The sequence below is a fragment of the Podarcis cretensis genome, assembly GCF_951804945.1.
Source record: "Podarcis cretensis genome assembly, chromosome: 1".
Lineage (NCBI taxonomy): Eukaryota > Metazoa > Chordata > Lepidosauria > Squamata > Lacertidae > Podarcis > Podarcis cretensis.
Window position 1 is genome coordinate 8,128,172 of NC_137170.1, and position 142,796 is coordinate 8,270,967.

General features: G+C 45.8%; 3 protein-coding genes across 10 annotated transcripts; 2 read left to right on the plus strand and 1 right to left on the minus strand.

Moving 5' to 3' along the window:
• The first annotated feature begins 3,970 nt into the window (after positions 1–3,970).
• TOMM20L (translocase of outer mitochondrial membrane 20 like) lies at positions 3,971–12,041 on the plus strand. The gene is made up of 5 exons (XM_079963467.1): positions 3,971–4,308; positions 7,910–7,953; positions 9,219–9,300; positions 10,660–10,802; positions 11,853–12,041. The coding sequence occupies exons 1-5, from the start codon at positions 4,176–4,178 to the stop codon at positions 11,895–11,897; spliced, it is 447 nt and encodes a 148-aa protein (XP_079819593.1). The 5' UTR covers positions 3,971–4,175; the 3' UTR covers positions 11,898–12,041.
• TIMM9 (translocase of inner mitochondrial membrane 9) lies at positions 11,979–16,582 on the minus strand. Of its 4 annotated transcripts, none has more exons than XM_079963622.1 (4): positions 16,469–16,582; positions 14,715–14,778; positions 13,182–13,277; positions 11,979–12,560 (listed from the first exon to the last, which is right to left on the minus strand). In XM_079963622.1, the coding sequence occupies exons 2-4, from the start codon at positions 14,751–14,753 to the stop codon at positions 12,426–12,428; spliced, it is 270 nt and encodes an 89-aa protein (XP_079819748.1). In that variant the 5' UTR covers positions 14,754–14,778; positions 16,469–16,582; the 3' UTR covers positions 11,979–12,425. The 4 variants fall into 4 exon arrangements, with proteins under 4 accessions (XP_079819748.1, XP_079819747.1, XP_079819749.1 ...); XM_079963621.1 differs by lacking the exon at positions 16,469–16,582 and adding an exon at positions 16,309–16,396; XM_079963623.1 differs by lacking the exon at positions 16,469–16,582 and adding an exon at positions 16,249–16,272.
• Positions 16,583–16,696: 114 nt separating this feature from the next.
• Positions 16,697–95,751, plus strand: KIAA0586. Of its 5 annotated transcripts, none has more exons than XM_079981877.1 (33): positions 16,697–16,873; positions 18,943–19,298; positions 20,941–21,023; positions 21,782–21,851; positions 22,738–22,804; positions 23,984–24,149; positions 25,331–25,567; positions 27,736–27,901; positions 29,226–29,402; positions 30,645–30,765; positions 32,423–32,573; positions 34,124–34,165; positions 34,946–35,062; positions 35,971–36,194; positions 36,368–36,440; positions 36,646–36,801; positions 37,644–37,818; positions 39,662–39,841; positions 44,299–44,486; positions 45,266–45,349; positions 46,103–46,186; positions 49,690–49,874; positions 50,330–50,448; positions 55,761–55,951; positions 57,055–57,211; positions 58,421–58,652; positions 60,417–60,658; positions 63,672–63,748; positions 65,938–66,072; positions 66,232–66,403; positions 69,795–69,919; positions 71,832–71,919; positions 95,507–95,751. In XM_079981877.1, exons 2-33 carry the CDS (start codon positions 18,971–18,973, stop codon positions 95,644–95,646), a joined length of 4,752 nt encoding a protein of 1,583 aa, XP_079838003.1. In that variant the 5' UTR covers positions 16,697–16,873; positions 18,943–18,970; the 3' UTR covers positions 95,647–95,751. The 5 variants fall into 5 exon arrangements, with proteins under 5 accessions (XP_079838003.1, XP_079838006.1, XP_079838005.1 ...); XM_079981880.1 differs by having other exon boundaries at positions 34,946–35,035; XM_079981879.1 differs by having other exon boundaries at positions 32,426–32,573.
• The last annotated feature ends 47,045 nt before the right edge of the window (positions 95,752–142,796 follow it).

Here is a 142,796-nt window from a genome sequence, read left to right on the forward strand (position 1 = left end):
ATAGCAAGCCAAGTAAAATATAAAGAGTAAAACTCAGTATACCCGCATTAAACATGGTTTAAAATTCAGAATATTCAGCACAGACAAAAACTACTATACACAGCTCATAGCTGGATCCCAAGTTGCATTAAAGTCAGTACAGTGGTACCTCGGGTTAAGTACTTAATTTGTTCTGGAGGTCCGTACTTAACCTGAAAATGTTCTTAACCTGAAGCACCACTTTAGCTAATGCGGCCTCCTCCTGCTGCTGCACCGCTGGAGCACGATTTCTGTTCTCAATTTGAAGCAAAGTTCTTAACCTGAAGCACTATTACTGGATTATCGGAGTCTGTAACCTGAAGCGTATGTAACCTGAGGTACCACTGTACCTTAAATTGGTCTCTGTGACATGGCAGATGATTCAGAATTAGTGTTGAACGTACCTGGGCTGCCGGCCTGTTAGCAACCTTCTTTCACATTCAGGTAGAGCACGTGACAGCTGTCAAATTGAGAAGCGACCTGGGCTTGAATAACTGGTCAAGCTTTCCCTGTCCAGGAACAGCTACAGCTGGTGTAGCAGCAAGAGCTGGCAAGAGGCACTTGTGTCACAGAGGCCACCTGAGACTCCTTTGACAAGGTGGGATCCAGAACTGGGTACTTTGGATACTTTAGAGGGAGTGTGCAATGCAACTCGGAACACCCTGTGCAACAAATAACCAGATCCAGGAACCAGCAGGTTACAGCACCCATCTGGTCAGGATCCCCACGTCAGTTTAGTCACTGATAAACAATTGGAGAGGGAAGCACAGACCAGAGAGCAGCCTGCATCCATCAAACACAATGTGGAGAGTGGCTCCAAGTGCTTAATTCCAGCTGGAAGCTTCCAGGAAGCCCAAGAGAGGGAGAACATGAAGGCAAAAGAGAGTGAAATGCTTGCTCTTTTGACTTCGCCAGGTTCGTAAGGGATAAAGACGAAGCCACTTTGAACTTCATGGAGCAAAAGTGTCCCTCTTGGCAACCCCATCTCTGCAAGGTGGTGGTTTGGTTCTGCAGCGGTGCCGAAATACTATCCGTCCGTCCAAGCATCCGTGCGCTGGATTGTCTCCAGAGAGCCCTGTGGTGTGGGTGCTGCCTTCTCCCCACCCAAGCCCTGGTAGTCAGTGGTATACTGCCTCTGCCCCTTGCCATTTACTTTGGCAAGGGTGCAGGGGCCTACCAGCCCATCAGAAGCCCCCATCTTCCAGAAACACAAAGCAAATTGAAATGTTTAATCTATTTGATACGCTTGCTTCCCTTCCTGTTCTGACACTTCCCTCTCCTACTTCCCTGTCCCCCAGCCAGAAATCCAGCTACAGTGGTGCCTCGCAAGACGAAATTAATCCGTTCGTGAGGCTCTTCGTATAGCGGTTTTTTCGTCTTGCGAAGCAAGCCCATTGACAGCGGTTTAGCGGCTTTTAGCGGATCAGCTGATTAGCAACTTAGCTGATCAGCTGATAAGCGGCTTAGGAAAAGGGAAAAAAAGGGGGGGAACCCGCAGGAACTCGCAAGACATTTTGTCTTGCGAAGCAAGCCCATAGGGAAATTCGTTTTGCGAAGCGCCTCCAAAACGGAAAACCCTTTCGTCTAGCGGGTTTTCCGTCTTGCGAGGCGTTCGTCTTGCGGGACACCACTGTACCGCTTCCAAGTTTATCAAATCAGTGGTGGCTCCAGAAGAAGAATAGTTTGTGAGGTGCAAAAGGGGCAAAGTTGTGCCCCACATGTTGAGAGCCAGTGGTGGTGTGCAGCAGTTCTAGAGTGCCGAAGTGGGACCTGGGAAGAGTCCAGGGTTCAAATCCTACCCCACAAAGCTCACTGGCAACGGGGGGCCAGTCACAGCCTAACCTACCTCATGCTGGATTTACATATAAGCTAAACAAGCTATAGCTCAGGGCCCTACTCTCTTGGGGACCCCAAAAAAAAATTAAAGGAAAAAACCTGGATGTACATTTCCAAAATATAAGGTAAAAAACAAATACAGTGGTACCTCTGGCTGCGAACGGTATTGGTTCCGGAGGCCCGTTCACAACATGAAAATCCCGCAACCTGAAGCTTTGCATCTGTGCAGGTGCACAGCACGATTTGACACTTGTGCGCATGCACAAAGCATGCTTTAGTGCTTCTGCGCATGCGCGAGCGACGAAACCCGGAAGTAGCCCTTTCTGGTACTTCCGGGTCGCCATGGAACACAACCTGAAAAAAAGTAACATGAAGCAAATGTAACATGAGGTATGACTGTAAAATAAAACCTACCTACAACGACAGTGTTTTGAGTTGTGTAGACTCCTATGATGTTAGTCGTGGGCCCCACCTGCTAGCCTGCTCTCTAAAATACCACTGGTTTGCTCATTTCTATATATAGGGTGCCTACATTCTGCATGGACTGTTCGCATGGCAACAAGTGCAAATGGCTTTAGATACATACCTATTAGGTCAGTGGTGGACAAACTTGGCCCTCCAGCTGTTTTGGGACTACAATTCCCATCATCCCTGACCACTGGTCCGGTTAGCTAGGGATGATGGGAGTTGTAGTCCCAAAAACAGCTGGAGGGCAGAGTTTGGCCATCACTGTATTAGGTCCATAAATGACCATATAGCATATATTCAACACAAAAAACAGGGGCAATTTGTTGTTGGCAAAGGACAGCCGGACGTATAAAGGCCCCCCATTACCTTCAGTAGCTTAGGGCCTCATCAGTGCCTGATCACCTCATCTGTCTCCTGAGAAATCTCTATGTGGGACAAGAAGCTACAGTTAGAACTGGATATGGAACAACTGACTGGTTCAAAATTGGGAAAGGAGTACGACAAGGCTGCATTTTGTCTCCCTGCTTATTTAACTTATATGCAGAATTCATCATGCGAAAGGCTGGGCTGGATGAATCCCTAGCCGGAATTAAGATTGCCGGAAGAAATATCAACAACCTCAGATATGCAGATGACACAACCTTGATGGCAGAAAGTGAGGAGGAATTAAAGAACCTTTTATTGAGGGTGAAAGAGGAGAGTGCAAAATATGGTCTGAAGCTCAACATCAAAAAAACGAAGATCATGGCTACTGGTCCCATCACCTCCTGGCAAATAGAAGGGGAAGAAATGGAGGCAGTGAGAGATTTTACTTTCTTGGGCTCCATGATCACTGCAGATGGTGACAGCAGCCACGAAATTAAAAGACGCCTGCTTCTTGGGAGAAGGGCAATGACAGGCCTAGACAGCATCTTGAGAAGTAGAGACATCACCTTGCCAACAAAGGTCCGTATAGTTAAAGCTATGGTTTTCCCAGTAGTGATGTATGGAAGTGAGAGCTGGACCATAAAGAAGGCTGATCGCCGAAGAATTGATGCTTTTGAATTATGGTGCTGGAGGAGACTCTTGAGAGTCCCATGGACTGCAAGAAGATCAAACCTCTCCATTCTGAAGGAAATCAGCCCTGAGTGCTCACTGGAAGGACAGATCCTGAAGCTGAGGCTCCAGTACTTTGGCCACCTCATGAGAAGAGAAGACTCCCTGGAGAAGACCCTGATGTTGGGAAAGATGGAGGGCACAAGGAGAAGGGGGCGACAGAGGACGAGATGGTTGGATAGTGTTTTCGAGGTTACCAGCATGAGTCTGACCAAGCTGCGGGGGGCAGTGGAGGACAGGAGTGCCTGGCGTTCTCTGGTCCATGGGGTCACGAAGAGTCGGACACGACTAAACGACTAAACAACAACAACCTTGACCCCAGATTGGGGGGGGGGGAAGGTAGGTTATGAATGCCATAATTAATAAACTCCTGAAAGGGAAAACAAGCGTGTATTTTCCACAACGAGAAGCCTGTGCAGTTTAAAAATCCCCCCTCAGCCACCTTGGGCCGGTCAGTTTCTCAACCTGACCTACCTCACAGGGTTGTTGTGAAGGTAAAATGGGGCAGGACTGGAGGGAAGGTGGGACATAAATGCCAATCAATCAATCAATCAATCAATCACCCATTATTCATCTTTCCTTTCTATACCAACCGCTTTCTATATTCAAGGAGAAACCTCGAAGCGGTTCGCAGCGCCTTAAAGCCACTGAGGAGACCTAATTGCGTGAGAGAAGAAGAGAGAGACGCGCCGCCGCCGCCGCCTCGCCTCCCTCCTTCCCCCTCTCCCCTGCGGTCGGCAACGGGCGCCTGGGCGGCCATGGAGCGCTGGGCGTGGCGGGCGCTGCCGTGGCTGGTGGCGGGCGCCTGCGGCCTGGCCGTGCTGGGCTACTGCCTCTACTTCGACCACCGGCGCCGCAGCGCGCCCGACTTCAAGCGGAGGCTGAGGGAGAGTGAGTGGCGGGGGAGGCCTCGCCTTCGCCTCAGGGGAAAGAGGGAGGAGGAGGAGGAGCAGCCGCGACCGGGAACTAGGCCCATCCCCGCCGAGGAGGCTGCCCGACTACAACTCCCATCAGCCCCAGCCGGCGTGGCCAGCGGAGGAGGAGGGTGGGAGTTGTAGTCCGGAGGCCTCGGGAGAGAATTGGGCTTGCGAAGGCGTTGGGCCTTACGCAGATACCCTTCCTGGCCCGTTTAGGCAACCGTCTTAATCAGGTATAGGCAACCTCTGCCCTCCAGGTGTTTTGGAACTACAATTCCCATCATTCCTGGTCACTGGTCCTGTTCGCTAGGGATCATGGGAGTTGTAGGCCAAAAAATATCTGGAGGGCTGAGGTTGCCTATGCCCGGTCTTAATCAACAATTTTGTTTTAAAAAAAACCCCTCCCTGTGAGGTAGTCCTACAGCTCCATTTCCTAGCACATCTTTTCCTCCAAGGAATTTGAGGTGGAAGGCGTACTCCTTTCCCCATCCCTCCCTGTTTAATATGGGTGGTGGGCACACACTATTATTGCAGCTTGCATAGGAAACTGCCTGATACCAAGTCACTTGACTGGCTCTTGTTACAGGAAAAATCCGAGGGCTCCCTTGGACAAAACAAAGACACCAACCAGGATGTTGTTGTTTAGTCGTTTAGTCGTGTCCGCCTCTTCGTGATTCCCTGGACTAGAGCACGCCAGGCACTCCTGTCCTCCACTGCCTCCCGCAGTTTGGTCAGGCTCATGTTTGTAGCTTCGAGAACACTGTCCCACCATCTCGTCCTCTGTCGCCCCCTTCTCCTTGTGCCCTCCATCTTTCCCAACATCAGGGTCTTTTCCATGGAGTCTTCTCTTCTCATGAGGTGGCCAAAGTATTGAAGCCTCAGCTTCACGATCTGTCCTTCCAGTGAGCACTCAGGGCTGATTTCCTTCAGAATGGAGAGGTTTGATCTTCTTGCAGTCCATGGGACTCTCAAGAGTCTCCTCCAGCACCATAATTCAAAAGCATCCATTCTTCGGCGATCAGCCTTCTTTATGGTCCAGCTCTCACTTCCATACATCACTACTGGGAAAACCATAGCTTTTACTATACGGACCTTTGTTGGCAAGGTGATGTCTCTACTTCTCAAGATGCTGTCTAGGCCTGTCATTGCCCTTCTCCCAAGAAGCAGGCGTCTTTTAATTTCGTGGCTGCTGTCACCATCTGCAGTGATCACGGAGCCCAAGAAAGTAAAATCTCTCACTGCCTCCATTTCTTCCCCTTCTATTTGCCAGGAGGTGATGGGACCAGTAGCCATGATCTTCGTTTTTTTGATGTTGAGCTTCAGACCATATTTTGCACTCTCCTCTTTCACCCTCAATAAAAGGTTCTTTAATTCCTCCTCACTTTCTGCCATCAAGGTTGTGTCATCTGCATATCTGAGGTTGTTGATATTTCTTCCGGCAATCTTAATTCCGGCTAGGGATTCATCCAGCCCAGCCTTTCGCATGATGAATTCTGCATATAAGTTAAATAAGCAGGGAGACAAAATGCAGCCTTGTCGTACTCCTTTCCCAATTTTGAACCAGTCAGTTGTTCCATATCCAGTTCTAACTGTACTTCTTGTCCCACATAGAGATTTCTCAGGAGACAGATGAGGTGATCAGGCACTCCCATTTCTTTAAGAACTTGCCATAGTTTGCCATGGTCGACACAGTCAAAGGCTTTTGCATAGTCAATGAAGCAGAAGTAAATGTCTTTCTGGAACTCTCTAGCTTTCTCCATACCAACCAGGATAACTTGGAGCAAAACAGCAGCCTGTAGGCTTGGCCTTTATTGAACTGTTGCAACAGGGTATTCCCCTCACGTGCAGGAGAGAGGAAAGACCCAGAAGAATAGTGTGCAAGGTCCTATAAAAACTTTTGAAATTCCCCTCCTCTAGATCAAGCCCACCCCCAGAAACATCATGCATACATTACAGAAAGGAGGAGTTGAGGGAGGAGTTGTGGTGGTAACCTGAGTGTCTTGTCACCTGGCTGGTTCCTCCTTTCCCCCCTCCCCTTCCAGGAACTTCTAGGAGACAAAGGGGAGTTTGCAGTTTCCTGCCCCCTGAGGGAAGATCTGATCAGTGTCCTTTGTTTCAGTCCATGTTGAATCCACTCCCATATGCAGGTTCTTTGTGATCTTGATTGTCTTCTGTCTGGGATCATCAGGGTTGGTATGGGCAGGGCTCCTGTGTATGTGCTGGGATGCTGAAGGGATTATGGCTGACCAGGACTAAGTCACCCCCCTTTGTTAGTTCTTGTCATATGGAGTAAAAATAAAATGAAACAGTGCAAATCCGATGTATGATTGATTTTCTATGAATTTATAACAGAAATGTGGCGCGCGTGTGTGTGTGTGAAGTTTATACAAACAGAATGATTGGGGGGGGGTTCCTGCTACACTCTCTAGGGCAGTGGTTTTCAAACTTTTTCCACTGGACCACCCTTACACCACACTGGGTTTTTTATAAGAGTATCACTTGATGCTCTTGCTTTTATTTTGAAAAGGTATCTAGTCATATTCTGCAAATAAAAATATAGTATATTTTGATGCTATACTATACACTGAAATGTTTAAATGTTTCTTCGAGTGTCCTTGAATCTTCCTGCCACACTGGCCACCCTTTCCTGCCACGCACTTTGAGAACCACTGTTCTAGGGTTTCAGGCAAGAGTCTTTTCACGATATACCTGGAGATCCCAGGATATTCTGCATGCAAGGGTGCATTCTATTAATCTAATCAGCATGTTCGTCTTTCATAGAATCATAGAATCATAGAGTTGGTAGAGACCACAAGGGCCATCGAGTCCAACCCCCTGCCAAGCAGGAAACACCATCAGAGCACTCCTGACATATGGTTGTCAAGCCTCTGCTTAAAGACCTCCAAAGAAGGAGACTCCACCACACTCCTGGGCAGCAAATCCCACTGTCAAACAGCTCTTACTGTCAGGAAGGTCTTCCTAATGTTTAGGTGGAATCTTCTTTCTTGTAGTTTGGAACCATTCCTCCGTGTCCGCTTCTCTGGAGCAGCAGAAAACAACCTTTCTCCCTCCTCTATGTGACATCCTTTTATATATTTGAACATGGCTATCATATCACCCCTTAACCTCCTCTTCTCCAGGCTAAACATGCCCAGCTCCCTTAGCTGTTCCTCATAAGGCATCGTTTCCAGGCCTTTGACCATTTTGGTTGCCCTCCTCTGGACACGTTCCAGTTTGTCAGTGTCCTTCTTGAACTGTGGTGCCCAGAACTGGACACACTACTCCAGGTGACGTCTGACCAGAGGAGAATACAGTGGCACTATTACTTCCCTTGATCTTCAGTGGTTGTAAAGCAAGGGAAGTGTTTGCTTTGCTTTGTTGGTCAGCAGTATGCTACAGTGAAGGCACACGTAATTGTCATAGAAGGTTATCAGCACTGCAGAATTGCACCCATCAGCTTTAACGTTTGCAGTGGCTGGCGGGCAGGCAACCGCAATGATGCTAGTTGAGTTTAAACATGTCACAGCTCCGGGCTGTTAATTGTGGATACTGACTATTCCATGTTACTCTTACAGAAAGAAGAAAAGAGTGTGAAAAGGCAAAAAAGCATGATGCAGAGGTGAAAAATTATGTTTGGTTTCCGCAACATGGCACCTGTAGGCACCACGGCACCCTCAGACACGCCCCCCCACTTGTCTCTCAAAACTTTAATTTTTGAAAAACAAAAATTGGTTGTGAAAATTGGACTCTAGTATGATCAAAATAATTCCACCCCCCACAGGATGGGAACCCATTTTATAAAAAGTATACTGTCATTTTTATTTTCAATATGACAATAGCACCCAGTAGCTACAGGATTTATTTTGCAGAATCTTAGCAGATCCTTGGGAATCTTTTTGCATTTAATTTTTTTTAATAAAGTGATAGCCTTTGTGGTTCGATAATATGGTAGGGTATGGAAAATTGGGGTAGAGGATTTTTAGACACTGTATATTTGACTGCAGATAATTTGAAGTCTGAATCATTTTGTCAATTTTCGTAATTTCTATAGCAGTTTTTCAGAAACAGCCAGATTTTGGGGAGCAGTATTGGAATAGAAATGTAATAGAATGTACTGGGTAAAGATAGTTCAGTCAGTAAAGCATGAGACTTGTGATCTCAAGGTTATGGGTTCAAGTCCCAGGTTGGGCAAAAATTTCTGCACTGCAGGCGGTTGGAATCTATTCCCCTTAGGTCTATGAAATACATTAAGGCTGCACACCTAGGACTAAGTCTCCCTGAATTAAGGGAGGGTTTTACTTCTGATTAGACTTGCATAGGCTTGCACTGTAGTTTTAGTTGACAATGACATTCAAGTAATGAACATGCAGATTAGTTGTGATCCTTCAGCTAAGAATGAAAGTCTTACACAGCTTTTAAAAATTCCAATTCTGACCCATTCTCTAAGGCAGGGGTGGGAATTGTATTCATCTCCGAAGGCCACGTCACAAATACATGGCAAGCGCTTCTAGCAGCAGTGCTTCTGTAACGGTGGCTGGTCCTGTAGATATTTCAGTTTCATATGACAGAGTTTCAGATGATGATATTAATTTTGCTGAATGTTGAAATATTGGTCGAATAATCTGGAAATAGTTCTGCAACTACATAGGCTGTTTACATGCCAGTGCACCTGGTGTCTTCCAAGACTGAAGCCCTGTTACACTCAGTGGGTTTACGTACTTAGAAAAATAGGGGCTTCTGCAGAAATGATTCCCAGCACTCAACGCTTAATCTTAGAAAAATAAATTTTTGTTTTACATTACAGCCTTCGTTCTCATTAGCCCTCAAACTGATTAGCCAATGCTCCATTTTGTTAAGCTGAAAATATGTTTGTGACACCCTTAGTTACGTGAGATGAAAGATACTGCAAAGCTACAAGAGTTCTTTCTGGAAGAGATACAGTTGGGACAGGAGTGGCTGGCAAGAGGTAAGGACAAGAGGAACTGGCTTTTGTGGAATATGCATATATGTGTAGACACACAGTGAGACTATAAATTGCTTGAAAATTATCCATTTCTATTGCCACTTAGGTGGGCAGTAGTAAAAAAAAGGTAAAGGTAAAGGACTCCTGGATGGTTAGGTCCAGTCAAAGGCGACTGTGGGGTGCTGTGCATCTTGCTTCAGGCCGAGGGAGCCGGCGCTTGTCCACAGAAAGCTTTCCAGGTCATGTGGCCAGCTTGACTAAAACTGCTTCTGGCACAATGGAACACCGTGACAGGTGCCAGAGTGCACAAAAACACTGTTCCCGCCACAGCGGTACCTATTTATCTACTTGCACTGGTGTGCTTTCAAACTGCTAGGTTGGCAAAAGCTGGGACAGAGCAACGGGAGCTCACCCCGTCGCAGGGATTTGAACTGCCGACCTTCTAATCAGCAAGCCCAAGAGGCTCAATGGTTTAGACCATTAACACAGATGAGCCTGATGATCATTTTAACGCACTTCAGGCAAATTCATAGCTGTCTGCTGTTGCTGTTTGCGAAAGGCATCTTGTGGAATGTATTACCCATACAAAGCTGAATTGAAAGTTTCTGTTCCTGAATACTGAGCAAAATAGATCTGCTACGATGTCACTGGTTCCCCCTCAAGGCTTGACAGTACAGAATAAAGAATTTAAATGTACATGAAATCACAACCAAGAGAACTGACCTTTCCCTTCAGAAGTAGCTTCAAATTACGGAAATGACAATGCCTTTATTTGTTGCATTTATGTAATCCATCCTGGGACTGCTTGGTGAAGGGCAGACTCCAATTGCATATAATACATAGTTTGGGACGATCTTGATTTCCGATGACCTCTGCCACTTGTTGCATCCAATGTTACTGATACCAAAGCCTTTACTGAAATTGGTGCAATTTTTAAAAACCCTGAGCAAAAAGAGGGCTTTTTCCTTCCACTGATCCTTTCACCTGCTACAATATGTAGGAATAGGGCAGCCATACCTCCGGAATTTCCCGGACATAGCCGGGATTTGGCCCCCACAAACAGCATCCGAACAAAAATCTCAAAGCTCAACAACTTTTGTGTCCGGATTTTCACTTTTTGAAACATGGCAACCCTATGAGGGAATATGTTTTTGTCCCAAAGTAGATGGGGTGGATGAAGGGAGCAGAGGGTGGTGGGCAGCAGCATCTTGTGGCTCAGAGTATTTGAGAGGTTCAGACACCTACAATTAGTAGCTGAGCTTGTGGGAGCACTAAGAGGTTGATGGTACATGGAGCGCAAGTGCTTACTGTAGTTCCAAGGATCACAAATACCTGAGTTTTAGGAGTCTGAATCAATTACAGGAGAACACAACAAGAGCATCGAACACCTAGCCAATGCCATTGCCGTGTGCACACATCCAAACCAGCTAATGCACGTCTTGAAGCACACTCTACCCCCCCATATATTTGAGATGCTTCTGCACAACATTCCATACGCAGTGCAAGTAGGTAGACTTTGTTAACTTTTGAAACACAGGTGAATGTTGTACAGGAGGCACTGTCTAACCAGAATGGTGTTCAGACATAAGAGAATTTGCCATTCGTGGTTTGTACAGAACCTTGAGATTTCTGTACGTTGCCATGCTGTGACTTGTTTAATTATTACCACAGGCAGGCAGCTAATTAAAGGCTCAGCTTTATTGTTTTTTATTTAAAAAAAGAATTTGGCAGGAAGGGACTCATACGCAGTAGCAAGGCCTTGGCTCAGCTTGTGGAGAAATGCAATGCGACTTACCATTCTCTGCACTTGTGGCAAAAGTGTTTAAAAATGCTGTTTTAGTGCATTGTGCGCTAAAACTAGTAGAGTGGTACCTCGGTTTAAGAACAGCTCTGTTTATGAACTATTCGGTATATGAACTCCACAAAACCGGAAGTAGCGGCCCGGTTTGTGAACTTTTATCTCAGTCTAAGAACGGAATCCGAACGGTGGAAGGACACCGGCGGCAGGAGGCCTCATTAGGGAAAGCGCGCCTTGGTTTAAGAACGGATTCGGTTTAAGAACAGAATTCCAGAATGGATTAAGTTCGTAAACCGAGGTACCACTGTATTGTGCGATTCAGAACTGAACTTTGCCCCATACGTTGCACTGCAATTTACTTTTTTTTTAATATTAAAATCCTACTCTTTTGAGGTGTTAAGCAGGTGCACACTTGCTTAGCTTCAGCCGTGTTGCAGCTTCCAATGTTCCCAAGTCATTCACTGGGCCCACATTGCCACGACTTTAAATAAATTAGAATGTTGTCCATGTTGAACTTCTTGCTTAAATCCAAGTAGATTGCTTCCATTAGTCTACTGTGAGTGGTCCACCATCACCCATGAGCTAAAAGACAAAGGGTACCAGCACCTTGGGGTTGCAAAGGTGAGAAGAAAGATAATAATTGAAGGACATAAATCTGTCCTTGGGAGGGAAATGAGAACATTTTAAAAGTTTCGGAACTCAAAAGTTTAAGCACATAAGTACCCATGCCATTGACATGTTTTTCCCCCTCTGCTAGCGGCTTGAGACAGCCCTGAGTGACCAGGATCCTACTGTTGAATGAGAATGTGGCGTCGCTCAAGGGGCTACTCTTAAGGCAGGACGTTATGACAGCCTATGAGACTTCATTTCCAAAGACTCTCGGTGAAAACAGTAATTTCAATTTATTTTACTTTGATTAAATAAAAAATAAACCTTGCTTTAGACACTTTGGGATATAATTTTTGGGCGACATGCTTGTGTATTAAAAATTAAGTCATTGTATAAGAAACAACAAAAACTAAAATGTGGTTGTTCCCTCCCCATCTTTAACCTAGCGACGGTCAGAAGCAAATCTGTAAGCCTCCAGAAAAAAGGTGGTATCAACATTATTTCAATGCACAATAGAAGACAATCTCGGAACAGACTCCATCAGCTCTGCAGCCACTGCCACCCCCGACTGCAGCTCCTGGTGGTTTCCACAGTTCAGTTGTTTCCTGAGCTCTTCTGTTCCGGGCTGGTGGATGTTGCCGCAGCAGCGGTGGGGACCAATGCACCTTCGTGTGCAATGCAATCAACGTTGGCACTCCTTCACAAAGGCAGCCCCTGCCTTTTAGCGAGGCTGGCCAAGAAGTCCTGCTTTGGCAGCCAGCGCTTCATTCTGCTGAATGTGGTACTCCTGAAACCTCATAGATATCCTCTGGGTCATTTTTAAATACTTCTGTAAGCAGTGCTCTGAGCAAGTCATCTATATCAAGGAGAGAGAGATGGGAAGAACCCTGTAGTCACTCACATTTTTTTTTAAAATCAGTAATTTGAACATGGAAATCATTTGCGTTTTCACATTTGAACATTATGGCAATTTAAAAACATACTAATAATATAATGAAAACGTATAATAAACTTTGAGGGTTAAATAACTGCTTCTCTGGGGAAATGGGAAATCTGAACACATATATTTATCACTTTGCCAAAGCTCCCCTTTTTAGTTTACCACTGAGCTGGAATTTTAACACAACATTAACTCAGTTTCGAAACAGACAACCCACATTAGGGAAATAGATAACGTTTATCTGTCTCTGTCGTTCAATGCTTTCTTTGCCTTCCAGTGTTTGATGACAATGTCATTCACTCTAGCACATAACAAATAAGGGAGCTGTGTGAGTGACTATCATGGACTCTTGGACTGATCCAGCAGGGCCCTTTTATTGTTATTCAATCCAATTAATATCTAACCTGAGAGCCACACGAACAGAAGAGCTACATCTCTTTTGAAATGTTTGGTTTAGCTAGCTTTCTTGATTAACGTGCAAATTTACACTGAAGTTCTACCAGGTACAAGCCCAAAGGGCATAGAATAGCTGCATACCTCTTCTGGCTTGACTTCTCGGCTGGTGAAATCTTTCACACAATCCAGGAAGCAGGTTTCTGTCAATTTGTTATATGTCCCAAGAAATTCCTTGAACTGTTAATAAATCAAGAGAGATCTTCAGAACTAGGCAGATCCTTTATTTTACGGGTGGGGAATCTCTTTCTGTGGGCCATTTGTGGCCTGGGATGCCATTTTCTTTACACCATATACATTTGCCCTTTAGCTGACATCACTGGTGACATCAGCAGATGAGCGTGAGAACCAGGTTTAATCCTGCATTGGCTGCTTGATAGTATTTCTGGCAAGGAACAGGTTTGCACAGCCAAGGCAGAAGGATTTAATCCCTACTCATCAGCTGAATGGTGATTCAAGCCCTCTGCAAAAGCACCTTTTGTAGCAGCTCATGCATGAGAGATACTTCAAAAAGGCTTTTGCAGAGGCATTAACACAGCTCATAACACAAACTGGACACAAACAAGGAAGGAGGAGATTTAGAAAAGCCTTCACAAGTCTCCTCATCTTCTTCTTCAAGTCCCCAATGCTGGAAACTTAAAAGTGGGAAGAGGGGGAGGCTCGCAAAGCCTTTTCCCCATCTGCCCCCTCCCGCTTCAAGTCCCTGATACAGTGGTACCTCGGGTTACAGACGCTTCAGGTTACCAGACTCCGCTAACCCAGAAATAGTACCTCAGGTTAAGAACTTTGCTTCAGGATGAGAACAGAAATCGTGCTCCGGCGGTGCAGCGGCAGCGGGAGGCCCCATTAGCTAAAGTGGTGCTTCAGGTTAAGAACAGTTTCAGGTTAAGAACGGACCTCCGGAACGAATTAAGTCCTTAACCCGAGGTACCACTGTATTGGGGAACTTCGGCTGGGGAGGGCGGGATATAATAAAATTTATTATTATTATTATTATTATTATTATTATTATTATTATTATTAATGGAGGAAGGAGCAAGACTTGGAAAAGCCGTTCTTTCCCTTCCTCCACAGGGTGGAGCTACCTCTCTTGTCTCCCAACAGGGATTAAGGGGAGAGAGAAAGCGTCTGGTCTTGTCCCCACTTTATAAGGTAGAAAAGGAAGCCAGCAGGGTTCCTAAGCACCTTCTGCTACTTGGCAATGCACCAGAACTTTACTCCCACTTTCCCCACAGCAGCAGTAGGTGCAAGGGATTCTGACAGGTGTACAAGGGCTGTCTACCTGTCAATCATTTGCTGGCATAATGATATCATGTGACTGACAGTTGGGTAGTCATAACCACCTGTCAAATTTGGTCTGACAGGCCGATCCTGATAAAGATCTGGCCTGTGGAGCCCAAAAGGTTCCCCACTCCTGCTTTATTTGAAGAATTAGCCCACAAGGGGTAGGCAGGGGCCACATGCATCCGAGGGAAAGGAACTTAACATAGCATATAATGAGCATCAGCTCTGTGCTGATAAATACATTATTACATACAGCTATTAGAACCATGCAAATTGTCAAAGTGTTAGGTACACCGACATTTTAAAAGCATCCTTTGGAGCTACAGCATTTACCTGCTTGATCTGATCAGATTCTGATATTTGTCCAGCCATATTTTAGCGCTCCAGTAACTGCCACCTAAAGTGAACACAAGACGTATACATCAACAATCATTCTGAAATGTTTATGCCTGAAATGTAATACACAGCAGCCGAAATCTTGTTTATTTTTTGGGGGGAATATATGTTCTTGGAAGCCTCTGCTGGCTACTAATACCATTTGTATTATTTTAACTACCCACCTAGCAACTGCTGTTTTATTCCAAATTTTGTAATCTTCTTGTATTCTCATGCACAACTTCGTTATTATATATGGAAGGCAGTATACAAATATTGAATATAAATACCCCCAGTGAACTAAGAAATACGATGGGAGAACTCTGCTGTAATATATGGCTATGCACAGAAAGAAAAGTATGTGCAATTGTGGGGCGACAATTGTCAGTCAGGTCTCAGGGTGTGGCCTCAAGGCATGTGTGGCCACCACCTTCCTGAAGCAAAGCAGGTTGGGGCTTGGATGAGTAACTACCTGGGATCCACATGCATACTGCCTTGGGTTCCATGATGAAAAAAGGTGAGATATCAAATAAATACTGATACATTTTTAAAGTGCCAAATAAATGGGAATGCTTATCTTTATCAAGTTTATCTTCCAGCAGCCCTGTATGGGTTCTTTCACAAGTTGGGGTGGGGTGGTGTTCAGTGGCGTAGCGTGGGTTGTCAGCACCCAGGGCAAGGCAAGTAATTTGCGCCCCCTAACCCGTGGATTTGCGCCCCCAACCCGTGGATTTGCACCCCCTAACCCTAACCCCCAGATGTTGCGCCCGGTGCGGCCAGCCCCCCCTGCACCCCTCACGCTACGCCACTGGCGGTGTTTGCCTTTACATGTAAAAATGTAATACACACACACTCCCTAACCACAGCTACGATATGGCAGCAGGTACACATTTTCCACCCATAATTGTCTGAATCAGGGATCTCATGTTTGACTTTATTTTTAAGGCAGAGGCTTTGAAATACAGAGATATGCAGCGTGTCCAAGGTGGGATTTCAGTTCAGGCTTCCCAGATGCAAGCCCCAGACCCCGCGGCTGCTTAGGTCCCTCCCCAAAGTGAAGGGCATGTAGTGTCAGTTTTTGAGCCAGCCAAGGTCATGCTTCCAACCTTTCCTCCTCCTTAAGAGGAGCAGCGCTGGAAGTCAGCAGGGAACTCATAAGCAGGGAACCCCGAGGCGCCCCCTCCTGGCTTCTTTCTCCCTCTCCCTTTCACCCCAGGCTTGCCACCTACCCCTGGGTCCAACTACGCCCCTGAGAAGAACCCTGCCCCGGGTTGCTTTGGAAATCCATGCAACCAGAGCTCTCGCGCGGGATTTCCTCTCCCTGTTAAGAGAAGCTCCACCTGGCAGATTTACCATGGGGAACCCGCTATTAAAGGCACAGGCGCAGTCCTGATTGAAGAAGATGGCAACCCTGTTCAGCGCCTAGGGCCCTAGGGTCTCCCACGCCCTTCCTTTCCCCACAAACTCATCTCCCCCCGCAGCCTGCGCTTACCGCAAGCACTGTCTCCCCTCCCCGGGCTCCCCAATGCTCCTTCGCCCCATCTTACATTACCCTCGTGCCGGAGACGAATCAGCGCCGGCGGACTCTAGGATAGCTTTACCTTCCATCTGCCGCGCGGGGTGCGTCGCCCTAAAGGGTCCCCCGAGCCCTCCCCTTTAGCCAGCCCCCCTCCCCCGCCCTCTACACCCACCCGAGTCGTTTCTGGTCCTACCCCAGCGACGCGAGCCTGACAAACTCGAGATAGCGGGCGGAGCCTGAGGGCTTCGGCAGGTTAGGCGCGATAACGAGAGAGAGTTTAGGAGGGTGGGGCCGCTTGCGCAGTGGGGTTAGTTTCTACCCGGACACTCCTTCCAGGGGACACAGACCAAGCGCGGTCGGGCGGGGAAAGAGGCGCGAGAGGGAGGCGGCCGCGTGCGGATGACGGGCGTGGGTTGTGCGCATGCGTGCTTTTCCCTTCTCCTTTTAAAATAAGCGGCGCACGCGCGCGCTTAGCGTCCGGCTCTCTGATCTGTTTTGAAGGCGCAGGAAGGGGCTGGGCTCAATGGGTCCGTTTGGGAGCGGCGGGAGCCCCGGTTGGCGGGGCTGCTGTTACCATGGCAACAGGCGGTGCTTCCCGGTGGGTGGCTGTGAGGGGGGAGGAAGGGAAAGGGAGGGGGGTCTTCGGGGGGGGGGGAGGATGGAAGGTGAGCTCCAGAGAGGCAGAGCTTTGAGGGGGGGGATCCCCCTTCGCCACCTCTTTCTCTGCACGCGCTTTTAAATACATATAATATAAATGGGGCACCGGGGGGGGGAGGTTATTGTTTTGTGTTCTTTGTGCTTTTATTTGCTGTTGTTGTCTAGTCCTTTAGTCGTGTCCGACTCTTCGTGACCCCCTGGACCAGAGCACGCCAGGCATTCCTGTCTTCCACTCCCTCCTGCAGTTTGGTCAAACTCATGCTGTTAGCTTCCAGAACACTGTCCAACCATCTTGTCCTCTGTCGTCCCCTTCTCCTTGTGCCCCCCATCTTTCCCCACATCAGGGTCTTTTCCGGGGAGTCTTCTCTTCTCATGAGGTGGCCAAAGTATTGGAGCCTCAGCTTCAGGATCTGTCCTTCCAGTGAGCACTCAGGGCTGATTTCCTTCAGAATGGAGAGGTTTGATCTTCTTGCAGTCCATGGGACTCTCAAGAGTCTCCTCCAGCACCAGAATTCAAAAGCATCAATTCTTCGGCGATCAGCCTTCTTTAGGGTCCACCTCTCACTTCCATACATCACTACTGACTGCCCTGTGATCCTCGGATGAAGGGGCAGTGTGCAAATCTATAATCTATTTTTTCTAGAAAAAGAGGTGCCAGAACTCATCATGAACACCTCCTTTTTCTCTTAGAAAGGCAACAGCACGCACCTGACAGGCCGTCCGGAACTGAGTTCCAGTGAGTTCTGGCTGGGGGGGGAAAGCCCTGAATCAACATCATCATCATCATCATCTTATTATTTGTACCCAGCCACCTTGGGCAGCTTTGGACAAATATCAAAGCATAATAAAGCATCAAACATTAAAAACTTCCCTAAACAGGGCTGCCTTCAGATGTCTTCTAAAAATCAGATAATTACTTATTTCCTTGACATCTGATGGGAGAGTGTTCCACAGGATGGGCCCTGGTTCTGGGTAGCTTCACTTCTCGCAGTGAAGGAACTGCCAGAAGGCCCTCGGAGCTGGACCTCAGTGACTGGGCTGGACGATGGGGGTGGAGATGCTCCTTCAAGTGTACATTTGACAGTGGAACAAACAAAATAAGGGAACTTTCAGATGGCATACCTCTGGTTACAGGCAGCACTGGATTTACGGCAGTGTGGGCAGGCAGAAACAGAATTTTGCATTTGACAGCCCTAGGTCCGGTGAAGCCTAGAACAGTTCTTTAATTCTAAAGTGTTTGCATGCCTAGGACCCCTTGTGTTCATCTTGGGGAGATGACATTTTCCTTGTTATTCAAGGGATTGAGTGCCTTTATAGATGAATACCATGTCTTCCTTCCCCAAGGAACTTGGAGGTAATTATTGCCTTCTGTGAAGCCATCTGAAATTGTCATAACCCATGTAGAAGTAGAGGAGCATAAGACTCTTGCACCTCTATCCACATCCCATTTCAGGATCTCTGTTAACTCTGCAACCTTTGCCATATAGGGATATGGCAGAGGGGGAATTGTGTCTCTGTGAACAACCGCCTTGCGATCCCTCCATACAAGTTGGTTGGATCACAGTTTAGTTTCTTCTCTGTAGCATGTCATTTCAGATAGACTTAACAGTTGCCTACTGTGCATATTTTTCTTCTGTAAACAAAACATCCCTTGTCACGCGAGGATGACATGCAGTACCCCTTTGTTTAAATGGGTGGAGGGGGTTGTCTTTTGAGCATCTTGTACGTTTTGTCATAAAATGTACATAAATGTCATGGTGTTCCGTTGCGCCAGAAGCAGTTTAGTCATGCTGGACAAACGCTGCCTCTCTCGGCCTGAAGCGAGATGAGCGCCGCAGCCCGTAGTCCCTTTTGACTGGACTTAACCTTCCAGGGGTCCTTTACCTTTACCTTCAATTTTGTCATAGTCACAGCAATAAGTGATTGATATCCTAATCCTTGCACCTGTGTTCCCCTTTCCTCCATTTGCTATGTGTGAAATTGTGGGTCATCTTGTGTTTTGTTTCATAGAAACTGACGCCTGTGCCGTGAGCTCTTAATGGAAGTGGGAGAGACGTCTGGTGTGAGCAAAAGTTATTCTGATAGCCTCACTGCTGGTGACATTCTCATCCGCTCCACCAGCTTCCCCATGAAAAAGAAGCCCATTGACCCTCGGACAGCTGTGTCCGCTGACAGCAAGCCTGCTGCTTGCACCAAGAAAAGAATACGCATTTCTGTGAAGAAGCTTCGGGAAGTGCCTCCACCCCATCGTCCAGAATGTGCTGTGTTGACGGTTGATGGTGCAGCTGATATTCCACCAGCATTGTTGGCCAACAAACCTGCATCTCATAAGCCAACAGCAGCAACTTCTGGAGGTGTAACGGAGGGTATGTCTGTAGCCCTGTGCAGTTTTTATTTCTTTGAAGTTAGTCAAAAACTTCATTTGTTATCGGTTGTGGTTTGTCTGAGGCTGTTGTCTCTCTATAGGCCATAACTAGTACAGACTCTGTCAAATATGTTCACTTAGCTGACGAGGAAAATGTCCAGTAAATTATGAATGGAGGTCCTCAACTCCCCATCACATTTATTTATTCAGAGCATTTGTAACCCTAGAGCCAAAAAGGCTTCCAGAGTGGCTTACGTGAAATCAGAACAAGGTGTCCCTAACCGTGGGCTTACATACGAACAAACAAATCTATCTATATCTATTTGATCACATCTGGTTTTGTCTTCTCTTACTTTCCCTTTGCATTGTCTCTGCATTCAGTCCTTTTGGTGACAGATTCACAGCCACTCTGACCACCTTTACAGTGGTACCTCGGGTTACATACGCTTCAGGTTACAGACGCTTCAGGTTACAGACTTTGCTAACCCAGAAATAGTACCTTGGGTTAAGAACTTTGCTTCAGGATGAGGACAGAAATTGTGCTTTGGTGGCGCAGTGGCAGCTGGAGGCCCCATTAGCTAAAGTGGTACCTCAGATTAAGAACAGTTTCAGGTTAAGAACAGACCTCCAGTACGAATTAAGTTCTTAACCCAAGGTACCACTGTACTGTGGTTTATCTGAGGTAAGAGAGACTTCCTAGTATGAGGCAGCTATGTCCTTAGAAGACTTGAACATAAGAACAGCACTCCCCCGTGGTTTACAGCAACTCATATACAGGAGCAATACTGTGAGGCAGAGCATAGCCACCATGAGTTTCTAGGTCCGTGGGCAAACATTGTTAAGTTAAACTGCAGTTGTATTGCCAGGCGTGCTGTGGCTTTTCAGTTGCTCCAAGTGGGTGTAGATTGGTTGAGTGATTCTGGAGGATTTCAGTGAAGACAGGACAATGTTTCCTGTTTATCTTAACAGATTATAACCTACATTACAATGGTATGTGTTGATGGCATGTACAGGCTCTGTAGTTTTCTTTAGTACTCTGCTTATAGGAAGATTGCTTCCTCAGAGAGACAATGCCCCTGTGATTCTGGACAGATAGAAACAATAGAGCATGTGCCTCTCCAGTGCTTATATTATAGAGACATCCGTATTAGCCTCATCTCCCCACTACTCCATAAGTACCCAGCGCACACAAGACAATTCTATACCTCCCTGCTGCTTTCAGATACCAACCCTGCTACAACATACAGTGTTGCCAGGTTCTGCACAGTAGCGTTCAAAATTCGTTGGTTGATGACCTGCGCCACAAACTAAATTTAACGAACGCCCATATTAGAGTGCTTTGTAAATTGATAGTCATAGCCTTTTATATACTAACCTTTTAAGCGCTTCCACATCCGTTTAATGCTCCTAACCCTTCTTTTAGCTTCTTTTAGATTCTTATCGTCTTTTATATATACCTTCTCTTTTAATAATTTTAGCTTTCCAAAATGTTTTGCAGATTTTAAATGATTGTACCCCACCCTTATGCTGCTCTATGACCGTAATAAAGGTTTGATTGATTGATCATTGCTTGCAAGTATGTGCGCTATAAGCAAGATAGCAGTTAATTGATATATAACCCAGTGAATTGATATTTCTTCTAGGTGTTGTAAGCAGGTATAGCGGTAGACATTCAGAACTACTGTCAACTAAAAAAGATAGCAAGCCCTCAGAGTTATCTCCAGAGGTAAGCACAGTGGTATTCTGTTCTTCAGTCTACAGAGGATATTTCATATGCTTGTTCCCATACACCTTGCTTACCAAATATCAGAAGACTATCCATTTGTATTTCTCTTTTGCATATTGCCTTTGCGTCTGTATTGCAACCACCACCCAAGATGGGTTTTATCAGCTTCACAGTATTGTAATTCTGAAGTTACTGCTGTCAAACGAAATATGTTGAAAATGTTTCTGGGTGCTTTTAAGGACTTGTAATTTGTGATAGCTGAGACAAAATTGTTCTGCCTTTCTTTTTACTTCATTGTTTCCCTCTCCTTTTACAACCTTAGTGTTTCATTTTCTTAAACTTCTCTGCAAACCATGTTTAGAAGCTTTTAAAAACAGCAACAACTGAGCTGTTAAGATGTTCGCAGCCTGGCAATTGTACTGGAGGCTTTGCAGGTCAAATATTGTCCATTAAATATACCTATTCAGCATATCAGCGATATATTCTATATATTTGGCACATAAGGGACAGTTAAATAGTAATAAAACCAGAGTCCTTTAGGACCTTAAAAATGAACAAATTTATTGTGATTTAAGCATATGGCATAATAAATTTCTGAGTTGTTAAGATGTCACAATACCTTATTTGCTGCAATAAATTCACAATGCTACCCTCTGGAATTAAATAACAGTGTGATTTTCGTTGAGAAATATAAAATACATGAAAGATTATTTTATATATCTCTCTTACCTTCTCGTCCCTCCCTCCCCGCCCCCCAGCAGGCTTATTCACACGACACTGGAGTACACATTCCTTCACAAGTAAAAGAGGATGGCAGCAAACAAAAAGGTAATGCAACTCACCCCTTTGCAAATGCGCTCTGAAACTAGCAATGGTGTTTATTACTAGGTAAATGTGCATAGGAGTGCAACTTTTGTTCCTGCTTTTATTTGTCCTTTGGGGACAATTTCCCCCATATTTCTGGGTATTTTTTAAATACTGAAGATGAAAACGAGCATTTATCGAAGTAGTCAAGTACACAAAAGGCATACAACGGTAGCAGTGTTGGGGACGTGAATGCGGGAAAGGAAGAAGTCAACACTTCCGGGTGCTTTTGAGGCAACTTCTGGGTTCTTTCCATCTTTCCCTACTACAGAAGCTGGCAGAGAGGGAGGGCAGATGTTGATTGGGGAGGTAGGGGGACAGCGTAATGGACACCACAGTCGCTCAGGCACAATGTAAATTAAGTTTCATAATCGATCAATGCAGCAAAAATTCAGTGGCTTCATGTGATATTTTTGTCCATAACTTTTAGGTATGACTTGAGCTGTTACCAGTTAAAATCTTAGTGTTCTAATTGTGCTGCAATGTGTGCCCAACAGTAGTTGTCCGGAATCCCCTTGAAAGCAAGGTTTTGGTTACAAAATTAGAGAAATTCCAGATTCAAAATAAAGCCTGGTCTCCATAAGTTCTCGTATTAAGATGATGATGGAAATTTCAAATCCTGCCCTTCCTCCCAAAGTTGCCCACGGCAACGTATAGCAAAATGTTATGTTCTGTGTGAGGTTGGGATGAGGTGACGCATGAGCCCAAGATCTGATCTCCCTCTGTGTAGAGATTCTGATGATAAGTGGTATCTGAACAGGCCTTTGTTTTCTTTTCGTAAGGTTGTGCTTTGTGAGCATTTTAGATTCCAATGAGTACAGTTTCTTCTTCTTTTTTTGTTCCACATTAGCTGACATGTTTATTTCCCAGTATGATACTGGGCAGAAGGAGGCTGTAAGAGCTGTGTTCAAGCAGAGGTAAGGAAGCAAATGTTTACTGTATACTTGATTCCATCTACGAATTCCTTCCCTCTTTAATGGCTCAAAAGTGTTACTGCTGTCTACTAATATGTTGGGGACACAGTGGGTGGAATCGCTGGAGAAAACTGGCAGCATTGCAAGCTTCTTATATAGGGATCTTCTTATGTGCTGCACCACTGAGCTTTGTATGCTGGTGGTGGGAATTAACTTTCTGCCTAGAACCCTGGAGAGCTCCTGCCAGTTGAAGCAGCCCAGGGGCACATTTGGAAATACAGTCATACCTCGTGTTGCGTTAGGTGCATGTTGCGTCTTTTCGGCTTGCGAACACGGGAAACCCAGAAGTGTATACTTCCGGCGTTCTGTGCGCTTCACACATGTGCAGAAGCAGTCTATTTCGCTCCATGCTTGCTCAGAAGCGCCACTCTAGTTGCGGACTTTTTGGGGTGCAAATGGCACCCCGGAATGGATCATGTCTGCAACTAGAGGTACCACTGTATTAAAAAAAAATGAAGTGGCCTCTCCAGGGTGCAAGCCTGGGCAGTGTGTCTGGAGGTCTTGAGCTGCCCTGATGACAAGACCCCCCCTTCTCAGCCTTGCTGATGTGGTCCAAAGGAAAGGAAAGCAAGATGTTTGGTGCCAGCTTGGTTGCAGGAGTTGCCAGAAGGCGGTGTACAAGGCGTCACCCAACTGCCTTATGGGCTCCATTCTGTATTTGTGCGTGGTTTACTCCTGAGCCCTTTTATCTTCTCCCAAAGTTGTCCTGCAAGGCAGCGGGTTACTGCATGAGCACTACAAAATACCCATTTTACTGAAGTCAAATTTGTGATATTAGGAACTATCCCCCAAACAGAAGCCCAAACACAAAATAAAACACAGCCAAAAAGAGCAGGCAATCTACAGACTCAAAATTTTAAAAAACGCAGGGGTGTACTTTGAGGCTTCAAGAAGTAGACAGATTGTAGAGTTCGAAAACACCCCGAGGATCATCTAGTCCAACCCCTGCAATGCAGGAATCCCAACTAAGATGAACAAGTAGTATGTCCTAGTGTAAAATGTCTTACCTCATTTACCAGGTTTGAAGTGACATTAGTTCACTGAAAATACTTTGGGGGGGGGGATGGCTCTTACAAAAGAAAATAATAAAAACACTTTTCCATGCCTGTTTTGTATATTTAGAATTCAGACTGTTCCTGTATTTAAAGAGGTGAAGGTCCAACTGCTGGATGATTTAGGCTCTGACAAAAAGGACAGTACCAAGTCAACACAAAGCGAGATAGAGTCAGCTACAACCATCGCAGCTGCCACAGCAGCAGCTATAGCTTCTACAGCCCCACTTTTCAAAGTAAGTAACTGGCTTCATTATTTATTTGTTTAGAAAATATTCCCTGCCTTTCCCCTCTGTCAGGGGTTCAGGGAGAGAGGCGCAGAGGAGGGAGGAGACCGAGAGTGAGGGAGAAGGATTCCAGCCTGACGAGGAAGAGGACGACAAGGACCCGAGATGGTCCATGAGTCCGTCCAGTGAATCGGAGGATTCCCAAAAGGGAGCCCCCCTGGTCAAGCCAAGGGGAGCCCAAGGGGGAAGCAGTCAGGAGCAGGGGAACGTAGGGGGAACCGCCAGTGGGAGTTGGAGATCGAGACCTGCTTCTCCACCGGAACGGAGTGAAGAGGGTGGAGTTACCAGTGTGTCGGGAGGAACAGAACAAGGAGCAGAGGGGGGAAGGAGATCGGGGCAAGACGTCCTGCCGGAAGGGGCGGAAAGCAGTACCGGGAGCAGTGTGGCTGTTGAAAGGAAGGTGAGGAGCAACGTACGCGCGCCAAGTTCAAATGTGGAGGCGCGCGGAAGTGGGGAGAGCTCTGGGGAGGAGCCTGGTGCTAAAGCACGAAGGAGGGGGCAGCAGGCAGGAGAAGACTCAGCCTCTGGGGAGTCCCGGAAAGAGGGAACACAGGGGGGCAGGAAGACCCTGCGGAAAAGGAAGGAGAGGAAAAGGTGGAGCAGCACAAGCCTCTTAAATTGGTGCAGGGGAGGGACGGACTCAGAGGGGACTTCTAACATCTAAGGGTAACAGATGTGGAGCCACGGAGTTTGGATGTAACGACGACAATGATCTTCAATAAAACCTTTTGTATATAACTTGGACTGGACTTTGGTCTCTTGTGAGCTGGGACCCAGGGTGGCTCTGACACCCTCCATGAAACAACTTGCAAATATTTTAAAAAATGTAAACAAACTTTCGTAAGCTCCCTGTGAAAACTAAACCCTCCAAGATTTTTTCTTGGGGGTGTGTTGAAAGGTGCATGCATGTGTGTGTGCTGGAAATGGAATTTAGATCTTGTTTTCAGAAAACCCGAATTCCCTTTTTAACAAACAGATCGCTTAGAAATTGGTGGGTAGCCTTCCAGTTCCTTGGACCAGACTCAGCCACGTTAAAGGGCAGCTTTTCTTGCAACCCAAGGACAACCATCTAGGCTTGGGGGAGAGAAGTTCTGGCCTTCACAACTTTTGGCTTGCGTCTTTCCCTCCAGGTCCAGAGCGACTTGGAAGCAAAAGTGAGCTCTGTGTCCGAAATGCTTACCAGGTTGCAGGAGACAGACAAACAGCTGCAGCGTGTTGCAGACCAGCAAGCCATCTTGAAGGCTCAACAGCTTGAGGGGCCCCCTTGCCATCAGAGAGTCGGCGAACTTGAAAAGCAGATGAATCAGTTCATGGAACAGCGAATTCAGCATCTGGAAAATTTGCAGCAGCAGCAAATGAATATTCAGGTACTGGCATTATTATTATTATAATATTTTATTTGTACTCCAGCCGGAGCCGGGCTTAGGATGGCTAACATCATGAAACTAAGACAGTATACAAAGAGCATAAGAACATAAAAACAGGCAATCAATTAGTTAAAATACATCTTGAAATTAGTTCAGAGCAAAATCTGGACAGATGATGGTCCATGGGTAAAATTGAGAGTGGTTAATATTCTCCAGAGCCAGCTGTTACCACTGGTCTTATAATATAAAGGACCTGTGAGCAGGCTAGGAGGCCTCTTTAATGCTTGTTCTTATACAGAAAGAAAATAATCAGACTGAACCCCGACCAAAGGCCTGGCGGAACAGCTCCGTCTTGCAGGCCCTGCAAAAAGATGTCACGTCCCGCAGGGCCCTAGTCTCTTGTGAGAGAGCGTTCCACCAGGCCGGGGCCACGGCCGAAAAGGCCCTGGCTCTGGTCGAGGCCAGTCTAATCTCCCTAGGGCCTGGGATCTTCAGGGTGTTATTATTTGCAGACCTTAAGGTCCTCCGTGGGGAATACCAGGAGAGGAGGTCCCATAGGTACGAGGGTCCTAAGCCATATAGGGCTTTAAAGGTTAAAACCAGCACCTTAAACCTGATCCTGTACTCCACCGGGAGCCAGTGCAACTGGTATAGCACCGGATGAATGTGCTCCCCTGGCGAGGACCCCGTGACGAGTCTCGCCGTAGCATTCTGCACCCGCTGAAGTTTTGGGGTCAGTTTCAAGGGCAGCCCCATGTAGAGCTGGTTACAGTAGTCAAGCCTGGAGGTGACCATCGCATGGATCACCATGGTGAGGTCAAATGTAGAACCCTGCTGTTTCATTTCATGAGAATATTCTGTACATCACCCATGGCTACAATTTTTAAATGTAACTGCGTTAAGGGAACTTGTTTTGGTTTACTGTGCCTTTATGTTGCTCACCTTATGCTGCTGTTGTTATAACCTATGCATATTAACAACCCATGGTTGGATCCCAAGGAAAGAGGGCTGGTGGAGGCCAACTTAGCTGGTCCCACCCGATTCAGCAGGCTCTGGTGGGGAAAGGGGGAAGCAGTATTTGCAAGCCCACCTCTGCATGCTTTTCTCAAGATCCAACCCACAAAAACACACAGAATGGCACCCTTAGGAGGAGATATACTGTTCCTGTATATGCTCCATAGGGTTGGGGAGGGTACCCCCAGAACAGATATGGGGTGAGGAAGCAGAGGGGGAGAATGTTCCCTTAAAGGTAAAGGGACCCCTGACCATTAGGTCCAGTTGTGACCGACTCTGGGGTTGCGCGCTCATCTCGCTCTATAGGCCGAGGGAGCCGGCGTTTGTCCGCAGACAGCTTCCGGGTCATCTGGCCAGCATGACTAAGCCGCTTCTGCGAACCCTTACGCAAAGAGAAATCCTTGCACTGACAGAACTTTAGGCTTAGCAGTACAGTGGTACCTTGGGTTAAGTACTTAATTCGTTCCGGAGGTGCATTCTTAACCTGAAACTGTTCTTAACCTCAAGCACCACTTTAGCTTAATGGGGCCTCCTGCTGCCGCCGCGCCGCCAGAACACGATTTCTGTTCTCTTCCTGAAGCAAAGTTCTTAACCTGAGGTACTATTTCTGGGTTAGTGGAGTCTGTAACCTGAAGCGTATGTAACCCGAGGTACCACTGCACATTGACTGCAACCTTTAATAAATAAGCTTCTTGACCTTCCACCCAAAGGAGTCTGGGGTGCCAAGCAGCATAACAGGCTAACAGCACATTATAAATAAATAAATAAAACACTTGGAAATGGTCGAATTTCCTCGCAACTAATATTCTCAAGGTTGCCAGGAACGGTACCTTTACCCCATCAAATGGCTGGATGAACACGCATGTTTAAAAATTCCGCTTGAATGTCAGCGTGGTAAACAGAGGTACCTCACCAGGGAAGACATTCCGCAAATGGGGAACTGTTTCCAAGAAGACCCTTGATTAAAGGGAGGGAGGTCTTTGGAATCTAGGGCTAAGCTGGAGGCCATGTGGGCAGCCCATAGAGGTGTGCAGAGCCCCTGAGCTACAGGCGAGTATTTATGATATTTTCTCTGCAACTGATACTGTCTTTTTTGTGCACGGAAGTTCTTGCCAAGCTATTCCTGTGTTTGAATTGAAACCTCTTTCTCCTAGTCCCGTTTGATTAACTCTGCACTGAACTCGGGTGGCTTCCAAGATGTCAACACAGCAGCTTCCAAAAGAACGGCAACACATGCCATGAATGCAGGCAAGCCTCTTACTGACCCTATCTCTGCTCAGCAGCATGGTTTTTTCCCTTCCAACGCCATACCTGCGCAAGGTGAGAGGCATTGGGTTGCTCTGATTCATATAGAACTGCAAAGCAGTTAAAATTCAGTTAAAATTGTGTGTTTTCTAGCTCTTGTCATCTTCAATTTAAGACTCCATAAAAAGTAGACCAGGCATGAGATTAGGCTTGCTTAATGCCCCAAAGCAATAATGGCAAAACTAATTCTTGCCTTTAGAGGCCTGTTCAGCTCAGTTAAGACCACACCAAATCATGGTTAAAATTAATCATAGTTCAGAACCCAAACTATGATGTGAGCTTCCAGCCATGGAATGGCTAAACCATGATTGTCTCCTCTCATCTTCAGTCTTCTCAGATTCCTAAATTCATGTCATGGTGTAGTAGCCTATGGTGGCAGAGCAATGGCCACGATCCTAACACCAAACCCACTTCAGATCACAGTTTATGGTTTGCCAGCAATTATAAATGACGGTTTTCAGTTGAGACATCTCAATACTTATGCCTGCTTAACCAAGGGTTACTGTGACTTCTGGATCTGAGTCCCTGTGTTGAAATGCATAGTAGTGAAAAAAGTAATGGAGAGGTTTGTGTAACTTTAGCTACTGAATAGTAGCTGGGTTCTAGTACGAACAGAATAGTGAATTGTGAATATTCTGCCTGTGAATAGGTTAAAAATGTCCCAGCTGGAAGACAGGAGAGACAAAAGGGCATAACTTCAGCAACCTCCTCTTTCTTCCATCCCCACTTCCCTCTGTTGGTTTCTACTGATTACTGAAAGGTTTCTTAAATTGCCAGATCGCTTCTGAAACATTTTCAGGTTTGGGCAGATCTCCACAAGTCCATAACTCTGGAGCGGTCACCAAGCAAGTATTGTAGCTCATGACATGTGTTTTAAGTACTTATAAAACAACCGGGGGGGGGGGGGGTTGGAGGGGGGAAATTAAAAAAAAAAGGAAACCGGATGGTATTTTGAATTGATTTTGTTATGTAAGCCTTTTTTTCAGAAACCATATATTTTAATGTTATGTAGTTATGCATTGTAGTATGAATGAATGCTGTTTTGTATTCCTTGTTTTATAGAATATAATAATGTTATGTTACTAAGCAAATTTAATAAAAAAAATTAAAAAGTACTTATAAAACAGATGGGCATGACTATAATCTTCCACTTGCTTCCTCCCAGATATCCAGCTCTGTTTTGCAAAATGTGTGTTCTCTTTATCTGACAAGTTGAGACTGTTCTATCTTGAGGAGGTCATTTTAACCACTGGCATAATTCGGGTGATTTGATTTTCACTGCTCACTCTCTTTAATACGCTTTTTTCTAATTGGGCAAACCTATCTTCCCACATTCCAGCATGTTCCCGGAAACATGAAAGCCGCGGTATTAGTTCACAGAAGACACCAGCACCACGCAGATACGCTCCTGTGCCGGTATCCAAAGATACTAAAATCTCACAGAAACTGGCAAAGAGAGAACAACCGGTTGGAGAAAAAGAAAATGTGCAACAGTCAACTTGTGGAAGAACTTTGGGTGAGCTCCAGGAAGCTTCAAAGCTTCTCTTTCTCATTATTGATGTGGATCTGCCCACTTGCTTTTTTCCCACAACCATGACTATTCTCGCCTACATCAACAGTGCTCTGGCTGGCATTAGATGTATTGTTGTTTTTTATCAGCACCACTCGAGACTTCACAGTTTTCAAGCATTTCACACTCTTTGAATGTGTATTAGGCTTTTATTCTAAATAAGCCTTCCAGCTTGTCCATTACAGCTCAAAAAGAGTATCGGGTCAGGTTTAAGGTGTTGGTTTTGATCTTTAAAGCCCTTTGTGGCTTAGGGCCCTCGTATTTACGGGACCGCCTCTCCTGGTCTGCACTGCAGAGGACCTTAAGGTCCATGAATAATCATAGTTTAGAGGTCCCGGGCCCTAAGGAAGTCAGATTATCCTCCACCAGGGCCAGGGCCTTCTCAGTGATGGCTCCGACCTGGTGGAATGCTCTGTCCCATGAGACAAGGGCGCTGCAGGATTTAACTTCCTTCCGCAGGGCCTGTAAGACAGAGCTATTCCACCTCGCCTTTAATTTGAACTTATCATGATCTTTTATTCCCCTTCCTTCCCTCCCTCTCCCCTTTTTATGATTACCCGCTCTGGGATCCCACAGCTAATTTTCCCCTGGTCTCCTCGCTGGCCCAAATAGGACTAATTTAGCCAGCTAGCCCTGGTGATCATCTAATGTTTGTTGAATGGATTTCCCCCCTAAATTGATTTTAAATTTTAAATTTATTGTTATTCATGTTTTATACTGTATTTTATGCTGTTTTTTGTTGCATCAATTAAGTCTTTTAAATTTGTTGTTAGCCACCCTGAGCCCAGTTTTCTGAACAGGGAAGGGCGGGGTATAAAGAAATTATTATTATTATTATTATTATTATTATTATTATTTACAATCCCATATGTGAATTTTACAATTCTCTAGTATTCATCATATTGCTTCAGTATTTTACTAATGCTCAGACAAGTAACATTATTACAGCCAATTTGCTACACGCCTATCTTTAAAAATCAGTGGGTAGCATATGATGTCTGCTCACACATATGCATAGATATAATTTATAAATACGTAAATGCTATTCATTCTGGGAAGGAAACCAGGAATGTAACTATCCCATATATGTGTCTCTGTGAGGGCACACACACACATATTTGAACGTGCACACACACTATACTCTGCCCTATTCTGCTATAATATGGCATGCTCTTTTTTCTCATCTAGGTGGAGGGAGACTTCTAGAGCACATCTTGAATTCTCAAGAAACCCCATTAAGCCAGAGTGCATCTTCTTGGAACGACCCCAGAAGTGACAATGTGATGCCGTGGTGTTTTGGAAGAGAGCAGTAAGCACCTCCCTTGTTAAAAAGCAAACAGCTTGTAGATATTTGAAATCCTAGAAACTAAATTTGACCTGCAGCGATATCCTAATCTCAGTTCAAATAACGGAAATAATAGAAAATTAAGAGGTTTCCATTTTTGGCGATTTATATAACACTGCTCCCATAATTCCTAGCTGAACTCTGTACATGCTTGAGACGTGTGTTTCATGGAAGAGACTGTTTTCTTTAAAAGCTTTGTTTGCATAGGCATGAGGTTGAAAAGTACACTTGCATACTGTGTTTAAGCTTAACTGTGCTAAACAGGGCAAACTGACCCTTGAACTTTGTCCACCTCTTTTGTACCTAGCCTGAACTACTGAATTAGAATCAGACAAGTGGAACCCGCAGGAAAAAGTGGCTGTGTATATTCCCTCCTAAAAGGAGCACTTGTATGATTTCCACCACCATTTGATCCTAGCAGGGCATTTTTGTCCTCGTTCCATCCCCTTGCACCTCCTTCTATTTTCCTTTTCCAGGTGACAGTCAACAGTCCATGGCTTCTGAGCAGTCTTAGTCCTCATTCGACTGTTGAGAGGGCCGCCCTGCCCCCTTAGGGTTGTTTTTTTAAAAAACTACTTCTGCAAATCTTGGGGTAACCCCAAGCATGTTGATACTTCCTCTTCTCAGTGGCCCTTTTTTGGCTACAATCCACTCACCACCCGAGTTTCCCGTTAGAAGGTGTAATGCTGTGTCTGCATCCATTAACCAGTGCATACAGGCAAAACCTGGGGTAAACATTTGTTCTCAGTTCCCTCCGATGGTCAGGTGTTTTGCTTTATTTTTGCCTCTTGGATAATGGATATTTTATTGTCTTGTGTTTATTTTAAGTGATAAGTGTGAAATTCTCAGATTGGGCAAAACTTTTATCTTGTGAACCACCCTGAAACCTTATGATGAAGGGCCATATGTCTAATATATAAAATAAAAGGGCTAAGTAGCAAATTGGGTAAAAATATAATAGTTTTTACCCACACCAGCTCTGCCAACATATGGCAGCTTTGGTGGCCAATAACATGGCTTTGCTTAAGCATCTGTTTCCCTGCCTTTCTGGACCTTTTTGTTCTTGTAGGAATATGTGTCCCTCTCCAGAGTTGTGTAACTTGATTCATAGGTAAAGGTAAAGGTACCCCTGCCCGTACGGGCCAGTCTTGACAGACTCTGGGGTTGTGCGCCCATCTCACTTAAGAGGCCAGGGGCCAGCGCTGTCCAGAGACACTTCCGGGTCACGTGGCCAGCGTGACATCGCTGCTCTGGCGAGCCAGAGCCGCACACGGAAACGCCGTTTACCTTCCCGCTGGTAAGCGGTCCCTATTTATCTACTTGCACCCGGAGGTGCTTTCGAACTGCTAGGTTGGCAGGCGCTGGGACCGAGCAGCGGGAGCGCACCCCGCCGCAGGGATTCGAACCGCCGACCTTTCGATCGGCAAGTCCTAGGCGCTGAGGCTTTAACCCACAGCGCCACCTGCGTCCCTAACTTGATTCATAAACACCCACAATTTGGCGGGGATTTCCCCCGATTCTCAATAGTAGGTGGTGAAGGCCAACTGCTGGTTGATTCAGTCTTGATTCAGCACTTGAAGAAGAAATGCAGGAGTAATGAGAACTCTGAAATATTTCTTAGTAGCAGATTGAACATTCAGCAGACTGAGCCCTTTCCTGCATCTAAAAGCACACTTCAAGATCACAATCCGGTTGAGAGAACAGTTAAGAAAGCAGATGCTGTGCTTCATGATCTTGGGCAACTGAAACGGGACATGCATGACATCCTGCAGGTAAAGCAAAATATGACCAGGTTGCTGAAATAATTTGATTAATTATTGATTGACTAGTTAATTTCTATGCTGCTTAATATACTTTAAAATATCTCTAAGCGGTGTACAAAAAACTGAAGCAACATCAGCCAGCTTAAATACTACAAAAAATACTACACAGTCACATGTAAAAATGTTACATTAATACAAAGTTACTAATATACATAAATCAATTCACTTTCCTTCTGACACTACCTCCCTCCCAGCCTCCGGGTTCTAACCCCGGGTCCAAACAAACTCTCAGCTCACCCACAAAAGTCCCTCAATGAGAAGAGATCCTGAAAACAGCAGATATTGCCCTAGTCTCTCATTCTAGAGTTTCTTGTTCTGGGCAGTCCCAAGATGCATGGTCCTTCTTCCAGCTGCTCACACCTGTGTCCCATTCAGCTGCCCTCTCTCCACCCAGTTCTAGGTGCAGCAGGTTTGCTGAGTTTCCCAGGGGGTCCAAAGGATGGGAAGAGGGCCCTTCTCCACTCACAGCTCTTTCTTCACCCTCTGTCCTCTCCTCCAGCTGCTTAACAACAACTTAACAACTTAATAGTGGGTGAAGTTGAAATACTTGCAAGCAGGAGCCTGAAATTTGAACTTGCAGAGGTGGTTTCTGCAAATGAAAATGTAGCAGCCAGGAAATCCAGTTTTCAGACTCTCCTCAGCTGTTAGCAGAATAAATCATGCAAATGGCATGCAATGGCTGTAATTCAGTGAGCGCCTTACAACTCCTGATGCATGTTGGCTTAAAAGCAGCCTTTGTTACTTGGGGTTTAGGGGAGAGGGCTTGCCTTCTGGAGGAAAGTGGATGTTTCACTGCACATACAGTGTAGTGTTGAATTTGGGCCAGGGGCACCTGGTGTCAGCACTCTGCTAGCCTATGTAGTTCCTTGGAGCTATACAGCACTGATGTGAGGGAGCAATCTGGAATAGCCTGAGTGCACTCCTGCCCCAAGCTCCTTTTGCTTCTTTCCTGGATTGCGGAGGCATTGTTAATTATTAAAAGTTGGATCCACATTTTATTGCAGTACAGTATGCTTTCGTAACTGTTCAGCCGTCCTGTCAAGTTGAACTTCGGTAGGCATGGAGGGTAATCTAAAGGACGGAATCAAGAGGAGAACATTTTCTCTCTCCCAACGCATGATAAAATTAGGCCTTCTAGCATGATGAATAAGGGCGTTACTTGAGGGTCACAGAGGTGGTGGTGATGTTTTGGCCTACAGTAGGAAGACATAAGTGTATATTAGAACTCCATACAGATAGTCTTGGTGAGATTTTAACTGAGAGTTCTAGCATACTTTCTTTCCAGACAAGTTGCTGCGCTCGTCTCTTGCAGCAAAAACAGCTTAGCACATCTTCACGTCAAGCATCTGACAAAGTGGGCTTAAGTCCGTACATGCTCATGTCATAATAAGTCTGTTAGCCTTTAAGATGCCTCGTGATTCTGGTATACTGTACTTTATATCTGTGTAGGGAACTTTATCTTAAGTGTAACAGATTATTTCTCCCCGCTTGCCTTACAGGATGCAAAGGAGTGGAAGTCGGACATGAATAGTATTATGAAGGTTCTGTGTCAATTTGTTTGTTTGTTTTTAAATTATGGAGACAGTGCCTTGGAGCAATAAAATACCCTAAAACCAAATACCTCTAATCCAGTTTATGGCAACCTGCTGGCCCCCAGAGGTTTTGGTCTACATATGACACTGGGGCTGATGAAGGTTGTAGTCCATAATTTCTGGAGGGTTGGCGAAAGACTCCTTTAAACATTCCACTGCAGGACACGTGAGCAATGAAATCACTAAAAACTATAGCGCCCAGCTGCCTGCCTTGATTCTGCCATAACCTTAAAAATGGGGTTTTTAAAGCAGGGCTGGACCCATGTACAACTAGAAAGGCAGACCTGATGCTTGCATCTGCCAGGCGTTCATTGCCATGTAGTTCATTCCCTTTTCGAAGCCATCAGCATTCCTGGTCTGTGGCTTCATGCACTAGCGTCAAGCCAGCCGGTCGCCAGACTGCAACAGCCTGGGTGCACCTTCAGTAAAACTACAGGCATTTAAATGTCCCTGTTCTGTAGTTTGTATAGGGCCTGGCAGCAGTGCAGTGCTATGAAGCTCCCGCCACCTCTTTTGAAGAAACTTGTGTACCAGTTCCCTATACCATGAGAACTAAGATTCTCTAAAAGGGCTTGGAAGCTGGGGGTGGTGTGGGTGGGTTTCCCTTACCGCAAATGGCCTCTAGCGTTTGCCTGTTGCAGACACGTATTGCATGGCTGAGTAGTTTTATTTACTTATGTAGCTTGCCTCGGGAGTCAAAGGGCCGCCCTTTCTCCTTTTAATTTGTAGGCAACCTCGCACTTCAGAGACCTTGCCCGACAGAAGGATCGCCTGCCTTCACATCAGTCTGCCTGTTCGCTGTGGCCGTCATCATCTGAGGTGCTTCTACAGGTTCCCGCAACTGCGGTGGGTGGTGATTGGGGTGCCCTGTCTGCGGAATGCTTTCCTGGTACCCACAAGGGCTGTGTCCCTGGCACCAGGCAAAGACCTCATCTCCCCAAACTTTGTCACCCTGGGCTGAGGGCTTTTTGTGCTGCTTCTAAATTTCTGCCATGTTGTCTTTATAGTGGGTGGTTATTATATTTCATGCTTATGATTATTTTAGTAACTAGATTTAGCCTAGCTAAAATTTCTGTGTTTGTGGCCGCTTTCCAGGATGTTCAAATCGGCAATAAATGAAAAAGCAAAATATTATTGTTATTGTTATTGTTATTATTTCTACACTGCTTTATATTTTAAAGAAAAATATCAAAGCGGTTCACAGCATATTAAATGTCAATAAAACAATGCAGAATCAAACATTTCCGAAAAATATAAAGTACACAGTCAAATCAACACAATTAACAAGAAACCAAAATACCATCCCAAAGATTTGAAAATAAAACATTACGAAGGAGGTCAATTACAGAATACTTATTGAACACAAACAAAGTTAACAAAAACAAAATCTTAAACATTTCAAAAGAAAACATTACTAAGTGAAGCCAAATATAAAATGCACATTTAAAACAGCATACTTATAAAGAGAATAAAATATTATAAGCATGACATGGCTGTTTGGCAGGCACAAAAAGATGGAACAAAAGAATCCAATAATTAGGATTTGTTGTCAGGCATAGCGATGTCCCTCCGGTCTCCCCAAAATAATACCCAAGGCTTTGTTTTGGTTTTAACTGGAGTTGACAATACTGGTGTCAAACGGAGGGCAGTTGCTTCCATTAAGCACTGCTGACCTTATCAGGGTATCTGGCTGAGCAGCATTGAGGACAGTCCTGAATATTTGAACCTCTGGTCCCATTTTGTTTGGATTTTAGCAAAAATACCCTGTTGCCCCAAGCCTTCCAGAACTCCAGGAGCTTTCAAAGTCAGCCATTCTTCAGTCAACCATGGCTTCCAAATCTATACTGAGGGATGCTGAAAAGATCCTGAGAGCAGTGCGCAAGAACAAGAAGCTCCTTGAAGAAAACGTGGAAGCCATTATCCGTGCCAAGGATGGCAATGCTCTTCACGCCTTCATTGATGAGTTGACAGCAGACAGGTAGAGCCCTGTGGCAGTTGTTTTTAATCCTGTGTTGATATATTTAAATGCCAGCAGCAAATATAGTATTAGGCAAGCTTGGTGGTTTCAAAGTTTTTAGTTTTGTTCACTAGATGCAAGTTAAAAAAACAAAAAACCCACCCTAAATTACATCACTTCCTTCTCTCATCTAGAGATGTCCTAGAGGAGATACGAATCAGAAAGTCTGTAGATGAGTGGATTAAGACAATCAGCATGGAAATCCAGGTATGGCTTTTAAGACCCACCTATTGATACTTAAGTCTTCATTTTTTAAAAACTATATTGAAGGAAAAATTATACAAAAGAGAAAGTGCATGTCATTACAAAATAGAAGGCCAGATAGTTGAAAGAGTCCATCAGTGCTTTTGGTCGAAAGCTGCACCCTTGCTGTGATCTAACCTTACCAGCTGCTTTTACATTTTGCCTTTAGGATGAAATGGCAAGGAATGATGTCCTCGAGGCACAACAGGCTGTCAAGACAATGAAAGCCAGCAGAGAAACACATGCAAAATCTCAGTACCCCATGGGAATCCCAACTAAAAGGCATTTGCCTGCAGCAAAGCCCACTCCAGTACTAGCAGATAAGGTGAGACTGCAGAGTTTGGGAACAGTCAGGGATTCTTAGCTCTGCCCAGCAACCTCCATGGACCGAGGTTTGGACCAACCATAGTATAAATGCTAGAAATTATGCTTTTCTCTTTCTCATAAATAAATAAATAGCATATTTTCCCTGCTGTACCGCAGGGCAACTGATTTCAGGGACCTTGGGTTGAGGAACACTTTCTCCAGGTCTGGATTCTCATATAGCCGAGCTTGTCTTTTATGGTTATGCATTTGGATACCTCTTAAGTTGTTGTAACCAAATTTGTATGATGGTTCCTTTTTGGATCAAGGTGGCAGGCTGAACCTTTTGAAACTGCACTGATTTTAATCACTGATTTCAGAAATGCACTGGTGGTTTTTTGTTTTTTTGTTTTTGTTTTTTGAATTCCCAAGCAGTGCCAAGTACAAAGCCACTGGTGGTGTAAGCTACCCTGACAACTTTGTTGAAGATCTAGGTATAAATCCCTATAAACAAATGCGGCATCGCTTGTATCATTTGCTGGTGCCCTTTTGCTCAAGCACCATGTCTGCCAACGGTGCTGCACAAATAAATAGCAGTAATTGTATCCTACATTTGCACCCCACCTTTTTTTCCAAAATGCTTGGAATAGTTAATCCCGTTTTATTCTAGCAACAGCACTGAGAGGTGGTTAGGTTGAGAGAGTAAGTTGACCAAGGCCATCCCATCAGGTATTTCAGCCCAAATCTCTGCCATCCAGATCCAACTCTCTCTCTCTCTCTCTCTCTCTCTCTCTCTCTCTCTCTACGCCAGCATGTTGCCTTTTTTATTAAAAAGTTTCAGAGTCATTTTCTGTTTTTTTGCAGGGGCCTCCGAAAAGATGGACGGGAGCACGAAATGAAGATTATCTCTCTCAGATATATGGCCGGCCGATTTACCAGGGTCACAGGAGCACACTTAAGAAATCCCCGTACCTGAGGTTCAACTCACCTTCTCCCAAATCAAAGCCTCCAAGACCTAAACTGATAGAGAGTGTTAAGGGTAGGTAAAACGCCTTCTCCCCCCGCACCCTAAAAACCAATGTTTCAAACGGTCTGCCTTCATTTCCTGTTTAAACGTTCTTTCTCCTTGATCTTGTAAGAATTCTTTAGGGAAGTTTCATTGACATTGCTTGGGGCAAGTGGCAGGTTGGTGGGGCTCATTCGTGTGAGCCCTGCTATCCATTTTGAGGATGTTTATGGGACTGGGAGACTCAGTTGAGCCATCCATTCTCCCAGAATTTCAGAAGAGCAAACTTCTTTTGGCTCCATGAAAGGACAGCTCCACTCAGGTAGGGTCTAACAGGTAGGGTCTGAGCCCAGGGGCGCTTGTGCCCTTTGCATGCTCCCCCCCCCCACAGCTGGATGAATGGGAAGCTGATGGCCCTCCATGCTTTAAGCTCAGATGCAAAGAAAATCACAGTGTGACAACCAGAGTAATTACATTTTTAGGTTCCATGCTTTAGACCTCTGAAGCTTGCTCTAAAGCAGAGGTTCCCAAACTTATTTGGCCTAGCACCTCCTTTTCAGAAAAAATTATTTGCCACCTCCCTGGAAATCTACCTTCTTTAAGCGAACAAACAGAAAGATGCATTGACAAATTTGGGTTCTTTCATGTATCTCTATTTCCACCTACATCCTGCCAGCTCAGTCCAATCTGCCCCAGTGGCAGGGCTGGTGCTGCAGCCTGCCTGTCATTGGCCAAATAGGCAGGCAAGCTGCAATCCACTTCTCAGGCCTGGGTGAAGCCAATGAGGGTTCACCCAAGTCCAGAAAAAAAAACCCTCACCACCGTCCTGCAACAGCGCCCAACCTGGCATTAAGCATCATTACACAACAGATGAAACATTTTCTTCTTTATTCTTCCTCCACCCCCTTATTTTTATTCAGTGCTCTCCCAATTGCATCCGAGGCTACTGCTGCCCCCCTAGATCATTCCAGCACCCCCCAGAGGACAGTTTCACCCACTTTGGGAAACACAGCTCTAAAGCTTCATGCTCTTCTCATAGCCTAGGAGACAGGTTTAGAGTTAATTTTTGTAAGCTGCTCTAAGAGACTGTTTGACTCAAGGGTGAGGTATAAATGCTGTAAATAAATAACCTGTCTTATATCAAGTCAGACCATTTCTACACTGAATGGTAGTGGCTGTCTGGGATTTCCGGCAGGAGATTTTTCTCTTCCTCCTTGAAGAATCATAGAATCATAGAGTTGGAAGAGACCACAAGGGCCATCGAGTCCAACCCCCTGCCAAGCAGGAAACACCATCAGAGCACTCCTGACATATGGTTGTCAAGCCTCTGCTTAAAGACCTCCAAAGAAGGAGACTCCACCACACTCCTTGGCAGCAAATTCCACTGTCAAACAGCTCTTACTGTCAGGAAGTTCTTCCTAATGTTTAGGTGGAATCTTCTTTCTTGTAGTTTGGAACCACTGCTCCGTGTCCACTTCTCTGGAGCAGCAGAAAACAACCTTTCTCCCTCCTCTATGTGACATCCTTTTATATATTTGAACATGGCTATCATATCACCCCTTAACCTCCTCTTCTCCAGGCTAAACATGCCCAGCTCCCTTAGCCGTTCCTCATAAGGCATCGTTTCCAGGCCTTTGACCATTTTGGTTGCCCTCCTCTGGACACGTTCCAGTTTGTCAGTGTCCTTCTTGAACTGTGGTGCCCAGAACTGGACACAGTACTCCAGGTGAGGTCTGACCAGAGCCGAATACAGTGGCACTATTACTTCCCTTGATCTAGATGCTATACTCCTATTGATGCCAAGGACTGAAGCTGGCATCAGATGCTCTTGCACTGAGCTGCCGGAGACTCACAATTTATCTGACGTTCTTTCCAGGTACGAAAGTGAAATCGGCAAGGACGCAGACTGGTCCCTACATGCGCAGCAGTCCTAGGAAGCCACCTCCAGGATCTGCTTCTCATCAGGAGCTCCAGTATCTCTTCAGCCGCACCAGAGAGACCTCTGAACTCTCAGGTGCTCTTGAAGGGCATCTCATCCCAATGGCTATTCCATTAGGTATGGAAAAGAAAAAAGAGAGGCTCAACTTACGTGAGCCACTTTCACTCAGGAAAAAAAAGTCTGCTCCTACACTGCAAATTGTTCTTCCTCGTTTGTTCGTGTAGAGGTTCACATGGGATTTTTCTGGATGCAGGAGCAAGGCAGATTATGATTTTGGGGAGGCTTCATGTCCCTAATTATATTCTTAGCCCCAGAATGTATTCATGTGTGTGTCTGATTATCCTAATGAGGAAAACAATACTGCAAATGAGAGGTGCAGAGGATCTATTAGAAAAATGAAGTCCAAGGAATCGGAACCCTTTCTTAGTAAATTATTGGTTAGGCTAGGTTAAAGTACAGCAGGGCTGCTGCTCTTCTGAATTTATCAGATGAAAGCCTATTTATCAAACCAAAGCCTATTGAGTGGAGCATCTCGTTTCCCATGGCAGCCAGTCAGATGTCCCTTGGAAGCCCATAAGCAGGACAGAAGGGAGTAGCCCTCCCTTGCTGTTTCTCCAGCAGCTGATACTGGTCCTGATACCATATCAAAAGCCATTGATGGCTTTCTCTGCCATGAACTTGTCTTTTTTTCTTTTTTTTTTAAATAATTTTTATTCGTTTTTCAAACAGATAATAAAAACGAAACAAGACAAACAGAAGAAAAACAAGAAAATCAAAGCACACAAAACAATTAGACCAATATAGCTTCAAAGTCATCATTTCATACCCTTCTTTCTTTTGACTTCCCCATACCTCCCCATCCCTGCATCCTTGTTTAGTGATTCTTTAGCAACCCTTAAGTCAATTGTCTTAATTCCCTTTCATAAAGTTTCCTTTAGTTTTTTAGTTACTGCTGCAGTTCTTTACCTCTTACCCCCTGACATCTTAACATTCCTCAATTTTGCAATAGTTTTTGAGATATATTTTAAATTTCTTCCAGTCCTCTTCCACTGTCTCCTTCCCCTGGTCGCGGATTCTGCCCGTCATCTCAGCCAGTCCCATAAAGTCCATCACCTTTGTTTGCCATTCTTCCAGAGTAGGTAGTTCTTGCATCTTCCAATACTTTGCCAGTAGAATTCTTGCTGCTGTGGTGGCATACATAAAGAAAATCCTATCCTTCTTTAACACCAATTGGCCAACCATACCCAAGAGAAAAGCCTCTGGTTTCTTAGGAAAAGTCCACCTAAGGACCTTCTTAATTTCATTATAGATCATTTCCCAGAAAGCTTTAATCTTTGGGCAGGTCCACCAAAGGTGGTAAAAAGTGCCTTCAGTCTCATTACATTTCCAACACTTATTGTTAGGCAGGTGATAAATTTTTGCAAGCTTGACTGGGGTCATGTACCACCGATAGATCATTTTCATAATATGTCTAATCCCTTTTGAGTTCCGCCGCCTATGAATTCTATACAGGTGTGTGTGTGTGTGATTGATGTGTGTTGCACAGAGGTACTTACTTCAGTCTTTCCTGAATCTCCTGCTTTTGGGCTTCACCAGAGCACCCCACATTCTAGCATTAATAGGAGACAGAAAACATTTCCCCCCCCCCCTTATGCTGTGCATAGTGTGCTGCCTTCCTCACCCTTTTCGTAAATTAAAGAGGCCAGTCATTTGCGTGTGTGTTCTGCGTATGATTACTTGGTTATGATACATCAGTGGGTTCTTTTTACTCCAGATCTTGTATCTTAGCCTCCCCCAAGCCGATGCCTTCCAGATGTTTCAGACTACAGCTCTCACCAGCTTCCGCAAGCATGGCCATGGGGACTGGGGCTGATGGGAGTTGTACCAGCTTTGGTGAAGACTGTTGCAGCCATTCCTAGTTAGGAGTCTTGCTCCATCACTCTGATAATTTTGGTTAAACCCTTTCTGCACCTTTTTCAACTCCAGTGTCTTCTCTCTCTCTTTTTGAGATGCAGAGACCATATTCCAAATGTAACTGCATCATAGGTTTGTCTGAGGCTATTGCAGTACTATTACTATTTTCAACTCCTTTTCCTCATAATTTCTATCATGGATTTTTCCTCCTCGCCACCTTTGGGAGGCGGGGGCGTAATGCTGTAAAAACAGATGTTACCTCCAAACTTTCCATCTTAATCTTAAAACAAAATAAAAAAATTCCTTCCAGTAGCACCTTAAAGACCAACTAGGTTAGTACTTGGTATGAGCTTTCGTGTGCATGCACACTTCTTCAGATACACTGAAACAGAAGTCACCAGACCCTTCAGTGTATCTGAAGAAGTGTGCATGCACACGAAAGCTCATACCAAGTACTAACCTAGTTGGTCTTTAAGGTGCTACTGGAAGGAATTTTTTTATTTTGTTTTGACTATGGCAGACCAACACGGCTACCTATCTGTATCTTAATCTTAAGATCTCTTCCCCGGGCAGTTGCTTCCAATTCAGATTTCATCAGGGTATATATGAACTTGTTACCTTCATTTGAGGCTGTTACACTGGGATGTGTGTACATACAGATATGGAGTCCCCGCCCCCTATGTAACTTTTATTATTTTCACTGTAGTTATTTTTACCATCCCTAGATGTCACTGTAGTAAACGAAATTCTCACAAAACAGTGGGGAAGTTTGCTATTCAGGCTCGTGTTTTTAGGAGAAATCAGTTCTAGGAAAACTGCCGCAGATTTGAAGCCTGTTAAACTGTTTGTGAAAGAATAGTAGACACAGTCCTGAACATGCTTGGTTTGGTAAATCACGCTTAAGGCACAGTACCAGGATGTTATATAGTACCTCCAGGGTTCAGAGACAGTTGCAGGGCAGCATGGGTGAGAGAGTGCTGTTACGCTCAGGTCCTGATTTTTGGCTTCCTACAAAGTTGCTCGGGGAAATGAGCCTTTAGTCTGATCCGCACGGCTCTTCTTAGGTTCTTAAGTCAAACTGTAGCTGGTTCACCCTTTTTCCTAGTGTATAGGCATGCTTGGATAGCTCAGTTGCTTAGAGTGTGGTGCTGACAATGCAAAGGTTGCAGGTTTGATCCCCGTATGGGAGAGCTGCATATTCCTGCATTGCAGGGAGTTGGATCCCTTCCAGCTCTACAATTCTATGATTCTGCAGTGGTACCTCTGGTTGCGAACAGGATCTATTCCGGAGCCCCGTTCACAACATGAGCAGAACGCAACCTGCGACTGTGCGGGTTGCGATTCGCTGTTTCTGCGCATGCATGTAACGTCATTTTGAGCGCATGCGTGAGCGGCGATACCTGGAAGTAACCCTTTCCAGTACTACCGGGTTGCCGTGGGACGCAACCTGAAAAGACGTAACCTGAACTGAATGTAACAAGAGGTATGACTGTATATGCAGTAGCCTGAGAGAGGGAGTCTCGGATTCCTTTTGTATGCTTCCCCCCACATCCTGAGCCTATATTTTTATTTATAAAAAATGGTTGTCCAGTGGACCCTCCGGATATGAACTTAATTTGTTCCAGCGGTCTGTACGTACCCCGAAAAGTCCACATCTAGAGGCACCGCTTCTGCATGCGCAGCGCAATGGAGCACTTCTGCACATGCACACACGGCAAAACCTGGAAGTATACACTTCCGGGTTTCAGTTACAGATAGGTAGCCGTGTTGGTCTGCCATAGTCAAAACAAAATAAAAAAATTCCTTCCAGTAGCACCTTACTTAGCAACTTACTTAGTTGGTCTTTAAGGTGCTACTGGAAGGAATTTTTTTATTTTGTTTTGACTTCCGGGTTTGCCGCACTCGCAACCCGAAAGTTACGTTACCTGAAGGTAATGTAACCCAAGGGTCCACTGTATTCTGAAACTTCATTTTTGAAAAATCAAAGCAGTTTATAGCAATTACATATATACAGTGCACAATAAAAAACCACATGAATATTTAAGATTACAGATCATCATCTAACTGTTACAGGAAATGTCTGGCAGCACAGAAATGTTTTCAGCAAATGTTGAAAGGTTAAGACAGAAAGTGCCTGCCGAATCCCTGTTGGCAAGGCATTTCACAGGACAGGGCTGACAACGCTACTATCTCGTTTTTGTGTCATTGTTAAATGAGCCCCACCAACTCGGGATGACCACAGTGCTCCTACAGATGATATCAGAGATCAAGCTGAAATGTAAGGGTTCAGATTGTGGTTCAGAGCTTTGCAAATAAATACAAGGATATTGAGCTTGGCTCTGTAGTAAATGAGCAGGCAGCCCGTAAAACTTCACACATTTTTTCCAAGGCGACATGCACGTGTGTGTGTATGATCTTTATGACAGAAATGAGGAAAGTAACAGGTTGGGTAGTTGTTACAGGCACTTTCCTGTTGGTCTGGTATGAAATACAGCATTGCAGTTACTAGAAGGCTGTGTATTTGGATGTCTATGTCTGGCTGGCTGGATTTGTAGATTATCACACGTTCAGTTTTCTCTTTTGTTTATAATTTGTGTTCTGGATCAGGATTTGTTAATGGTGATTCTCTCCTGCTTCCTTTTGTTTTGCACTTACATTAGGTCAAAAACAAATCAACAGCATCTCTTCTCAGCCTACAGGAATAAGCATAGGCGAATTTCACCCTCTTACTGTGACATCCTCTGTTCCTCCTGCTCCCCTGAAACCACAGCCAAAGGCAAAAAAGCCCAACATTGGCATAATAGAGATGAAATCGGAGAAAAAAGACCCTCCCAAACTGACTGTCCAGGTATGGAACCAGAAGGGCAAGAGCTGCCTCTATGAATTTAACCCTCCATCTTCTGTGTCTGGTTACTTCAGCTTTGAGATCTGTTTTGTTTCGTGGTCAGAAAAATGTGTGTTTGTATGGATTGTGGGTTTTCGCTTTTGTTTAAATCAGAGCTTAAAAGTCAGCGACTTAGGAGGTTCAAAGGGCCAAGCAGAACCTCAGCTGCACCTTTTAAAGTAACTGCTGGGAGCTTGTTGGTTTCCTGACAATCCAGTTTGCAAATCGAAGGCTCTAGTCCTCATGACTGCAAACTGAAACTGGTACAGCAGGCATAGGCTACACAGTTCCCATCTTTCCCAACCATTCACCATGGTGGTTGGTTGGGACTGATGAGAGTTGGAAGTCCCACAACAACGTGGGGAATTCAGGTTCCCCAGCCTTGTGCTAGGGGGTCAGCAACTTACGGTAATAAGAATATTGGAATATGTACTACTTCCACACACCCAGAAGTTTGGCTCCATCCTTTTCTTTAAAAAATTAGGTTAAATCAGTAATAATAATAATAATAATAATAATAATAATAATAATAATATTTATACCCTGTCCATCTGGCTGGGTTTCCCCAGAATCTGATGAAGGGCAGTCCAGAAACTGAGTAAATAATAAATCAGGTGAATGCCACAGGATGAGCATTTAATGGCATATAGAGGACAAAGACTGCATCGGAAGCTTGGTTCATGTCCTCTTGATACTTCAGAAGATGGCAAACTAGATTGAATCTGTGGGCTTTTACTTTCCAGGTGCTGCCTAATGTTGACATTGACAGTATTTCAAGCGACAGCACCAGCGTCAACCAGATTTCCTTTCCAAAGGAGGTGATACAGGTATTTGAATTCACCCTTGCTACTTTCTGATACATAAATAATACCAGTTTATTATCACAGGAAACAGGTCTGGAATGGCTGTTGTTGAGAACATTTAGCATCGAATGGCCGCTTCACACGTGTCAAATTTCTTGCGAAGCAAGCACTGCTCTGAGACAGTTCCTCACACGGCTGCTTTGCTTGGAAGCTGAGAAATCAGGAATAAGGATAGCACAGTAAATGTTGTAACTGGCTAAACTTGAAGAACTTGGTTTATATTTTGTGGGCACCTTTGCAGGGCACTTTGTCATTTGGTTCTCTTTTGTACACCGACACTCCTCTCACTGCCAGTCCCTCAGAACACACTTTGATGAAGGCTTGATTGGATGTCTCTAAAGTCAATGTTAAGTCCCATTGGCTGTTGGGATGGGAGAACTCTATAGAGGGAGGGCAGGATGCCAACTTGATTGCCATGTCTTGTTCCCAACATTCTTTCCTGCATGACCAAGAAAGGCTTGATTCTTAGTGGTTGGGGTCTCCAGTGCTGGGGGACAGGCTTGTCTCCCACCCCGGTAGTGACTCCAAATGCACCTCTCCTCTTGCACCCATTCATATTTATATTGGTGGGTGGGTGGGTGGAAACTGGTCCCAAGTTATAAGCCTCCCCACTCTACTTTCCTGCTCTCTTTCAGTGTCACAAGAAGGTTGTTGTGGCTTTTTGCATTCTTTTCCTCTACTAAATCTCAAGGTTCATTTAATCTGTATTTTTTTTAGGCTACTGCAGAAAGCAGTCTGTCCCAGGACGAAGAACTGAAACTTCCTGGTGCTGACTTCATTGATGTTACTGGTGTCAGTCAGGTGGGTTTTCCAATAGCTTCTCACTTTGCAGGGGATAAAATGTGATATTTATTTTTTAAGGGTCACCATTGTAACCCGCTGGACATTCTTCTTAGTAAACTGATTTGATGAATGTTTAATTCACTAACATGAAAATTACTTCTAAAGAAACAATCAGTCCTCATTTATAGCAGCCGGTGGCAATTCTCCTATTGATATCTTCACTGCTTCTTTGAAGTTTCACCTCAAATCTTCTTTGTATAGCTTCCCTCTTATTGTAAAAGCCTGCCGCTCCGTGTAAACTGCTGCTAAGGCTGAGATGGGAACAAGGAAATTAGAGGCCAAGGAGACTTTGACAAAAGGTATTGTGCAACCAAATCCACAGGATCTGCTTGTACCAGGCAGCTTGCAACCACCATACTTAATTTTGCACCACATGGAGCTTAAAAGCATCGCAGAAAACCACAGAGTAGTTGGAAATTCAGCAATTTGTGCATCTGGAGATCTTTCTGAGGGGCTGGAATGGAAGAGGAAGCCCCCAAGCATGGCATAGGCTCCTCCACTTTCTGTTTGCTATCAAGGGTGAAAAAATAGAGTAAAGAAGGCGATCAGTGCTGAGCGCAATCAAGTCCCTGATTTTTCCTTCTCTCTTGGCTGCTTTTTCACAGCCCCTTGTTGTTGTTGTTTAGTCATGTCCGACTCTTCGTGACCCCCTGGACCAGAGCACGCCAGGCACTCCTGTCTTCCACTGCCCCCCTCAGTTTGGTCAAACTCATGCTGGTAGCTTCAAGAACACTGTCCCACCATCTTGTCCTCTGTCGTCCCCTTCTCCTTGTACCCTCCATCTTTCCCAACTTCAGGGTCTTTTCCAGGGAGTCTTCTCTTCTCATGAGGTGGCCAAAGTCTTGGAGCCTCAGCTTCACAATCTGTCCTTCCAGTGAACACTCAGGGCTGATTTCCTTCAGAATGGAGAGGTTTGATCTTCTTGCAGTCCATGGGATTCTCAAGAGTCTCCTCCAGCACCATAATTCAAAAGCACCCATTCTTCGGCAATTAGCCTTCTTTATGGTCCAGCTCTCACTTCCATACATCACTACTGGGAAAACCATATCTTGAACTATACGGACCTTTGTTGGCAAGGTGATGTAAGCATCACTAATCCAGTGAATGTCCTAACTTCTGTGTACCATTGAATTTCCATGTTCCTTTCCCCAAAATATGTTCCCTGAGTTAAGATTTAGAGAAGTACATTGGCTAGGGAGATTCTGGGCCACATATTAATGGAACTGTTTCTGTAATCCTGGTATTCATAAATGCAAAAGGCTATCTTAATTGTATTTCATAGAATCATAGAGTTGGAATGGACCACAAGAATCATCTAGTCCAACCCCCCGCAATGCAGGAATCTCAGCTGCAGCATCCATGACAGATCGCCATCCAAACTCCTTGTGTATCATCCAATTGGCCGTCCAGTTTCACTTTGTATCATCATTGTCGTGACAACAGTTTCAGCAATGCACAATTGGAGATTAGCTTTGTATAACTGCAGTGTTGAATTCTTGCAGTTTGCTTTTCCCCCCATTTATTTTCTTAATTGGGAAGGAGTCGTAATATTTCCTACTCTTTTACCTAAGCTGTAGCTGTATCAGAAGCCAGAATGCTTCTCTTTTGAGATGCTTCCTTTCTTTTTTAATAAGTAAAGTGAAACCTCCTGGTCATTTATTTCCAGCTTGTGCTTATGAAGCAGCAATAAAAGACGCCAGGATCATCCTTTCCCCCCCAATTTTAGATGTGAGCAAGAGGGTTTCTCCCCTGCCCCTGATCCCTTTTCCCATTTTCTCAGGCGTTGCTTTCATCCTGCATCCCTTGGCAGTCTTGGCCTAGTGTTCGACCACAAAAACATTCCAACTCTAGCACATGTTTGGCTTGGGTCTGCCTAAACGATGAGCCTGAAGATGTAGAAGGATTAACTTTAATCTGAAAGCATATAAATACTTGAGACATCAGAAGAAAAGCCTCATAACAGCTTTGTTGAGAGCACATGCGCACAAAGGAAATGCCCACAAAGTGTTTGGCAGAATACTCACTTTTTCTTTATGAAAAATATATAAACTAAGGGTAGTAGCCTTCTGTGTTATATTTTTCAATTCTTCAGTGACGGTTTCATTGAAATAGAAACACAAACAAAACCTTTGGGGAGAAATGCTGTCCAGTAATTAGATACTGGGTGGAATATGCTGTCAAAATGAAAGATAACTATGAATACCGTTGTTCCAGTGGGGAGAAAATGTTTGCCAGTACTTATGTCTGTGAATACACACACACACACACACACACACACACACACTTTTTGTGAACTTTAACATTCGCATGCAACATAAATTTTAATGTTCAGAATACAATTTGTTGCAGAAATTCAGGTGAGTTGTAAAGTGTGCACCAACACAGCATATGAACAGATGCTTTCTCTAGAAGCAACACTTGAGATGGCAGAACTTGGTCAAGGCTAGTGGGAGACCGGCATTTGAGTTCTGCTTCTGACATGGAGTAATTTGTGACCTGGAGCAAGTTGCCCAATTTTTCATCTGCAAAATGGGAATGCTAATAGCCCTACCTTGCAGGACTTGTGAATGCAGAGGTAGTATAAAAGCATTACCTGCTGTGAGCTTGAGGGATAGGGCAGGCTCTGCATCAAGATAAAGGATGGAAAAAAAGAATAAAAGTAAATAAAGCATAGAACAGAAAATTTGGATAGAAATATTTGTCAGTGATTCAGAGAACCACATGCCTGGTTTTCTGTGCCCAGGAGGACTTTGTTCCTTGATTTTGCTTGTGGTGGTGGTTGGGTTTGGTGAACAGCAGTATTAAAAGCCAGGTGGTAACTCCTTTTTTTGAAATGAGTATTTTCAAAGAGTTTTTAAGGTGATCTTAGCTTTCAAGGGGCTTCTGGTCAAAGGTTGAAGTCAAAAATTCTTCTAGCCATGCCTAAAGAACCTTTATGGATCTTGGACTATAAATAGGTAAATGGATATTCTACTTTTGTAATACCCTCTTGAATCAGGTTCATGCTGTTCCAAGTTGTTTTTGCTATAACTGTTTTCAAAGTATGGTCTTCCCTGCTCATGAGGGACCCGTGTCAACGTAGCTGATGGGATTGGCAAAGCACTTAGCTACCGACATTAGCAAAGACCTTATGGCTGATGGGAATAGGAAATTGGATTAAGAAATGTAATGGAGCTTACGGGGGGGGGATCTGATTCTAAAAAATTGCCGTCAGTGCTACTTAGAGAGTCCCCAGACCCACTCAGCTGCCTACAATGTTGTGGTTGTGCCTTGCTACGCAGAATAAGTCCGTATGCCATTTTTTGAAATTTGCACAACTTCTTGTGCAGCACAGCATTGTTTCCAACATTTCTGAATGTGAAGTGTGCTGGACCCTGAACTCAATGAAATTTATTGCTAATGGAGGTTTACTGAAATACTGCTTGGCTGCGCAGTGTTAAATTAGCCTTTGTTGTCATTAGGACGAAGGAGACGATGATGTCCCGGAATTCTCCGAGCCGGTCCTACATTTCGACAGACAAGGAGAAACCTCTTCTCCAAAATACAGTGGTCCTCCTTTTCCACCTGCTGTTCCTCAGCCCACAGCAGACATTCTGGATGAGATCATAGAAAAACGGGAGACCCTGGAAAACAAGCTGGTTGGCTGGTGAGTTCCCAGAGCAGGCGCTGTACAATGGCGATGCGCTGATGAAATGTCATTAGCTCTCTAGGACCATCCATGTATGTGGCATTTTACAGAGCAACCTGTGCAAAACAGATCCTTGCTCTTAGAAATTCACGGTCTTGCATTTGGGCTGTGAAGGCCGTGATGGAGGGAGGGAGGAATGGGTAAACCCCGTTAACACGTACTTGGCCTTGGTTTTTGTTAGTCACACAACGTAAGGGATTAAGCTGGTGTCCCCCACAGTCCATTCAGATGTTGTTGACCTGCAACTCCCATCAGCTGCAGCAGGGCCAGCCCTTCCATTAGGCAGAAGGAGGTGGCTGCCTCATTTGGATGCTGGGAGCCTGGAGGCCAAGGCTTCTAACTCTGCTCTTCTGTATTTGGCATAAACAGCGTAAATGCAGGTGAATTAAATATAGAAATCATTATTCCACCAGGGTGGAGCAGGAAGTAATGGCACGAATCATCAGTGGGATGTTTCCACCCCAGAAAGAAGCAGTGCCCAACATAAGCTCATCAGAGAGCGAGGACAACCAAGATATATCCTCAGACATCGGTAAGCAAAGCTGCAATATTTTTCTCTCTTTGTCGCTTCCCCAACCCCCGATGAAGGGAAGAATTTACAGAAAGTGAACTGATCCAAGGAAAACGAATGTTCTTAATAGCCTGATTTGAGATTAGAGCCTTGCTTTGGTTTAGCTCAACCGAGAAAGGTGTTTAAAGACACTTTCTCAAGCCAAGTCAAAAAAAAATAACCCACACAGTTCTCAACCTTAACACTCCCTGCCCTTTTTTAGGTTTCAAGTAATTACCCTACCCTACCCCTCAGATACCCCTTCATGGATCACTGCCCCTTCATGGATCACTGCCTTGCCGTGGCGAAGGGGCTTGAAGAACTCAGAGAAGCTATGAACTATGCCGAGCAGGGCACCCAAGATTAACAGGTCATAGTGGAGAGTTTTGACCAAACGTGATCCACCTGGAGGAGGAACCGGCAAGCCACTCCAGTATCCCTGCCAAGAAAACTCCATGGACAAAGACAACAGGCATATAAAAGTTATGACGCTGGAAGATGAGCCCCTCAGGTCGGAAGGCGTCCAACATGCTACTGGGGAAGAGCGGAGGGCAAGTACAAGTAGATCCAGAGCTGATGAAGCGGCTGGGCCAAAGCCGAAAGGACGCTCAGTTGCGGATATGCCTGGAAGCGAAAGGAAAGTCCAATGCTGTAAAGAAAAATATTGCATAGGAACCTGGAATGTAAGAACCATGAACCTGGGTAAGTTGGAGGTGGTCAAAAATGAGATGGCAAGAATAAATATTGACATCCTGGGCATCAGTGAACTAAAATGGACAGGAATGGGTGAATTCAGTTCGGATGACCATCATATCTACTACTGTGGGCAAGAAACCCGTAAAAGAAATGGAGTGGCCCTCATAGTCAACAAAAGAGTGGCAAAAGCTGTACTGGGATGCAATCTCAAAAATGATAGAATGATCTCGATACGAATCCAAGGCAGACCTTTTAACATCACAGTAATCCAAGTTTACGCACCAACTACTGGTGCTGAAGAAACTGAAATTGACCAATTCTATGAAGACTTACAACACCTTATAGAAGTGACACCAAAGAAGGATGTTCTTCTCATTATAGGGGATTGGAATGCTAAAGTAGGGAGTCAAGAGATAAAAGGAACAACTGGCAAGTTTGGCCTTGGAGATCAAAACGAAGCAGGGCAAAGGCTAATAGAGTTCTGTCAAGAGAACAAGCTGGTCATCACAAACACGCTTTTCCAACAACACAAGAGACGACTCTACACATGGACATCACCAGATGGGCAGCATCGAAATCAGATTGATTATATTCTCTGCAGCCAAAGATGGAGAAGCTCTATACAGTCAGCAAAAACAAGACCTGGAGCTGACTGTGGCTCAGATCATCAGCTTCTTATAGCAAAATTCAAGCTTAAACTGAAGAAAGTAGGAAAAACCACTGGGCCGGTAAGATACAATCTAAGTCAAATCCCTTATGAATACACAGTGGAAGTGAGGAACAGGTTTAAGGATTTAGATTTGGTGGACAGAGTGCCTGAAGAACTATGGATGGAGGCTCGTAACATTATACAGGAGGCAGCAACGAAAACCATCCCAATGAAAAAGAAATGCAATAAAGCAAAGTGGCTGTCCAATGAGGCCTTACAAATAGCGGGGGAGAGAAGGCAAGCAAAATGCAAGGGAGATCGTGAAACATACAGGAAATTGAATGCAGATTTCCAAAGAATAGCAAGGAGAGACAAGAAGACCTTCTTAAACAAGCAATGCAAAGAAATAGAGGAAAGCAATAGAATGGGAAGAACCAGAGATCTGTTCAAGAAAATTGGAGATATGAAAGGAACATTTCGTACAAAGATTTCCATAATAAAGGACAAAAGTGGAAAGGACCTAACAGAAGCAGAAGACATCAAGAAGAGGTGGCAAGAATACACAGAGGAATTATACCAGAAAGAAACGGATGTCTCATATACCCCAGGTAGTGTGGTTGCTGACCTTGAGCCAGACATCCTGGAGAGTGAAGTCAAATGGGCCTTAGAAAGCACTGCAAATAACAAGGCCAGTGGAAGTGATGGTATTCCAGCTGAACTATTTAAAATTTTAAAAGATGATGCTGTTAAGGTGCTACACTCAATATGCCAGCAAGTTTGGAAAACTCAGCAGTGGCCAGAAGATTGGAGAAGATCAGTCTACATCCCAATCCCAAAGAAGGGCAGTGCCAAAGAATGCTCCAACTATCGCACAATTGCACTAATTTCTCACGCTAGCAAGGTTATGCTTAAAATTCTACAAGGAAGGCTCAAGCAGTATGTGGACCGAGAACTCCCAGAAGTGCAAGCTGGATTTAGAAGAGGCAGAGGAACCAGAGACCAAATTGCAAACATGCGCTGGATTATGGAGAAAGCTAGAGAGTTCCAGAAAGACATTTACTTCTGCTTCATTGACTATGCAAAAGCCTTTGACTGTGTCGACCATGGCAAACTATGGCAAGTTCTTAAAGAAATGGGAGTGCCTGATCACCTCATCTATCTCCTGAGAAATCTCTATGTGGGACAAGAAGCTACAGTTAGAACTGGATATGGAACAACTGACTGGTTCAAAATTGGGAAAGGAGTACGACAAGGCTGCATTTTGTCTCCCTGTTTATTTAAATTATATGCAGAATTCATCATGCGAAAGGCTGGGCTGGATGAATCCCTAGCTGGAATTAAGATTGCCGGAAGAAATATCAACAACCTCAGATATGCAGATGACACAACCTTGATGGCAGAAAGTGAGGAGGAATTAAAGAACCTTTTATTGAGGGTGAAAGAGGAGAGTGCAAAATATGGTCTGAAGCTCAACATCAAAAAAACGAAGATCATGGCTATTGGTCCCATCACCTCCTGGCAAATAGAAGGGGAAGAAATGGAGGCAGTGAGAGATTTTACTTTCTTGGGCTCCATGATCACTGCAGATGGTGACAGCAGCCACGAAATTAAAAGACGCCTGCTTCTTGGGAGAAGGGCAATGACAGGCCTAGACAGCATCTTGAGAAGTAGAGACATCACCTTGCCAACAAAGGTCCGTATAGTTAAAGCTATGGTTTTCCCAGTAGTGATGTATGGAAGTGAGAGCTGGACCATCAAGAAGGCTGATCGCCGAAGAATTGATGCTTTTGAATTATGGTGCTGGAGGAGACTCTTGAGAGTCCCATGGACTGCAAGAAGATCAAACCTCTCCATTCTGAAGGAAATCAGCCCTGAGTGCTCACTGGAAGGACAAATTGTGAAGCTGAGGCTCCAGTACTTTGGCCACCTCATGAGAAGAGAAGACTCCCTGGAGAAGACCCTGATGTTGGGAAAGATGGAGGGCACAAGGAGAAGGGGGCGACAGAGGACGAGATGGTTGGATAGTGTTTTCGAGGTTACCAGCATGAGTCTGACCAAGCTGCGGGGGGCAGTGGAGGACAGGAGTGCCTGGCGTTCTCTGGTCCATGGGGTCACGAAGAGTCGGACACGACTAAATGACTAAACAACAACAACACCCCTCAGATAAACTCAATGCAGCAAAGTATTTTTATTATGTATAATAATGTAAGAATACCAGCGGGAATTGTAGGGTCCACTAAATGTGTGTTCTGTGCTTGGAGTTCTCCTTCAAGAACACAGCAGCATGGTGTTGGTTCATATTGCTCCAGTGCTAAGAGAACTCCACTGGCTGACATATAGTTAGCTTCCTGGTCAGATTCAGAATGCTGCTGGTGACCTCCAAAGGCCATCTTTGGGCTAGGTAGACCAGCATATCTTTGGGACTGTGTCCTCCCATGTGGTGTTGAGATAGTCAGAAGCTAGACTGGCACTGACGTTATCACCCAACAACTGGTATTCTAAAGCATACTGCTCCTGAACCTGGAGTTTCCATTTAGCTAAAATGGGTGAGAGCCATTGTTAGAGAGACCTCTTCTTTGTGAGTTTGTCTGAGCCCCCTCCTAAAGCCACCTTTAAGTTCAAAGTATTTGGAGCGCACCAGGTTGTGGGTAGGCTGACTTAAGCCATCAGGCACCAGCACATCTCTTGGTAGTGAACTCTGTGAATGAGTTAGGCATTGTGTAAAGAAGTATTAAAAGACGCCTGCTTCTTGGGAGAAGGGCAATGACAGGCCTAGACAGCATCTTGAGAAGTAGAGACATCACCTTGCCAACAAAGGTTCGTATAGTTAAAGCCATGGTTTTCCCAGTAGTGATGTATGGAAGTGAGAGCTGGACCATAAAGAAGGCTGATCGCCGAAGAATTGATGCTTTTGAATTATGGTGCTGGAGGAGACTCTTGAGAGTCCCATGGACTGCAAGAAGATCAAACCTCTCCATTCTTAAGGAAATCAACCCTGAGTGCTCACTGGAAGGACAGATTGTGAAGCTGAGGCTCCAGTACTTTGGCCACCTCATGAGAAGAGAAGACTCCCTGGAGAAGACCCTGATGTTGGGAAAGATGGAGGGCACAAGGAGAAGGGGGAGACAGAGGACGAGATGGTGGGACAGTGTTCTCGAAGCTACCAGCATGAGCCTGACCAAACTGCAGGAGGCAGTGGAAGACAGGAGTGCCTGGCGTTCTCTGGTCCATGGGGTCACGAAGAGGTGGACACAACTAAACGACTAAACAACAACAACAAAGAAGTACTTCCTGATTTTAGAAAAGAATGCACTTCCAATCAGTTTCAGTGGGTGACCACCACGTTCAAATATTATAGAAGAGGAAGAATAACTTCCTTCTCTCTATCCATATCATACATGATTTTGCCTTATGTTGAAGTAGCATACTTTTTAAAGGCAGTTTTTCTGCATGCCAGAAATCTGAAAATCAAGGACTGCTTTTGCCACACAAGCATGTCACCTTGGACCCAAATATCGCTCTAGCACAAACAGAAAAATCCTCTTAAAATTTATGCAGAGGGTCTTGATTTCTGTCTGCTCCTCCCCCTGATCCTCTGGATCCATTTTTCAAGCAGAATATAAAATGGAAGAATGGTATAAAGAGGTGTGGGATATAGCTATTAATGATAAATTAACATGTTCCTTTAAGGTAAGATGGGGAATACGCAGGAGAAACGATTTTGAGGAGCTATGAAAGGTGTTTGTAGAATTTGTACTGTTAAAATGGAAAGGGGTCAAGCCATCACAAGGTGTGTTGAAATTTTGGGAGGTTGCATAGCTACAATGGAATGGTCTTGGTGGTGGGGTGCCCATTTTTATTCTTTCTTATTTATGATTATTACTTTGTAAAAAAAATAGTATACAAGCCTTAATATTTGGTTCTTGCCTGTGTTCTGGTTTATCTTTAGTTGAAGCAGCAGGTACCGGGGGGTTTCAGCTGTTTGTCGATGCCGGTCTCCCAGTGGATTCGGACATTATTAGACATTTTGTGAATGAAGCTCTTGCTGAGACAGTTGCCGTCATGCTGGGTGACAGCGAAAGCCAGCAGGCAGCCTCTGCTGCTGTTGTTCCTCAAACCACAACACCCTTGCCAGAAAAGGTGACTTGTTTCTTTTTGTTTGGGATTTGTGATTAAGAATTGGGAATTTATTTATTTATTTTGTAGTAATTGGATAGTATTCAACTAAGTTTTATTCAGAGTGGACCGATTAAAATTAATGGACCCAAGTCAAGTTCATTTCAGTGGGTCTACTCTTGAGTAAAACTTAGCTGAATACCACCCTTGGCATTTTGCTTCTTGCAGCATGTAAGCAACAATGACAAAAAGTTTGAAATAAGAGGCTTTCTGGTCTTCCTGCCCCTATTTGGCAAAGATGGTGTGCAACTTCTGAATCTGTTGCCAGCACTGAAATGAGCCTGGAAGTTACATCTCCTGACCTGGACACTGCAGTTTTCTTTCGGCTGGGAACTAAGCGAGGCAGAAATATACTCTGCACATTCCCAGAGTCATTCTTTTCATTACTGGTGTGTGCTCCAGGGCTAAGGTGCACACTCCCTGTGTCAGACAGTGACTTCAGCAACAAGTTTGGCCATTTGTTTGACCAGAAGAAATTGTTGTCTGGGCAAGTGGACTTGCTGCAAGCTGGGTCTATAGGCAACTGGTTGACAACTAAATTGCTAAATATAGGGCCCTCAGTCCACTGTTGTTTAAAAACCCAGAATTTCAGACTTCTTGCAGTTTGTCCTGAAACTGCTCCTTCTCCTGAAAAAATAAATAGCATTCACCCAAAATCAGCCCAGACTGAAAATACTTGGCACTGCTTGAGGCTAACCCACACACATTCTGCATGTAGCTGCTGCAAATTGTAAATGGAGCCCAATACCATTTATGCTCCATTTATGTTTTGATTCTAAAGAGTAAGCTTTTATTAACCATAAGAATAAGCACGTGTCCTTTCTTTATTGCTTGTGGGTTTTCTTGAGATTCAGAAACATTTGCAAGCTAGACTAAGTCCAATCAATATTCCATCTCACTTCCCCTTGAACTATGCTCTCATTGTCACAGAAATCCTACATCCTGTAAGCTTTGAATTCCTGCCTCTTTCTCTCCCAGTCAGATTTGATTATTTAAAATAAGGTGGAGGGAATATTTTCTAACAGCTTTACTACTTTCTTTCAATTGCCTTTGTGTGTTTTTTCTAGGAAACAATACTGTCTACTCCACTTGCCACACCTGAAGCCACACCTCCTCCATCCCCTCCTCCTCCAAAAGAACCGTCTCCAGTAAAAACCCCAGAATCCTCTCTGTCTGTAACTGAAATTGATGGAAATACTGATCTGAGGCAGCTAACAGCAGCAGGTATCAAAACAGGTTTTCAGAGTAGAAAAGTTGCTAAATTAATTACACTCATCAGCTTTGTTTTCAAGCATGGTGTATTTTAATTTTCCAGAAAGAGCTTTCTTGATTGATTGGCATATTGGGAGTTGTGTTGTCATCACCCCACCCTCCAAAACAACAACCCAACCCTCTTCTGCTATGAACTATCAAAATTATTCTAGTAATTCTTCTGTGTATCTAGGTTTGGGGAAGGGATCAATCATAGAATAATAGAATTGTAGAATCATTGAATCTTAGAGTCAGAAAACGTTCAGCCCACATTTTACCAGCTTGCTCTCGAGAATATCATGGGGGACATTGTCAAAAGCCTTACTGAAATCGAGATACATCATGTCCACAGCATTTCCCTGATCCACCAAGTTTGTAATTCCATCAAAAACAGAAATCAGATTTGGCATACTTTGGAACCATATTTGCAGAACTTTCAGAACTTCAAAGCAATTGGGAATAGAAACAGATAGCAATTAGTTTGGACTACTGCTATGCGCTCTACGTGGGGCTACCTTTGAAAGGTGACTCTGAAACTGCAGTTAATCCAGAATGCGGCAGCTAGACTGGGGGCTGGGGGCGGCTGCCGGGGCTATATAACACCGGTCCTGAAAGATCTTCATTGGCTCCCAGTACGTTTCCAAGCACAATTCAAAGTGTTGGTGCTGACCTTTAAAGCCCTAAATGGCCTCGGTCCTCTATACCTGAAGGAGCCTTTCCAACCCCATGGTTTAGCCTGGACACTGAGGTCCAGCACCGAGGGCCTTCTGGCAGTTCCCTCACTGCAAGAAGTGAGATTACAGGGAACCAGGCAGAGGGCCTTCTTGGTAGTAGCGCCTGCCCTGTGGAACACCCTCCCACCAGACGTCAAGGAAATAAACAACTATTTTACTTTTAAAATACAACTGAAGGCGGCCCTGTTTAGGGAAGTTTTTAATGTCTGATGCTGTGTTGTTTTTAATATTCGGTTGGAAGCCGCCCAAAGTGGCTGGGAAACCAAGCCAGATAGGCTGGGTATAAATGATAAATTATTATTATTATAGTTTGTTCTTGACCAGCCTGGACTGTCAAGTATATATTTGCTCCATGCAGCAAGCGGAATGTTTTCAGGGAAGAGTCATACATTCCTTTGCTGCAGCAACATAGCTTGGCATGGCATTTCTTTATCTCTTCTTCTTGTAGGATCCAAGGCTGGAGCCGCCATCAGCCCAGTGGCTACCCCTGTGGTCACCCCTGTGGTTTCACCGCCCAGAGTAGCCACGCCGAGCCCTCCTGTATCCGAGCATGTCCCAGGCAGAGGAGTGGTGGAAAGGCAGACGCCTCCGAACCCCTGGGGAGATGCAGAGCTTCCTCTGGAAGAAGAGAAGCCCAGCCTGCAGAGTGAAGAAGAAGGGAGCTATCGCCCCGCAGCTCTGTGAGTCGTGTAACACTCGACAAAACAATCACCTTCTAATCTTCCTCTTGCAATCTTCTTAGCTGCAGCAATAAAGAGAAGTACTGATTTATTACTAATATTTATATTCAACTTAATATGCAAAATTCTGTAGTGGTTTACATAAAACACAGTAAGATTGCTAAAAAAGAAAAAATCTATAATTACAACATTTTAACACTCCTGGAGCCATCACTGCCAACTTTCAGACACTCTTGTTTCCCCTGGCTTTGGGTTGATTAACAACATAAGAGTTTGCCGGATCAGACCAATGGCCCATCTCGACCAGCATCCTGTTCTCACAGTGTCCAGCCATATCCCAGCTGGGAACTCGCAAACAGGACCTGATCTGCTAGTGATACCCAGCAACTCGCATTCAGAGGCCTTTTTGAGGTGCACACCTGGGCAGTTTAGATTCCATCCTTTTTACCATTGTATTTGCTTATAAATGTTTGTCAGCCTTGTGCGTTTTATGGCTCTAGAAGTCCTATTTTGAGTCGCCTTTTAGCGGAAAGTTGAAGAACAAATGTTACTATTATTAACATAAAATTTTCATATAAAAATGAAGCATATCAGTAAAAAAGAGAGTCTATCAAGAAACATTCAGTGAAATATTGGTATGTAATAATAATAATAAAAATTATTTATTTATTTATTTATTTATCTATCTATCTATTAATTATTATTATTATTTATTATTATTTATTCCCCGCCCATCTGGCTGAGTTTCCCCAGCCACTCTGGTGGCTCCCAATCGAATATTAAAAACAACACAGCATCAGACATTAAAAACTTCCCTAAACAGGGCCGCCTTCAGTTGTATTTTAAAAGTAAAATAGTTGTTTATTTCCTTGACGTCTGGTGATTAATTGCAGTTTCCGGGTCATCTTAACAGTGATTCACCCATAAAGCAATGCACTGTGAGGCTAGCTAGCTAGGTTTTTTGCCAAGGAAGGAGTTGTCCTCTTGGCACTATTACCTGAAGTGGGTAGTTGTTATTTAGAGGGAACAGGTACGGTTGGCAAGGAAGCAGAAGGGAGAGAGCTGAGATGAATTGTCCTGATCCAGCCAGAGTGTCTGTGGGGAGTGCATTATTTTATAGCAAACCGTTTTTCATTTTTGTTGATTATGTTGGGATGCATCCAAGGAAACGGGGGCAATTTGCAGGCCCCCAGCTGGCTCTGGCCCATCGGCCAGTAGCCGGGCGATCCCCGGTCTTTGGAACAGCATCAAACAGCGACCTGCAGCTTCAGAACTCTTCAGAAGCTGGAGCACGCTCTAATCAGCAGAGTAATTAACTCTTCGCGACAGAAGGGCGGACAGAGGCATATGTAAAGCATATTTACAAGCAGTTTATTCAGCATAGATCAAGACAAAGAAAACATGTCAGCTCCTTCATGTCTAAGAGCAAGAAGCATAAGGCAAAAGCTATACACAAACAGAAGTTCCCAGCAAGCTGTGCTGGAATGTAAACAGACATGTGACATACAACAGCTCCACACATCTGTTTAGGTGGAATGGAACATCAGTATCCTAACAGATTACCCTCTAATGTCGCCCAAACAATTTTGATCATAAAAAAAACACACCATTTTGTGGACAAGTAAAATTAAAGACAGAAAAGACATTTTTGACAAACTGGTGAAGGTTTAAGCAATGTTAGTAATGTGTGGCATCAGTTTTTGACGGTGCTCTATTATTATTATTATTATTATTATTATTATTATTATTATATGTCACTTTTAGCATAATGTCTGTGGCCAAACACGAAGAGCCGGACACTTTGGTCTTGCCAGCTCCTGAGCCAGCTGAGCCCCACGAACTGCCCCTGCAGGAGCCCAGGGCTCCATCCCCTTCTGTGCACACACCCAGTTCTGGCCTTTCCACAGAGGAGAGCAGTCTGACCGCCACGGAAACTGAGACTACGGGAAGGCCAATCTCAGAAGGAGAAATTCTGTACAGTTACGGACAGCTGCTGGCTGCAAAAGGTGAGGCTATTTCCAGCTCCTTGACTTTCTTTAGCGTTTTGTTTTTGATTTTCTAATTGTTCCAAGACCGAACACATCCCCTCTTACTAGTGTGAGAGCTCCGAGGGTGACCTTGCAAGATTTATGGAACATGTGGAAGGGCCCATAGCTCAGTGGTAGGGAATCTGATTTGCATGCAGAAATGTCCCAAGTTCCATCCTCTGACAATGAGTTCAAACAATACTGAGTTAGGCGCATCAATGGTCTGATTTGGGAGCCAGCAGTTTCCTTTGTTCCTATAATCAGCAACTCGTTTTTTTCTGGAAGTCACATCAAGTGGTGGCGGAGGTGGTAGAATTCTGGACTTGTTTTTTTTATATATATATATAAATATTTTATTAAGTTTTAGAAAAGACAACAAACATAAGAAAAAACAAGAACAAATACACAAAAATACAAAGTTATAAAATACATAAAAAATAAAGAAAAAATAGTTTCACAAAAGAAAAGAAAGAACACATTTTAAGAAGAAAAAAAACACAAAAATCCCTCTTTTTGCTTCTCATCTTTGATTCACTTATTTTCTTGACTTCCTCACATCTCCCTCTTTTGTATCCCTGTTGCAAATTAATTCAGCAAATTCATATCCAAATTATTTGTCTAATTATCCATCCAATCTTATTTTTAACCTCGTTGCTAGAACCCCTTCTGTTCATTTCAATGCCATTAACTTTCAAAAATTTTACAATATTTCTGTAAATAAGTTTTAAATTTCTTCCAATCTTCTTCCACCAACTCTTCTCCCTGGTCTCGGATTCTGCCAGTCATTTCCGCCATCTCCATATATTCTATTACTTGCATCTGCCATTCTTCCAGAGTGGGTAGGTCTTGTGTCTTCCAATGCTTTGCGATGAGTATTCTTGCTGCTGCTGTTGCATACATAAAAATTTTTTTATCCTTCTTTAACACCAATTGACCGACTATGGCCAGGAGAAAGGCCTCTGGTTTCTTAGGGAAAGTGTACTTAAGTACCTTTTTTAGTTCATTATATATCGTCTCCCAGAAAGCCTTAATCCTTGGGCACGTCCACCAAAGGTGAAAGAATGTACCTTCTGTTTCTTTACATTTCCAACATTTGTTATCAGGCAAATGATATATTTTTGCAAGCTTGACTGGGGTCATGTACCACCTGTACATCATTTTCATAATGTTCTCTCTTAGGGCATTACATGCCGTAAATTTAATCCCGGTGGTCCACAACTTCTCCCAGTCAGCAAACATAATGTTATATCCTATATCTTGTGCCCATTTTATCATAGCTGATTTTACCGTTTCTTCCTCAGTGTTCCATTTCAACAGCAAATTATACATTCTTGGTAGAATTCTGGACTTGGTCACTACATACTACAAGGGAGAGGAAGCCTATCTTTTTTAAATGTTCCCCTGCTTTAAATTAATTAAACTCTTGCAGCTTGGCAAAACAAAGCATTTTCTTTTTGCAATGGGGATGCATGATTTCTTCTCTTATACCACTCCAATGACTATTTTAGAGCTGAAACAAAACAGTTTGCCTTCAGTGACACTCTCATGCCACTAGGCCTGGGCAATATATCAATTTATCGCCCAGGACCGGTATGAGGAGCTGACCGCGATGTTAGCTTCACTCAGTGGTATATTGCTGGTGAAACCATCAGTGCTCCTGGGTCCCTCTCCTAGCAGCGTCTGCTGGAGGGAGTCAAGAGCGGTAGCGGTTCCACTCAGCGATATATTGCTAGTGTAGAACCACCATCCCACTCTGCCCTCATACGACACACAGAGAGAAAGCCGATAGCAGCTTGTTCCTCCCTCTTTAAACTGTTCGACTGAGAAGTGTGCAGCTGCTCTTGCCTCAGTCGAGCAGTTAAAGGAGCCCCCAGCCCAGCGCTGGCTCCCGTGAGTCGGCGGCAGTGTGGGGGCTCCGTGAAACTGCCCAGGTGAAGGGAGCGTGATTGCCATTCCCCATAGGTAAAGGTAAAGGGACCCCTGACCATTAGGTCCAGTCGTGGCCGACTCTGGGGTTGCGGCGCTCATCTCGCTTTATTGGCCGAGGGAGCCGGCGTACAGCTTCCGGGTCATGTGACCAGCATGACAAAGCCGCTTCTGGTGAACCAGAGCAGCGCATGGAAACACCGTTTACCTTCCCGCTGGAGCGGTACCTATTTATCTACTTGCACTTTGACGTGCTTTTGAACTGATAGGTTGGCAGGAGCAGGGACCGAGCAATGGGAGCTCACCCCGTCGCGGGGATTCGAACCGCCGACAGTCTGATTGGCAAGTCCTAGAGTCTGTGGTTTAACCCACAGCGCCACCCGGGTCCCTGCCATTCCCCATAGTGAGCAGTTAAAGGAACCCTGATGCTCTTCCCGCTTGTACGCGAGTGGCAAGAGCACTGGGGCTGTCTCAGCTGGGAGGAATATATAAAAAAATTGTCCAGCAGCACCTTAGAGACCAACTAAGTTTGTTCTTGATATAAGCTTTCATTCCCTTCCTCCAGCTGAGCGGCACAAACAAGGTGCATTGTCCCAGCCCATGAGCCTGCGTGTAGCTGTCTCACCTCTCGAGGTGAGAGCTGGGGCAGTTTCACCTGGTGTCTTGCAGGCAGAGACCAATGCATCTTGTTTTTTCAAAATTGCAATATATCGCCAAACCGCGATGTTTGGCTGGTGATACACCACAATGTTGAAAACTGATGTTGCCCCCAGATCTGATTGGCTGTGTAATGCTGAGGTGTCATTGCATTTACGGTGTGACCTCACCTGAAGGAAAGCAGAGAAGTTGTGGGGTGGAAGAACTGCACAGTGGCCTGAAAATAAATGCAGGAGGGGGAAAGGTAGGGAAAACCTCCCCCACTACCACCTGAAAGCTTAGAACCCTCTGTGCCAAAACTTGTTTCAGTCCTTGTTTTTAACCTCCTATTTCGTTATTTTGCAAGTGGAATGGATTTGTGTGTTCGCCTGCCGTGCGTAAGTGCATGTTTGTTATGTTTTCCTTCCAGCTTTTGCAGAAGGAGGACTGTCTCTTCCAAATCTAAGTGACAGTATGACCAGCACTCTTCATGATGCCCATGAGATGGTAATGAAATCATTTAACTAGACACTGCCAAAATTTATGGGGTCTTTAGGGTGGCAGCGGTGGAAAACTGGGTGCCGCACTGGTAGCCATCTCTAACTGGTCCAGATAGACAAATGGGCTGGTTTGGTCAGAGGCAGTCGCTGAGTTTTGCACATATGTCTAAGCCCAAACCAAAGCTAAGAGTGAATAGATGAGTGAGTTTGTTGGTGCTCCCATCAAATAATAATAATAATAATAATAAACGCAGCTGCCCTGCTCCTCCCAGTGTCTTGTTCTGGCTTGCTGCTCGTGGGTTGATGGGAGACCAACCATGAACTCAGGTTCAAACATAATTCTCTCTTCTAAGTATTTCAGCAGCAGCAAGACGGGGGCCGGGGAGGCAGAGTCACTACATTCACACAGCCGCCACTCAAAGTGGATTAGAAATAGAGGAGCAAACAGTGATCATTGAAACACAAACTGCCACAATTAAAAACAATGGCACAAAGAGCAACACAATGAATCAACAGGGTCAAAAACTTGCTTAGAAAGGTGAATTGCTGGTGAAACATGAAACAAAGATAGAGGCGATTCAACATCTTGGAGCGGGGAGTTTTGCAGACAAGGGGGCACCACAGAAGAACTTCTCTTTTTGTGGTCATTGCTTTAGTACCCATATCATATAAGAAGAGCCTGGCTGCTGGATCAGGCTAAGGCCCGGGTATAAAGGGCAGGGTATAAATATTATTATTATTATAATTATTATTAGGGACGCGGGTGGCACTGTGGGTAAAACCTCAGTGCCTAGGACTTGCTGATCGTAAGGTCGGCGGTTTGAATCCCAGCGGCGGGGTGAGCTCCCGTCGTTCGGTCCCAGCTCCTGCCCACCTAGCAGTTCGAAAGCACCCCTAAGTGCAAGTAGATAAATAGGTACCGCTTTATAGCGGGAAGGTAAACGGCGTTTCCGTGTGCGGCACGGGTGCTGGCTCACCAGTGCAGCTTTGTCACGCTGGCCACGTGACCCGGAAGTGTCCTCGGACGGCGCCGGCTCCCGGCCTCTTGAGTGAGATGGGCACACAACCCTAGAGTCGGTCACGACTGGCCCGTACGGGCAGGGGTACCTTTACCTTTACCATTATTATTATTATTATTACTACTACTATTATTACTATTATTACTATTATTACTATTATTACTATTCCTGTTCACACTGGCCAACCAGATGCTTATGGGAAGCCCACAAACAATGCAGGAGTGCAACCCGACTCTCCCCGTTTCTGCTCTGCCAAAACTGGTGCTTAGAAGAATACTGCCTTGATCTGTGGAGGTAGAACATAACGATCATGGCTAACAGCTAGTAACTATTTTTTTAAAAACTCACCTGTTGTTATTATTATTATTATTACTGTTATTATTATTATAACTGTTTTGTAAAAGCTTTTATAAAAGCTATTACAAAACAGTGAAAAAAATAGTGGTTTGTTTGTTCCCCTCCCATCTTACTGAGTTGCTCCAGCCAATCTGGGCAGCTTCCAGCATATATAAAAACATAGTAAAACATTAAACCTTAACAAGCTTCGCTATACAGGGCTGCATTCAGATGTTTCCTAAATGTTATGTAGTTACTCATCTCCTTAACATCTGATGGGAGGGTGTTGCACAGGGTGGCACCACTACTGAGAAGGCTCTCTACCTGGTTCCTTGTAGCTTCACTTTTCAAAATTAGGGAACTGCCAGTAGGCCCTCAGTGCTGGACCTCAGTGTCCGGGCTGAACAATGGGGGTGGAAACACTCCTTCAGGATATTTTGTACATCACCTTGGACCATATGTGTAACACTAATAATGATGATGATGATAATTGCAGCAGCACAGAGTGTGTTGGTGCCCCTATGCACTAAGCTGCTGTGTCACTGAAAGAGTCTCCCAAGGCCTCAGAAGAGTGACTGACCTCAGTAACGAATGCTTTTACAGTCAAACCTTGGTTGTCAAATGTCAAACATTCCGGAAGCCCATTCAGCTTCCGAAACGTTTGACAACCAAGGCGCAGCTTCCGATTGGTTGCAAGAGCTTCCTACACTCAAGTGGAAGTCGCATTGGACGTTTGGGTTCCCAAAAACATTCGAAAACCGCAGCATTTACTTACGGGTTTTCGGTGTTTGGGAGCCGAGGTTTGACTGTGTTTTATGCATTTATATTGTTCATCTTTCAGGATTTTGATCCTCCAAGCGAAGGACAAGTGGTACACAGACCTCACAGAGGATACCACAAGGACCCAGTCCTCTCCCTTTTCTCAAGAGCAAACCAAGCACCACTTGCTTCCCAGGAAGAGATCTGTCGGAGTGAGGTATGTTCATTTCTCAAAATAGAGCAGATCACACCTGTGATCCCATGCTGCACTCTGTGTGGGGAGGAAATCTGCCTCGTACTAGTCTGGATGATTGCTAGAAGGATTGAATATTGCCCCTCCCTTCTCTCCCCTCTGTTTCTCTCCCTTTTACTCCAGAACACAAGTGACAGTGCTGGGGAACTGAGCGAGGGGCAGCGGCCAAAGCTCACGGAAGCTGCAGAAAGCATCTTGATGGGACGTGGTGTTTACATGGACCAGCCTAGCAGCCGGGTTTCTAAAAAGCCACCTCAGCGCGCAACATCTCTGGGACAATATGACAGGGTTGCAGGTGCAAGTTTTAAAATATATTTTTTTCTGGGGGTTTCCTAAATAGAGTACAGTGGTGCCCCGCAAGACGAACGCCTCGCAAGACGGAAAACCCGCTAGACGAAAGGGTTTTCCGTTTTGGAGGCGCTTCGCAAAACAAATTTCCCTACGGGCTTGCTTCGCAAGACGAAAATGTCTTGCAAGTTCCTGCAGGTTTTCCCCCCTTTCCCCCCCTTTTCCTAAGCCGCTAAGCTGCTTATCAGCTGATCCGCTGATAAGTCGCTTAACAGCTGATCGCTAAAAGCCACTAAACCGCTAATAGCGCTAATCCGCTAAGCTGTCAATGGGCTTGCTTCGCAAGACGAAAAAACCGCTATACGAAGAGCCTCACGGAACGGATTAATTTCGTCTTGCGAGACACCACTGTACAGAATTTGCTTGAAAATGTCCCCCGCTACTGGTTAGCAGTGTAATGCATATCTCCTCTCAGTCCCTTCTTTTCCAAGCTAAATATGCCCAACACCTTCAACCACTCCTCATAAGGCTTGGTTTCCAGGCCCTTTATCATCTTGGTTTTCCTCCTCAGCACATGTTCCAGCTTGTCAACATCTTTCTTAAATTGTTGTGCCGCAAACTGGGCACTGTATTCCAAGTGTGGCCTGATTAAGGCAGAATAGAGTGGTGCTATTACTTCCCTTGATCTGGACACTATACAGTGGTACCTCGGGTTACATACGCTTCAGGTTACAGACTCCGCTAACCCAGAAATAGTGCTTCAGGTTAAGAACTTTGCTTCAGGATGAGAACAGAAATCGTGCTCCGGCAGCGGGAGGCTCCATTAGCTAAAGTGGTGCTTCAGGTTAAGAACAGTTTCAAGTTAAGTACGGACCTCCGGAACGAATTAAGTACTTAACCTGAGGTACCACTGTACTTCTGTTGATGCAGCCTAGAATAGCGCTAGCATTTTTTGCTGCTGCATCAAACTGTTGACTCATGTTCAGCTTGTGGTCCACCAAGACCCCTAGATCCTTTTCGCATGTACTGGTGTCCCCCATCTTATACAGTGGTACCTTGGGTTACATAGGCTTCAGGTTACAGATGCTTCAGGTTACAGACTCCGTGCTTCAGGTTAAGAGCTTTGCTTCAGGATGAGAACAGAAATCGTGCTCCGGCGGCACAGCAGCAGCAGGAGGCCCCATTAGCTAAAGTGGTGCTTCAGGTTAAGAACAGTTTCAGGTTAAGAACGGACCTCCAGAACGAATTAAGTACTTAACCTGAGGTACCACTGTATTTATGCATCTGATTCTTCCTAAGTGCAGAACCTTACATTTGTCCCTATTGAAATGCATTTTGTTAGTTTGTGCCCAGTTCTTCAATCTGTTTTGAATCCCAATTCTTTCTTCTGTGGTATTAACTACCCCTCCGAGTTTGGTGTCATCTGCAAATTTGATGAGCATCCCCTTAATTCCTTTGTCCATATCATTTATAAAGACATTGAACAACAATGGGCCCAGGACAGAACCCTGTGGCACCCCACTTTTCACGTTTTTTCCAGGATAGCTGATTGTCTGGCTATATATAAAGCACCTTCCTATGCTGATCTCTTTGTTAACCACTTCCAGAAAACAACCTGGTAGGAAAACCTCTAACTTCTCCATGAGTAGCGTTTTTATTTTGCAAAAGCGGAAAAAAACACAGCTCAGTTAGAATAGTGCATTCAATACACAAGAGTCTTTTCCAGGAAAAACTAAAATTCTTGGTAATTATTTTTTGAATGGCTGCCACTTTTGAGGCTAATTCCTTTTTAAAAAATTATATGTATAAGGTGCAGCATGAGACTATGCATCAATCCATCAACAGTTATGGTTAAGTGCTATTTTTTATTTCAGTCTTGTTCCTGTGTTATAATTTAGAAGTTTAACAATCAAATAACCCATTACATCACCTTCTTATAAAATATTACATATTTCCAGAGTCTGACCTTGTGTATGTATTGAAGAAATACATATTATGCTAATCTTTCTGCTTAAAAGTGGGGGTTTGGTTTGGATATTGTGGGGGGGGGGGAATAATCATGTGGCAACTGATACAGTACAGCATTCCAGGGATCATGGCCTATAGCATGTCTTCAGTCTTGTGAGCTGCCTTCGCTTTGTATGTCATAAATTCAGTGAGTGGTTCCAAGAGTTTATGAGCTGGTCATGTCTGCTTGAGCTGCCAAGTGATAATTGTGGCGCTATCAACATTTCCAGTATAAATCAGTGTTTTCTGTAGCTAATGGCTTAGCTATAAAAAAATTCAGCTCTGAGTTGAAGTGCAGTCGGCTCAGTGCTGTTGATGTTGCAACAGGTTATACTGTTCCTTTCATAGAGTCTGCAAATGTGTTGTGGATCTTGCAGCAAATTACTCTGTTTTTAATTAGAGTGTGCTGGGTTATTTTGCTTGTTCACATAATAAAATGACTTCTCTCTGTGCTGCAAACCTTTATAATGTACCTATCTGCTTGGAAAGCTCATAAAGGCATGTGCTTGGATTCTTGGGAGCTCTGAAGTTGTGCATTAATGTCTGCTCTGCTTAAAAATAAATTATTCCACAAAGTCAGTCTGGGCCAGTGCTGATGCAACAGGGCTAGTCTCTTAACCATGTGATTGAATGCTGCATTCCCCTGTCTCCGACACAAATTCCCCCTAAGCTGTGATTCAGCAATATATCAGCACCAGCATCAACCAGAGTTTTGAGCTAGATGGATTCCTTACTTCACCAGGACTCTTAAGCTAACTGGATTAAAGCCACTAGTTCAAAATCTTTAGTCAAGCAGGGGACCTGGTTGGTACCAGCGTTAACCACAGTTGTAGCAAACGTAACACTCCCATCTCCAGTTAAAAGATTGGCCTCATTTTGTCTGTGCCAACCCTCTTCAAAAACATTCACTGTGGTTTTCTTTTTTCCCAATGTGCAAAAATTTCAAAAGGGTGATATTAAAGAGATTTATGGCTAAAACCTTTTTGTGATGCCAATGAGAACAAGCTGAGGATTTCTCAGTTTCAAAGCTTTCTCAGGCTCTTGGCAAAGTCCACGCTGCAGTTGTTCCAGAAAAAAATCACCACTATGCACGCAGAGAAGTACAAAGAGCCCCCTACTTTTTGACATGGGAGTTGTGCTCAGAGTATGATGAGTAGGCAAGAGAATTGCTTTTTTTCTTTTGAGGGTAGCCTACAAATGAGTCTAAATAGCACCTTCGCAGCCAAGAGAATCCCAGGTGCATGGGAGGATGTCGGTCCCTCTCTCTTTGATTCATTAGGGTTGTTTTTGGAGTAAGTATACTGTAAGTATACACAGTATGTATACTGTGCATTATTTTGTTTTTAATTTTAGCTTTGCGGTGTGCTTTAAATCTGGTTTAAATCTCTCAGGAGAAGTTATTGGAAGCGCTGCTGCTACTTGTGGGCCAATGACCATGGCTGAGCTGGATCGACCAGTTTCTCCAACAGCGCAGGGAGATAGCAATTTGGCACCACGCTTGGATGGCACATCCCAGGTAATGCATCTTTAGTAGACCAGGACAGTAAACCTGCAACTTGCACGCATCTAAATGGCATGGACAAAAAAAGTTAAAAGGGGCAGAAAGGTTGCGGAGTTCGAGGAAAAAATTGAGGCAATCCCACCCACCCTTGAACCTTGTATAGTTTTGACTATCCATTACTTTGTTTTTATGCGCAATCCCCGGAACATAACCCCCATGTAAGTTGCAGGCTTACTGTACCTAAATAAGTTGTGGGTTTGTGTGTGCATTTTTGCAAACAAAAGACCTAGACTGTTTGGATTGTGTTAATGTCACCCAACGTAAGGTGGGGCTACCTTCAGTTGTTCTTTATTAGTTTTCCTATTTACCGTATTTTTCGCTCTATAGAACACACCGGACCATAGGAGGGGGAGAACAGGGGGAAAAAAAATTCTTGTTCTCCCCCTCAAAAACAAGGTGCGTTCAAGAGCAGGAGCTTGTGGAGCTGGCGGTGGGGGGAAGCGCTGTTTTCCCCCACCACCAACCTCAAAGATCCCTGAAGCATTTGGAGCGCAGCTGCACTCCAAAGGCTTGAGGCTTCGGGGACATCCCTTCAAGCCTCCGCAGGGCAGCGGGGTGCCTTCACCCCACCGCCCTGCAGAGGCTTTGCGCAGCCATCCTGAAGCTAGAACAGCGAGAAGGAGGGCTGCGCAGCTGGCCGAGGGAGCCGGCGTACAGCTTCCAGGTCATGTGGCCAGCATGACTAAGCTGCTTCTGGCGAACCAGAGCAGCGCTTGGAAACGCCATTTACCTTCCCGCCCGAGTGGTACCTATTTATCTACTTGCACTTTGACGTGCTTTCGAACTGCTAGGGTAGCAGGAGCAGGGACAGAGCAACGGGAGCTCACCCCGTCGCAGGGATTCAAACCACCGACCTTCTGATCAGCAAATCCTAGTCTCTGTGTTTTAACCCACAGCGCCACCTGCGTCCCTCCCACTTTTCCTTAGGATGTCCCTATTTTCATTGGAGAAATGTTGGAGGATATGCCATTCTCCTGAGCCATCTGAAGGCAATCCTGTATAGGGAAGGGTTTTTTTAATGTTTAATGCGTAATTATGTTTTTATATATGTTGGAAGCTGCCCAGAGTGGCTGGAGCAACCCAGTAAGATGTGCGGGGTTGTAAATAGTAAAATTATCGTTATAGAATGGGACGTCCCTGTTTTCATCGGAGAAATGTTGGAGGGTATGGAACGGTGCCTGCCTTCTTGTTGAATTAAGTCCACAGCATCAGTGCCTTCCTCTGTGCCAGCTATCACATTTGACAACCACGGACAATCACATTTAATCAGCTCAATTTTACTTCTTGGTTGTAGTCTTAGTTGAAAAGTTGGACATGCATTACAATCCACACTTTTCTAAGAAAAGATAAATGCATAGTTAATGCACCTTTTTTTCTTAAATGAGCTTTTAAAAAAGGGGGGCAGCTGTAGCTCAGTGGTAGAGCATCCGCAATCAGAAGGTCCCTGGTTCAGTTTCCAGCGGCATCTACAAGAAGGGCTGAGAAAGATTCCCTTGCTGAAACCCTGGAAGGTTGCTGCCAGTCCGTGTAGACAATACTGAGCTAGTAATAATAATAATAATTTATTATTTGTACCCTGCCCGTCTGGCTGGGTTTCCTCAGCCATTCTGGGCGGCTTCCAACAAAGATGAAAAATACATTAAAATGTCACACATTAAAAACTTCCCTGAACAGGGCTGCCTTCAGATGTCTTCTAAATGTTAGGTAGTTGTTTATCTCTTTGACATCTGATGGGAGCTTGGGGGAACAGTGGCCAGACTTGGTATAAGGCAGCTTCTTTTGTTCCTATTAAGCCTTTTTTTGTTTGTTCTTAACATTCCAACATCTAGTTGATGGTCTAACATGACATTTAATAACTGACATACAGAAAGAGCGCCAGGAGCCACAGCAGACAGCACCCATGAAATCTAGAATCATCTGTGTGAAACCGAAATCCGAAGTCGCACAAGAGCCAGGTAAATTATTTCTTTTATGTTGTCTTAGACCTGATGTGCTGGTCCACATTTTTTATGGTAGCAGAGAGTTACTTTAAACCAGGCACCCCCAAACCCTGCCCTCCAGATGTTTTGGGACTACAATTCCCATCATCCCTGACCACTGGTCCTGTTAGCTAGGGATGATGGGAGTTGTAGTCCCAAAACATCTGGAGGGCCAAGTAGGAGGATGCCTGCTTTAAACCAACTGGCACGATATCCTTCTGTTCATTTCCGCCCTCCCCATTGCACTGCAGTGCCACTCGGCAGCATGGCATTGCATATATGGCGAAGCGCAGGTGCTCAAGGTAGCAAATGGGCAAAAGGATGAAGGTAATTTGGGGGGGGGGGAGCAACTGCTCCCAGTCACCAGTCTAGCTGCCACATTCTGGATTAGTTGTAGTTTCCGGGTCACCTTCAAAGGTAGACCCACGTAGAGCGCATTGCAGTAGTCCAAGCAAGAGATAACCAGAGCATGCACCACTCTGGCAAGACAGTCCGCAGGCAGATAGGGTCTCAGCCTGCGTACCAGATGGAGCTGGTAAATACCTGCCCTGGACACAGAATTGACCTGCGCCTCCATGGACAGCTGTGAGTCCAAAATGATTCCCAGGCTGTGTACCTGGTCCTTCAGGGGCACAGTTACCCCATTCAGGACTAGGGAGTCCTCCACACCAGCCTGTCCCCTGTCCCCCCAAAACAGTACTTCTGTTGTCAGGATTCAACCTCAATGAAAAATCTTCAATGAAGTAAAATAATAGCAATTTGTTTGGATCTGGAATTAATTGTTAGAATTCAGGCTCGGTCAGAGGTATGTGCCTATCTCTCCAGGCACCGGCTGAATTCTTTTGACCTCCCTCCGGCGACTCCCGGCAGGAAAAACACACGAGGTCCGTTCCGGCGATTTTCCTCAGGCTGTGAGAAAAACACACCAACTGCTTCTCCTCCTCCCTGCTCCCTGCATATCCCCAGGGAGGGGAATCAGACTCAGACAGAAATGTATCTACATTGCTTTTATTCCTGTCTTTAGCAGTCATACAGTGAAAGATGTCTGCTCTCTTCAACAAACAGAGAGAAACTCAAAACTCCACCCATGTACATCCTGTACAGGTCATATGAAACACACTGAGCTCACATCCTGTGCTCAATAAGGAGAATGGACTGCCCCTTTGTTTCCATGGCAACAGTCACATACATCCTGTCTGGCTTTGCTGCCACAAGCAGCTAACTGAGCTGCTAGAGCCTTTGCTTGCTGCAGCATTGCTGCTTTAGAATAACATACTCCCCCTAAAGCATCAATGCGTGCTGCGAGCAAAGCGTCATCCAGAGAAGAAAACAAACAGTTGTTATACTTATAACACTCCCCTGTTGTTTCAGTTCCACCCTTGGAACTACACGCCACTGGTTTTACCAATGTACCTCTCTGGTTGTGTGACTTCCAAGGAATGAGTGCTTCTGCATTACCTTGGTTAGCAACTCTCTGTTGTGCCTTTGTCTCTGACTCAGACACAGCTTCAATTTGACCTTGGTCGTTTACAACAGCAACACATGCAATAGCTTGGTTGGCAAACTCTTTTGAATACCTCTTGGGTGGTACACCCTTCGTTGCTCTCTCAGACCTACGTAAGAGGTGCTGCTCTCCCTTGCTTTCTGGTTCAGCCTCTGAACTCTCTGAAGAACCAGTACTAAGCTTAATCAGTGGTTCATCCTCCTCTTCTGAGGGTCTAGTCATTACGTGAGATTTCCTCTCAATGACTGTGACAACTGAGCTGTCTGAGCTATCGCTGTCATCATCAGTACTACTGAACTCAATAAAATCATCATCATCATCATCATCAGAATCATCATCATCACTTGTGGGAAATGTGTGAACAATCACTCGCTCCTGTTCAGGAGCACTCTCTAGAAATTTTGTGAGAATCACCTTACCAGATTCAGACAAAATTACTCTGTAGAGACCCTTTTCATAACCCACAAAAATGCCTCTGGCATTCTTTACTCCACCTGGAGCTTCTGTCCTCACATGAGACCCAAAAACCTTGAAATGGGCAACAGAAGGTTTTCTGTGGAACAGTTTCTCAAAAGGAGAACTTCCCAATTCTTTTGAAAACTTTCTCAACCACGTGTAAGAATACGACATTAGCGACTCAGCCCAGTACTCATGTGGCAGATGTGAACTAAGCAATTGCGCTTCCATTCCCTTTTGCAATTCTTTGTTCACTCTAACACAGACACATCTGTTCCAAGCTTCTTCGGAAGCTGCAATTTTGTGTCTTATCCCTTTCTTCTTCAGGAACCTCTGGAAATCCTGTAAGAGAAAAATTGGCTTCTCATCTGTGCAAAGACAATCTATGTCAGCATCATGCATATTTTTAACCTTGTCACAAAACTCTTTAAACCTTTCTAAGGCTTCTTTCGGTCTCTCCAAAAGATAAATCCAGACAAAACCTGTAAAAGAATCAACACATATTAGATAATACTTTGCATTGCCTCTAGATGGTGCTAAAGGACCAATGACATCAGCATACACCCGCTGAAATGCCCTATCGACCCTCGAGGTGACCTGCTTGGCGTTCTTCTTGGCTACACCTGCAAAAGAAATCATGTTAGAATCACAAGAATTACATTCCATGTAATCACTTTGATCAAAAGTCAACAAATACAGTCCATCTTTCTCTTTGGCAGAAAGATACAACTCTCCATCTTTGTAGATCTCGCAGTGTTGATCATCATAGGACAGTTTTAGTCCCTTCTTGGCAATCTGCGAAACGCTGAGCAGATTGTACTTCAACTCTGGAACCAAATAAACATTGTTTATAGTCAAGTTCAGACTTTTAAGATACACAGTCCCAATTCCGGTGGCTTCCAGCTCTTGACCGTTGGCTTGTTGTACAACGAAGCTTTGCTTCTTAAACGACGAAAACAAATCCCTACGATGGGTCATGTGAAATGTGCAGCCAGTGTCAATGACAAAAGCGTTCTCCACATCTGGCTTGGTTCCTTTCGACATCAAAGCCTTTGCAGGCTTCGCCTGTGACTTCGCCTGTGACTTGGCATGACTTCTGCCTGACGCCTCAGACTTCGTGGAGCTTCCCTTGGCTCCTTTGTTCTGACGTGGCTTCTTGCAGTACCGCTGAAGATGCCCAGTCTGCCCACAATTGAAACATCGGACAACGTTCAAAGCTACAGCGTCTCCTCCAGTAGCTACAGCAGTGGGGGTGTCTGAACTCCGTTCTTGTCTCCCCCTGTCCTTCACTTCCAGGGCGGCAAGTCTGTCATGTTCGTTCAGCACGACGGCAAAGACCCTGTCCGACGTTAGATCAGCTGCTGGGAGAGACCCCAGCTGACTGGCAACCGTTTTGTAAGTCCGATTCAGGCTGTTGATCACCATGAAGCAAAACACTTCCTCCTGCAGACGGAAATTGCGTTCCACCATCTGCTGACGCAGAAATTTCATTTCCGTCAGGTGTGCTTGAACATCTCCATCAGGCGCAAGCCTCAGGTTAATCAGCTTTTCAAAATACAGCAACGCTGAAGAACCTGCATCTCTCTGATGTGTCCTTCTCAGCGTGTCCCAAACATCTTTCGCGTGCTGTAAATCTTGTATATGAATAAGCTGAGAGTCTGACACGCACAGAATTATAGTGGTTCTGGCCTTCACATCCTGTGACTCCCAAGCACGCGTTGGTGCTGCAGGGATGGGGTTCTCAATCACCCCAAACAGTCTCTGATTCTGCAGCAAGGCCTTCATCTTAATAGACCAAGATGCATAATTGTCACTGGTCAAGAGGGGTGGAGAAGGCAGGCCCCCCCCTTTCTTAGCATCCATTTTGAGTCCTTGCATTGACTCTCAAACACAAGCCTCTAAAATCCAATAGCTGGCTTGTTTACACTCTGTGCACCTGGCAGCTCTAACACTGGCCGCTTGGAAAGTCCCCTTTCAACAGTTCCTTTGTAAGGGCCTAGTCTAAACACGAGCTGTTTTTGCCTCTCTGGGCACAGCCTGACTTCCAGCTTGGCTTTCAGCTTCTTCTGGTGAGCTCCTGGCTGCAGAGAATCAGCCTCCATCTCAGGCTTCCATGGAGAGGGATGAAAATAGCAGCTCTGCTCCTATTTCTGCAGACTTCCATGGATCGTAGCAACCGTCAACTGCTACCACTGTTAGAATTCAGGCTCGGTCAGAGGTATGTGCCTATCTCTCCAGGCACCGGCTGAATTCTTTTGACCTCCCTCCGGCGACTCCCGGCAGGAAAAACACACGAGGTCCGTTCCGGCGATTTTCCTCAGGCTGTGAGAAAAACACACCAACTATAATTCTATCTTATAATACTGTACCATCTTTCATATCTATTTGTATGTTGAAATTTAGTTGAGCTTGGCAGCTTATTGGAAATAGCATGTTATAGAAGCTGAGGCTGAATTTCAGAAATGTGCTTTGCTAAAAGCATATTGCAGGTTTCAAGGTAAACTTTTATATACCGTATTTTTCGCCCTATAGGACGCACTTTTTCCCCTCCAAAAATGAGGGGGAAATCTGGGTGCGTCCTATGGGGCGAATGCAGGCTTTCACTGAAGCTTGGAGAGCGAGAGGGGTCGGTGCGCACCAACCCCTCTCGCTCTCCAGGCTTCAGGAAGACATCCGCAGCCTAGGCAGCCCTGCGGGAGTTCCCAAAGGGCTGTCTAGGCTGCGGATAGCAGCCTGCCGCCCGGGGTGCGGGGCGCCCTGAAGCAGAGCGCCCCGCACGCCGGGCAGACATCCGCAGCGTGGGGAGCCTTGCAGGAGTTCCCTGCAGGGCTCCCCACGCTGCGGATAGCAGCCTGCCCCCCGGCGGGTGAGGTGCCCTGAAGCAGAGCGCCCCGCACACCAGGCAGACATCCGCAGCGTGGGGAGCCTTGCAGGAGTTCCCTGCAGGGCTCCCCACGCTGCAGATAGCAGCCTGCCGCCCGGCGCGCGCGGCGCCCAGAAGCAGAGCGCCCCTTGCGCTAGGCAGACATCGGCCAGCCCCACAAGCTCGGGGGACAGCAGGGAGGCGCAGCGCCGCCATCCCGCTGTTCCTCAACCTTGTTAGGTTTCCCCGACCTGGTTTTGGGGGGGAAATAAAGGGAATTTTTTTCCCCTTTATTTCCCCCCAAAAAAACTAGGTGCGTCCTATGGGACGAAAAATATGGTGCTTCATCGGGAACCTTAGCATAGATGTGAGAAGCAGCGTCGTGTAGTGGTATTTGAACTAGAGAAAAAGGATATAAATACTATGATTCTGTGAAATACTTTTGTTTTATAAAAAAACAAGTTGAAATCTATTGTTGTTTTTCATAAAATTTATATACTGCTTAATTGTTTAAAAACAAAGCAGTGTTATCAATTTAAAGTAACGGTCTAAAACCTAAAGAAAAAAAATCAATAAGATAAAGACCAGCTTAAAACATATGTCAATGATCTGTAAGTCTGGATAGGCTTATAGGTTCTTGGCATGGGGGTCTTGTTTGGGGGGCATTGTTGCTGTTCTTGATATTGGTTTTATTTTAGATCTTGTGATTTCTGTGGAAATGGTTCAGTTACTTGTGTATTTTTAAATATTTCATTTATTGATGATGACTACTTTTGTTATGTTGTAAAAGGTAAAGGTAAAGGTACCCCTGCCCGTACGGGCCAGTCTTGACAGACTCTGGGGTTGTGCGCCCATCTCACTTAAGAGGCCAGGGGCCAGCGCTGTCCGGAGACACTTCCGGGTCACGTGGCCAGCGTGACATCGCTGCTCTGGCGAGCCAGAGCCGCACACGGAAACGCCGTTTACCTTCCCGCTGGTAAACGGTCCCTATTTATCTACTTGCACCCGGAGGTGCTTTTGAACTGCTAGGTTGGCAGGCGCTGGGACCGAGCAGCGGGAGCGCACCCCGCCGCAGGGATTCGAACCGCCGACCTTTCGATCGGCAAGCCCTAGGCGCTGAGGCTTTAACCCACAGCGCCGTGTGTTTTTACCACTTTTTTTACGTAACCTTGAGCATGGTTTGGAAAGGCAGCATATAAATAAAATTATCTATGTATGTAAACAAAAGATGTTTTCAGCAGGAGCCAAAAAGAGTAAAGTAAGCCATCCTAATGTCAATAAATCTATGGGTCTGTAAATATACGATATTTTTTAGAAGTGTGTACTTACATACCGTATTTTTTGCACCATAACACTCACTTTTTTCCTCCTAGAAAGTAAGGGGAAATGTCTGTGCGTGTTATGGAGTGAATGCCTGCGGGTGGCGGGGGGAATCTGCTGCAGTCGTGAGCAGAGGATCCATGGTTCCCCTTCCTTCCCTCCTCCATGGTTACAAAGCATGGATCCACATGGATCCTCAGGATTTTTGCATTGGGCTACTCCAAACTCACTGTCAGATCACATGTCTGTGGCCACAGCATGAACCACAAAAATCATATATCCACTATTTCGTTTAGAATATTTTTTTTCTTGTTTTCCTCCTCTAAAAATTATGTGCGTGTTATGGTCTGGTGCGTGTTATAGAGCGAAAAATACGGTATGTTGTGAATGTGGCTAACATGTATCTGCATGTGCATTACAGAACATGTTACTGCTGCATCATGTATGAATGAGTCAATCTGTTAAATATGAGCTCTTGACCACAAGGTGGCAGCTTCTGTTCTTTTTTAAAGGAAGAATGGCATGGTGGGTTTCACATAGAACAGGGGTGGCCAACTCCCAAGAGACTGCGATCTACTTACAGAATTAAAAACTGGCAGTGATCTACCCCCGTTTTGGGAAGAAAAGCCCCAATTTTGGGGGTTCATGTCAAAGTTGTTGCGCTTTTTTAAGGGAGGAGGAAAGCCCTGATTTTATAGGGTTCAGGTCACAGTTGTTGAGCTTTTTTCAGGGATGTACCATTTTTAGGGGTGTACAGGGCAAAGTTTGTTGTTTGTTCTTGTTGCTTAAAGATAAGATCTAATAGAGCGTAATCCATTTAATATATATGATACTAGTCTTCCTCTTCCCAACTAGCTGAACAGTCAGCTGCTTAATATGACTTACTATGCAATCACCTGTGATCCCAGTCCTAAGTGTTGGTAGTCCCCAAAACTGGAGGGTAAGGACTAGACACAAGTACCAGTATTTTCTGACCCATAGACCAGAGGGTGAGTTTGAGTGATCATTGTCTTTTCCACGCAATGCTCAGGATTTGTGTTCCTTATGCAGTGGGATGTGCACTCTTCTGGGTCACAGAAGGGGATTCGACTTATAAACACTTCCCCATCACATCTATCATCTATCATCTATTATCTATCATCTATCTATCTATCTATCTATCTATCTATCTATCTATCTAGTTGTGCAGAAATCTTACTCGCTGAAAACTTTGTGGTCATGGAGCCAATTAAGTATTGGAACCAGTCCAGTTCCTACCAAGCAAGAAATGCATAATAGTGAATACATGGCATTGAAAATGAGTAATCTGGATCTTTTGTGTGTGTGTGCGATACGCAGGAGAAACCAAAATGCTTATCAACCCTTACGCAGCCAATCTAGCAAGTGCTGCAGCTTCCACGGGGAAATGGGTGGTCTGGAGAGCAATTGTGAAAGCTTCTGGGAGGGTTTGTGTTCTGTGCTCAAAACATCTTCCTTCCTTAGATTTGGAAGCTATTATGTGTCACAGAATTCATTTCCTCGGTTAATAGATTCATTACTTGGCTTTGCAAGATAGTTTGCTGTCGTCTCTTCATTAGCCAGAAATTATTCTAATGAATTACAGTACTTACTGTGGTATAGCAAATCCCTACCAGATGCTTCAGCTGGAAGGGATGATGTTGGAGCCAACTGTGGAGCTCAAATCAGGACAAGAAAATGATAAGGCTATGGGGATTGTTTGGTTTGGCTTGGTTTCTGGGGTCTTTTTGCTGGTGTTCCAGAAGTGGCTTTAGGAATTGGCATTATAGAGCTGGCCAGAATCAGAACCTGGGACAGCTTTCAGGGACAGACTTTCATCTGAAAGGTCTGAACAATCCTGGGTTCATAGTTTAGTAATTACGGGTACTCCCCCCCCCCTTTTGAGATATCACTGGAGGGGTTCACTTCTAGTAGATTTCAGAGCCATAAGACCTTCTGACACCAATGAGGCTTTAGGGCCAGGTCACAACAGAGTAGAGTTGGTTACAGTACTAAGTTGCTGGTCCGCTGTTCAGAAAAATGAGTGGCTAACAAAGCACATTTTGCTACCTGGGTTAAAAGGTTTGGTAAGGTTATAATGCCTGGTCTTCCAGTTCTGGTTTGTTGCTTGCTTGAGTAAAAACCTTTAGGAATTTGAGTCAAAGCGTTGGGCTGAAACAATTATGACAGTAGGTCTTACTGCAGGATTTCATATCTCTGTCTCTTCTGTAAAGGCCAGAAATGTTTCTGTAACCTTGAGTCTGGATTACTGTAATGCACCCTATGTGGGGGTGCCCTTGGGCCTGGCTTGGAAGCTCCAGCTGGAGCAGAAGGCAGCAGCCAGACTGCTGATGGTGACACGTAGCCAACAATATACGACCCCCTTGTTAGAACATCTGCACAGGCTGCCTATTTGCTGCCCACCAGGATAAAGGTCCTTGCCAATTTACAAAGCTCTGAACAACTTAGGTCCAGCAATACCTTGGTGACTGTCTAAACTCTGGTCCCATCTCAGTCACTGAGATCGTCTGCAGGAGTGCTGGTGGTGACAACATCCCCCAGTTGACAAGGAGCAGCTGACCTCAGCACGAAGGAGAACAAAATAGTGTCATCGGCCCAGTCTTGTAGGATCCTCTACGAACAGAGATTCAGCAGGCACCTTCTGTTTGAACCTCTAAAGGCTTGCTGAAAAGTTTTGTACAGTGGTGCCTCGCAAGACGAAATTAATCCGTTCCGTGAGGCTCTTCGTATAGCGGTTTTTTCGTCTTGCGAAGCAAGCCCATTGACAGCTTAGCGGATTAGCGCTATTAGCGGTTTAGCGGCTTTTAGCGGATCAGCTGATAAGCGGCTTAGCGGCTTAGGAAAAGGGGGGGAAAGGGGGGGGGAACCCGCAGGAACTCGCAAGACACTTTCGTCTTGCGAAAGCAAGCCCATAGGGAAATTCGTTTTGCGAAGCGCCTCCAAAACGGAAAACCCTTTCGTCTAGCGGGTTTTCCATCTTGCGAGGCGTTCGTCTTGCGGGGCACCACTGTATTCCACCAGGCTTTACATAGACAATTTAAAGCACACTTTTCAGTAATAATGAATTGCTGATCTCTGGTTTTAAATTGCTATGCGGCATTGGTACATAAAAATATTATTGTAAACCACTCTGGTATTTTTTTGTGATATAGCATTATATCGATATTTTTTTCTAAAGAAGTAACGTAAAGTAAATGACAGGTAATGTGAAGCCTGGTGAGGCCTTTCAATATAAAGGGGGAAAGTGGGAAAGAGAAGGAGAGGTGCTACCAGCTGCTGGGATAGAAATCAACATTAATATTGTTTTCTTCTTGGTGCTACCTTGGACTCCTATGCTACTGGTGAAACTTCATCCTGTAGGGCCTTTGCTTTGTCATCTGTGCCAAATACGCTTTTAAAAACAATTGTTATTCTCTCCTCCTTTCCCCTCCGAAAGGCTTCTTGCCAGAAACAAATCTTTCTCACAGTCCCTCGCAGGACCCGGACACTTACTCTAGGATATAGCTGGAACAGCTCTGAGCGCCCTGCATTGTGCACTTCATGAAACTAGTAATTGCCGCTGCCTTCATTGAGAAAAGCGAAACGGCCAGATGGGCAAGGATCCCGCTGGCACCCGCCTTGAGTGGCCCTGAATAAAAGCCGATGAGGGTGATGCTGAGCTGGCAAAGCTGACCTGCTTTCACCCCATCAGGCATACGTCCCTTTACATAAACAGGGAACCGAAAAGCAGAATGAATGGACATTTAAAGGAAGGGGCACGCTGGGATGCTAATGACTGTATTAGCCCAGGAGCCGCTTAGTTACCCTTCCCTGCGCTTCCTGCAAATTAGGGCCGCAGCAGCATGGTGCCTGTCACTTCCGAGTTGCGCCAAGCAGAAAATATAAAGCTGTCCTTAACTGCCCCTGGCCTATACGATGCAGAAAGCTGGGGGCTAAATTAGAGGCTGAAAAAGTTGAGCAGGTTATAGCTGGTGCTGCGTGCGTCTGTATGCACGGAATTTCAGTTGTTTTGTTTCTAGGAGTAATTGTTGAGACGGTGCGACGGGGATTCGTGATAAAAATTATGTCGAGGCAGAGGGACGTGCCTGGGGGGAGGAGAGGCTGTTGGCCTCTGCCGCAAAACAATCCACCCTAAAGGGTCAGTGATGAATGTGGCTGAGGAGGTGGTGGAGGTATGGGGGCCAGGTTTGAGGTTCCCCACCTTAGCACTACCTCCACTGGACTCAGTCCCAGGGTTCCAGAGGGAGGAAAACGTCACGGGGAGTCGTGGCTACCGCTCTGGTGCACAACCCAAGCAGGTTCAAAGCTAATGGCAATGATAGCTTAGGGGATCCCACTGATTCAATGAGAACTGGGTGCAGTGAACTTCCTCCGACCCCTGAACTTACTGTAACTTATCTCCTGGTTCTCATGTCTAGGACTGCAGCAGAGGGATGTTCCGGTACTATATATTTAATTCCAACCATGTTGGCTAGTTGCTTGTGTGACGCTCCAGCGTTGCCAGGCTGCGCGCATGTGTTGTTCTGTACATAATCTGACATCAAATAGGTTTACATTAGTTCAATGAAACACAGCACTTAACTCAGAAAAGCCGTTTAAGATTTTAAGTAAAAGCCAGGCCTATTTGGGTAGCTCCCTAATTGCCAGTGTTTCAGGGTGCTGCGTGTTCCCCCTCTCCCTCTCTTAAGAGCATAATTGTAGTTCTTCAAGTGATTGCTGTGCATAGTTGGCAGGCCTTAATGAAGGTTTCTTTTAGCAGATTGCAGTCGTGAATTATTATTTTTATGAAAAAATTATAAATAGGGAATATTTAATACTATTCCCCGTTGCTTGATCACAGTGATATGCTACTTAGAAAACATGCTTCTTATTCCCACTGTTGTGTCCCACACATGTACGTGGCTGCCTGGCTTTTGAATTTATTTGTTTTTCACATTTATATACCACCTTTATCTCGCAAGGATCTCAAGGTGGTTGATGTGGCTCTCCTCCTCCTCCCCATTTCATCCTCACAACAACAACCCTGTGAGGGTGGTTAGACCTAAGAGATGATGGCTGTCTTCAAGGTCACCTAGCGAGCTTCATGGCTGAGTGGGGATTCGAACCCTGCTGTCTCAGGTCCTAGTCCAAGGCTCTTAACCACTAAACCACCACTGGCTCTCTGGTTCAGGTGTTGACTCTCTAGTTCTCTGCTTGTCGTAAGAGCAAAAGCTTCTGAGCTCCTCCTCCCGGCTGCGCAGGAGGGGGAAAGGGAACAGAGAAGCGCACAGTGTTGGGCTTTCTGCGGCTCGTGCATGTTGCACTAAGCCAGGTGCAGGGTGCTGCTCAAATGTTGCTGGATTCCCATAATCCCTGGCGGTTAGCCATGCTTGCTGGGATTGAAGAGAATTATATCAGCCACATCCGGAGGACCAAAGGTTCCCCACCCTTGCACTAGACCACAGTTTAGTGTGACATGCTAATCCTGTGATGATAATTTGAAAAGGTAAGAACCAGAGAGATGGGACAGGCAAATATGGGACAATCAAAAAAAAGTATACTACCCTTCATCCATAGAACTCACAGCATGAAAATACAAGATAAAAACACAAAATGCATAATAAAAACAAGAACAAAAATAAAGCAATAACCCCTCTCCCACAAATGCATTTTAAAGGGTACAGGATGTTAATCAGTCAAAGGGAAGGGACCATTAAAGGTGTTCTGAGTGCCTGAAACGTTTGCATTGTGTATGTGGCATAGGGAGTGAACCCTGGTGTCTGTGATATCTTATGCATGGTTCTCAGTTGGATGGTCAGTAATGATGAAGAAGACTCCCTGAAATCTTCCCTTGCCTCCGTACTGCCGACCAGTAGACACAAGGGTGTCTGCTGTAGTTCGCACTCTCAGCTGATGCAGGGGCCACAGTGAGGTCCAGCAGACCTGACTATGTGCTGTGTGTGCACCTTCTAAAAATATGTCCCAGAATCCTCTGGACCACACTGGGTTGCCATGGCACACAGCTGCAGGAGTTCCTCAGTAGGCAAGTTGGTGTGAACAGCATTTCTTGAAAGAGGGAATACTTCCAGCACAACAAAGCCCAGTTAGATAAAAATGGGTTCACCAATGTTGTCGCTATGTGGATAACTCATTTTTTTACTGTCAAAGCAGTGATGGCCACACCTTCTGGGAGGTGTTTGAGGAAAAGAAGGTCCGCCTTATTTAGAAATTTCCAAGAGGAAATTCCAAGTAAAATAAATATATGCTTTACAGTTTTCTTAAGGTGCCTTAAGGCAGAAACAGAATGAGCAACACACACACACACACACACACACACTCGAAGCACTTTGGAGGAAAGGGGGATCGGGGGGCTAATCTGGACTGAAATTAATGAATGTAAGAATTAGAAATAAAAACTCCTCAGCCTAAACAAAAGAGGAGCAATTTCCCCTCTTAACCACACAACCGTTTCTTGTTTGCTTCCACTCTGGTTGACTGTTGTGCTCTGCTAACTCTCTTGGGCAGTAGCTTGACTTTTGTTGAATGAACCGATTGTTTTCCTTTTGTGTTGCCCGTCAAGCGAGCCCCCATCTGGTTTGCATCAGACTGTTTTCACAGCCAACAACTGCTGCCTTTTCTATATCCTGACACTTAAGGGCCCCCACGCTATCAAAGCCTTGCTGTGAGAGCCTGTCTGGCTGGACCCATGCAGCTGTGCCCTGGCAGCTTGAAGCTATTAGCCAAATAATGGCAACTTAGAACTTGAACCGGCTCTTATTCCCATTGGTGGTGGTGGTGGTGGTGGTGTGTGTGTGTGTGTGTGTGTGTGTGTGTGTACACTGAACAGAATACCGTACTGCTGAACCCCACAATTCAGCAGTGTGAGCCCCCAGTTCCATCTCTTCTTTCTAAAACTTTCTAGGGTTGTGTTTTTGCTTTTTAATTTGCAAGCATCTGAGAGAACTGCAATTTCTAAAACACACACAGTGACATTAACCAGAGGCACCTCCTTTAATGTTGCTTAGAACTGCTTCCAGTGGCATTGTTCAAGATAATAGTTGGCGTGCAACAATACAAGGAGGATTTGCTTGTTCAAACTGTGATTTATTTATCTTTTAGGATTGCCAATGGACACAAGGTTGCTTTTGTATTCAGGGAACTTCAAGGGCTGTTTGCAGACCCTGACTTTATGCTGCTTCATGCATTTTCTGCATGAGGATTTTTCTTCTTCTAACATGCAGCACAGTTGGGACCCCTGGCAGCCCCTGCTTCCAGATTGTAAAAGGGCTGTCTGGTCCTCAAGGTTCATAGGCCCTCTCTGAATGGCTGGGCTGGGCCTATTAAAGCCCTGGAAATCACAGCTGGCCTTAGTGTGGCTTTCTGATCTCTGGTCTGTGATATGACAATCCTCTTTTCCCCTGGGGCATCATCTACATGTGGAAAAGTAGGTATTGCCACTGGCAATTATTCAGATATGATTACGAAGTCAATGTGCTTTCTAGTAAACAGTGGTTAGTTACCACTACTCCTACTGTACTTTTTAACATAGAGGAGATGTGCCTTATGTATATGTGTGTGCGCGTGTGTATTATAATTGCATGTGTGTGTGCTCACTGTAGAGACAGATTGAGAAGGCGAAGGCTCTGACATTGCTCTTGAGTGTGTGTGTGTGTGTGTGTGTGCACATGGCGATGCGATCTCTGTCTCTCACGCATGCATTTTCTTGCACAGCTTTGAGGAATGCTGGAAGAGCAGCGTGAGGCCACAGCGCTACAGTTGCCAGCACGCCATCTGATGTGAAAATGGGGGGGGGGTGTTTCCTCAACGCTGCATTAATTTTGTTTGCTCCTGGCACCCGTTGCGTGTAGGATTCTTATCGCTGTCACTTTCAGAAACAGATCTGATTGTCTAAAATAGCTTCTCTCTTGCGGGCTTCCTCTGCTCCAGTATAACACAAAGCTTGCAAGTAAATCCGTCTGCTGATACTCGCAAGCAGGACAGCCAAGCAGCCCCAGTTGTTTCCCTCCTGAATGTGGTTTTTCCCAGCCATCGTGCACATCCTTTTAAGCTTATCCTCACATGTCTAGAAACACTTTAATTTTTTTTTAAAAAATCAGCTGGAACCGAACTGGAATGTTAAAAGGCTTGTGTTGTAAGTCGTCTTGAGTTTCTGTAAGAAAAAGCGACAAATAAGTTTAGTAAATAACAATAATTACTCAGGTTATTGTTATGTTGTGTACCTCTGCCATCTGGTGCACTTGGCCCCAGCAGGACCCTTGAAATTCACGTGTTTACTGCCTTGATGCTAGGATGCTTTTCTAGCTACGGACATATTTTTCTAGTAGCTCAAATGGTAATAAAGACACCTGATCTGTTGGCCTTGCCAGACCTCTGGAGAGAGGAAACAGAATTGTGCTGGGCCATCAACATGCTTTACGGTTTATGAGACAACTGGACCTAAAAGCCTCTGTGGAACAGCAGGAATGTGCACTGCTGTTCTTCGGCTTCTACTAGGGAATGTGTTTGCAGATGGGAAGCACAGCACTCACTCCCTCTGCCTGACTGCCCAGAGCCATTGCCTACATTGTGTATTTGGGGTTTACATTCAGTTGTCCTCTCCTTGGGCATCTACATTGGCTGACGGTCTGTTTCTCAGTGCAATTAATGTCATGGACTGGTTGGACACAGAGGAATAATGGGAGGAACCAGCTGGCAAACCAGCAAGGAAAGAAGGCTCAGAACCCAGGGATTGGTGGTAGGACAACAAGTGGTCAGAGAGAGAAGATTGGGAGGGAGGGGAGGTGACGGAATCTGAAGAGGTAACAGGGCTTAGTGAGCGGGGGCAGTCTGTGGCAGAGACAAGTCCAGAATCAAAAGCAGAAGCCAGGAGAGGAGGGAGGCTAAGAGGCAGAAGGGGCTGGTGAAGAGTCATGGGTGTCTCCCCCTCCTACTGTGACAAGCTCCCTTCCCCCTGTCTCCCTGAATCAGAAGAGGCATGAAGAGGGCGGAGGAGAGGTTAGTGTCAAGCAGGCGCAGTCTCAGATTGCTTGGGGAAAAAACCCTTTAAAAAGAAAACCTTTTAAAAGAAAACACTCCTAAATGACTTAGGACATTTCAGCAAATGTGGAATGTGCTTCCCAGGAAGGTTCACCTGCCATAGCCTTTGATATCTTTCCAATACTGGGTCACATCCCATCAAATGCAGGACTGCAAGAGTACCAGCTAGCTGGTTTTTGTTCTATTTTTCTTTCTTGTTTTCTAATGTGTGTTTCCCTGTACACTCTGTAGTATTGCATTTTTTTATTTTGTGTTTAACTTGCTGGTTCGGTGTTAATATTTTGTAAGCCGCCCTCAGAGGCCCTGGCTTTAGGGTGGTAGATACATTTATAAAACAGATAGAACAAAACAGTAATTCGAGGGATGCTCTTAATCTGTGTATTAGCTCAGTGCAGATATTAGGGTGTGTGAGCGAGAAGGAAGCAGACTTAATGCTTAACTTGGCTGCACTTCTTCCAGTCCCAGAAGTTTCTGTTAAAAATCTAGGCCACTTTCCTAGTCAGCCTGGGTTGGGCTGCAGATGAAAGAGATGAGATTAAAGCGAAAACACTTTTCCTTGTTTGCATAGTTTTGACCCAAGCCCAGGCAATAAGTGATAGCAACAGTGCTATCTCCTTTCACTAAAATAAAAACAGTTTATCCCAGTGTAATCATCTGCTTATGTTTCGGTTTCTTCCCCTCTTCATAGCCTTCCCTTATATAGCATTTTTGTATAAAACGTTAAGTTGAATATAAGCTACAAATATTTGTAACAAAAGATTAAAGCTTCATATCTAAAGCCAGGGGAGGGGTGTGAGAAGTGCAGAATAAACAATAACTGAAAATGGATTTTCCCGGAATTTGGGGGGTCAGTGTTTCCCCCCCCCCCAAACAACAACAAGAAAAACTGGATGGGGAAACAATGCAAACACATCACTATTGTTATTTTAAAAAGCAAACAGAAAGGAAGCATCTTTGGAAAGTGTCCTGAAAGAAGACATTGAAGTCATTTTTGTTGTCTCCATTAACTTGTGCTTAGCAGTGAAACGACGTTGGCAGCGGCTTCCAGATTGTACAGTCAGCTCCCCACTTAGGCAGGGGTTACGTTCCGAGGCAATGCCCACGTCAGTGAAAAGCCTTCAAACCCCCCCCCTCAACCTCTGGAAAGCCTTGGAAAAAAAACAGCAGCATTTACCAGCTGCCAAACTCCACCACAATCGCTCCCTCCAAACCACCTTGCTCAAACACCAACTCTCCACAGAGCCACAGCGGTCTGTGCAAGGGCTCCTGGGATTGCACTTGCAAAGGCTTGTGGGATTGCTAGGTGCTGTTTTTGTGCCTGGGCTCTTTGAGGGTTGTTTTTGACATTATTAAAGTACTTCCAGGTTCGGCATGATGCACATCAGTTGGTTATGGCCTGTATTTGAAAGGGACTCAGAGACCCATGGTAGCTCTCAAGACTTCCTCAGTGAACCTGGCACCAGAAGGCAAATTTGTCCACCACTGCTGATCTTCTGCTTTGGAGCTTTCTCACGGGTCACGGAGTGAGACTAAAACCCAACAAGTCTGTCCAGAACAGATGTCCCGTGGTTATCAAGCATAGATCCTTCAGCCAGCTTGTCAAAATGGAAAGGCATGCCAAAGGCAGAAATCTTGAAAAGCACTGCAGCAGGAAAACAGGTTAATTTTGACTGATTTGATTTGTTATATTTCTGTGCCGCTTTTAATTCAAATGAATCCCAAAGAGGCTTACAAAAAAACAAATAACAATAAGTTACAGCACAAATACAGCACAAATCATATAGGGGCAATGAACAAATCACCAGTAAAACAATCCAAAAAACACCATCAACAAAACAACTAAAAAATAAGCTGAACGGAACTGTTACAACAAAAGCCATATTATATGGTTAACAGATCAGTGTTTTATCATCTGTAAAACAGTAGCAACAACATTAACAAAATAGCAACCAAAAAATAAACCAAACCCAACCGAGTTCATGAACACACTGCCTGTCTCTGTCCCATGACTCATAATCTTTCACTCTATTCAGTTCATTAAGAGACACGTATCCACGATGCCAGTGGCAGGAATGCCATTCGGAAGGCTCCTTGGGCTGGAGATGGGGCAGCGCAGGTGAGCCCAACCACCCCATGATGATGGTCAAAGTCTCTATCCCATCACTGTTCTTCTGGAAACAGCTCCCTTATGATTTTAATGGCTTCGTGGGTTCACTCTAGGTTTTAAAAACTCTGGATTCTGCAAAGCTCTAGGTTCTAAAATTGGGGTAGGGGAAATGACAGCAGCCAGCTTTTTGCTTCTTCTGTGTACTGTAAGAATCAGGTCTATATTCCTACCCTCTGCCTCCTGTTCCTTTGGAACTATTCAATCTGTACAAAGGCCCATCCCTCTCAGCCCATTTCTGTTTGTAGGAAATCTCCTCCTCTGCTGCAGCACAGTGAGGCATGATCCGTGAAGGAGAATGGGAAACCTTTTGCTTATTGACGGCTCCCTCTCTCCAGTACTGTCCCAGATGCTTGCGAGTAATTTTGGAAGTGCTGGCACTCAGCCCAGTAGACTGCCTCTCCACAGACTGCTGCAAAAGCAGCTGAGGTGCGGACCTTTTCACACCATTAAACTCTTCACATTATCATGAACGTGTCTCGGTCCTGCATGTAAATTCTGCTGTGGTTTTAGAGAACGATCTTGTACCCACTCTGGGAGAACTGGAGTCACTGGTCCAGTGACCTTCAAGGGAGAGTGCAGTGTTGGACACAGGGATAATTTCCATTAAGCGTTAGATATGAAGGGCTGGATGAAACCTGAAGGTCACCCAGTTTCTCCGTTTTACGTTAGCCCAGGCCATAGTCATCAAGCAAAAATGAGTAATGAAAAGGTATCTCCTGCGGCAAACATGGTTTGGTCTGGCAGGAATACGTGAGTTAATTTCAAGAAGCTGTGTGCTGCATTGGTTAGAGTGTTCAACTATGCCGGGAGGGGGACTTTTGTCAGTCCAAGGGTCAAATTCCCAAATGGGCAGCCTTCTGAGGGCCACATGCCGCACCCAGCCTGGACCTTAACCTCTGTTGCTTGGCCCCTCCCCTTTATTTGTCCTGTTAACATCTTTGGCTGCTCCAGTTCAACCACCACCCAGAGATTTTTTCTCCCTTGCTGCCCCTTATGATTCAAACTGCCTTAAGGTAAAAAGTTAAAGGTAAAGGGCCCTTGGACGGTTAAGTCCAGTCAAAGGCGACTATGGGATGTGGTGCTCATCTCGCTTTCAGGCCGAGGGAGCCAGCATTTGTCCACAGACAGCTTTCCGGGTCATGTGGCCAGCAGGACTAAACTGCTTCTGGCGCAACGGGACACTGTGACTGCTATTTACCTTCCTGCTGCAGGGGTACCTATTTATCTACTTGCACTGGCATGCTTTCAGACTCCTAGTTTGGCAGGAGCTGGGACAGAACAAAGGGAGCTCACCGCATCACGGGGATTCAAACTGCCGACCTTCCGATTGGCAAGCCCAAGAGGCTCGGTGGTTTAGACCACAGTGCCACCTTACCCAACACTTGCAAGGTGCCCCTTCTCTTACTTCAAGCTCCTCCTCAAAAAATACTGTTTGCTTTGGCACAGGCCCCTCATTCAAATGCCCTGCAGTAAGCAAGCCATGGGACAATCAAATGTTTTTCCTCCGCCTCCCCTGTTGCCTTCCCAGTGCCTCTTCTGAGACTGTAAGCTGCTCAGGTCAGGGAGCCATCCTCTTCTGTTTAGCAAAGCCGTGTGCACTGATGCCATGTTGCTAATAACGCTGGTTGAATTTTGTTTTGTTTTTTTAAACTTAAGAAAATGTAAAACAGAAGTGCCAATTGCTCCAGCAGTTTTACTAACTTCCTTGGGGAGCTGTTCCTTTCCCCATGCCCAGGGTATTATTATTTTTGCCAAGCTGCCTTTCCTGGTTCTGCAGTTGTGGGCACACGGGCATGTGTGGCTAGCTGCCTTGCGACTGTGGCATCTCAACTTCCATGGAGATTCCTAGAGAGCCTGAACGTCCCTTGAGTGCATCTCTTGACCAACCTTCACATTTGGCGCTTTGGCACTGTGACTACAGGGGAAAGTTGTTGTTATAAAGATTAACGATGACCTTGGGGGATCATTCATTCCCTGACTGCAAATATGGCGGCAGTTTCTCTTAGAGAAGTCAGAAGTAGGCAGTTTGAACCTTGGAGTTGCCTATATTCCCCGTGCATTTGCTGTGTGTGTGTGTTGAACCGGGATGCTTGAAGCAATTACAGGATCATGCAGCAGTAATTTAAACTGGAAGCCAAGCTGCCTCTCATGAATACAAACTCCTATTGCAAATGTGGAATTGCCAGTCATGGCGTTGGTTCAGATCTATATTTCTTGGACCCCACACGTTTCTAACCCGTCTGCTGATTCTCCATCCCTCAGAGGAGGCACTCCTATTTGCTTCCTACTTTACCTTGCTTATTCTGCCCAGAAAACTACTATAGCAGCCTTCAGAATAATAATAATAATAATCATTTGTTATTTATACCCCGCCCATCTGGCTGAGTTTCCCCAGCCACTCTGGGCGGCTCCCAGTCAAGTGTTAAAAACAATACAGCATTAAATACTAAAAACTTTCCTAAACATGGAAGAAACGGGGAAGAAACCTGGAAGATAAGGCTTTCCGTGACTAATAACCCCGATGGAGGAAGAGCTGGTCACAGCAAGATAGGGAGACCCCCCTGGCTTCTTCAGCCACCTGCCTCCTCTCTGCCTTGTGGCCCCCTCCTCTCCAGCCTCCAGACTTCTCTCTGCCACAGTCTCTTCCTGCTCACTAAACCCTGTTACCTCTTTTCAGCTTCCAACACCTCCTCCCAGGCTTCTCCCTCCTCTCCCGCTGCCCACTCAGTTTCATCCCACCAGCAATGAGCTCTGAGCCTTCTTCCCCTGGGGGTTCCTCAGCTGGTGCCGCCCACCATTCCTCTGCATTCGGCCAATCTGTGACAGGGGACCCTTTCAAATTCCACTTTTCTGTCTGCCACGAAGACATTCCTGTCTACTGACCACAGAAGATTCTGGGGCAAATTTGCTTCATGCTAGCCAGGCCTGTTGAGCCGCTCTCTTTGTTGGTCTGTGTGAGCTGAGAGCATAAGATTCTGCATTTCCTGATATAATGGCAATGTGGCATGGGCTCTTTTGTTTCAGTCCCCTTCCACTGCTGTCACACAATGAAAGGACATTGAGCTGCAATGCACTATGGCCCTGAGGTCTCTCTTCTTATATACTTCAGAAGAAACCCAGGGTTCTCCAGAATATAATCCAAAAAACGCTCGTGTGAAACATGGTGAAATTAATAAGTTTAATACATGGGTAGGCAAACTAAGGCCCGGGGGCCGGATCCGGCCCAATCGCCTTCTCAATCTGGCCTGCGGACGGTCCAGGAATCAACGTGTTTTTACATGAGTGGAATGTGTGCTTTTATTTTAAGATGCATCTCTGGGTTATTTGTGGGGCATAGGAATTCGTCCCCCCCCCCAATATAGTCTGCCCCCCCCCACAAGGTCTGAGGGACAGTGGACCGGCCCCCTGCTGAAAAAGTTTGCTGACCCCTGGTTTAATACATGGTGGTTTGTAGCATTTTAAGACTGTTGTTAGATCCCTTTCATTCTATGTTGTTTTCACTTGCAGCCAAGTGAGCATTTTCAGCAGTCTTCAGTCTTTATCTTTTGTGAACAGCCATTAGATCCACAGCTTTTAGGTCCGCTGGGAAAATGCTGTTAGGCATACATGTAGCGCATTAGTGCTTCTGGAAGCATCGCTTTTGAAAACAGTTTTTGCAAGTCAGGCAGCTGCTTGTGCATCACGAGGCCCGGATTTTCCTTTCCTTTGCAACGGCAGCCAGCAGTTCTCATTCAACCTTAAAATAAAAGGAACAGCACAGCTCGAAAGAAGCAGGACACCAAACCACTTTTCTGCAAAGAAAGGCTCTAAAGGGTTGGAGACCCTCTCATTCTGGAAAGACGCAACTGAGAAAGGAGGAAGCAGGCCAGCTGGAAAGGAGCTTCGCAGCAAGATCTCCAAATACTCTCCTTGTGAAATGCTGTTTTCCTTGAGATCTGTGACTTTCCACATGGTTGGTCCAAGAAGAGCCCATTGACTTTTCTTTTTAATAAAGTTTGAGTGTCTATTCCTTTTCTCCTGGGAGTTGCGTGGCCTGCCAGGGTGTGCACCCCAGCATCTTTCAGAGGAAGTGTAAGAAGCTTTTAATTGAGTCCGGCCTTTCATGGCATGTGACTCTTGTTTGCTATATTTATAGGATGTTATATCATTGCCATGGAGAGACAGGCACGCTCTGCCTCCACGCCTCTGCTGTTTTCCAAGAGACCGCAGAAGCCCATATTCTTATCCATGGCTGTGCTGAGCACCTGAAATGTCTGGCTTCTTAGCATCTTGAGCAAGAGCAGCTTCGATAGTTGACCTCACTGCCTTCCTTGAGAGGCCTTACCAAAGTGCAGAGGCAAGGTTCGCTTCACTTCGCTGTCCGTCATGCTAAATAAACTCGGACTCCCTGTGCTAGGTCAGAAACTTGGGCTGGCCTGGTGGCGAAGAGACCCTGGGAGCAGGAAGAGCCAAGTGGCCTGTTGCTGATCACTTTAGAACGGGTCAGCAACCTTTTTCAGCCGTGGGCCAGTCCACTGTCCCTCAGACCATGTGGTGGGCTGGACTATATTTTGGAAAAAAAATATGAACAAATTCATGTGCCCCACAAATAACCCAGAGATGCATTTTAAATAAAAACACACATTCTACTCATGTAAAAACAAGCTGATTCCTGGACCTTCCGCAGGCTGGATTTAGAAGGCGATTGGGCCGCATCCAGCCCCCGGGCCTTAGGTTGCCTACCCCTGCTTTAGAAACTCATACCCGTTGCTTGTCTGCGGCTTCAATGCCAGGGCTGATTTGCTAATTAGTAGTCTCCGAAGCGCAATACAGAACAGACTATATGAATCTGAGCTGCCGTTGCATAGCCACAGTAGATAATTAAGCAGGGGAAGAGTTGGTAAATATTATCCCTCTAGGGTTGAGGGGAAAATGTTAGTTGCTATGCGTGTCAGTGAAAGAAGCAAGATTATTAATGTAGCATGCCTCAGTAGTAATGCAAACTGCGCTAGAGACTTGGGTTTCGTACTTCTAATGACTCTGGGCCCCGGCGCTCTCAACTGATACTTCCTTTTGGTTTGTTGCACCTTGGGTGGGCAAGATGCTCAGCCAGTCCTGGTTTCTTCATATAACAATAGCTGCCTGCTGTGGATTTCAGTTTCAGGTGAGGTTAGTTGAGCTTGTGGCTGAGGGGGCTGCCTTATGAAAGTCAGATGTGGTGGACATTCAAGGCTGCTGTGCATCTCGATCCAGTGGAATGGGGGGAGTCTATGCTTTGAGCAAGTTAGCAGTCGGGAAAGAAGTCCAAAGACTATATATGATTCTCTAAAATGTTTACTAAATTCATATCCTGTCCTTCCTCCCAAAGGGGCCCAGGGCAGCAAACACATTCATGATTTTAAAATGTACAATAAAAAATGCTTAGAAGCTCTTGATGACATCTTAAAAGATGCACAATGAAATTTTTAAAACAATTTTTAAAACAGATGTAACCGGATTGTAACCAGACATCATCGCTGTACTCTTTTCACATCAACAGGCAAGAGAGTTCCAGAGCACATGGGTGTCAATTGACGGTTGCCACACGGATGTGCAGAGAACAGGAATCATATCATAGAAACATAAGAAGCTGCCATTTCCTGGACCATCTCACACATGTGTGCCCAAGACTCACTTGTGCGTTCTCTGTCTCTTCTGTGTTCATGGAAATTGCAAGTTCTCTGAGTACATCAGACTAGGCAAACGATGGTTTTCACTTACCCTCCCAAACAAACTTGCAAACCGCAATTTGAAGTGGCCCCACTAGAGAGATGGGCAGAGTTAAGGGGATTGAGTGGTCTTTAGCGATTATAGTCATGGATGCTTATAATCCTCATACAGTCCGGTTTGAATAACTTAACATTTCTTCTCCTATTTTTGGATTTGGAAAGAAACTAGCCCCTCTCCTGTTTAGTGTTTGTCCGGGTTACTAGCAGTGTGGGTGGCTAACAGATGTCAGAGAACACACCCAGGAAAATCTGAGTCAACAATGCAGCTGCCTGCATAAAATCTTCTGGCGATGTCTTCCCATGTGCTGATGCTGCATGATCCAAACAGCATGCGCAGGGCCTCATGGCGTTTTTACATACGAAGATGATGAAATCAGACGGCAGCTTTAGCACATCTTGCATTTGTTCGCATGGCTCAGCTTGGAAACGACTAAATCTTCTCTCTGTTTCAGGGGGAGAAACGGCACCTGATTTAAGTTTCCTGCCTGCGCCAGCAAAGATGTCTACGATTCTACCATCTGCCAGTATAGACGACCAAAGCTTCAGTTCTGTCCATGGCAGTGCAGATTCGTCAGGGGCAGATACGTTTTGAAGTGTGCATGTGTATTTGTGACACAGACGCATGAGCTGGGAAAGGGGAGCGTTGACAGCTGTTTGTGCGGAAACAATATATGGTGCAGAAATGGCATCAACCACATGTTTTGACATCGAATTAATTGGCTTGCCTTTCATCACTAGAAACTTTTTATACGTGTGTGTTTCTTACATGTGAATATGTACACTATTTTTTAACAAATTAAATATTTTATTTTTAAAAAATGAATTTCAGCCTTGCTGGGTATCTTACAAGCCCCGTGTTTTCTTTCCTTTCCTTTTTTTGACTTGTTGTTGCATGTTTATAATAATAATAATTTTAATATTTATATGCCACCCATCCGACTAGGTTGCCCCGGCTGCTTTGGGTGGCTTCCAGCGATAGAAGACAATAAAATTAAAAAACAAACAAACCAATAAAACCTTTAAAAATTCACTATATGGGGCTGTTTGGAAGGGCAAGGGGGATCAGACCATTTGGGGGAATGTAGGACCAAAGCAGGCCATTCGTTCCTCTAGCTCAGTATAACCTACACTGATTGGTAGCAGTTATTCAGGATTTGACACATAGGCCTTCTCCAGCCATATCTGGAGAAACCTGAATTTGAACCTGGGACCTTCAGCATGCAAATCATGTCATCTGCCACTGAGTTATGACCCTTCCCTGCAGTTGGCACAAGAAAGGTTTCTTTGTTCTGCCAAGGCGGTAGGTAAGCACCAGTTCCACAGTTTGGAAGCCTTTGCACAAGGGGTCCACGTTGGGTCTCCCTAACCTGGAAAAGGCAGGATGTGTAAATCCCATGAGTTCTTTCTTATTGCCTCCAAAAAATGCAGGTTTTTTTTTAAAAAAATTGTCCTTGCTCATTAATCTTCCAAAGGGATTAGTACACACAGCAGCAGGTGTATTGAAGCTGTGGGGAGCACCTGCCGACTCGTGCTGGAGCAGCACTGGAGAGTTTGAAGACTGGAGTCTGTCCGTATTGTTTAATCATTTAGTCATGTCCGACTCTTCATGACCCCTTGGACCAGAGCACTCCTGTCTTCCGCTGCCTCCCGCAGTTTGGTCAAACTCATGTTGGTAGCTTCAAGAACACTGTCCAACCATCTTGTCCTCTGTCATCTCCTTCTCCTTGTGCCCTCCATCTTTCCCAACATCAGGGTCTTTTCCAGGGAGTCTTCTCTTCTCATGAGGTGGCCCAAGTCTTGGAGCCTCAGCTTCAGGATCTGTCCTTCCAGTGAGCACTCAGGGCTGATTTCCTTCAGAATGGATAGGTCGGATCTTCTTGCAGTCCTGTGTCGACCACAGCAAACTATGGCAAGTTCTTAAAGAAATGGGAGTGCCTGAACACCTCATCTGTCTCCTGAGAAATCTCTATGTGGGACAAGAAACTACAGTTAGGACTGGATATGGATCAACTGATTGGTTCAAAATTGGGAAAGGAGTACAACAAGGCTGTATATTGTCCCCCTGCTTATTTAACTTATATGCAGAATTCATCATGCGAAAGGCTGGGCTGGATGAATCCCAAACCGGAATTAAGATTACCGGAAGAAATATCAACAACCTCAGATATGCAGATGACACAACCTTGATTGCAGAAAGTGAGGAGGAATTAAAGAACCTCTTAATGTGGGTGAAAGAGGAGAGCGCAAAATATGGTCTGAAGCTCAACATCAAAAAAACAAAGATTAATGACCACCGGGCCCATCACCTCCTGGCAAATAGAAAGGGAAGAAATGGAGGCAGTGAGAGATTTTACTTTCTTGGGCTCCATGATCACTGCAGATGGTGACAGCAGTCATGAAATTAAAAGACGCCTGCTTCTTGGGAGAAGGGCAATGACAGGCCTAGACAGCATCTTGAGAAGTAGAGACATCACCTTGCCAACAAAGGTCCGTATAGTTAAAGCTATGGTTTTCCCAGTAGTGATGTATGGAAGTGAGAGCTGGACCATAAAGAAGGCTGATCGCCGAAGAATTGATGCTTTTGAATTCTGGTGCTGGAAGAGACTCTTGAGAGTCCCATGGACTGCAAGAAGATCCAACCTCTCCATTCTTAAGGAAATCAGCCCTGAGTGCTCACTGGAAGGACAGATCCTGAAGCTGAAGCTCCAAGACTTTGGCCACCTCCTGAGAAGAGAAGACTCCCTGGGAAAGACCCTGAAGTTTGGTAAAGATTGAGGGCACAAGGAGAAGGGGACAACAGAGGATGAGATGGTTGGACAGTGTTCTCGAAGCTACCAGCGTGAGTTTGACCAAACTGCGGGGGGCCTGGTGTGCTCTGGTCCGTGCGCTTACTACAAGATTCGGTTTAGGCTCCAGTTGGGCACATCAGAAAGCAGCCTGCTTTCTTCCTAAGTGCTTTTGGAGGCAGCTTGATATGACTGAAGATCCGCATCTGCAGAATTGGATGAAAATTGCAGGCATGTTAGGATGAAGCCAGCCAAATTTTGGAAGGGGAGCTGCAGCAATTTTTCCACAAGGGCAGTCTTTACAGTTTGGGATGGGAGGAGTAGTAGTAGTAGTAATAATAATAATAAATAATGGCATCACTTAATCTCCCCAAGTGTTTTGTGGGCAATTGTACTGAAAATGGAGACATCAGAGAAGTGTGTCCCTGGGTAGGAAACCTGTCAAATTACAAACAGGCCCAGGAAATTTTGTGCTAGACAATTTTTAAGTTCATTGGGGGGCGGTGAGTGCACAAAAAGCGATTTGTTCCCTGTGGTTTTGCGGGCAACAATTGTATTATGGAAAGGGCACACATCATAGAGGTGCCCCGAGGATAGTAAACTGTGAAACGTCAGAAGGATGCCCAGAATTTCCCAAGCAAGCATGTCTAGAATTTTCAAAGAGCAGAGTACAGAGAACAGAAAAAAACGAGGTGATATATTAACATCTTTCCCTGACAGCATCGTGATCAGAAAGCTGCTAAAATCATTCCCACCTTGGGATTGGCCATGCTAAAGCATGGGCAAGAAATTTATTAAATAAGTGAATTTAAAAATGAGAAACTTTTGAAACAAAGCTGCTGTAATTTCTGGATTTAAAATTTATTTGTGTATTTTACGTGTGTGTGTATATATACACAAACATGTAAAATATACACACATACAATTATCATATTTTATTGGTTTAATATCCTTAACACATCAAACTAAATACCTAGTCGCAGTGACAGCAACTTTGTACATATTTAAACACCATCAAATAAATCAAACATGAAAAAGTAATATATCTAAAAATGCACAGCTCTCTGGTAGCAGTTTCCAATGTTATGTATGTACACTTAGAATAACCTTAGGGCTTGGGTGATATTACACTCTTAACACAAACATAGTAAATCAACCCTCAATGTCAAAAACCCTGCTCTCTCAGCACAGTAATTACAAAAGGACAACATAAACGCTGCTGGCAAGAGGCGGGGGAGACAATTAAAGCAGGAGTAAGAAACGAGAAACGATGGAGAGAGGAGTCAGCGAGTGAGTTATGGAGCAGGCTGCTCCTTAAGAATTGGAATAATTCTCTTTCTGAAGCAACTGGATGTCGACAAAGTGCTGAACAGTAACACAGACCAAAAGACAACATTCCATAACTAAAAATGAATAAGGAACTGGTGCTACCATGAAATTATTATGAAAAGGGACTTTCCCTTGATATTACAATAATTGGTTTTGTGATGCCCTTAGTTCTAACATGCCTATGGTTTGTTAAATTACCGTCAGGGCTTGGAATGATTTCATTCAGTTGAACAAAGCTCAACTAGCTCCTTTTAAAAGCGAGCTGCTCATTTTATGGAAGGCAGAAGCCATTTTGGGAAGGAAGCAGGATATGAATGAATGACAGTGAAATCAAATCATTTTGTTAGCCATTCAGGGATGGCCCTCTACCAGTTTTCCAATATCTGGGTTTCACTTTTCTGGTTGCGTCCAACACGGAGAACAAAAGAGTCTTTGTCTTTAAAAAAGGACACCCAAATACGTAAAGAGACATAAACTGGAGAGAATCTTACTTTATCATATATCTATAATATATTACATTCCTGTAATGGTGTATTGCAGGGGGGGGGGGGAATAGTCGTCTTGGACAAGCTATTTCCCCATCATTAATCTTCCTGCAGACCTTCCAGAATTGCCCAGAATGTAGGTTGGAAACCACTGGGTTAGCAACATCACATGGGGCCAGTTGAGGGCAATGGTGTGAAGACAGCCCATGTGATCCAACCACATGATTTCACTATTTCACATAATCTTAAAAGGTAAAGGGACCCCTGACCATTAGGTCCAGTCGTGACTGACTCTGGAGTTGCGGCTCTCATCTCGCTTTATTTGCCGAGGGAGCCGGCGTACAGCTTTCGGGTCATGTGACCAGCATGACTAAGCTGCTTCTGGCGAACCAGAGCAGCGCACGGAAACGCCGTTTACCTTCCCGCTGGAGCGGTACATATTTATCTACTTGCACTTTTACGTGCTTTTGAACTGCTAGGTTGGCAGGAGCAGGGACCGAGCAACGGGAGCTCACCCCATCGCGGGGATTTGAACCACCAACCTTCTGATCGGCAAGTCCTAGGCTCTGTGGTTTAACCCACAGCACCATAATCTTAGGCAGTGCTTTTTTCTGGGGGGAACAGGGGTACGTACACCCCTTAAATTTTTGTGAATCTTTGTACTTTTGTCCATTTACTGTATTTTTCCCAATTTGAACTATAAAATGGTGCTTTTCTTGAGTCAAAATGAGAGTATCCCTAAACATTTTTTAAAGAAAAAAAGCACTGATCTCAGGGAAGTGTTGGCTGCAGGCATAGGAGACTGCTGACCTGGCAATCTATCGCCTATGACCAAAACTGGTTTCTAGATCTGTAAGACACAGAACAGCTGTGGGGCCAGTTGTGTACTCCAGGCTTCACCAACTTTGTGCCCTCCAGATGTTTGGGCACCAGGTTGGCAGTGGCCAGTGCATCCGCTGCATTCCATTTACCGCAAGGTAAATACTTGCCCAAATGGAAACTGGCTGGTAGACGGATGCTACAGAAAATATACAACAATCATCGACATCTGCTCTCCAGATGCTAAATTTGCATAGTTGGCCTTGAAGGGAACAACTCTCCCTGCTATAGTGTATCCTTTTTGTTATTGTTGATGTACGATGTTTTCGCTGCTCTGCTCCGCCTGCTGCAAAAGAAGACAAAAGGGGGCAAGGAATTAAAGCAACTCCCATGAAACGAACGTGGCAGAGAGCATCCATCATCATCTCACACACACAAAAGTAAATAAATAAAAATATGAAGTCCCCACAGCATTCCTGAAAGGGAAGGGATTTCGGCTGGATAATGAGAAAACCATGTTGTTGAAAAACCTTTAGCTCAATTCATGTGTGTGTGTGTAAGCAGGAATCAAAGAGCCAAAAGGTATTTTTTATAAAAATTAAAAAATTAAGACTGTAATTTAATGGGGGTGGGGGTGTTTATGTTTCTTACTTAGTTTGCTTTTTATCTTTTTAAACTATTCATTTTTTTTTTTCATTTCACAAGACATGTTGTTAATGTTCCAGTAGGGGAGAAGAAGCTTCTTCGAGAGTGGGGAACCTTTGGGTCTCCAGCTGTTTTTGGACTACAACTCCCATCATCCCCAGCTAGCAGGGATGATGGGAATTGTAGACCAGCACACCGCTGCACTTCCAGCTTGACACTCGCTCCCCCAGCCACCAGCCCTGACCACCCCACCCCACCCCCGTCCCACATCTGAGCAACATGGAATGATGGCCAGCGATGCATTCTCAAAAGGGAAAGCTTGGCTGCATAGGTTTGGACTTGATTCTGGCGACATATACAGGGCAGGAAGGGACCTAATTTTGCTGGGTCAGATATAAAGGTAAAGGGACCCTTGACCATTAGGTCCAGTCGTGGCTGACTCAGGGGTTGCGGCGCTCATCTCGCTTTACTGGCCAAGGGAGCCGTCGTACAGCTTCCGGGTCATGTAGCCAGCATGACTAAGCTGCTTCTGGCAAACCAGAGCAGCGCACGGAAACACTGTTTAGCTTCCCGCCGGAGTGGTACCTATTTATCTACTTGCACTTTGGCATGCTTTTGAACTGCTAGTTTGGCAGGAGCAGGCACTGAGCAACGGGAGCTCACCCCGTCGCAGGGATTCGAACCACCGACCTTCTGATTGACAAGCCCTAGGCTCTGTGGTTTTAACCCACAGCGCCACCCACATTCCTAAACAGTGTGGTACGCTATCTTTATTTTCTTCTTCTTTGCTAACTCAGGAGGTGTTCAGTGTAAAACGGCTACATGAACACCTCATCGCCTCCCAGCCACTTTCTCTTCTGCTTCTCCAACTTGGCTTAGCTATAACAACAATAAAAAGGAGGGGTGGAGAACCATTTCAGCTTGGGAGAGGAAGAAAAAGTCCAGATCAGGAACTCTGCACTCATGAAATCTTGGCCTGGTTGAAGGCTACGAAGCCGTCGCTTCCTTTGATGTGCGCTGCTGTTTTTCGACTTTAAAATGCGGCCAGAAAATCGCGAGGCATGTTCCCTTCCCTACTGTGGATAATAATATCCATTCGCTAAAAATGTGCGCACAGGAGAAACAGCTCGTTTAAGATGAGGGGACATCTGACCACGGGGAGAGAGAAAGCTGCCCAATTATGAAACAGCTCCACAAGCTCAGTATTATCTGAGTTTTTTAAAATAAATAAAGAAACTCCGTGTTTAACAGGATGCAAAGTTGATTAAGCCCAACTTCTGTCTCCTTGGGAAAGTAGAACCATCTGCTCCTGATTTGCCAAGGGGAAAAAATCCAAATATATAACTGGAAATGGCTTAGCCTGAGAATGTGGCACCTGAGACAGTTTGAGGAAACACCAAAGATGATAGTAGAAACCAAACCACCATAAGGATGTTAGAAGAGTCCTTCTGGATCGGAACAATGGCCCAACGCATCCAATATCCTGTTCTCACAGTGGTCAAGCACTGGGAAACCCAGAAGCAGAATTTGAGCACAAGAGAACTCTTCTCCCCTAAGGCTTCCAGCAACTGTAAGAAGTAGAGCCCAGCCCATTAGGGTTGGTAGCCATTGCTGTTGTCGGCATGCAGAGGGCTGTGAGGCCAGCTGGCTAGCCCCGGCTGGGCCATTCCCTTCCAGCAGCCCGGTGCAAAGACCATCACTTCTGCTCCGACATAAATCAGCAACCCAGGCTTCAAAGTCAGGGCACACTATCAGCAGATCAAACTGCGCACACAGAATAGGCGTGAGGCTTGTGGAAGCATACTACAACTACAGATTTATTAATCATAAATCAGGACAAAGAAACATGTCGTCTCTCTCTCATGTCGTCTCAAAGAGAACGGGGGGAAAACAAAAGCTATACACAAACGGAAGTTCCCAGCAAGCTGTGCTGGAATGTAAACAGACATGTGACACGTAAGAATCCCATGTCTATTCCTTAAGGTGGAACGGAAATCTCAACAGCTGCTACCAGCATGAATTTAAAGCTCTCTCCTGTGGTTCCACAGTTTAGTTCTGCACTATATGAAGAAGTGTGTGCAGATCTTGCTATCCGAACACAATGCATCCTCAATAAATGGTTTGTTAGGTGGTTTGCGTAACAAGCTGACGATTTCCATTGAGTCCTATGGGGAAATTTCCAGTGTTAGAAACTGGGATAGGAAAGGTGGGAGCCAAATGGCTTCTGAGACTTGGGTTGTAAGCGCCAAAACAGAATGTCTAGTTGCCATGGGCAGCAGGGGGATGGGACATCAACACTTTTTATTTATTATTTTGATAAGCATGAACTAATACGCAATTCACATAAGTGACACGCTGTTAATATCACATTTTTAGCAGAAATTGTGCATACATGTTTAATTCAGTGTTTCCAATAAAAATATTGGTACCATACTTCAGTCTTCAAAACATTCTACTCTTTGTTGTTAAATTCCTTAACGTATTGTCTATCCTTAACATATACTTCGAGGCTTCAAAGCACATACTTTTCAGTCATCCTTGAGTGTCAGCCAGGTGCAAAAAAATGGCGCCCAGACTTTTGGAGGTGCTCACAAATGGAGAATCTTTAGGTGCAAAATGCGACTGGCACCCTGCTAATTTCGAACCCTGGAAATTTCTAATTTTGAGCACAAAATGACCGGGGGGGTGGGGGTGGGACTGTGAAAACCCAGGAAAATCCTCAGAAACATTGCAAAGGGCAAACAAAGAAGGAAAAAATGCTGTCTTATTTGTCCAATTTCTCCCCCTCCTTCCCCTCCCAGCAATCATGGCTTCTGTCAAAATAGCTGCAAAAGGAGTAAGGCTTGCATAGGCTGCTTATTGTTTACCAGGGGTTTGGTACTCAAATCTCATGTTTGGATAGGTTAATTTTCATAGAATGAGCATTTGGATAGAGGGACAGCATGAATCTTGAAATATTCGACTTCACTGTATTATGAGATATGTAGTCTTCTTCCCACCTTGCAAAGCTTTACTTCTTCTTTGTTGAGTGATGACACTCCGGAGCAATCCCAGGCATATTTTCTTAAACAGTTTGATGTTATTGAGGCTGTTTTAGTTCCGGTGCAGTGTAAGAACAGGGATGGGTGGATCCGCTGTCAGATCCTGAGAAGATTTGCAGCAGAGTCAATGAAGTGTATGCAACTGTACGCACATATGGTCGGAGCCAGTAATCATGCTTCTGAATCCCAGTTGCTGGATACAACAGGAGGAGAGAAGGCTCTTGTGGTCGGATCCTGCTTATGGGTTTCCCAGTAAAGGCACCTGGTTGGCCACTGTGAAAAGGTAAAAGGTAAAGGCAAAGGACCCGTGGATGGTTAAGTCCAGTCAAAGGCGACTCTGGGGTTGCAGCGCTCATCTCGCTTTCAGGCCGAGGGAGCCAGCGTTTGTCCACAGACAACTTTCCAGGTCATGTGGCCAGCGGGACTAAACCGCTTCTGGCACAAAGGAACACGGTGATGGAAATCAGAGTGCATGGAAATGCCGTTTACCTTCCCACCGCAGCGGTACCTATTTATCTACTTGCACTGGTATGCTTTCAAACTGCTAGATTGGCAGGAGCTGGGACTGAGCAACAGGAGGTCAACCCATCACAGGGATTCAAACCGCTGACCTTCTGATCGGCAAGCCCAAGAGGCTTAGTGGTTTAGACCACAGCGTCACCACTGGCCTGTTCCAGCAGTCTCTTCTTTTGCTCATATGGAGGTGGGATTCCTTCAGATTTGAGACTTGAAACATTTGTATGGGGAGAGAACATTCTTGAAGGAAGAAGGCTTCCCCCCCCCCACTGCAAATCAAGGCCGATGAACTCTTTTGAGAACAGGAACGGTTGTGTGAAAGACGATTTCCCCTGCTGAGTGCTGGAATTCGTGCCTTTGCAAAGCCGACTCTGGGTGTCCTCTTGGAATCGGCCAGCGAGATTAAGCTCTCGCCGCTTCTCCTCACATAGTTTTAAATCTGCCCGCTGCTTATCAGTCAAGAGAGCCCAGGAGAATATCACTTCCCTCCAAGTTTGTTGACTCTCCATTTTAAAGTGAACCGGGTTTTCCCACGGCACGGTGCTAACAAGTATAATTTAACACGAAGCACTTGAAAGGCTCTGCACAGCCGCAGAATTTAATTTAAAAATGGTTCCTAGGGAACAAAACAAGGCAGAGATCCTTTCCTAGAGGGATCCGACAACAGTGTTGAAAGGAAAGGCATTCCGTTTAAAAGAAGCTTTCTTTTCGTTTTGTTTTGGAAAGCAATGTTAAGAGTCGGCGCCAGATCAACAGATTTTGCTGGAGGGGGCAAAAATATTCATTGCTGCCCCCTCCCTGACTTCAACACTCTGGGTGGGGTGTGTCTCTTGCCCCTGGTGGCCACCCCAGTCCAGGAAGCAATAAGTGGCAAATGAGGCATCTGGCTGCGAACCTTGCAAGGGCCTTTTGCTGCTTATGGAAGCAGGTGGCCATGAGGGGGGGGGGGAGAGGCTGAGAAGATGTTCTCCAGCTTGGTTTGCGCTGGGCAGGACGTGCCGTCGGCATATGCCCAGCCAGCAAGTGGGCGAGGGAGCCCAGCCAGCTAGTCCACCAGCCCTTTCTGTTGGGAATGGACTGAAAAGTCCCAGGCCCCTGTGGACTGCCCAGAGGACTCTCAAGGAGAGGAGGCTGAGAGAACAACCCACATGGGAGGGTGTTCGAAAAAGGGCCCTGTTATGTGCTGAGTTGAATAGGATCCAAAATGCAGCAGCCTGATTGGTCCTAGAACAATAGGATCCGAAATGCAGCAGCCTGATTGGTCCTAGAACAATAGAAACCAGAATGCAGCAGTCTGATTGGTCCGCAGGAACCACCCAATCCAGCTCCAGGTGGAAGTGAATCCACAACCTGATTGGCCTATAGGAGAATCCCGGAATTAGCCAATCACGTGGGGCCCATTGTATAAATAATGTATATAAAGCAGACATTTTGGGGGAACTGGCATTCCTCACTACTATGAGCTGAATAAAGAGCATGAAATCCACACTCGATTCTGAGTATATTTCAGGCCTGGAGGGGGGGAGAATGTGGTCTCCAAAGGCTGATCGATCGTCAAATGACTGATATTTGTGGGATACAGTTTATCTACATTGCAATATTGTAAACAGTTTTGACTAACAATTAACTTGGAAGGTACTGGTTGAATAAAGCTCAAAAGGAAGATTTGGACAATTAATGATTGGGAGTTGCTGCGCCATTAAACTTCAGATAACACATTTGGACAACATCCTGGATCGGAATGGAGTCAGAGGAAGCTGTGTTGATAAAAAGGCAGTTGCCATTGGCACTGTCCTGGGACACCAACTCCCGGACGGAAGTGAGGTACCGGTGGCATGCGTTTCCCAGACACTCAACGCAACCGAGTGGAACTACTCGCAAATCGACAAGGAGGGTCTGGCAATCGTGAAGGGAGTAAAAAAATTCCATGATTTCTTGTACGGGCGGCCCTTCACCGTGATGACTGACCATAAGCCGTTGCTTGGCTTGTTTGCCCTCGAAAAGCAGACCCCCCAAGTGCTGTCTCCTCGAGTCCTCAGGTGGTCAATTTTCCTTGCCGGCTACCAGTATGCACTGATTCACCGCCCTGGGAAGGCGATGGAACCATGCGGATGCCCTCAGCAGGCTACCACTACCGGAAACAGGCCCCGACCCAGCACCTGCACAAGAGGTTATGAGCCTGGAGCTGCTTCCCGACCGCCCCATTCAGGCACAAGAAGTTGCACACCATTCCAAGAAAGATAGGGTCATCTCCCGGGTCCTGGACTGGGTGTGGAGGGGATGGCCCAGCAGCAGCACTGGGCCAGAATTCACTGGCTACACAACCTGCAAACATGAACTGTCAGCCCACAAGGGGTGCCTGTTACTGGGAAGCAGGGTCATTGTTCCCCAGCCCCTCCGCAAAAGGGTCCTCACAGCCCTACACGAGACACACCCAGGGGTAGTAAGAATGAAGGCCCTTGCCAGGAGTTATGTGTGGTGGCCGGGGATTGACGGAGAGATAGAGACCTGGGTCAAACACTGCCAGGCCTGCCAAGAATCCCGCCCAGATCCCCCAAGGGCCCCAGTCCAGTCCTGGGAGTCTGCCCGAGCACCATGGTCACGCCTGCATGTGGACTTCGCTGGCCCCTTTCAGGGGAAAACATTCTTCATAGTGGTGGACTCCTACACCAAATGGCTGGAAGTCGCACTGGTACCGTCCACTTCTATGTCCGCAGCCATCTGGGTACAACGCAGGCTGTTTGCAACCCATGGGCTCCCTGACACTCTCGTCTCAGACAACGGGACTGCATTTACGTCAGGAGAATTCCAAACCTTCACAGCGCAGAACGCCATCCGCCACATCCGTTCGGCGCCATTCCACCCTGCCACCAATGGCCAAGCAGAAAGCATGGTGCGGACCACCAAGGACACCCTCCGCCGCATGACGCAAGGGGATTGGGAGTACCGCCTTGCCACATTCCTTCTAGCACAGCACAGCACCCCCAGCTCAACGACTGGCTGGAGCCCCGCTGAAGTACTAATGGGTCGGCGCCTTGCAATCAGATTGGACCGCCTTCACCTGGATAGAGCTCAGGATGAGGTAGTGGGGGGGGAGGCAGGAACCCCCAGACCTTCGAGGCCCAGGACCCAGTGTACGCAAAGAATTTTGGGGCAGGCCCAGCATGGCTACCCGCCACAGTCACCAGGGTCACTGGCCCGTGTCGTACGAGGTGCTAACGGATGGGGGGCAATGCTGGCGCCGCCACTGCGATCAGATACGGCGACGATTCCCGGGAGAAAACCAGGAGGAGGACAGGTCAGAGTCGTCCCAAGGGAACAGTGGGGCAGTGAGGCCCATAGAGCAGGAGGGGCCAGCAGGAGAGGCAGAATCAGTAAATACAGAGAGGACCCGCGAGGCCGAAAGGACACCGGAACCAGAACCACGACTGAGCGAGCCAGTTGCGCCAGACCAAACAGCCCCATCACAGCCAGCATCCCTGGAACATGAGCCAGAACCCGAACCCCGGACCAGGGAACATCCTGGGCCGCAACGCACACATAGGCCACCGGCGTACCTTGAGGACTATGAATGCGACCTCCCGGGCAGGACTGGAACTTAGAGGGGAGGGGTGTTATGTGCTGAGTTGAATAGGATCCAAACTGCAGCAGTCTGATTGGTCCTAGAACAATAGGATTCAGAATGCAGCAGTCTGATTGGTCCTAGAACAATGCAGCAGTATGATTGGTTGGCAGGAACCACCCAATCATGCTCCTGATAGAAGTGAATCCACAACCTGATTGGCTTACAGTAGAATTCCGGAATTAGCCAATCATGTGCAGCCCATTGTGTAAATAATGTATAAAAAGCAGATACGTTGAGGGGACATTCATTCATTCCTCCTCATCACTATGAGCTGAATAAAGAGCATGAAATCACTTTGCGACTCTGAGTATATTTCAATAGGACTGGGAGAAACTACTGCCTGGACCCCTGGAGAGCTGCTACCAATCAGAATAGACAATATTGAGCTTGATGGACCAATGGTCCGACTCAGGGGTCTGCCTTGTGCAATGAAACATTCTCCTCCCCTCTTCCAAGCACACATTCCCTAAATCTGCCCACAGTCCTCCAGAACAGATGCAAAAAAAATAGTTGAATGTATCCCAGTACAGTCAGATCTTGGTAGTTGATCAACGCCTTAGTTGTCAAACAAATAGGCTCCTGAACATTGCAAACCCGGAAGTGAGCGTTCTGGTTTGCAAATGTTTTTTGGAAGCTGAACATCCGATGCAGCTTCCACAGCTTCCGATTGGCTGCAGGAAGCTCCTGCAGCCAATCGGAAGCCGCGCCTTGGTTTTTTAACCATTTTGGGAGTCGAACAGACCCCCAGAATGGATTAAATTCGAGAACGAAGGGACGACTGTAGAAGGCAACTTCCTATGTCCCCATGGTGCAGCAGTGGATTTTTGCTCACAAGTAAAAATTCTTTGCAAGAAACCATTTTCCTACCAGTTTGGTACAGTGCTACCAAAAGAAAAAAGGATTGTCATTGTCTCATTATTTATCTCCTCTATCTGACCTCCTGCCTCCTCTAAGTATGTCTCCCAACTTATCTCAGGTCATCCCTGATTTTGTACTTTGGAAACAATTGTCCTATGTGTGCAATTGTTGTGCAATTGCTTCCTTTCCCACTCAGCCCAAGCAACACAGGCAGAGGTTGCATGCGCCAGCTCAGAGCTATGGGAAGAAGCCCAGGAGTGGCGACATCCCATGCCAAGGAAGGGAGGAAGGGCACTGCTTACATCTCAGCGGAGGGTGCATTCAGACGTCCAGAATATTGCATCACTTTTCCTCATTATAATGGTAGTGTTTCTGTCCTGCTTTCTCACGTTCCTTTCACACTGCACGAACCTCTTGTGTTATGGAAGTGGCTTGTGGACTGATACACCAGCAGTTGCACTAAGTTTCATTCACACCAGTGGGTGGGTGTGACACAAAAAATAAACACCGCGGGTAGAGACTTATCCCCCTCCAATGGAAAAGCTCTTCGAAACAAAAATGTCTTCAGTTGTGTCCAAAAAGTACAACTACAGTGGTACCTCTGGTTAAGAACTTAATTCGTTCCGGAGGTCTGTTCTTAACCTGAAACTGTTCTTAACCTGAGGTACCCCTTTAGCTAATGAGGCCTCCTGCTGCTGCCGCACGGTTTCTGTTCTCATCCTGAGGTAAAGTTCTTAACCTGAGGTACTATTTCTGGGTTAGCGGAGTCTGCAACCTGAAGCGTCTGTAACCTGAAGCATCTGTAACCCGAGGTACCAACAAAGGTCAAGAAAGATCTGTATAGTTAAAGCTGTGGTTTTCCCAGTAGTGATGTATGGAAGTGAGAGCTGGACCATAAAGAAGGCTGATCGCTGAAGAATTGATGCTTTTGAATTCTGGTGCTGGAGGAGACTCTTGAGAGTCCCATGGACTGCAAGAAGATCAAACCTCTCCATTCTGAAGGAAATCAGCCCTGAGTGCTCACTGGAAGGACAGATCCTGAAGCTGAGGCTCCAATACTTTGGCCACCTCATGAGAAGAGAAGACTCCCTGGAAAAAACCCTGATGTTGGGAAAGATGGAGGGCACAAGGAGAAGGGGACGACAGAGGACGAGATGGTTGGACAGTGTTCTTGAAACTACCAGCATGAGTTTGACCAAACTGTGGGAGGCAGTGGAAGACAGGAGTGCCTGGCGTGCTCTGGTCCATGGGGTCACGAAGAGCCGGACACGACTAAACGGCTAAACAACAACAAATAAGAACAAAAGAAGATGTCTGTAGGAAACCACAAGCAGCATCCCATTCTCCTTTTCCTTCGGTTTCCAGAAAATGGTACACAGAAGCATTTGCTGCTTCCAAATTTTGAGGTGGAGCGTAGCCATCAGGACTAGCAGTCAGCAACGCCTCTCTCCTCCATGAATTTGTCCGGTCTTCTTTCAAAGCCATCCAAGTTGGTGGCCATCACTGTGGCAGGGAGTTCCATAGTTCCCTTATAGTGTGAAGAAGTGTTTGTCATATCGCAACAGGAATTACAGAATATATTGTATTAGATGGGAGCTGGCTGTGAATACTCCATTCTTCTTATGCTTCCTATATCGTAACTTCACATGCTCCTGCCCTGTGTTTTGGGGTTGGAAGCATTTGCTGAGAATTGTTGATTTGTAGCATCCAAGTGCACAGCGGAATGATGAGGAATACGTGCCAACATGCTGTATATTGCTTTATTTACATTTCAAAGCTGGTAGATTACAGAAAACCATCTTGTCTCTGCCGGAGCAGAAAACGGCATCCTCTCTCCTCTGAAGCTCAGAGAGAATCACTCTGTGACTGAGAACAGTGAAAAACAGGAAACCAGTGTACGTCACATCCAGCCTCCCTTTCCCGTGAGAAACTCCAACAGTAACTCTGTGGAATGTTAAACATTGCCTCGTGACAAGCACTTCGCTGCACAGTGAAGAGAGCAGAAACCAACATCCTCCCCCTTTCTGTGAACACCACTGGGCAGCGTGTTCGTACAATATCAGTACAAACCCAACTTCTGTACATAGGTACAGTGTTGATCCCTTGATACAATCTTGGACAATACATCAGCAGGAATTTCATTACCTGGCATATAGGACACCGTTACGAGTCCCTTCTGAATACGTTCCTTAGCATGTTGCAACTTCAGTTGCAAGTGCTTCGTGCTTTGCTTACAACCTTCAGAATTCAGCAAAGCCAAACATGCTTTGTTGTCCTGGTAAACCTGGATTGGACATTTGACAGGAATTTTCATGTCTTTGCACAATTGTAACAACCATTCACAATCTTTAAGTGAATAAGACAGTGCATTCAGTTCAGCTTCACAAGTACTTAAGCTAACTGTTGTTTGCTTCTTGCATGACCAATCAAATAGACCCTGATTGTACATATAGCAAACTCCAGACGTACTTTTCCTGTCTGTGGTGTCACTTCCAAAACTTGCATCTGCAAATATCTCAAGACCACCAGACTTCTGATTGTTAAATCTCAGTCTGTAATGCATAGTGCCTTTCAAATACCGCGCTATGCGTTTCAGAGCTTTCCAATCCTTAACAGTAGGATTGTTGACTTGTCTGCTTAGCAAATTACAGCTAACAGCAATGTCTGGTCTTGAACATCTGGCAATGAAGTTTAGCTTGCCTAGCACACTTCTGTACAGTGTAGTGTCAGAAAATGCTTCTTCAGTGTCATCTACCTGATAACCTGTTGTCATCGGTGTGTCTACAGGGTTAGCATCCATCAGGTTTAGTTTGCCTAACACATCAGCAATTTTCCGTGACTGGTGTACTAGAATGTTACCATCTTGATCTCTCTCTATTTCCAGAGATAGGTAGTTGTTTACCTCACCAAGATCTTTCATGTCAAAGTGTTCCTTCAGTTGAGCTAGGGCGTTATTGTACATTGTGACATCTTTCCAAAAGAATAATAAATCATCAACATAAAACAAACAATACAGTTTCTTTTGCCCCTCCTCTTTGACAAATACACATGGATCAGCTTTCCCTTGCTGAAAACCTAGAGAAAACAATACTTCAGTGAGTTTTGTGTGCCAACACCGTGCACTTTGTTTGAGACCATAAAGGGATTTTTTCAGAGCACAAACAAATCCCTGTTTTACCTGTACGCCATCAGGTGGAAGCATATAAAGTGATTCATCTAGAGATCCGTACAGAAAAGCTGTATTCACATCATGGTGACTAATGTGTAAATTCTCCTCTGCAGCTAGCTTGAGCATAAGCCTAATGCTCTCATACCTCACTGTGGGTGAGTAGGTCTCGTGATAGTCTTCACCTGGTACCTGTGCAAAACCTCTGGCTACCAATCTGGCTTTGTGTCTGACTATCTTGCCATTTTGATCAGTCTTCGCTTTGAAGACCCATTTGCTTCCAAGCAGTTTCATTCCTGGAACTACTGGAACAAGTTCCCATGTTTTGTTCCTTTCCAAAGAATCAAGCTCAGCCTTCATGGCATTTAACCATGGCTCAGCTTCCTTTGAATCCAAATCCTGGATTTCTTGGAAACTTGAAGGTTCAAATACCTTCTTGGAGCTTTTAACAGCTGTTACTGCTATCTTAGCAAACTCATCAGCAAATCTCTTTGGAGGTCTGCCTTTTGTGGCTCTTTGTGACCTGCGAATTAGCCTTAGGTCTTCAACACTCTCCTCTTCCTTCTTAGGAGAAAAGCGACCTATTGTGAACAATGGTTCCTCCAATTCTTGATCAGAGCTTTCAGAGGGTCGCATAGAGGCTTTCGCACTCTTGAAATCCTCTGAATCACCCGATTCAGTTTCAGACTCAGAATCAGAACTTTCATCAGTGGGTGTGGGTTGCTGTGGCTGCTTTTGACTATCCTCAGTCTCATCACTGTCATCAGGATAACATTGGAAAATTCCCACATTCTCCCCCCACTTGGCATTGTACTCAACACTTCTTGTGAGTTTAATAGTCTTAGAGTCAGTCATCCTTATTCTGTAAGAACCTTTCTCATAACCTAGAAAGATACCATGCAAACCACGCTTGTCTAACTTGGAGTTTTGTGGTGAGTGAACCCACATGTCAGAACCAAAAATTCTCATGTGTTTGATGTATGGCTTCTTGCCAAACATCTTCTCATAGGGGGTACAACCAATCGCTGAAGATAACCTGCGATTATAACTGTAAGTGAAACATGAGAGAGCTTCGGCCCAATAACTCTCTGGAAGATTTGCATCATGCAGCAAGGTTTTTAACCCTTGAAGCAATGTCTGATTTGCTCGTTCCGCAAGTCCATTCTGCCATGGCGAGCGAGGACTAGACAAATCGTGTTGAATTCCTTTCTCAGTCAGAAAAGCTTCAAACTGCTGAGAAGTGAATTCCCCCCCGCGATCTGTGAAAAGAATTTTTACCTTCTTACCATGCACATTTTCCAACCAAGCACAGAATTCCTTGAACCTAGGAAAAGCCTCTGATTTCTGCTTGAGATTGTACACATAAATATACCTGGAAAATGCATCAATGAGAACCATGAAGTACCTATTTCCACCCAAAGAGGGCGCTAGTGGTCCAACCAAATCAGCATGAACAATTTGGTATGGTTCTGTAGCTTGCCTACTAGACACCTTACCTTTCGCAGCCATTTTCACCTTGTTTGCTGCGCATGCCTTACACTTCATGTGGTACCTGCAGGGTTTAATAGTCATACCTTCAACCAAGGCAGGCATTTTAGATACTGCCTCAAAACCCAAATGTCCAAATTTTCGATGAAAATCATGAATACATTCTGCATGCAAACATTTGTTAGAACCTGCAATGCAACAAGTGTCATCCTGCACAACATCATCATAATACAAAACATACAAACGATCAACATATTCAGCATACAATACATAATCATTTTTCTTTGTGATGATGCACCTTTTGTTCTTAAAGGAAACGTCAATGTTCCGCTCATTCAGCTGTCCAACGCTGAGCAGATTATGTTTGGCATCCGGCACATAAAGTACATTCTGTATCGATAAGTCCAAACTGTGAAGAACTACAGTTCCGTAGCCTTTACTGGGGATTGTGTGGTCATCCGCCTGGTGAATCGCACCTTCCTGCGGTGTAAAAGACACGAACAGTCGCTTATCGTTGCACATGTGGTGGGTTGCCGCTGAATCAACAACGAAGAAAGATCTAGACGTCTTCTGGACCTCTGCAACTTTTGGAGTGAAGCGTGAGACCATTGCCTTGTGCTGCGTTGTCCTGGACACTGGACCTTTGCCTTTGCTCTGGCCTTTTCCACGCGATGAGCTTCCGCTGCGCTGCTCTGTCTTGGCCCTGGGATATTTGCATTCCCTCTTCATATGGCCTAGACGTCCACACGAGTAGCATTTCACTGCCTTCAAAGCTTTGGCGCCATCTGGTGGTTCCACTGCACTATGGGATGACGTCTGTGAAGACTCCCCCTTATCCATGCAGCTATCACCCTGGCAATCTGCTTCATCCTGAATCATGGCAGTATCACTGGCTACTCTGAGCTGAGCATGTGGCTGATTGGCATCAAATTCCCCACTTGCATCAGCCAGCCTTCTGCAGCTAGCCATCTTGTGCAGCTTGTTAAAATAAAACATAGAAGATCCAGCTTCTGTCATCAAGTGTGCCTCTCTCAAAGCGCCCCAAATTTCTCTGGCTGAGGTCTTATCACGCAATAGACAGAGCTCTTCTGGGGATACTATCAATGTAAGAGTTCCCCTTGCTTTGGAATCTTTAGCCTTCCATGCATCTGTAACTGGAGCTGGGGGGGTGTCTGTAATAACTTCAAACAGACCCTCTTTCCGCAGAATAGCCTCTGCATAGATAACCCAGTCCGTATAATTTTTCTTATTGAGCTTGGGAATCCCACAAGCATCCTGAAGGGCCATCATGACTCTGGCATTAGCCTTCTGCATCATCTCTGCTGCTTTAAACAAGCTGCTTTATACAAGCTGCATCTCTGCTGCTTCAAGCCTCATTCCAAAGGCAAGTTCAAAACAGCTTTTTCTCTGCTGCCCTAAATCATGCTGCGTCACTTCTGTTATCAGCAGCTGCTTCAGCCCAAAAGCACTTTTAAAAGTTACTTTCGATTCCCCAGCATAGGCATAGCCGCTGCCTGTAGCCGGCAAACGGACATAAAAGTTCAAAGTCCAGCCATAAAGCCATTAAATAGAAGCTGGCAGGCTGCCCGGAGCAGTAGCACATACCTCATCAATCATCTTGACGCGCAGATACCGTCCGATCCGTCCCTCTGCATTCCGATCCTTTTTCCGGAATTCCAATGACTGCGTCTTCTGGGCCCATAACCATGAATGTTGATTTGTAGCATCCAAGTGCACAGCGGAATGATGAGGAATACGTGCCAACATGCTGTATATTGCTTTATTTACATTTCAAAGCTGGTAGATTACAGAAAACCATCTTGTCTCTGCCGGAGCAGAAAACGGCATCCTCTCTCCTCTGAAGCTCAGAGAGAATCACTCTGTGACTGAGAACAGTGAAAAACAGGAAACCAGTGTACGTCACATTCAGCCTCCCTTTCCCGTGAGAAACTCCAACAGTAACTCTGTGGAATGTTAAACATTGCCTCGTGACAAGCACTTCGCTGCACAGTGAAGAGAGCAGAAACCAACAAGAATGAACCCCAGGGATCCGTGCAGGGCTGCCACAAGCCAAATCTTGCCTCTCTTCCAGCCCCCGTTCATTTGCAAATAGATGGCGACCTTCCTGGCTATTATGTTGTGTTCTGGATGCTGCATGTTTCAGCTCTCCCTCTGTCTGCTGGGAGATCGATGCACAGAGGGGGAAACGGAACGGTCTGGTTTAAAATGAATCATGCTTTGGCCTTCGAGAGGAGATGTGAGATGGAAGATCTTAACCCTGGCCATGTGTTAGAAAGGAATGAGCCCCTGGAACGAGCCAACGGAGTCTAATAAAAAGAGTTCTGCTGCCCTCCTCAACGCCCGTTTCATATTATTCCTAACTCAGCAACAATTTAGCCCTTAGTTGTCCTCCTTCAGATTGGTTTCCTCTTTGACACTTAGGGAAGCGGTTTCAGGAGTTGGGCGAGGAAGCAGTTGTTTTTTTTTCTTTAAAAGGGAGCAAGCAGAGGACTGGTTTTCGGGACAGTCTTCTGCGTAGCTTTTCAAATTGCTTTAGAAATCGAAAATTGCTACGATTATTCACTTTATGCACCACAGTCTCCATGCTCTAGCCCTCTTCACATTTTACGCTGACTATACATAGCAGAACCCGGTCCTCTGTCCTGGCTCCTTCATCCTACATGCATACAACCTTTGAATGAGCCTGTGTAGAGAGATAGCTCAGTCGGCAGAGCTTATGACTCTTAATTTCAGGGTTGTGGGTTCGAGTTCCACGTTGGGCAAAAGACTTCCCGCATTGCAGGGGGTTGGACTAGATGACCCTCGTGGTCCCTTTCAGCTCCATAATTCTATGATCTGTAAATGGGGGTCCCTGCCTTTTCTGGGCCGGGTTGAGCCTGTGTTAAGGTCACATTCCCACCATTCATTTAAAGCACACGACTTTCCCCAAAAGTATCCTGGGAACCATAGTCTGTTGAGGGCGCTCAAAATGGTACCCCTGTGGGGTGAACTACAGTTCCCACGATTCTTGACACATGCTTTAAATGTACAGCACAGAGGTAGCCTCAAACTGGATTTGACTTTCCTTCGCGAAGATTGTAGAGAGGCCAAAAATGCAGCCGCAAGATCTGCTTTTAAATTCCACATCTGAAAAAATAAATTGGTTAAAGCCTTTCTTTGCTTCTGCCTCCTATTAGAGCCAACGGCCTACACTGGGAACTTGTAAAGCCAACTCCGACAGTGAGCCGCACATTGTAATTATTTCCTAAAGTGCGGATGGCTTCGAGATCTGAGCGCCTGCTACCCAAACCCAGTTCCTTTATTAAAGAGCAGGCAGGCAGAGCCTCTTTTATATCTGAGTCATCTGAGGGGGTGCAGATCCTGAGCCAGTGTGTCTGGGAGCAGGAGCAGGAATGCTGGCAGCTGTCTTATACCAAGCCGGACTATTGACCCATCTAGTTTAATATTGCCTACACTGGCAGGCAGCAGCCCTCCAGGGTTTCAGACAGGCGATTCTCCCAGTCCTGCCTGGAGATGCCCTGGGACTGAACCTTGGACCTTCTGCATGCCATAGATTTATATTATATGTTGCATTTATATCTCACCTTTTCCTCCATGGAGCTTAAGGTGGAGTACAAGGCTCATCCCTCCACATTTAACCTCCACAACAACCCTGTGAGGTAGGTTGTGCTGAGAAGCAGTGACTGGCCCAAAGTTGCCCCAGGCAGCTTCATGGCTGAGCAGGGATTTGAACCCTGGTCTCCCAGGTCCTCATCCGGCACTCTAACCACTACACTACTCTGCCACCGAGTGAGGGCAAATATACCCAAGCACAATTCTGATGGGTCAGAGAGGCTGTGTGTTTAAGGTGATGCTCAATTCATTCCATACAGGTTGCAATCTTTCTGAAGATGAGGTTTACAGTCTTACAGGTGCTCATAGAAGAAGTTGACCCTGGACTCAGATTGTTGTTGTTTAGTCGTTTAGTCGTGTCTGACTCTTCATGACCCCATGGACCAGAGCACTCCAGGCATTTCTGTCTTCCACTGGACTCAGATACACAGCTGCAAATAAAACATTTTAAGGTGAATATGCAAATGTGACACTAGATGGCGACAGTGAGCTATGCAAAATTCAATGTATTTTCCAAAACTTTTTTTTAAAGCAATTTTACAGCGTTTTTTATATGTGTGTAGATTCCACCCCTTTGTGTGGATGGGTGGGTGACTTCCATGTTTTAGACTGCAAATGCCATAATGGCTTTATACAAGTCTATGGCGCTGCCACACTTGGAATACATTGTTGGCCATCTGTCACAAGTGCTTCGGTTGAGATTCCTGCATGGTAGTGGGTTGGGCTGGATGACCCCTGGGGGTCCCTTCCAACTCTGCAATTCTATGATTCTACAACTGTGTCTCATTCTGGTTGCTGCCCCTCAAAAAGGCGATTGTGGTGCTGAAAATGGCACGGGGGTGGAGCAACTCTCTTAGGTGGAAAGGTTGCATTTGGGGGGTTTTAGTAGGCGGGAACCAGTAGTGATGTATGGAAGTGAGAGCTGGACCATAAAGAAGGCTGATCGCTGAAGAATTGATGCTTTTGAATTCTGGTGCTGGAGGAGACTCTTGAGAGTCCCATGGACTGCAAGAAGATCAAACCTACCCATTCTGAAGGAAATCAGCCCTGAGTGCTCACTGGAAGGACAGATCCTGAAGCTGAGACTCCAATACTTTGGCCATCTCATGAGAAGAGAGGACTCCCTGGAAAAGACTCTGATGTTGGGAAAGATGGAGGGCACAAGGAGAAGGGGACGACAGAGGACGAGATGGTGGGACAGTGTTCTCAAAGCTACGAACATGAGTTTGACTAAACTGTGGGAGGCAGTGGAAGACAGGAGTGCCTGGCGTGCTCTGGTCCATGGGGTCACAAAGAGTCGGACACGATTAAACAACAACAATGGGGGGGGGAAGGTGAGCGATTCCCTTTAGACGCATGATGGAGATGTAAAATTACCCATAGTGTGGAGAAAGTGGTTGGAAAAATTCTCCCTCCACAAACTGGAACCCAGGACCATTCAGTGAAGCTGAGGAGATTCAGGACTGGCAAAAGGGCAGGATTTATTCAGAGAGCACGTAGTGAACCTTGGAGTTTGCAGTCAGAGCTTGCACAGCTTTAAAAAAGGGATCAGACACGTTAACGGAGGAGAAAGCTATCAGTTCCTAGGGGGATATAAATTCAACAAATAATAAACAAATTAATGTGTGCAGGCAGACTGTCAGCTGAGCGTAGAGTCTGGCCTTTCTGCTGAAGAAATTAGGGTGTGCATTATTTTTGAGGGGTCTTGCTTGTTGTGCGGCTTCACAACCCCCAAAGCTTCTCAGATGAAAATAGCAACGCTTGTGTATTCACAGCATTCCTAGCCTGACTGACTGAGACAGCCCTGCCCCTTGCCTTCTTCACCACACATTGCTGCAGGCTGCTCTCAGCTTGCTGTATCTACACTGTATGTTACAGATAGGTAGCCGTGTTGGTCTGCCATAGTCAAAACAAAATAAAAAAATTCCTTCCAGTAGCACCTTAAAGACCAACTAAGTTAGTTCTTGGTATGAGCTTTCGTGTGCATGCACACTTGCTCATACCAAGAACTAACTTAGTTGGTCTTTAAGGTGCTACTGGAAGGAATTTTTTTATTTTGTTTTGACTACACTGTATGTGTTTATTTGCTCTGCAGTGCTTCGGAAGCAGACTGCGCTAGGAAACTGGGATAATAAACTCACATTTAAATAATAAAATCAGGGGCGCTTAAGGGAATGCAAGCTCGCAGCCAGGCTTATCCCAAAGCGTGTATATGCGCCATACATTTAAAGCACATGGCTTCGCTGCAAAGAAACTGGGGAACTGTAGTTTTCATCTTATCAGAGCTACAATTCCCAACATCCTTTTAAAAACTATAGCAGTTCCTGGGACTCTGAGGCATGTGCTTTGAGGAATATTCTTTTTTAAATACCCAACAACAACTGTACCCCGCCCATCTGACTGGGTTGCCCCAGCCAAATAAGAGTCATTTTCTCATCAGGAACCTGAAAATGGAGGTGGATCTGGCAAATTTGGACAGTTTGATGCTGTTCCAAGGGAGACTGTGTTATTCTAAAGCAGCAATGCTGCAGCAAGCAAAGGCTACAGCAGCTCAGTCAGCTGCTTGTGGCTGCAAAGCCAGACAGGATGTATGTGACTGTTGCCATGGAAACAAAGGGGCAGTCCATTCTGTACTGAGCACCGGATGTTAGCTCAGTGTGTGTGTCATATGACCTGTACAGGATGTACATGGGTGGAGTTTGGAGTTTCTCTCTGTTTGTTGAACAGAGCAGACATGTTTTCTCTGTACTGAAGTAAAGACAGGAATAAAAGAATGTAAGATACATTTCTGTCTGAGTTTGATTCCCCTCCCTGGGGATATGCTGGAGAGCAGGGAGGAGGAGAAGCAGTTGGTGTGTTTTTCTCACAGCCTGAGGAAAATCGCCGGAACGGACCTCGTGTGTTTTTCCTACCGGGAGTCGCCGGAGGGAGGTCGAAAGAATTCAGCCGGTGCCTGGAGAGATAGGCACATACCTCTGACCGGCCCTGAATTCCGACATTGGTAGCAGTTGACGGTTGCTACGATCCATGGGAGTCTGCATCAAGGAGACTGTATTCATCCCTCTCTATGGAGGCTGATTCTCTGCAGCCAGAAGCTGACCAGAGGAAGCTGAAAGCCAAGCTACGGAGCCCAGGTATGAGATTTTCGGGCTTAAAAGTGTGAATGCAGATTGATTAATTCTCTGCTTCATGGGAGCAACGTTTGGGAAAAACAGCTCCGAGAGAGAAGAGTCTGCATTCCAAACATTCCTGTGGTTTTTCCTGTCCAAGGAAAGGAATGTGGTTGCTTAGCAACGCAGGCCAGTTTCAAGATAAGGGCTGGATGTCAGGCTGTGCTCGGAGAAGCAAAAACAGCTCGTGTTTTGACTAAGAACTGTCAAAGGGACTTTCCAAGCAGCCAGTGTTATTGCTGCCAGGTGCACAGAGTGTAAACAAGCCAGCTATTGGATTTTAGAGGCTTGTGTTTGAGAGTCAATGCAAGGACTCAAAATGGATGCCAAGAAGGGAAGCCTGCCTTCTCCACCCCTTTTGACCAGTGACAATTATGCATCTTGGTCTATTAAGATGAAGGCCTTGCTGCAGAATCAGAGACTGTTTGGGGTGATTGAGAACCCCATCCCTGCAGCACCAACGCGTGCTTGGGAGTCACAGGATGTGAAGGCCAGAACTGCTATAATTCTGTGCGTGTCAGACTCTCAGCTTATTCATATACAAGATTTACAGCACGCGAAAGATGTTTGGGACACGCTGAGAAGGACACATCAGAGAGATGCAGGTTCTTCAGCGTTGCTGTATTTTGAAAAGCTGACTAACCTGAGGCTTGCGCCTGATGGAGATGTTCAAGCGCACCTGACGGAAATGAAATTTCTGCGTCAACAGATGGTGGAACGTAATTTCCGTCTGCAGGAGGAAGTGTTTTGCTTCATGGTGATAAACAGCCTGAATCGGACTTACAAAACGGTTGCCAGTCAGCTGGGGTCTCTCCCAGCGCAAGATCTAACGTCGGACAGGGTCTTTGCCGTGGTTCTGAACGAACATGACAGACTTGCTGCCCTGGAAGTGAAGGACAGGGGGAGGGAAGAACGGAGTTCTAACACCCCCACTGCTGTAGCTACTGGAGGAGACGCCGTAGCTTTGAACGTTGTCCGATGCCACAATTGTGGACAGACTGGGCATCTTCAGCGGAACTGCAGGAAGCCACGTCAGAACAAAGGAGCCAAGGGAAGCTCCACGAAGTCTGAGGCGTCAGGCAGAAGTCATGCCAAGTCACAGGCGAAGCCTGCAAAGGCTTTGATGTCCCTAAAAGCCACACCACAAGTGGGGAATTCTTTCGTTTTAGACACGGGAGCGACGGTTCACATGACCCATCGCAGGGATTTGTTTTCGTCGTTTAAGAAGCAAAGCTTCGTTGTACAACAAGCCAACGGTCGAGAGCTGGAAGCCACCGGAATTGGGACTGTGTATCTTAAAAGTCTGAACTTGACTATAAACGATGTTTATTTGGTTCCAGAGTTGAAGTACAATCTGCTCAGCGTTTCGCAGATTGCCAAGAAGGGACTAAAACTGTCCTATGATGATCAACACTGCGAGATCTACAAAGATGGAGAGTTGTATCTTTCTGCCAAAGAGAAAGATGGACTGTATTTGTTGACTTTTGATCAAAGTGATTACATGGAATGTAATTCTTGTGATTCTAACATGATTTCTTTTGCAGGTGTAGCCAAGAAGAACACCAAGCAGGTCACCTCGAGGGTTGACAAGGCATTTCAGCGGGTGTATGCTGATGTGATTGGTCCTTTAGCACCATCTAGAGGCAATGCAAAGTATTACCTAATATGTGTTGATTCTTTTACAGGTTTTGTCTGGATTTATCTTTTGGAGAGACCGAAAGAAGCCTTAGAAAGGTTTAAAGAGTTTTGTGACAAGGTTAAAAATATGCATGATGCTGACATAGATTGTCTTTGCACAGATGAGAAGCCAATTTTTCTCTTACAGGATTTCCAGAGGTTCCTGAAGAAGAAAGGGATAAGACACAAAATTGCAGCTTCCGAAGAAGCTTGGAACAGATGTGTCTGTGTTAGGGTGAACAAAGAATTGCAAAAGGGAATGGAAGCGCAATTGCTTAGTTCACATCTGCCACATGAGTACTGGGCTGAGTCGCTAATGTCATATTGTTACACATGGTTGAGAAAGGTTTCAAAAGACTTGGGATGTTCTCCTTTTGAGAAACTGTTCCACAGAAAACCTTCTGTTGCCCATTTCAAGGTTTTTGGGTCTCATGTGAGGACAGAAGCTCCGGGTGGAGTAAAGAATGCCAGAGGCATTTTTGTGGGTTATGAAAAGGGTCTCTACAGAGTAATTTTGTCTGAATCTGGTAAGGTGATTCTCACAAAATTTCTAGAGAGTGCTCCTGAACAGGAGCGAGTGATTGTTCACACATTTCCCACAGGAGATGATAATGATTCTGATGATGATGATGATGAGTTTGATCTTATTGAATTCAGTAGTACTGATGATGACAGCGATAGCTCAGACAGCTCAGTTGTCACAGTCATTGAGAAGAAATCTCACACAATGACTAGACCCTCAGAAGAGGAGGATGAACCACTGATTAAGCTTAGTACTGGTTCTTCAGAGAGTTCAGAGGCTGAACCAGAAAGCAAGGGAGAGCAGCACCTCTTACGTAGGTCTGAGAGAGCAACGAAGGGTGTACCACCCAAGAGGTATTCAAAAGAGTTTGCCAACCAAGCTATTGCATGTGTTGCTGTTGTAAACGACCAAGGTCAAATTGAAGCTGTGTCTGAGTCAGAGACAAAGGCACAACAGAGAGTTACTAACCAAGGTAATGCAAAAGCACTCATTCCTTGGAAGTCACACAACCAGAGAGGTACATTGGTAAAACCAGTGGCGGGTAGTTCCAAGGGTGGAACTGAAACAACAGGGGAGTGTTATAAGTATAACAACTGTTTGTTTTCTTCTCTGGATGACGCTTTGCTCGCAGCACGCATTGATACTTTAGGGGGAGTATGTTATTCTAAAGCAGCAATGCTGCAGCAAGCAAAGGCTACAGCAGCTCAGTCAGCTGCTTGTGGCTGCAAAGCCAGACAGGATGTATGTGACTGTTGCCATGGAAACAAAGGGGCAGTCCATTCTGTACTGAGCACCGGATGTTAGCTCAGTGTGTGTGTCATATGACCTGTACAGGATGTACATGGGTGGAGTTTGGAGTTTCTCTCTGTTTGTTGAACAGAGCAGACATGTTTTCTCTGTACTGAAGTAAAGACAGGAATAAAAGAATGTAAGATACATTTCTGTCTGAGTTTGATTCCCCTCCCTGGGGATATGCTGGAGAGCAGGGAGGAGGAGAAGCAGTTGGTGTGTTTTTCTCACAGCCTGAGGAAAATCGCCGGAACGGACCTCGTGTGTTTTTCCTACCGGGAGTCGCCGGAGGGAGGTCGAAAGAATTCAGCCGGTGCCTGGAGAGATAGGCACATACCTCTGACCGAGCCTGAATTCTGACAGACTGGTGATCACCCGGCTCCTGGACGGTGGCTAGAGCCAGCTGGGGGCCTGTCTGATGCCCCCATCTCCCCGGCAGTATCCCAACACATAGAAGCTCACCTATGGGCCATCGCTGCCATGCTGCCATGTTTCATTGGCACAAAGCATTTGTGGGTAGGGAGTGCTGCAATTCTGTCTTCCTCAAGCTGAAGGTTGGTGTTATGTACTGAAGTTCTCACCCTGGGCCAGCAGGGGGGATACTGTAGATAGTTTTCACTCAGGTCCACATATGCAAATAGGCGATTGAAAGTGACATTCAGTGATTGGGTAGTTACAGAAAGTTGCTACTGTAGCGTTGTAGTGGAGCTCTATATAAGCAGGCTGGCTGAACCCTTCAGCTCAGTTCTATTCTGGCCTGTGAATAAACAAGAGCTGTTTTGAAGAATCGCTGTGTCGTCTGACATGTTCATCCACAACTTAACAGTTGGCTTCCTTGGTTTCCTGCCCAAGGCTTCCTGGTCCTTCCTCCAGTTGCTCCCTCTACCCCAAAACGTAAGTCTTTAAACAGTCATGGCTTCCTCCAAAGAGTTATGGGAGCTTTAGTTTGCAAAGGGCACTGAGAGTTGTTAAGAGACCGCCCCATACCCTCCAACATTTCTCTGATGAAAATAGAGATGTCCAAACAAAGAGCAAGATGGGGTCAAATCAGAAACCGGGATGGCTTCTGTCAATTTGGGACTCTTGGAGGCTCTGCCATCTTTCCCATGCCCCTCACAGAGCTACGATTTCCAGAGCGGCTTAACAACCAAATCCCTCTTCCTGGGGAACGCTGGGAATTATAGCTCTGTGTGGAAAATAGGGAGTCTCCTCAGCTCTCTTAACAAACTACAGCTCCCAGAATTCTTTGCGGGAAGCCATGCCTATTTGAAGTGGCATCTCAGCGCTTTATAAAAGCATGGTCAGTCTGTGGCCTTCGCGCCGTTGCTCATAACATAAGCCTGTCTCCTTTCATAGCATGAACATCCTTGCGGCAAAGACTTGTTTTGAGCATGCGTGTGACTGTGGTTGTTTAGTTTTAACCATCAGCTTCAGAGCTGAACTCAAGGGAAGAGAACAATGTGTGTCTGGTGGGCCAGCAGCTAGAGGAATCCTACCTTGATCATTTCCTGTGTTGGTCTGGATAACTTTATATATTGGCATGTGATTATTGCTTCTTCTTCTTTTTTTTACAAAGCAATAAAAATCTTTGCGCACCTTCTCAAGCGACAAGGCATTATGAATAGGACCCTTTGGAACAGCCCAGGCTTTCAAGAGCTCAGTCTTCCCTCTTTTTCATCTTCCTTAGATCCTGACCCAAAAAGGTTTTAAGGGTTTTTTTTGCTTTTTGGCTGCTTCATAGGCTGGTGGGGCCGCGGAACGAATTGACAATGGCTCTTCTATGAACATTTTTTTGATCTCTCAACCAACTTGGTTTCCCTCTTGTTTTTAAAAACACACACATGCATGCCATGGAGCCAAGCTCACCAGATGTCTGGATCTTAAGCCATCGTCTGTCTTCTCTCGCTCACTTTCTCCAGGACAATCTTCCAGCTGTGGAATATAATACCGTTTCTTGGAACAGGCTCAAACAACTTGTAATGGACAATGTTGGCCACTGAACCTTCCTAGCGTTCGGGTTCTTCTAGGGCGTTGTTAACACCACGGTTTGTGTAACAGGGTTATATACCTGGCAGTATCATGTATCCACAGCAGTGACCGCAGGAGGAATGACCGCTGGGAGGAGCGCCGAGGGAAGAAATGCCTTGGTGCATCTGCAGCAGCACAGCCGGATGCCTTCATTTGCCCCGGCTGCAGCAAAACATGTCTCTCCCATATCAGTCTTTGCAGTCACGGCAGGTGCTGTAACTCTTAAATTGTTTGACTTCACCCCGAAGGCACACTCTTCCATTGTCTCCTGAGACAGACACATGTCAACCAGTATACAGGCCTGCAGTTTTTTCTCCTATTCCAAGGGAAGGTAGGGAATGAAACTGGAGGCTGAGTTCTGCCTAAGGGGACAGACTAAAGTTAGTTCATTGCGTCTGGGGGGAGGGGGGGACACTTTAAAAATAATAATAGCAGATTTGAATTGCTCACACCCAAATTCATATTTTTAATAGACTGAAGAAACTGGCAAAAATTAGGTTTCACTCCCTAAAATGAGTCAGAACATTGGTCCATTTTGCCCAGTACAGTGGTACCTCGGGTTAAGAACTTAATTCGTTCTGGAGGTCCGTTCTTAACCTGAAACTGTTCTTAACCTGAGGTACCACTTTAGCTAATGGGGCCTCCCGCTGCTGCTGCGCCGCTGCTGCATAATTTCTGTTCTTATCCTGAAGCAAAGTTCTTAACCCAAGGTACTATTTCTGGGTAAGCAGAGTCTGTAACCTGAAGCATCTGTAACCTGAGGTACCACTGTACTTGCCAGCACTGACTGGCAGCTGCTCTGAAAGGCTTCAGGGCCTCTCGCTGCCTTTTCTGGAGACACCTGGGATTGAACCTGGAACTTTCTCCATGAAAAGCAGGTGCTCTGGAAAGGCACCAAAGAAAGGCTGCTGGAGACCGTGTGTTGTGACGTGGGGTTTGTGATTTCAGCTCTCTTGACATAATATGCTGGAGACAGTTCTCTAGTAACACTTCTTTATTAAAGCAACAAGACTGAGGCCTGAGGAGGGGAGAGCTACATTTATAGGGACAGGGAACTAGCTAGAAGGGATACATTTTGGAGGGAACAATATCAGGCAATCACAGTCCTGCCTTTTGGAGGAAACCAATAAGACAGAGGATCCAAATACAGCAGCTTAAATGAACCAATAGTAGCTGTACCCTCTGGAACCAAAAGGCAGTTACTTTACCCTAATGCAATTACAGACAATAATAATACAGATATAAAATCCTTTGACTCAATACACAACACCGTGCTTCAAGGCTCCACCCTCAGCATTGTACACAGGCTCTGCAGCAGCCTTCTGGAAGCTGGTGCGCTCCCGGTGCAACTGGATAACAATTCCCCAGCCCCCAGGGTTCAGCGCTGGGTTTCAACCCGGCCAGCCTTGTCAAGGGATATTCTCTGTTCTTGTCAATATTTGACATTGCCAATTGTAGCCTCACCCGAGTCTCTCCTTCTCTCCAAGGGGAGAGAAGTGATTTCTCTCAGCAGTAACAGTTTTGTCTCAAGGCTATGATTCATTGTTAAAGCCAAGCCTGCCGTTTGAAAACCACCCAAGGAGCAATTAGGGAGCATTTCTATAGGCACATCAAAAACTTGTCTTTTTTTTCTTCCTTTTTTTTGCAATAAAATGCAGCATTAGTGAACAGCTTTGAAATTGACAATATCAAATGAGGGAAGTGGTATGATGATGGATCCATCATTCAAAATAAATCACTATAGGCAAATCTTACAATAGACAGAATAGCCCCCTCAAAAAAGCGACTGTTTGAGTTAAGTAGAAGGAATAGCCCCGGGACAAGATCTCTGGAATTCTGAAATATGCAGAAGATCTGCCTGCATGGCATGCATAGGATTCCATTGTCGGTTTTTAAAGAGGGAGGTTTCCTTTGGGAACATTGGTGCCTGCTTTTGGAATCCTCCGCATCCCTCTTTCTCATCAGTGAATCCACCTCTCTGCTTCGACTCAGGGTATTGTGAATGAACAATGTCTCCACTCCTAACTGAGATCCAGTGAACCTGGAAATGAAGTCCAACTACTGACCGTAGTTCAGGTGTTCAAAGCACTTCCTTTGGGGAATGCAATAGCAGGGCAGGTATTCGGAATGCAAAAGGCCCAGGGTTCAAATCCAGTTTGCACCGAGGAAGACCCTCGCCTGGAGAGCTGCTGCCAGTCAGTGCCAGCAGTAGTGAGCTAGATGGACCAATGGTCTGATCCAGTGTTCGTACGCTTACAACCATCCTTGCAACACCTTCAGAAGGTGGGCAAGCATTTATCACCCCCATATCTCAGGTAGCTGAGTCTGAGAGTGCCTTGCTAAAGACTGCCTAATGAAATCACGGCAGACGTGAGATTCCCACTAGGTCCTTCCTGATTCACTTCTCAGTCTTTTAACCACTGCCCTTCCTCAGACTTCACGACATTTGCTCAAATGCAGCACTTACTTCCCTTGCCCCTGCATTTCCTTGTTGTTGTTGTTTAGTCGTGTCCGACTCTTCGTGACCCCCTGGACCAGAGCACGCCAGGCACTCCTGTCTTCCACTGCCTCCCGCAGTTTGGTCAAACTCATGTTCGTATCTTCAAGAACACTGTCCAACCATCTCATCCTCTGTCGTCCCCTTCTCCTTGTGCCCTCCATCTTTCCCAACATCAGGGTCTTTTCCAGGGAGTCTTCTCTTCTCATGAGGTGGCCAAAGTGTTGGAGCCTCAGCTTCAGGATCTGCCCTTCCAGTGAGCACTCAGGGCTGATTTCCTTCAGAATGGATAGGTTGGATCTTCTTGCAGTCCATGGGAATCTCAAGAGTCTCCTCCAGCACCAGAATTCAAAAGCATCAATTCTTCGGCGATCAGCCTTCTTGATGGTCCAGCTCTCACTTCCATACATCACTACTGGTTGATGTATGGAAGAAAAAGCCACCTTAGAAAATTGTGAAATCATAGAAGCACAGAGTGTGATCTAGTCTGACCCTCTGCAACGCAGAAATAATCAGGGACTGAATTCGCAACCTTTGCATTATCAGCACCATGCTGTAACCAACTGAGCTATCCAGGCTGAGCCCCCACTTACCTGCCTTTTTTTCTTTTTAATTGCAAAGCAGCAAATGGTGTCCCTTTTCCTTCGAAGCGGAGTCTCTCCATTACCTTGATCACCTGGTTTGATCTTTCTCCTGCCCCTTTCGCAAATCTCCTTTTTGAGCTGGGATGGCCAGAGCTGAACACAGTACCCAAATGTGGTCATACCATAGATTTGAATAGCAGCATGATGATATTGCCTGTTTTATTATCGGTTGCTTTCCGAAGGAACCCAGCATGAAATTTGTCTTCTTTACACCTTTTATTCTGATGCTAATGGCTCCCTTCCAACTCTTAAGATTCTATGATTCTGTGATCTCAGACTGCCTGGCTCTGGGTGGGTTCTGTGTAATGAATTAATGCTGAGAGCCTCCCATCACCTTCCTGGATGTATACATGTTATCACTGCCCCCCTCCCCATTGTCTTTTGCCACGGTGCCATTGCGGCCCCCTCCCCTCTCCCCTCCGGGCATCTTAAATACACGTCTAATTATTGACGATCCTTTTCGCCGCAGACCAACAAGTGCACCAGGGCGCCCTGAGATTTAAATTCCATTTAATGCTCGCTGCGCCCAGCTAATAAAACCATGTCGGGCAAGGGCTTCAATTAGCCGGCGTATCATCCCAGGCTTTCAAGTGGCTTAATGATGGCGGAGGTTGAAGAATGTGACACCCGGCGGCGTAGCTGCTTTCAGCCTCTGCTCGGTGGGTGCTTTGGGATGAAAGGTTAGTCATGTGTACCAGATGCTAAGCAACGTCTTCCATTATTCATGGGTGTCAAACAGGGAAAGGAACATTTCTGGGCTCCCTGTCGCTCAGTGGTGTACACACACACACACACACACACACACACACACACTGAACCGCCGGGGCCATTAATACACATCACTCCCAAGGGTGCTGACACTAATGATTTCGTAGCGCATGATTCCATTGACTCGGCTCCCGTGCGAAAGAACAGGCCGTCTTCATAATACGTCCTCCACAGGGCACCCCAGGGAGCCATAAATTTCCCAGCAGTCTTGAGGCGCTTGGCTTTGTTGGTTTTCTTGTCTCGGGGTCCCATTGTTTCGGCAGGCCTGGACAATGTCAAGATGATATTTCACACTGGAGCGGCAGTTGGGTACCAACTTGGTCCAGGCAGAAGGGGTGAGTGCCATTCTGTCCAACCGGAGTGGCTCTCAAGTAAAGATGTATGGGATCTGGCGACACTTATAGGAAAAGAGAGGAGGGGTTCAGGAGTGTGTCATGGTAGATTCAGGATATGAGAAACATGTTCAGACTTAACCTGAAAAAAGGAAAACCACACAAACTCTGGGGGTGCTTTAGAACTCCCTGCCTATATTGTTCTAGACAACTGCCCCAAACTTGCCTGTTTTGGTTTTTCAGTTGGTGCCAGCCCAACTATAGTTACCTATAGTTGCTTTTTTTTAAAAAAAAAAAGATTTTATCTGAACTTTAAGGATGATTATTTCTGAAGATTTGCTTTTTAATTGGTTTGTGGGTTTTAGCTCTGTGTTTAGGTACACTTTCATTTGCATACCACTTGACCAAGCTCTTTATAAATCTTCTAAACAAATGGATTAAAAATAATAATAAAGCAGCTTCTCATGATTGATACCCTCTTGGGCTCCTGTGGAAGGGTGGGGGAGAAATCAGCTCAGTTGGTGAGAGCGTGGTGCAAATAACTCCAAGGTTGCCGGTTTGAACCCTGCATTGCAGGAGGGTTGGACTTGATGACCTCAGGGTCCTTCCAACTCTACAATTCTATGATTCTATAAAGTAGTAGTAGATTTATCAGCAGTGGAATCCTGTGCATGTCTACTCAGAATTAAGTCCCCATTGAATTCAGTGAGACTTATTCATGGGTAAGTATGCAAAGACTGAAGCCTTAGTTGGCCAAAAAAAAAAAAATGTTACTGGAAATGTTTGTGTTGAAGATGCTGTTATTAATTTTTATTTTATTTTTAAGCTTTTTTTTTCTTTTGCAGGGCTCCTTGAGCTGTCCACAGTGGCACAGAAATGTTTCCAAGGCAATTCTCTTTCAAACCACTCATTATGATGGATGGTGTAATGGGATAAGGGGTTGCTTGTGCGTAAGCTCCCAAAACGCTCCAAGTTGAGCCGTTGGTTAAAACTCTCCCTAGCCGGACAGCCCTCAGTTTGTGGCTGTCTTAATCACTGGCAGAATCCGTCAGTGGGCGTTTCCTGAACTTCTTCCAACATAAAAGTTCTTTGACAGAAAGTCTCTGCCTTGATTCCCTGCGCAACAGCTTTCTGCACAGAGTGGGCGTTCCAAGGGAAGGTCCTGAGCTCTCTCCACTGTTCTCGCTGGAAGCGTCTCTGAGCCTTACCTCTGACACCTCTTTCCCCCTCCTTCTTCAGTGGAAGCTCTCCCTCTTTCCCGGCTGGTTCCCTCCCCAGCATCCGAGGGTCTCCCATCATCCGAGAGCCTCTCCACCACCCTGCGCTCCGATGGCAGTTCCCTGACAGATGGTTAGTACGGTTTGGCTGTGGTCAGAGGCTACGCCTTGATAGCTCATTCAAAGCACGTTCCCCAACCGCAAAGAATTCTGGGCGCTGTAGTTTGTTAAGAGTTGCTGGGAATTGCAAATCTGCAAGGGGTAAACTAAAGTGCCCAGAATCCTTCGAGGGAAAGAATGTACTTTGAATATGCCTTCAAGGTTTGGTGCGTATAGAGCCCGGCATTAGAAGAACCAGGATCCAAATGCTTGGGTGGCGCTGGGCTTGTCCATCTCTTTCTCAAGGCACACACAGCAGACATCTTGCTGAAGCGATGACGCTCTGCATCTGGTCACTTTCTGGAATTTCTGCGAACTCTAGATGCTGTGCTGGAAGAAATGTGAAATGCCAGTGTAATCAATGAATAAATAGATAAAGGTAAAGGTACCCCTGCCCGTACGGGCCAGTCTTGACAGACTCTGGGGTTGCACGCCCATCTCACTCAAGGGGCCGGGGGCCAGCGCTGTCCGGAGACACTTCCGGGTCACGTGGCCAGCGTGACATCGCTGCTCTGGCCAGAGCCAGAGCCAGAGCCAGAGCCGCACACGGAAACGCCGTTTACCTTCCCGCTGGTAAGCGGTCCCTATTTATCTACTTGCACCCGGAGGTGCTTTCAAACTGCTAGGTTGGCAAGCGCTGGGACCGAGCAGCGGGAGCGCACCCCGCCGCAGGGATTCGAACCACCGACCTTTCGATCGGCAAGCCCTAGGCGCTGAGGCTTTAACCCACAGCGCCACCTACCTCAAAGGGTTGTTGTGAGCATATAAAGAAAAACAGTTCTCCTTGGATCATACCCGTGATTCTGAAACAGTTTCGCATCCAGGCACTGATCCAGCTCAATCCTGCTCAGCTTTAGCAAATGTACTTTCAGACCATCCCCAGGATCCAACGTGGGATACGATACGATAATCTTTATTGTCGTTGTCCCATACAGAACAATGAAATTGAAAAATCTACATCAGACCTTCAAAAACCAACAAGCCTGCTATCCCAGCTATCCCAACCTGGTTAGCCCCTAAAAACTCTGATACCCCATTTTTAAATACAATATGCTCCCATAAAGACTCCCTACAATGCATTTAAAACCAAAATCGCATTTGGGTAGAAACTGTTTCTCAGGCGGCTAGTCCTAGTCTTTATTACCCTGTACCTTCTTCCAGAAGGCAGAAGCTGAAATAGATCATATACGGGGTGCGCACTATCCTGCTCTATCTCTGCAGCTTTCTTATGGCACCTGGAAGCGTAGATTTGATATACAGTGGTGCCCCGCAAGACGAACGCCTCGCAAGACGAAAAACTCGCTAGACTAAAGAGTTTTCTGTTTTCGAGTTGCTTCGCAAGACGAATTTCCCTATGGGCTTGCTTCGCAAGACGAAAATGTCTAGCAACTTTGTTTCCTTTGTCTTAAAACCGTTAAAACCCAGGGTGCATTGCTTGAAGAGCTGCAGTTGCGACTTGACTTCAAGGAGCAACACATAGCACACAGTTTGGTAGCCTTTTTTCCCAGGTTTTTAAAGACTTTGGTGATTTTTGAAGCTTTTCCAAAACTTCTTTTGCATCCATTTGGTAAGTTAAACTTTTAAAACTTTTTTGGGGGTTTTTGGATTTTGGGTTGGGGTGTTTGGAATTCAAGGACTTGGTGTTGGGGGGGGTTTGCAAGACTCTGGGAGCTTGTGGGGGTTTTTTCTGCATTTTTCTGATTTTCTGTGACCATTGGGCCATGTTGTTTTTTTAAAAAAAAAAATCTGAGTTTGAATTTCTGTGTGGTGGGTGGCTGGGGGAACAGTTGGGGAGGGGGTTGCAAGAATCTGGGAGCTTGTGGGTTTTTTTTTTAATTTTTCTGATTTTCTGTGACCATTGGGCCATGTTGTTTTTTTTTAAAAAAAAATCTGAGTTTGAATTTCTGTGTGGTGGGTGGCTGGGGGAACAGTTGGGGAGGGGTTGCAAGAATCTGGGAGCTTGTGTGGGGTTTTTTTTCTGATTTTCTGTGACCATTGGGCCATGTTTTTTTTTTATAAAAAAATCTGAGTTTGAATTTCTGTGTGGTGGGTGGCTGGGGGAACAGTTGAGGAGGGGTTTGCAAGAATCTGGGAGCTTGTGGGGGGTTTTCTGCATTTTTCTGATTTTCTGTGACCATTGGGCCATGTTGTGTTTTTTTTTAAAAAAAATCTGAGTTTGAATTTCTGTGTGGTGGGTGGCTGGGGGAACAGTTGGGGAGGGGGTTGCAACAGTTGGAGAGGGGTTTGCAATTTCTGTGTGGTGGGCGGGTGGCTGGGGGAACAGTTGGGGTTTTTGATGACTTTGGTGATTTCTGAAGCTTTTCCAAAACTTCTTTTGCAGCCATTCGAGGTTTTTGAAGACTTTGGGGATTTTTGAAGCTTTTCCAAAACTTCTTTTGCATCCATTTGGTAAGTTAAACTATTAAAACCTTTTTGGGGGGTTTTGGATTTTGGGTTGGGGTTGGTTGGGACTTGGTTCTGGGTTTGAATTTCTGTGTGGTGGGTGGCTGGGTGCTTTTGAATTTTTTGGAAGTGAAGCACTGATTTTTTTTTTGTGTGTGTGTGTGTGTGTGTGTGTGTGTGTGTGTGTGTGTTTACAAAGGTAGGAGCTGTGCTGCCATGGGACTCAAGAAGACTGCTGCTGCAGAGGCCGGCGAGAGGAAGAAGGAGAAGGTGACGCTGGAAATGAAGAAGGAGATCATCCGGAAGCACGACGGTGGAATGCGTGTGACGGATCTCGCCAGGGAGTACGGGAGGAATCCATCGACCATCGGGACCATCCTGAAGATGAGGGAGAAGATCCTTGCGACTGATGCAGCCAAGGGAGTCACCAGGATCGTGAAGAACCGCCCAGCTGTTCTGGAGGAGGTGGAGAAGTTGCTGCTCATCTGGTTAGAAGAGAAGCAGCGTGCAGGGGACACAGTGACTGAGGCCGTCATTTGTGAGAAGGCCAAGGCCTTGCACACAGACCTCGTCCGGCACCAGCCAGGAACCTCAGGCGAGCCAGAAGTCTTCAAGGCAAGCAGAGGTTGGTTTGACCGGTTCAAGGCAAGATCTGGAATCCACAGCGTGGTCAGGCATGGAGAGGCTGCCAGTTCTGATGTTCCTGCGGCTGAAGACTTTGCAGCGGAGTTCCTGGAGGTTGTGAAGACGGAGGGCTACGTTCCACAGCAGGTCTTCAACTGCGACGAGACCGGGCTGTTTTGGAAGAGGATGCCCAAAAGGACTTTCATCACTCAGGAGGAGTCCAAGTTGCCTGGCCACAAGCCCATGAAGGACCGTCTGACCCTGCTCTTCTGTGCCAACACAAGCGGCGACCTGAAGATCAAGCCCCTGCTGGTGTACCACTCGGAGAACCCACGGGCCTTCAAGAGACACAAGGTCGACAAGGAGCAGCTGAGTGTCATGTGGCGATCCAACAGTAAGGTTTGGGTCATACATGTGCTGTTTGTGGACTGGGTCAATCTTGCTTTTGGCCCGGCTGTCAAACTACCTGCTGGACAATGACCTGCCGCTGAAGGCTTTGCTTCTGATGGACAGTGCTCCTGCTCATCCTAAAGGCCTTGAGGTGGACTTGTTGGAGGAGTTCAGCTTCATCAGCATCATGTTCCTGCCGCCTAACACCACGCCACTGCTCCAGCCGATGGATCAGCAGGTCATCGCCAATTTCAAAAAATTCTACACCAAGGAGCTTTTCAGGCGATGCTTCGAGGTGACTGATTGCAGCACCATCACCCTGCGGGAATTCTGGAAGGACCACTTCAACATTGTCACCTGCTTGAAGATGAACACCACGGCCTGGAACGGGCTCAGCCAGAGAAATTTGAATTGCACTTGGTGCAGCCTGTGGCCGGACTGTGTGGCACCAAGTGACTCTGATGCACCAGAGTCAACAGTCGTGCAGGACATTGTTGCCTTGGGGAGGACCATGGGCCTGGAGGTCACAGAGGAGGACTTCTGCGAGCTGGTGGAGGAGCACGACCATGAGCTGACCACCCAGGAGCTGGTCGAACTGCAGGCAGAGGCTGCGCAGGAGCAGGCCTCGCTGGAAGAGGAGGAAGCAACTGAGGAACGGCTGTCCTCCAAAGAACTGAGGGACATTTGCCTGAAGTGGAAGGATGTGCAGGCTTTTGCACAGCGGCACCACCCTGACAAGCACGTGGCACATGACCTTGCGAACACTTTTGATACGACAGTCATGTCGCCTTTCAGGGAGGTGCTGAAAAGGCGGGTGAAGCAGCAGACCATGGACAGGTTCATCAGCAAGAAGCAAAGAGTGGAAGAGGAACCTTATTCGAGTGGTCCCCCAGAGTCTTAGAAAATGTACTGTACACTTTGTTGATTTTTAAATGTTTTTCTGTCATGTTTAGAAACTTAATTTATTGTTCCTTCAATTTTTGAAATGCTCTTTACAGTATGTGTGACTTTAAAGGGCAGTTAATAAACTCTTTTTGTACCAAATTTGGCTTTGTTTGGACTTTTTTTGACCATAGGAACGCATTAATTGATTTTCAATGCATTCCTGTGGGATTTCGTGCTTCGCAAGATGAAAAATTCGCTAGACGAAAAAACTCACGGAACGAATTAATTTCGTCTTGCGAGGCACCACTGTAAATATAAAAAAATGTAGTATAAGCACCAACGATTGGGAAACACTGGCCTGCGAGCACTCCAGTTGGAGAACAGCCTTTGCCAAAGGTGTCATGAGTTTTGAAGACGCTCAAACTCAGGACGCAAGGGAGAAACGTGCTAAGAGGAAGGCACGCTTGGCAAATCCACACTATGATCAACTCCTGCCAGGGAACCCATGTCTCCACTGTGGAAGGACATGTGGATCTGGAATTGGCCTCCACAGTCACTTACGGACTCATTGTTAAAACCGTGTTTATGGAAGACAATCTTACTCGGCTACGAGTGATCGCAAAGTCGAAGATAAATGTATGCAACCAACAAATAAAACAGCCTGATTTAATAAAGCCCTGATACACCACCCTGAACCACAAGGGACAAATGGATGGATGAGTTTTGCAACGATGGGAGGATGTATGAATTGGCGTTAAGGACAGCGTGTTCCATCCCTCACAGCTGTGTTTAGATGACGCTCTTGTGTGCAGTTTCCTTCTTCACGCTGCAATATAATTCTCATCCGGATGGCGCAGGGTTTTTGCTGCGGTGTGTTCAAGACACTGCCGCAACTCAGTGTCTCTGATCAGGTGCACAAGCGAAATTTGTGCTGGGAATTGCAAACTCCCTGGAGTCTAGCGTCCAAAGGGCTGCTGCTGTGAGCTGTGCTGATAAGAAAGTGATACTCACAAAAGCACCCGCCTCCAGAAAGGTGAGGTTGCCTGATTGCTGTGGCATCTAGCAAGTTTCACATCATCAGCACTCTCTGATCTGCTAGTCGATGTCACCTTGAAACCACAGGTATAGCAGCTATTGTGGGTTAGGTGCAATCGCCTTGGGTGCAATCAGGAGGAAAATGGGCACCTGAAATCATGACATAATCAGGGATGCAATCTAATTAAGGAAATTGTAGCTGGTTCATCATAAGAGTTTCACAGCACAATCTTATACACGCTTACCCAGAGGCAAGTCTTGCTGTATTCAGTGGGGCTTTCTGTATAATAAAGTAGGGCTGAGCTTCACAGCGGAGGATCTGCATTGCATACAGGAGGGAATGCCCCATACCTGAAACCCTAGTGCATGGGTAGGCAAACTAAGGCCAGGGGCCAGATCTGGCCCAATCACCTTCTAAATCCGGCCCGTGGATGGTCTGGGAATCAGCGTGTTTTTACATAAGTAGAATGTTTCCTTTTATTTCAAATGCATCTCTGGGTTATTTGTGGGGCCTGCCTGGTGTTTTTACAGGAATAGAATGTGTCCTTTTATTTCAAATGCATCTCTGGATTATTTGTGGGGCATAGGAATTCGTTCATTCCCCCCCCCCCACAAAAAATATAGACCGGTCCTCCACAAGGTCTGAGGGACAGTGGACCGGCCCCCTGCTGAAAAAGTTTGCTGACCCCTGCAAAGAGTCACTACTAGCCTGTGAAGCCCATACTGAACTAAGATGGACTGTGAAGAATCCAGTATGCAAGAAGCTGCCATAAAGCCAGGAGATATAAGTCAGGCTGCCGTAAAGTTACACCAGACCCAAACCTCGTTTAGCATCAGGGCTGCTGTTCCTGAGGCCTGGCTTAAGCCTAACAGAGGAAAAACTAGCTTTTAAAATAGTGCTCTCTGTCACATTGCCAAGTCATGTGACTGAACAGGTTTAGGATCCAACCTATGTCTCCTGCCTCTGCTCCTGCGACAGCCTTGAAATACCCCTTTTTCGGGGGGCTTACACTGGCCTCTGTTTAACCCCTTCAGCTCAGCCAGCTTAGACCTGACTGAGTGACAGGAGCAAGCCAGCAGCAAATCACACCATAGGAGCATAGAATCGTAGAGTTGGAAGGGGCCCGAGGGTCATCTAGTCCAACCAGGAATTTACCCAAGCAGTTGGAGACTATGCCTACATGAAGCCAAGCTCTCCTTTGCCCTTTTCATACCCCTTCTGGTTCTAGGAGACCATCAGGAGGGGAGCTTATCACAGCAGGAGGGGGAGACACCCGTGACTCTTCAGCAGCCTGACCCATCTCGGCCTCTTGGCCTCCTTCCTCTCCTGCTTCAGTTTCTGTGCTGGTCCCGAGGGTTAACCGTGCGGCGAGGTCCGAGTCCAGTCCGAGGTCGAGGGTGCGGTATGGAGGCTGTCCGTCAAGGCTGAAGCTGGGTCCAAGGCAGGTAGTCAGGTGAGGTCAGGAACTCTGGCAGAAGAGCAGGACAGGGTGCAGGCAGGAAAAGGCTACCAACAACGTTGCTCCCACAACCTGGGACTGAGGCTGGCTGGCTTTTATCTGCCCTGAGGCATAGGGTGGCCCCGGTCCACAGGTGACTCGCCTCTCCTGGCCTGGAGGCAAGCACTCCTCCTGTGGGAACTTAGTTCCCTCTGCCTCTCTGCCCTGAGCCTCTGCAGCTCAGGAGAGGCTGGAGGGTTACCGGACCCAGAGACAACCTCAGCTTCCTCTGACGGGGCTGAGAGTGGAGCACCTGCAGGCAGTGGGTCCTCCATCCCCTCAGGAGCCAGAGCAGACTCTGAGGTGAGGACCCTTCAGGCTCAAGCCCCAGCCCCGACTCAGCTGGTTCTGGAGGCAGGGACTCCTGTGCAGGCTGGGATTCCTCAGGTTCAGCCTCCGAGTCCGAATCCCAGGCCATCACTTTCTGCCTCTGATTCTGGACTGCTCTCTGCCACAGACTCTCCCTGCTCACTAAGTCCTGTTACCTATTCAGCTTCTGACACCTCCTCTTCCCAATCTTCTCCTTCTGACCACTCACCAATCCCCGGGCTCTGAGCCTTCTCCCTCGGGGGTTCCCTAGTAGGGCCATCTTACCCATAGGCACTAGGAGTGTGGGGCACCCGGGCACTGGGCTCTCAGGGGCGCTAGGCCGAGAATCTGGGGCCCGAGAGTTGAGTCCGGGGAAGAGCCTGTCCATCGGTAGGAGCGCCGTGGTGGGCTCTTCTGCTGTGGGCGGCTCTGCGCCTCGAGTTTGGGGGTGACCGAGCCAGTGAGACGCTGAGGCAACCGGCTGGCTCCGCCCTCCTGCACGCCTGGGACTGGGCAACCTGGGGTGGGGGCATTGGGTGGATCTTTGCACCCTGGCGCCGCATACGCTTAAGACAGCCCTGTTCCCCAACTGGTTCCTCCCACCATTCCTCTGCGTCCAACCAGTCCATGACACAGAGTCAGGATGAGCAAATTCTGGTGGCGTATGTTCAGCTCAGCCAAGGTTGGGATTGGGAACCCCAAGATGGTTGTCACCAATGGAAGCAAAGGCACAGAAAAAACTCAATATGAAGGCCAAATGGCCGAAATATTGGGAAATTTTGGAACAAGATGGAGACAGAGTAAAACTGCAGAGTTTTGAAAAATTAAAAAACAAAGTGCGAAATTGGCTCCATTATTACCAAATAATGGAGGCTTATAACTTGGTGTCAGGGCTGCCCTAGGTCCCAGCTCACAAAGGACCAACGCCGGTTCTTATTACATACAAAAGTCTTTATTGAAGTTCAGTTTCGATTTCAAAGCCGCGGCGTGCAGCCCTACGTCTTAAACCCTAGACCACTGAAGCTCCGTCTGAATCTCCACCCCCCAGACACCAGTTTAAGACTCTAGCTTTGCTCCACCTCCTCCTCTGCTCTTTCCTCCTCTGGGTCCGCCTGTCCGCTGGGGTGTTGCCCTTTCTGGACTCTTCTGATGCTGAGTCCCCGGATTCTTCCCCCTGCCTCCGGCGTGCTTTAGGACCTGGCTCCCAATCCGTGCTTCCTGCTGTCCCGCGCGCCTGTACATTTGAACTTGGCGTGCGCGCCCAGCCAGCAACCTTTCTCCTGACCGTTACACTGCTCCTGTCACTGCTTCCCCCCTCGGGGGGGCTAGCTGGACCTGACCTCCCCTCCGTTCCCTCACTCTGCGATGGAGGCGTGGCCAGCTCTGACTCATCTTCTCTCCCTACTGGAGGAGACGCTGGCCCTGATTCATGGGACTCTTCCCCCCCACTCCGCTCTGGTGGGGGAACTGGTCCTGATCTCCCGACACTTGGATAAAAAGGTTGGCTTCCAGGTGGAAAAATCAAAATTGGAAACAGAATTGTTAGATCCCAAAATTAAGAATCTGTCAAGAATGTATAACTTGCTGTTGCAATGGAACACTCAGGACGAAACGGTGAAATCTGCTATGATTAAATGGGCACAAGATGTTGGACATAACATTATGATGGCTGACTGGGAACAGTTATGGACCACAGGTATGAAATTTACGGCATGTAATGCCCTAAGAGAGAATTTAATGAAAATGATTTACAGGTGGTACATGACACCAGTCAAGCTTGCAAAAATTTACCATTTGCCCGAAAATAAATGGAAATGTAATGAGACTGAAGGTACATTCTTTCACCTTTGGTGGACATGCCCAAGGATTAAGACATTCTGGGAGATGATTTATAATGAAATGAAAAAGGTATTTAAATATACCTTTCTGAAGAAACCAGAGGCCTTTCTCCTGGGCATGGTCGGCCAATTGGTGCTAAAGAAGGACAGAACTTTCTTTATGTATGCAACAACAGCAGCAAGAATACTCATCGTGAAGTATTGGAAGACACAAGATTTACCCACCCGGGAAGAATGGCAGATGAAGCTGATGGACTATATGGAATTGGCGGAAATGACTGGCAGAATCCGAGACCGGGGAGAAGAGTCGGTGGAAGAAGATTGGAAAAAATTTAAAGATTATTTACAGAAATATTGTAAAATTAATGAGCTTTAGAAAAATGGTGGAATGAAGTTATATGGCTTTGGCAGAAATGTTATAAGGAACTAGGTACAGATAGATTGTTAATGTACCGTATTTTTTGCCCCATAGGACGCACCGGCCCATAGGACACACCTAGTTTTTTGGGGGGGAAATAAAGGAAAACATTTTTATTTCCCCCCCAGGTGCGCTGCACTCAGCCCGAAGCTTAGGGCGTGCGGAGCTCAGCGCGCCCCAAGCTTCTGGGTGCTGGCAAGGTCTCCGCTAGCCGTGGGAGAGCCGCGCGGCTCTCCCAGGGCTAGCGGAGCGCTGCGCTAATCCCAAAGCTTGGGACCTGCGGAGCTCAGCGCGCCCCAAGCTTCTGGGTGCTGGCAAGGTCTCCGCTAGCCCTGGGAGAGCCGCGCGGCTCTCCCAAGGCTAGCGGAGCGCTGTGCTAATCCCGAAGCTTGGGACGTGCGGAGCTCAGCGCGCCCCAAGCTTCTGGGTGCTGGCAAGGTCTCCGCTAGCCCTGGGAGAGCCGCGCGGCTCTCCCAAGGCTAGCGGAGCACTGCGCTAATCCCAAAGCTTGGGGCGTGCGGAGCTCAGCGCGCCCCAAGCTTCTGGGTGCCGGCAAGGTCTCCGCTAGCCGTTGATCTTGCCACGTTATTGCCCCCTTAGTCAACTAATGTACTGATGAAATTTCTATAAATTTACATCAGGGTAAAGACAATACTTTTTTGTTGTTGTTTAGTCATTTAATCGTGTCCGACTCTTCGTGACCCCCTGGACCAGAGCACGCCAGGCACTCCTGTCTTCCACTGCCTCCCACAGTTTGGTCAAACTCAGGCTGGTAGCTTCGAGAACACTGTCCAACCATCTCATCCTTCTCCTTGTGCCCTCCATCTTTCCCAACATCAGGGTCTTTTCCAGGGAGTCTTCTCTTCTTATGAGGTGGCCAAAGTACTGGAGCCTCAGCTTCAGGATCTGTCCTTCCAGTGAGCACTCAGGGCTGATTTCCTTCAGAATGGATAGGTTGGATCTTCTTGCAGTCCATGGGACTCTCAAGAGTCTCCTTCAGCAATGGCTCCCCTTCATGGATCACTGCCTTGCTATGGCAAAGGGGCTTGAATAACTCAAAGAAGCTATAAGCTGTGCCGTGCAGGGTCACCCAAGATGGACAGGTCATAGTGGAGAGTTTTGACCAAACGTTATCCACCTGGAGCAGGAACCGGTAAGCCACTCCAGTATCCCTGCCAAGAAAACTCCATGGACAAAGACCACAGGCAATACTTAGAAACTAATAAATATTCAGTAAGTTAGGGTGGAAGCCAGTGTGGGGTCGTGGTTAGAGTATCAAACTAGGACCTGGGAGACTAGGGTTCAAATCCCCACTTGGCCATGAAGTTCACTGGGTGACCTTGGGCCAGTCATTGCCTCTCAGCCTAACCTACCTCACAGAGTTGTTGTAGGGGATTAAATGAGGTGGGAGGGGAACCCCATGTACCACCTTGATCTCCTGGGGTGGGGAAGTGGGCTATAAATACAATTAATAGATAAATAAGAATCATTTGTCCTCACTCAGGTCTTAATTCCTAGAGGGGACAGCACAGGACTGAGAGCCTGCTCAGGGTGTACAAATGAGCCACTAATGAACCACTAATAGGTTCCGCAGTCCCTGTCCATGGTACCCTGATTTGGATGCATATTCATATTTCCCTGGATGAGAAGCATTTAATTGGGGAGAGTTTCGGCACTGCAGTTTATAGACCCAGGAGTGCTACCAAGCCTAAAGATGGGCTTTAATGTTTTGACATGAATCGCAAAAGTGCAGGCCAGAGTTAGAGGCTGCCTTAAGGCCTGATTGCACTTCTGTTAATGACCTCCTGATTAGCAACCTTATAATTGGTTTGCTTTTTTTAAATAGCAGGCTGGGTTGGGAGAGGAAGGAAAACCATCAGCCCCACAGCTGGGACCACGTTTAAGCCTCCTGCCTCCAGCCATGGTTTTGGTAGAAGATACCCCGTCCTCTCTAGGGCTGCCAAAAAATGGAAATCCGGACAAAAAAAATTGTTGAGCAAATCTCAAGAAGAGATAAATGGATTTTTAAGGAAATTGGCCAAAATATCAACACTTCTGACATCAGCCCGGGTTTCCCAGGGCGTTTCACCATTTTACTGATATTGCACCCAGATGCCATTTCCATCAGACAAATCCAGGATCTGTC

What these genes read in the sequence shown, in the direction of transcription:
- TIMM9 (XM_079963622.1), bottom strand. Translation starts at nt 14,753, where the DNA reads ATGGCTGGACAAATATCAGAATCTGATCAGATCAAGCAG. An exon ending in AATCTGATCAGATCAAGCAG is followed by an intron (nt 13,278 to 14,714) that starts GTAAATGCTGTA and finishes ATTTATTAACAG; the next exon opens with TTCAAGGAATTTCTTGGGAC. An exon ending in GAGAAGTCAAGCCAGAAGAG is followed by an intron (nt 12,561 to 13,181) that starts GTATGCAGCTAT and finishes TCCTTGATATAG; the next exon opens with ATGACTTGCTCAGAGCACTG.
- KIAA0586 (XM_079981877.1), top strand. Translation starts at nt 18,971, where the DNA reads ATGGAAGTGGGAGAGACGTCTGGTGTGAGCAAAAGTTATTCTGATAGC. An exon ending in TTCCAAAGGAGGTGATACAG is followed by an intron (nt 45,350 to 46,102) that starts GTATTTGAATTC and finishes TATTTTTTTTAG; the next exon opens with GCTACTGCAGAAAGCAGTCT. An exon ending in CGAAGTCGCACAAGAGCCAG is followed by an intron (nt 71,920 to 95,506) that starts GTAAATTATTTC and finishes TCTCTGTTTCAG; the next exon opens with GGGGAGAAACGGCACCTGAT.
- TOMM20L (XM_079963467.1), top strand. Translation starts at nt 4,176, where the DNA reads ATGGAGCGCTGGGCGTGGCGGGCGCTGCCGTGGCTGGTGGCGGGCGCC. An exon ending in CAAAAAAGCATGATGCAGAG is followed by an intron (nt 7,954 to 9,218) that starts GTGAAAAATTAT and finishes TGACACCCTTAG; the next exon opens with TTACGTGAGATGAAAGATAC. An exon ending in ACAGGAGTGGCTGGCAAGAG is followed by an intron (nt 9,301 to 10,659) that starts GTAAGGACAAGA and finishes AATCAATTACAG; the next exon opens with GAGAACACAACAAGAGCATC.